The sequence below is a fragment of the Molothrus aeneus genome, chromosome 5, assembly GCF_037042795.1.
Source record: "Molothrus aeneus isolate 106 chromosome 5, BPBGC_Maene_1.0, whole genome shotgun sequence".
In the NCBI taxonomy this organism is placed as follows: Eukaryota; Metazoa; Chordata; class Aves; order Passeriformes; family Icteridae; genus Molothrus; species Molothrus aeneus.
Window position 1 is genome coordinate 30,759,105 of NC_089650.1, and position 140,425 is coordinate 30,899,529.

The 140,425-nt window shown below is 36.7% G+C and overlaps 1 protein-coding gene across 1 annotated transcript; it reads right to left on the reverse strand.

Annotated features, from left to right (window-relative positions):
* Nucleotides 1–1,761: 1,761 nt before the first annotated feature.
* PTPRQ (protein tyrosine phosphatase receptor type Q) lies at nt 1,762–101,137 on the reverse strand. Its single transcript, XM_066550705.1, has 45 exons — nt 101,084–101,137; nt 100,505–100,616; nt 99,587–99,813; nt 97,483–97,552; nt 95,251–95,450; nt 93,678–93,927; nt 92,416–92,544; nt 91,521–91,667; nt 89,643–89,815; nt 87,078–87,291; nt 85,267–85,419; nt 84,975–85,154; nt 84,070–84,177; nt 81,318–81,599; nt 80,393–80,575; nt 79,629–79,730; nt 77,244–77,364; nt 73,392–73,552; nt 71,684–71,829; nt 64,605–64,758; nt 63,828–64,118; nt 63,301–63,576; nt 62,367–62,518; nt 61,084–61,225; nt 59,188–59,457; nt 49,195–49,527; nt 42,673–42,794; nt 38,785–38,971; nt 36,217–36,461; nt 35,538–35,604; nt 34,800–34,958; nt 33,402–33,624; nt 32,922–32,995; nt 27,421–27,520; nt 26,509–26,637; nt 18,911–18,937; nt 18,175–18,256; nt 13,777–13,867; nt 12,309–12,385; nt 9,831–9,965; nt 9,589–9,714; nt 7,269–7,417; nt 5,315–5,450; nt 2,086–2,209; nt 1,762–1,799 (listed from the first exon to the last, which is right to left on the reverse strand). Exons 1-45 carry the CDS (start codon nt 101,135–101,137, stop codon nt 1,762–1,764), a joined length of 6,921 nt encoding a protein of 2,306 aa, XP_066406802.1.
* Nucleotides 101,138–140,425: the final 39,288 nt, after the last annotated feature.

Sequence of the window (140,425 nt, forward strand, 5' to 3'; positions counted from 1 at the left end):
TTTTAGCCTGACAGGTGATGTTTACAATACCGTTGATCTTCCTAAAAGACAGATTGCCCAAATATCTCTGCAGACCACTTCTACCTCCTTAAATGCTGTCTTTTGATTTTCATTTTAGGTATTTGGCATTTTCTGCAAAATTACAAAGGGTCTTCACTGTACCATCCTTGCCAGTTTCTAAAAACACCGTTGTTTACTTCTGAGAAAATACCACATTACCTTCTGCATAGCATTTTCTGTCGGGAAGCTACAGTGAAGAAATGGAAATTTTTGTTCACTGGCTATTCTGCTCAGAGTGTGTGCACACAAGAACAGCCCCTCACATACATATTTTAGGGCTCTAAAGAGTTTTGTCTGACTTCCCTGAGCTTGATGCCTCTACAAGACAGCTTTGATTTCTTCTGTCTAAACACAATACAAGATGGCAGTTCCAAAGTCTCTTTGCTGTTATGTTTTGTATCTCATATTAAGGTCATAGTTTCATTGTTATTCAGAATGATGATACAGATCTTTGCCTGAGAAAAACATAGCAATCAACCCTTCCACCCTAATATCAATTGAATACTGCCACTTCCATGTAAAACATGGGCACACAGTTTCATTATCTCTCTAGTCTTCCTAATCTACTAACTTTTGCTTTTCTTCTCAGATACAAGCTTCCTGCTTCTCTCATTCCTGTTTCAGATCTATTTACAATAATAACAATAATGGTCATATCATCATCATTGGGAGTGGAAGATGTTTTCTCTTATTAAATCTCTAGATGTTAGCTCCCATAATTTTCAGTGTCTGCAGTGATTTCCCAAATCTCAGAAAGTTGCAAAAACATTTTTACTTGGCAACTGTGTTATAAAATACATTGATATTAAATTTTGAGCAACCTTTCAAAATGTTGAATAGTGTTATATTCAAGAAAGGTGAATGAATTCCAAGCATTCTATTACATAAGTCAATCTAGCATTCATTATAACAGATAATAGATTTATAGTTTTACCTTGTTTTGTCTGCTGGAAAAGTATCAGGAATGTAAAACACTTTTTTTTCTGCACAGAACATATGCAATCATCATTATGTATTTAAAAAACCCCAACCTGCTTATTATAAAATAGTTTAAATAGCCCCAAGTGTCCCTGAAGAGCTACTGTGTGCTGTGTAAAAGCTGAATAATCCTCCCCATGTCAGAAGGTGACTCTTCAGCTGTTCAGGATCATGAGCTGATGTACTACCACTTGTAAAAAAAATATTCAAAACACAAGAACATACAGTTAGGTAAAGATCATTGTGATGGTCTTGGAATTCATCTGCAAGAACTCACGACACTGAAGCCAATCTGTCAAGAATGAGTAAAGAAACCTTAGCTTTTACTTAAAACCAAAACACACAGAACACAGCAAATTCACACCAAAGTAGCTTCAATGGAAATATTAATTTTTTACATCCTATTTGGCTCATTTTTCTTTTACAAAGGTAGTTTAGAAAACAGGAATGTGTTAAAATACACTTTAAATACATACTGAATGCACTATTTATATAACACCAGAAATGCAGTCTGTGCAAAAGTACTCCAAACCATTATTGCTCAGTGTTCTGAATAAAATACTTTAACTTATTTATGAAGGCACATTGATAGAAGAAAAGATGTCTCAATCATCTGTGTTTCCTTTAATCAAAAAATAGGGGAATTCGCTTTGGCCCCTGTGCTTAGAAAAATATTACTTTGATTTTCAAAATCTCCTTTTCTGTAATATTTACTCCTAGTATTTACATGGTTGTTTCTTCCCATTCAAGCTCCACATCACCTGCAGAAGAAAGAGATATATTAAATTAGCCTACCTTGTAAACAAATAGTAACTTATGGAGATAATTGTTTTTCACTGAATTTAAAAATCTTGCATGGAAAAAAGTGGGGAAAGCTTGAGCAATGACCATTATTGTGAGGGGGAATAAAAAGCAGCAAAAGGCTAGGTATTTATACTTTTAAAGTAAAAAATGCATGTCAAAGGACTTTTTTGCTGCTTCTTAGTCTGGAAAAGTCATTGCACCTGCTGTGAAAAAATAATTTGGACACAGTCTGTATCTCCTTACCTTCCATGGCATCCAGAGAGTCCATCTTTTGCAGTGCTGAATAATTTACAAAACATAAGGGCTGACCACTTCCCTTGGTTGTCAACAGATCCAATACACATTGATGTAAAAATATATATTGTGCCTGCAAGATGTGAATTTAAAGATGCTTGATTAGAAGAAAAATCTACCTGTAATACCAAAAAGTCTTTTAACTTTTTCTATAACACCTAGAAAATCTCGAAGTAACTGCAGTTTAACTCAGCAATCTCAGTACTTTGATGACCATATTGGATATGCCTGATCTGATTTCAATTATTATGAAACATAATGCTTTAAATTTGCCAAAACATATTAATCCTTATGAACAGTAAGATATATGAAATTAGAGTAACCATTGATGAGACTAACAGGGTACTCTACAATTTTCTGTGAATGTTTATTCTATGAAAAGACATTTTGCCACGAGATGCAGGCTGAAGAAACTGAATCACATGAATGTAATATCTAGATAAGAAAATTTTCCTCTTTCTACCATAGAGAAAACCAGCAGGGTGCACTGAAATGCAGAAGTTCAAGTAAATCTAAACCTATATGTTCTAGGAGATTGCAGCACTGCTAGGAGCAAATTAACCAGTATTTTGAGTGATACTTCCTGAGCTGTAGCCTCATTTTTAACATATGACAACACAAAGAGTGGGCAACTAACTTTCAAGGACATAAAGTCTGAAAAGAAGAAAATAAAGGAAGGCAATGTAAGAATGAAATAAAGGAATGAAAACAGATAGAAATATAATAAATGGATTAAGCATATATTCATATAGGAGAAGTATTGTATATGTAGATGCAGAAAATAAGCCAGGTACATTCAGATTGGAAGAGACCTCTTGGGACCACCTGGTGCAACTACCCACTGCTCAAGCTGGGTCAGCTAAAACATTTTGCCCAGGACCTTGTAGAGATGGATTTGGAATATCTGCACCAAAATCATACTCTTGACTTTTGCACAGGTAAATATATTTATGTAACTTTTGGCTCAATAATTGCTATTTTGTTTCAGAACAGCCATGAATTTGCAATTCAAGCGTCTCAGATGTATGAGAGAAATTTGCTTATATAGATAAGAGTTACTGCCACAGCTCCAGAACTGTGGGTAATTAAAACAGATTTTCACAGGTCCTCTGAAGCATGCAGCACCATTACACCTTTCAATAACTTTCTCAGTGAAATAAATGCATGACATTACTTCAAACCAGCCCTTGTACTTGGCAAGAAGATAAACTTTGATATGTCTTCTGAACAAACATGGATTTCTAGAATGAAGGTCTTAAATGTCAGTGGATTGGTTATTCCAGTTCAGAATGCAGCCTCTGAAAGCTCTGTAATCTCTTGCAGTCATACAGCAACTTCTGATGATGATGTAGCAATGAAAATCTTTCTGGGTTTGCCAGGGGAGAGTGAAGCAGGCTACCTAGGCTATTTATGTCTAAGTAGATATTTTCTCAGTTAGAAAGAATGACAGTCGTAACTATTCTCATCCATTGGTTACAGTAACATATTGTGACTTTGTTAGCAAAAGGAATATTATTTTGAAGCTATAAACAAGCAAAATACAGGTCCAAGAGCAATCAGCTTTTATTTATCTTACTCATAGATCTTACAGACAGTTTGACTGAGGGATTTCTATACTGAGTTCTGGGAAGGAATTGCTCCTCTCTTTTATATCTTCTGATCACATAAAATCTGATTAATAGGCAACTCAACAGTGTTTTATAAGAGAACTCTCAAACAGCTTGACTTTTGAATCCACCATAAAACTTTACAAGATTGATTCCCTTTGGGCAAGTTCTGTTGCTGATCTGACTTTTGTAGTCTTGCAAATATGAGCTAGAAATGACCTGGACAGAGAACAGGCTATCTCAGAATTTTGCAGCTAGCATACAGATGGATACTTGATTTGTTAGAAAATCTGAACTCTGACACCATCATCTTATACTGCATTTTGGCACACCTTTTCCTAGCCCCTGCCAAAACATTCAAATTAAGAGATACAGAAAAATGATGCATGTTTTAAAAACATAAAATGATATTATTGAATGTATCACTGTTTCAACATTTTATTTTGTGAGTGCTCCCATTAAAGTGCCCTCCAGCCTTTGATTTATTTCTAGATGATTCTACTTCTAGTTAAAAAAGTAAAACAAGAACCAAAAAGTATTCTCAGAATGCATCATCACAAGAAAGCACGGGCAATTGTTTAGTTGCATCAAAACTTCAAAAGGGAAAATTTAGAGCACACGGTATCCAGACTGCACCTTACAAGATACATCATGTCAGAATATCACCAGAATATCCCATAAAATCTTCTGAAGAAGTATTAACTGCTTTGTGTATTCTGACTCACTTTTTACATACTCTGATGTGATTTGGAATACCAGAATTTCATTCCAAATGGAGCAAGTCTCCTTATATTAAAATCAATTTAAATCCATCAGCCATGTGGAAGTTCATCCTGAAATTACTCATCCATACTGAGAAGTTAGTAAGTCATGCTGTAGACTCTAAGGCTTCAGGCTGGCCTGGGTTATACCTGGCCAGGACTTATGCCAGAAGCCTTATCCAAACAAAGCTGCTTTCTGTTCCACTGGGCATTTAGGATCAGCTTTAAATTCTAATATTATTTCTTTACATATACTCAGAATTCCAGATACAGCAGAAGGGAATCTTCCTGACTTCCTTCACTGACTACTGTCTATACAAAATAAGTCTGCTAGAAACCTTTTCTAGACCCAAAACCCACCACTGATTTTGAACAATTTGAAATCTGTGATTCAATCCATTCATATGTACTATTTTATTTGAAGCGATTGAAAAAGAATCAAGGAATCAATAATGAGTTCAATGGTAAATGAATATTTTAAAGTTTGGTGGACTAGGCCACATATGCATACACAAAAAAAATACACTAGAGAAGTAAATTAAGTCAAATTAAGTAGAGAGTGAGAAATTATTATTTAGGTTTAAAAATAAATAGCACTCTTTTCAGCATCTGTCAAGACTTTGCTGGCTAAGTGCACTTAGGTAGATACAGACATTATACTTTCACAGTGCTTAAAATAAATAAAAGCAGGATTTGGTAGAAAATGTATTATACAGCAGATTGTTATTAGCTTTATAGTCTTGTTTTGTAGATCATGTGAAGAGATGACCAATGTTTCAACAACAGGAAAACAGAATGGATAAGTCTTACCAGGTTTTGTACCATACACATCCTTTCACTTCTTAGCTCAGCTACAAGTCCGTAGATATCCACAAAATCATGGTCATTTACATGTTGGGTTAAATGGTCAAGTGCAATGTAAACACCTGTTCTTCCAACACCAGCACTGCAAGCATGATAAACAAGATAAAATAAAGCTTTTATGTTAATGCTTTCAGCATTTTCTTAGAATATTCTGGATAAATTGTTTATTGCGAGAAGAAAAACTTCAAACAAAACCTAAATATTTTTTTCGGTATTTACATCTTGTGAATTTCTTTGTGAATTGGATCAAGTGAAATCTGGATTTGAGCCATTTTCTAATTTTGATTTCACATTTTCATAATTTTTGATTTCTCATTTTCATCAGATAAATGAGATATTACTCATTTATATGTTCATATGGCCCAAACCTGTTTGAGTGGAAAAAAAAAAAGATCTTATAGCTTTTCTGTGAGTTTTTTAGAGCTCATTAAGTGAGAGAAAAAAAAATCACAACACAAGATTTTGTGAAATCACACTGGGATTCTGTAATACTTTTGGTATTTGAGACAAAATAACATGGGATCTAGCAAAAAAATTTAAAAGAAAATGCTTTTAAAAGGAGGATGAGTGTACAAGACGTGCTGGTACGTAGTGTTTTATTTCAAGGTCTTATAATGAATAGGATTATTTCCAAATTACTATCAGACTTCTCTGCAATTGGTGTAATAAATGCAGGGTATATTACTGCAGATAATCACAAGATGTGTAGCAGAATTCTTGAGTTTGCAATATCTAATGAGCAAAAAGTAAAGAATGAGTTTTCAGGATATGAGAATACGCAGTAATGCTTTATAACCATCAGGAATTTGAGCACAAGTGGAGTATCAGGACCATGCTGGCCCCTTTACATATCTCCCTTCTGAAAAGAATATAGGGTTCCTGGCAAAGAGTCCCCACAGAATATAAGTGTCCTGAAAACATGAAGACTGTGTTGTTCTCCCCTGTCATAGTCTCTCTGGCCCTTGCAGTAGAGGGAAATGTTCATCAAAGACAGCAATATTAAACAAGGCTTTACTACCCTTTGTGGGTGGCACCCATAGGATGCTGAGGACAAATAATAATAACTCCCATACGTGATAAAGTGGAAAAGATTTGTAGCATCAAAGCCATCTTTTCTTTCCACTTATTTCCAGACTCACACCAAGTGAGAATGGGGTAAAGACTCAGTAGCAGACCTATGAGTTCAGATCTGTTTTATGGAGCATGCCCACACATTCAGTGGGAACACTGACCTGCACAAAATGCAGATCACACTCACTGGTTTCCTTAAGACTTAGGCCTCCCCACACACTTACTCTGTGAAACAGAGGTTTAAGGGTGTTAATGAAACCAGTGGAAACTATGACAGCTGAACACCTTTAACCACCAGACCATTTATTTAAGATCCTAAATATAGGTTTTAATTGTTTACAGGCATCCAAGTTTGAAATCTGGCCCATTCAAACCCTTATTTCTATTTGTCGTTCTCTGTGGCTTCAAAGAGTTTCTTCCTTATGATATGTGACATATACATTTAAAATATTTTTTTAATACTTGCTTCTTGAGAGGAGCTCTAATTATAATAGAAGTAATTTAAACCAATACATGTCATTTGCTATTCCTCTTCTTATGATTAAAGAGAAAAATGGAGAAAAATCCAGCAGTACTTTATGGTAATTTTTGGAGCAATTATTTCCCTGACATCACGTCAATGGATTTCCATAAATGGCAGAATAGACATTGGTGTTTTACCTTCTAGAAAGGAGTAAGAAGGACTGCTAGAGAAACATTCACCTCTGTCCATCCTAGAATCATTAGTGTGCACTCAGCCTCCATGGATGTTCTCCTGGCAACTTCCCTGTGCATCACTATGCACTTGAGATTCAAATCTACCAAACGATGATTTGGTGAATATACTTACCTGCAGTGCACCACCATCGGTGTGTTATCGTGCGCTCGACTTGCACGGATGAGTTTTACAAAATGGATAATTGGTGCAGTAGTTTCGGGGACTCCATGTTCTGGCCAAGAAGTGAAGTTACACTGCCGCACCATCATGCAGTCTCCATGCTGAAAAATACATAATAATGCAGTTTTTACTGAAGAAATGCTACAGAAGGGTCAGTAAGGTACATGTAACCTTCTCAGTATTTTTACATAAAAAATAAAGTTAGAATCACCTAATATTTATAAGATTACTGGCACGAAGGGATGATTTGCTGTGCACAGAACTTCTGGCACATTTTTTGAGGGATGGCATCAAGTTCATCTTTCAGGAAATGTTAGTGTTTTCAGTAGTGACTCTTCATTTGACTTTAGTCATTATATCAATAATTTTTAGATTGCAGGTTGAAGTTTCTATGGCTCATTTAGAAATTTAGTGAGCTGGGATGACAAATTTGTTCAGGAAAAAGCAACCACTCTAAGACTGATCCAATGTGGTAAAGGCAAACACACATACACTGGGTGAACACAGATATATTTTCTTTCATGCTCTGTCAATCAGAGCAGCAGCAACAGTAAGCTCAAAAAAGAGGTTATGATCTAATACCCAGATTACTTTTGAAGGATGTAAAAAATGAAAGAATGGGATCATGCCAAAGGCCTGCCTATATCAATATGCTCTTTCCAACAGTAGTCAAGAAAAAATGTTAGGGAGCATTATAAAACATGACAACAATGTAGCTGGAGTTCCTTAGAGTATCCTTTCCATTTTTCATAGTTTGTGACTTGTGAACTGCCTCAGTGAGAGACAGTAAATGGGAATTTAATAGTACTCATCAATATTTTCTTCCACTAATTTATATAGATTTTTTTTTAATCCCTGTAAGTTTTTAGCCTTCACAATATCCTGCAGCAAGGAGTACCACAGTTTAATCAACTGTTGTGTAATGAACCAGTTTCTATTTTTTCAAATTGCTTTTCAACCAAGCACTTGCTTCTTTCATATTGTAAGAAATACGGAATAGTGGTGAACAATTATGTGTAGCAACTACTTTGCAGTTGAACTATTATTTTTAAACTGATCAGCATAAAAATGCAAGAGAATTTACAATGGCAATGATTTTGAGTTATTTTCTTCACATATGCTTTTTATCTTCACTGGAAGATCATCAAGCATTCACTCATTTGTGAAAGGACGTACAATCTTAAAACCAGCAATACAGCAAATTTAATGACCTGCTTATAAAGGGCATAGCGTCTTGTGCAGGGTAGTTCAGCTACAGTAAATGGATCACCCAGTCAATTCAGATTATCTTCTTTTCAGCCTCACCCTCATTAACACAAGTGACTTGGCATTTCACTGGAATTCATTTTTATTCTAAATAGTCCTTCTTCCAGTCTTGCTTCTTTATGTTCTATTTTTAGCAGAAAAAAAGGTTTATCTTTTCTCAGTCATTTTTAAATGTTCAGTTTCTCTGTACTATGTGCACAGCATATCCCTATGGGGTGACTGCTAGACCAGCCCCCACCTGCTGTGTGCCCTTTGTCACAAGCATATGCCACAGGATGGTAATGCCTGCATTAGCACAGCCAAATTCAGGTCCTAGGATCTTGCTGCACTACTTTCAACACAGATCAATTTTGGGTGTGCAGAAGAAAACTGACTTAATTTTGGGTCTTTATTCCCAGATTGTTTTTTGAGCCCACCTGCTGTTCCAAGTTAATGCTGGGTTATAAATTTTTCCAACATGTGGAAAATGTAGTTGTGGGTCATGACAAAGGTGAAGATCTCTGCTGTACCCCTGCTTCTCCTTCCCAGCACAAAGAGTAGGAGTAATACTGATGATTCTCATTCATATTGGGTGAATCTCCTGGGGGTGGAGGCCAATGGCTGGTGGTACAATGCAAAACAGCTGCACCAGAGAATCTTGCCCTTTAATCTGAGAGGGATACATTCAAAGGGATTTGTCTGATCTCAAAATATTTAAGATTACTCCTTTCTAGAACAGACACCAATGTGTCCAAGTAGAAACTTCACCTCCCACCAGATCAGAAGTTCAGTAACCTTAATAGGCTCTTCATAGCATATTGGACAAATATCTGAGCTCTTTGTGACAAAAATTCTCAGGAAATAAAACATGAATGAAAATAAAATACAGGACAGGCAGTACAATGCATATGCACTAAAAGATTAAAAGAAGAATATTGAAGAAGAGGTTGAGTGGGACGTAGCATATCTGATGTTCTTTCAGGTGTTGGATGAATTTTTTTTCTATCAACTTCCAGCACTGGCTTACCCTTTCAATTTTTAGGTCTCTGATGGTCCAGTCTATTTGAATATCTTCCATCAATTTAGTAATCACTATATCCCCAAACACAGTCACTGGTTTATTATCTTCTGGCCAGTACTGATGACATCTTATCTGCAGAGAGATGATTACTAAGTAATTAACAATTATCATGTTATAATCTTGACAGAAACTACATACAGAATTTCCAATTATATAAAATGCTTTTAATTGGTTCACTGGTAACTTACACGTCCTTTTTCAAAACACTGTGTGAGCATCACAAGTGTTTTAGCTCTTGTCTCCCACACCATTCTCCAGAAATCACCCACTGTTCCTGGTAATGGTCCCTGAGTTGCAATAAACTCGTTTGGACATAAATAGCCCTAAGAAAGAGAAAATGTTTAATACATAATGGTTGGCAAGGAAACAAAAGAGTTTGTATGTGACTCATAGTTGTGCCTGAATCTGCCATGCCTAAGGCTAAAATCTTGTCAGACCTACCAAGCGAATTGGCATATGCCTCAATAGTCACTGTATGGCAGGCTGCCTTGGAAAGCTAAAAGAGAAATGGTGTTTCTTGGTAGTCTAGTTATCAACCAATACTCTACTATAGTGTGGGAAGTGCCATGGTAATAGAAATGCATCTAGCAGAGATATTACAGGGACATCAGGTCATCAATTCCCTTTTAAAAGTATCTAAGCCTTCATATTATACTTACTGCAGATCCAGCTAGAGGCCACCAAGAGCTAAATCAAGAGGTGGCCAACAAAGGAGAATCAAATAGTGCTAATTGTGGGGCCAGGGAAACAACTAAGGAGCAGTCTGAGAGCCAGTGCAAGTAATACACACACTAATGACCTTTGGTGATTGTCTGGGATCTGCTATAACCTCGAGGTGAAGCTCATTGAAATAAATGATCTTCAATTAAAGGTTTGCAAGAAACCTACTGAAGGTGTTGACTTTTATTTTAGCGTTGGCTTTTGCTCTTTGGTTAATTCATAAACTGGTGTAAAACTTAGGAAGAAGGAAGTTTATTGAAAAAAATCTATAGATGCTCTGAGTGCATGGTTTGACATGGATCTGGTTGCTCATAGAAAAGAAGTACACCTACAGGAACTATTATGTACTACAGAAAGTCTAAAATAACAACAATAGCAATAATAGCAATAAATTTATGCTGTAGAACCAGCAGTTTATAATATCACAGTGTTCTGCTTATTGCTCAAAACAACTGACACAGTGGTTTATAGCACCACCAAAGCTTCTTGTTGGAATTATAGCCCTATAATTCACAGCTGCCTGTTACTTACTCTATCTATAATATAAAGAACAGGTGGCAGTGGGAAACTATGTTAATCCTCCTTAGTTTAGGAGTGAGGTGAGAAACTGTAATTCAGGGATGCAAAGCTCACAGTTCAGTTACCGACTTTGTTTAACCAATGAAAGTCAACTAGCAGCAGAGTTCCCATTTGTTAAAACTAAGTGCAAGACTTCTCTTTTCCTCTCTTTACGGAGAGGAGAAGCATGCATATGTAAACAGGCCCAGGTAATTAGGTATGTAAATACACATACATATTGCATGTTTACAGCTATATGCATTTATGTATTTATACATCGACAAACATGGAAAGTGAGAGCATATAAAGGGCGAAACTTTAGCCTTGAGAAACCATAACATTGGAATTGTCTATTCACTGATGAATGGTCATCCAAAATGTATGCACACAAGCAAAATCTCAGCAGGGAGCACTCTGTAGCTGGCTTTTGCTGCAGCTTTTTGGAAGTTGCTGTTAGTACTCCCTGCCTAAGGCTTGGCCTGTCAGCGGCAGAAAGGGTCAAGACTAGCTGTCCCAGCATCAAGTGGCATGGTTCTTCCTATCTGCTAACTCTCAGAACAAAGACATAGTGGGAATAAATACTGTTTGCTCAAAGAAAGATCTTAGCTCCACTGTTTATTCTCTGTAATGTCTCTTAGTTACCTGCAAATAACCTTTTCCACTTTCCTTTGTGCTGTCTGTTTTGACTACACCCTGCATGTCTTGCTACATGTTTGAAAAGTCTTTAATGTAAATCAAGTCTTGACCTCATATGAGATCACCAGCCACTGCTAGAAGAGATTTGATGCATAACTTTGAGCTTCAACAGGACAAAAATGAGATTAAAATATAGATGAAGAATTTACTGAGCACACAATAAGAAAATGGGGAAGTCTGTGAAGAAAGATGAGGATGAAAAATATAGTATTACTTTCTTCTTCAAGAAGCCTACTTTCATTTTCCTCCATCATAACTGTCACAAAATAATAAGGAGCATGCCAAAACTTTTAGCCATTTCTATGAAAGTTTTCAGTTCCGTTATCTTTGCATTGTCCTATTCATATACAACAACTTTAACTGTTGAATCAAGACACCAAATAACACCTATCTAAACAATTTACCTCAGTGGGAGTTCCACTGTTGCCTTCTGTGAAAATGGTATGAAATAATTTATAAAAAGAAACTTGCTGGACACAGTTTTGATTATTTTTGGAAATCATTGCTCAGCAATGAAAATGGGATATATATTTTTTTAACTTGCAATTTTTAGTGCCATGGGAGTCACTTGAACAATGTCATGGCTGTAGTGAATGAAAGAAAAACTAGAATCCTGTTTTTGTTGCAAGTTATTTTTTTACTCTTCTACCAGAAAACAAATACAGTAAAAATGTGAGAGACTTTCTACTTACAGACACATAGCTGGCATTAATGTAGTCAGATCCAGGAATACCAGCATCAGGCATCAGCTTTACTCTGTTGTTATTATCTATCATGGAAGTAAAGTCTAGTTAACTAAAAGATTGGTTCAAAAACCATAAAACATATAAAAAGTGTTCCTGGAGTGCTAAGAAATCAAAAATACTTTTATTAGCAGTAACAATATTTGATGGAGTAGAACACAAATTACAAAGGTAATTCAACATTTTTCCATTACTGTATGGTCTTTCTTTAATGTTCCAGACATGCTGTAGATAATTTTTTAATTTAAGTGCTGAATGAGCCAAAACCTCCAATTTGATGAATGTATGGGAGGATTCTGTACCTAAAAGGAGCCTGTGTACTCCAACCCATGCTGTCCTAGCACACACAACTTTTGTGTGAATAAGAGGCAAGGGTCAGGGATCTGAGAGTTTTTTCCATTTACTTGCTGCCCAGGTCACTGAGACAGATTCTGGCACTTTTATATAGTTTTGGGGGTTTTTAAACATAAGGTTAAGTCATTATTAAAAAAAAAGAAAAAAGTAAAATGTTTAGGGTTTCTGATTTGGTTCCACAGCATATACGCAGAAATTACAAAATCCAAGAAACATATCATGTGTGTAACACCAGAATTTTGGTGTTTGGTCTTCAACTTAGTAAAGAACATTAGAATACAAAGTTAAATATTTATGAAACATATCTGTTTATGCCTTATTGTCTGTCATGAAGATAAATTTTTAGTGACTGTGACTTAGAATATGTCTTGAACAAGGCAGCAGATAGCAGGAACAGCTGCTCTGAAAAGTAAATAGCCCAGAATGTAGCATTATTAACCAAGGAATGCTATGCACTCCATCTCACATCACAGCTAATGCCTAAAATAATAATGACATTTCTTGTCTGATTAACTGAAAAATGAAGCAGTGTTGAGTATAGAGAGACAGACTCCTGTCTCCTGTGATAATATCTAGCCTGGGCTTATAAGTTATCATACAGTCACTCTGATCTTCTGTGGAACCTTTGTAGCACATGTACACATATCCACAAGAAAGCATATCCAGACTCCTGAGGTAGCTGAATGCACAAACATGTGGATTTTATATGTTTAAAAAATTACTTCTTACTAAAGCGGGGAAAAAACCAATGAGGAAGAATTTTAAAGAGTTTGCTACATGGCTTGAATTACAAAGCCAAGAAACTATTGAGGCTACAGTTTCTTGCACCTGCATATTAAAGCTTGTGAGAGCAAGTTGAAAGCTACTTGCAAATAAAACTGTCTTTAAAAAAACCCGCAAAGTAAAGACGGATTACTTGACAGAAAATGATTTCATAATGTGGACTTGATTGTACTGCTATTTCAAAGACAGATCAAACAAAAATACACTTGCATTCCAAATATCTGTTACACTATTGAAAGTAAAGAGCAAAATGGAGGAGTTGGTCAGTAAACACACATACATGGCTTTATGTTTGGGAAACGATTCTTAGACCTGTTCCAAGGCAGATCAGCATCTGTTGAAGCAAGGTCTTCAAGAAACTTGGGAAGTTCCTGCAAAGGAATAAATGTTTGTTGGAAAACTTTTCCACTTGACTTTAAAATATGGCACAATCATCCAGTAAGTAGAAAAACTCCACAGTTTTGCAACAGTGCATTTCTAAGTACAGCTGGAAGCATTACAGAGCTTCCCGCCTCACTGTCAACCCCAGCTGATGCAGCACTGCAGACAATGCTGTCAACTTGAACAATTAAGCTTACATGAACTTTCACCTTTAAAAGCCTGGATAAAGTCAGTCTATCACCTTTTGTAGTTTTCTGATTTTTTTCATGAAGTCACATGCTTGGTTACCATGCCCTACTGACTCAGTTGAATAATGCCTTTTCCTGACTCCTGTAGTTTGGGAGTGTCTGTGGTACAGCATGAGAACTGATGAGAATTCAATTAAGTTGAGACAACTGGCAATTAATTATCATTCTTGGGACTGTTTGTGAAAGGGGTGGGAAGAGCTATTTTGGGTTGTACTGCAGCTTCATAACTGGCCATTTGTTCTATTACTGGAGGACAGAGATGGATAAATCATTCATGCTGAGGAACTTATTTGATGGGGATGTTTGTGTGCATTAACAGGTATCATTTACAAAATTGATTAAAAGAGTGGCGACAATTTCAGAACTTGTTAGTGGAGAAAATGTGTTAAAGTGATGACTTTGGTGTTAAGAGAATAGAAGATACAGAAAATCCAGAATTCTAAATACATTGTTAATTTCAATATAATTTTTCTTTGTTTGAGAAATGTTATTCACAAGTCTGTTTTTTATATCTATCTATCTATCTATCTATCTATCTATCTATCTATCTATCTATCTATCTATCTAAGGTATAAATTAAGAGGTCTACTTTTTGCTTTGAATGAGAGCAATACAAAATTTTGCTGAAATCCCTTCAAATTTGTCTTTTAATATTAGCAGTTCCAGTCTGCATGGGCTACTTCCAAAAGTTGGGCAGATAGTCTTACTATGAGGCTCAGTATTAATTATGCCCTTTTGCCAAGGTATTTGAGACAGTCTGTCTTTTATGAATAAAATTTAATGGGAATCTCCTAGCAAATAAATAAGAGAAGTAATGAAAAATGGAAAACCAGGATTGTTTTATTTCAGTCCTTTTCTTTCATTATTAATTCAAATATTTTGTCATCCTGGTATGTAAAACACAGTCAAAGGTGGAGATGTTAAAATTCCTCTCATTCAGAAAGCTGAAACTCTCCCACAAAGCTTCTGTCATTGAATATTTTCATGAAGGAAGGACATACACAAAATGCTTATTTTGAATAGTGCTTTGGGCCATGGAATCCCATGTCACGTGAACTTTAACTTCCCTCATTTGCCTCCCTCCTCAGAGTTTTAGGTTGCCAGTTAATTACTGTAGAAGTAGCACCATTATACAGCACTTTGTAGTAGAGGGGAAATAGAGAAGTAGATCTTGTTATTTTCATAAGGATCCTTCTATAACCAAACAAATGCTCAAAAGCCTCATACCAATTCTCTGCATTAGTAGGGATTTCAGTCTTATCTATTATTTTCATATTTAGGGGAAGAGTATTTGGGTTCCCAGACTCAGTAACAACTTGTCACAGAAACCATGTTTCTTTGCAAACTCATAAAACTTTGAAATAAAACATTTGCATTTTGTTTACTGTAGTACATTTGTGACACTGGTGACTCTTTGAAGGACTTCAGTTTTTTTACTCATGAGCAGAATACGAGTATTTCTGTTTCAGTAATTTGCCAGTTACTAGACAAGCATAAGTTCTCAAATGTACTTGAGAGACACAGGAATCAGCTGGAAAGCTGGAAGTAGCTGCAAGTTTGAATAGTGATGAGGTGACGCCCATCATTAGTTACTTTGGCTCCATATGGTTTCTTTAAACTTGTCTTTTCAGAAAATAAATGGATCCAGGTCCATTCTGAAGTCCAGATTCTCTTCTCATCACATTTACACACAGGTCCTGTTTACCAAGATTGAACCAAGATTGGCCCCTGAAGATGTCCTGGCACTGAAGTTTGGTCAGTCAGGCAAATTAAATGAAACTGGGAATGTCCAGGGATTACAAGAGTAAGTGAAATAGTAAGACTCACATTTATGCTGGAAAACTCCAAACCATATTTGTTGTCCATAAACTGCCCATTGTAAATTATCCCTAGTCTACCAAAGCATATCTTGGAATTGTCCAGAAGACTGTTAAGTGGAACAGTCCAAATCCAACACAGGGAATATACTAGCAGTTTATTAGTGTAAATTATCATATTCTCCTATTCTGTTCCCAGTAATCTTGAATTTACTCATCCAAAGACAGACAGAGAGCCCAAGCAAGCTCAGCACTATGCTGTTCATAGAACCATAGATCAATTTGAGTTGCAAGGGACATGAACATAATCTAGTCCAACCCCTTGTTGCCATGCACAACCTTCCACCAGATCTGATTGCTGAAAGCCCCCTCTAACCTGGGCTTGGCCACTTCTAGGGATAGGGCATTCACAGCTTCCACAGGAAACTTGTTCCAGTTTCACCACTTAAGTTATGTGCTTCAGATATGAGTTTACATCATGTTCAAGGGTTTATATCTTAGCTAACCTTTCCTACACATATTGCAGGACCCTCAAGTCAAGTCATTTATGTAAAAGTAGAATTATGCATGTGGATAAAAACAACGCAGATCATAAGGTCTGCTTGTTTATTGCATGCACTCCTTGTTCCTGAGCATTGTCATTACCAATATAATTTCAAGTGTGCTGCCAATCCGATTGTTTATCAGTTAGAACATGTGCTACAAAAAACATAGACGCATTTCGAGGGACCGAACATACCTTCAAATTCTGCCTGCCCTTGGACACCTAGGAAGTCATCTAGGAAGATATCACTACACTCTGAAACATGGCAGCTGAAGGTCAGACAGTAAAAAGACTGAAAAATTAAATGACATAAAACTGTCTATTATAGGTTGACTATATAAATTATTTGAAGGAGACCTCAGCTTCTTGTATTTCTCTAAATTTTAAGCAGATTGCAGATTGTGGTTTGATAAAACACTATTGTTTAAGATTTAAGCTGTTACAATGCAGTAAGGCTTAGCCAATGTGGGTTGCACCTAAAGAAAGTAATATTAGAGACTTTCTAGTAATGACTGTTAATATGTGAAGTGTTACTGATATTAAAACTTTTCATCTGTTCAGTCATGCATAATGTAACTACAATAATTTTTTGGTCAAGTGAAATAACACTTCTACTTTATTGCTCTGAGAATTTTATGGTGCTTTTTATCATTAAATCCAGACCAATTTTACCTAATGAGCATAACAAAAAAACCTGTAGGAAATACCATTAATATTTATACACTTTTGTTAGTGTTTCCTTGGAAACTGAAATATTATAATCTAGCAAACGAAAAGCCAATTGTTAAGTCTTCATTTTTGTTAATCCAACTGGTAAATTATTCATGGTAAATTTATAAATCCAAAATAATAAAGTCACTGGACACTGAAAAATTTTTTTGGGCAAATAATGTGTTAAGAAAGATAATGATGATAAAGATTCTGAAATAACAAGAGAAAAAATATGATAGCCCTAAAATATTACTTAATGAAAATAGTGAAAACTTTGAGATTTAAATTTGGAACTATACATGTATTATATTATCTGTAATGTATATTTTGAGAATGAGGCCCCTTTCAGAAAGACAGGCTTGCTGTGTTCATCTGCTCATGTAAAGAAATGGAGGTTATTCATTTGGAAGCTATTCTCAAGAGCATAAGAAATATGCCCTATTACTTGCAGAGGAACAAAATCCAAAGTACCATGTACAAACCTTTGACTTCCTGCATCAAAATCTATGAAAGAAAAACAATCCTGAGTTTCATGGCAGTATGACTGGGGCCTGAAAATTTTACAGAATGAATATTAACTCCTTTTGGAGTTATCACCACTCAGGAAAACAAACATATTTATAGCAGTCAAATATATCTGTGTATATGTTAGAAAACTCTAAATAACTTGTTCTTAGGTAACCTACATAAGCAACACTAGATATGTAAAAACATAAATATGGTGGTCTTGAAATGTTGGAGACTAAAGAAGATCATCTTTGGCTGACACTAAGGTGAATAATTCTGACCCGGTTGTAGTATAGGCTGCAGAATCCAAATCAGTGTACTGTTACTTTCTAAACAATCAACCTGGTAATTGGGTATTGATTATCAAGGCCAGAGTCCTTCATGGCTTTGCCTGCTTAAAATGGACATGAAATGTGACACATGAAACAACTGAAGGTCTTGCGATGTTGTGACAACTGCTAGCAACATACCGAAAATTCTTCCTGAAACTTTAGGTTATTGTTTGTGCAAAGCTCTTCAACGTGTTGTAGAAAGGATTTCTTGCTTATTGGCCTGAAAGTAAAGAAGAAGAATTAGAAACCCATAGGGAATATCTTTCTCATTCTTGTTATATAACTGTAGTTTATTAATAAACAATATTTTCCAGTTCAATGGAAAACGATACTTATAGACAGAAAATTATAAATTGCTTACAGCATGCTTATTTGATTTCTTTTCAATCACTTAAAAGTGAAACATTTTATCCCCTTGTTGCTCCCCCTCACATTTTTAATTTTGCTAATGTTAACAGTACTGTCGGCTGTGATTGTTTTTATAGGTAACAGCATTTCAAGCAAGGTTTTGACATTAAAGTAAATTTGTAAATTTATTATTGCATTCTAAGGTACATAATACTTTGTCAGACAGAAAACATTTTACACATTGCAAGGTTTTAGACATATAAAATATTGCAGTGACCTCATTCTCATAATGACATGGTTTTTAAATCCTGAGGAGTTTAAATAACCCTGTATTACTTCCCAAGCTAAAACACAGACATGCAGGCTTCACCCCAGAGAGAGAGAAAGCATTTCTCCAGTTACCATGCAATTAGTCATGCTTTTATGATTTATACGCAGCTTGGAGCTTTTTTCTAACATTGAGGAAGGAACCACACATTGAGACTCACCGATGAACACATAACATAAAAATCTTTAGTAAACTTACTTGATGGACTTTCTATAACTAAGCAACCTGAAATAGAGATCTTTGTTAAATGTAGCAAGCTGAGAGTTAACCAATGTTGTGCATTTTAATAGGTTCTAGACTAAATGCCATGTACCTAAAGATTGGTTTCCCTTATGGATTCAAATTCAGATACCTTGGGTGATTGTCTTTATTAGTTTTTATCTCTGGTATCAGCAGATATGAATTACGTAGTTACAGTTTCTGTCATTTTCTTTAGATCACTTACAGTGCTCGGGGCTCATATGGCCCCGAGAAACCCATACTTGCTGCACACCACTGCATACACATTGACATGCTTCATTTTGCATTTTTGACCCAATGTCATTCTCCTAAGGGCCATTTCAGAGCATCAGGGTAGGATCAATCTGACTGAACACAGACGCCTATTTCTCAGTCACTCTAAATTTCTTTTATAATCAATGAAGAGAAATAGGTGTAATTTCATCTCATTTGAAGCAGATATCTAAAATGAGTCACAGATGAGTCATGATACTGGTGTGCCTCTACAGAAGCTGCAGCTGTGGTTGTTTTCTAAAGATTTCAAAAATTAGTGTCCTGTTTTATCTTCATTTTTCACATGTTCATGGCTGCTTCTATAGATGTCAATTTCAAAAACTGTGATACATATTAAATCTTTAACTTGATCTCACAGCACAGAGAGATCTATCTTCTTCTTTCATGAAGATAGAGCATGAGCATCTATACTCAGAGGACTTTCAGATGGCCTTGAAACTTGGTCAAAATTGCCTCTGAATGGATTTAGAAACCAAATTTTGAGCATTCAGACTCAGAAAGCTTGTTTAAAGGACCAAGTAAAAAAGTTTGTAATAATTCAGTTTTAAAGATAACCTGCTCCTTCAAAAAACTCTGACTACCCCTTTTATGTGTCTGTTCCTCCAAATATACATCCTTACAGAAAGTATTACAAAAATGTTCTATAATACAAAGTCTGCTGTATTGCTGCCATAATTTTAGTAGAAAAAGAAAAATTGCTTTAAAAATAGTTCATGAAATTATTCTTAATTATTTAAATTTTATTTGAGATAATAAAATGAGATTAATACAGTTGTTGAATAATTTATTATTAAGCATCAGGGAAGTTAATTTCAAAGCAATGAAGAATGCCTTTGTGGTACATTCTTTTTTAGAGCAGTTATCCTGAAACAAAGCAAATTGGCTATGAAAGCCTCACTAGATCAGTCTCACTGGAGTTAAAAGTATTCACAGAAGTAAAGGTGTTTACTAAGAAGGACAACTGAAGGACAGCTTTAGAGTGAAAAAGAAGGCAATAAGATAAGAAAGCATGCCACTCTATTTATTCAGAATGTTTAGACATGTAGTTTGGGCTCATTGTATCACATAAGTTGTTTGCATTATGTGGCAGATGAAACTACCTTCTAGTAATATTGGCAACATTATAGAACTAAAGTTTCTGAACAAAAATAAGGACTTTCAATAGCTGTACCAAAGTACTGCACACAAATAAATATTTGTCTTTGACTAGAACAGAAGCATTTATAGGCTCTTTTGGGGAGGTCAAAATTATAAGCGGACTTTGAAGGCAAGTTCAACTTCTTTTTCCTTTGAATTCACCTATCTTCAGCACAGAACAACAGAAAAAAGTCATGTCCCAGTTGACATTCCAGTAATTTTTCAAATACTCTCCTCTCACATTTTTAACAATGAGGGGCTTACTGCACATAATTTGCAGTAAGAAAATGCAGTTTGGTCATTAGGAAATTAAAATTATTTCTGTGCTGTGCATAATCAATCCAGGTAGGTAATTCAGTGTTTCAGGGCTGAAGGTACATGGACCCAACAGTATAAGTTTTATAAGTTTTTTTTTAAGAAGCAAGGGATTTATGGGTTGACATTTTAACCTATTTGTAGGAATTTAAGTGATTTTTAGAACTACTGAACTGTCACACTTTTGTCAGTAGCAAGTGCACATAGCAGTAGCTTGGCAGCTCAGAAGATAAGATGATTTACTTTAAAGTGCTTACAGGAAAGTAAATGTCTAACTTGTCTGACTGTGGCAAAGGTGTTGGCTTTGCTGTGTAAGGATCTTCAGAAGGGATGAATTTTGTGTTCTCACTAAAGACTTCCAGCAATTCTCAGTTTCAACATCCTTAGGCTTAAAAAATAGTATTTTTTTCTATGTCTCTTGACTTGGAATACATAGTAATAATCTTACAGTTTTTTGTCAATGAACAAATGAACAAGATTACAAATCTGTATGTAATCTTGTACTCCACATTTCCCAGTGTTTTGTACAAAACTTAAAAATATAAATATCACTAGATCTTGATGAGCACAATTCAGAATTAAGCCATGAAGTTGAAAATGTCCCTATTTCAGCTGGACCATTTCAGATTCCCACTTGCCTGACTTTGATATGAGGAAAGAAAAACATTCTCTAAGATAAAGAATGCTTTATAGCTTTAAATCTGATTTTCTTTTAAAACAGTGTATTGTTTCATGTGTGGGGTTTTTTTGAAGACTATCAAAAATCTGAATCCCACTCAGATTACATATGATAGAGCTAGAAAGAAGCCATTTATTTGTGTTGGCAGTGATAACTGAAGACATATTGTCACACAGACTCAGCTTTCTCTCTGGGTCAATCATCTGAAATCCACAGGGAATTAAAACTTCGTCCAACCAGAAAACTACAGAAATTACTATGTAGGCAAAAGGCTTAACTCATAAGCAGCACTGACACTTCCTAGGACCAACAGAGGAACTAATTTTTAACAAGTTAATTGAGAGCAATATTGAGCTTAACCCTTCCTACATATTAAAGGCCTAAGGAAAGAGAACATATGGTCATTTCTTCTATTGAACCAGGACACATACATTCACAAACCTTGTTCTTCTGGAGCACAAACTTCAGGAAGCCTATTTTTGATAGCTAATTACTAAAGGGAAACCTGTTAAAGAAAAAGACAATGCAGAAGCCTATTCCTATTCCTACTCCAAGGAAGACAGGTCTGTCAACACAAAGTATCAAGCTGATCTATAGAAATAAATGTGTGTGCAAAACTGTTACCTCAAATATAGACATCCACTGAATGCGTAGTATATAGGAAAGATGAGATCAGCCAATCCTTTTCTCTACAACACTTTTCCATAAGGAGTTCTAATTACCTGGTATTTGCAGGGGCTACAGTGTCTGTTATGCAGAAATATTTCTTCTGACCTCACCTTCTTGACAAGCTGTCTCACATAGAATGAAATAAAAGCCTAAAATGATCAACCACAAAGTTCAACTTCTCAAGGACAGATTTTTAAAAGACAGGGATCTAAATGGCTTCATCCTTGCTGTGGAAACCACTGCAAAAGTAGGGTGCCAGAGAAGCTGTCTCCTAGGTAAGCATCTGGAACAGGGAAGAGTAACTTGTATCTCACCAAATCTGGCACACACTGAAAATTTAGGGATAGAATCTATTCACAGAAGATTAGTGTCTGCTTTGAAGAGCGACTTGGCAGACCCTGTGGACCTGTTCTAAGTCAGGCAAGTGATGAGTATAAGCATCCAGTGATATGCATCCAGTATATGTGTAATCAGTGAGTTTAATGAAACAATGTTTAATCCAGTTTAGATTGGATGGGCTATGTATGTTTTGGATGAAGTTGGTTTTTACTGTTGTCTCACACCATCTCCACCATCATGGAATGCAATGTATGTCCCAAACATTCAAAGTTAGCATTTGGAATTCATAAAGAAGATCTCATTTTCCACTAAATTCTGCAGGACTTAATTTCCTACATGCCATCTGAAACTACGTCCAATTGATCAAATGCTTAAGAAAGACTTGTTGAGAGTGAGTGTATGTATACTAGATAGGATTAGTAATTTTAGCCACTGAAGTTTTTCAATTTTTTTAAAATTATTTTTATAATTTTAAAAGACTACTACTGGAACTGGGATTTTCCTTTAATTTCCTGGTCCAAAAAAAAAACTACCCACAAAAAATTTTCAAAATTGTCAAAATGGAATGTTCAGCACTTTTAAATTTCTCTTTTCCTATTCAAACTGATTTTTGTAATGCAAAATATTTCATATTAAAAAAAGTTATAAAAATGTGTAAAATATAATGTTTTGATTAACCTATACTGAATATTTGCTGAGCTTCAAGCCGTTAAATTTTTGGTCTAAGAATGATGAAAAGTATTTACAGTCATATTCATACAGAACAGAATTTTTTTTTCCAATTTATTGTTTTTCTCGTGAGATACCAGCTGCAAAATTTTCTGAGAATGTGAGCCAAGATCATAAGCTGCAATCCACCAAATGTGAGAGAATGTCTGAAGAGACAATGAATGAGAGACAGGCAAGAGGGATCTCATGGAGGAGTCTAGAATATTTTGATTCTGTGGATGAACTCTGTCAGCTGCAAGTGTGTGCCTTTAGTGATTTATAGTAGCTGGATAATATAATGTCAGAGTAGTGACAAAAAAATCTGGTTACCAAAATACCCCCTTCAAATGAGCACTGAATGGAATGATTAATAGGTGGAGGGAATAAATCTGTATTGTTCTGTTTTCACCTAGGATTTTCAAACAAACTCCCCATTGCCCTTTCAGGGTGAAGCTGGACCAGATTTCAGTTGATTTTCTGCTGCCTGAAAAACACAAACATGCCAGTCTGGTAAAGAATTCTGCCCATCTCTGCCCTCCTTATACACTTGCAAGATGCCACGAACTGCAGCACAGCGAGCACTGCAAACACAGCTGAGACAGCTGCCTAAATGCAGCCAATGTAGGTAGTGCAGATGCAGTGATGCCCATCCCAAATGCATGGGAAATTTGTGAAGGTTAGACTGCAGTTATCAGCTTTAAATACTGTAACTAAACATGCTAACATGTCACTGCTTTAGCCACAAATAATGACAATGATCGGGTCAAGAACTGGGACTGTGACTGACTTCAGCATAGCTGTTCCCCAGAGGCAACAGGTATGAAAGTTCTTTTATGGTGCAACTGTGGACGTCTAAAAACAGGAAACAAAAACATTTTAGTCATTAGGTTTTGCAGTAAGCTGCCTTGGTACTGCTGCCATGCTTCTGCCAGCTCTCTGTTACAACTCATCATTACCAGGAAAGATTAACTATATTAAAGACAGCACTAGAGACACCTAAAATGTCCCTTCTTGTCATTGACTTTACCAGAACAGAATATACCCTTTCACATAGTGAAAGATTCTTAGAGGCTTAAAAAAACAAAAGCCAAAATAAACTAAAGAATTTTTGACAGATAAAGCACATCCTGCCCCTCATTACTATATGTATATTTTCTAGGAGAGTTCCTTGGGGGACATTTTCTGTCTTCCAGATGAAAAGATATCATGAATCCTGTCCTGAGGAGCTCTCAATTAGTGCCTACACTTCATCAGTTTGTCATAATGTTCAGCAAAGGATCGGGGCAAGGAGCCTGCTGTAGCTTCAGTGCCACTGCAGTTTGAAAAATAATAATCCAAAATTTTAACAGCTGCATTCTGTGCCTTACAATGACAGAAGTAAAAAGTCTTTGCTTTTGGCCATTAAAGGACAGTTGGAAGGAGGGAAGAGGAAAATAGAGAAGGAAGGACATGACAAATTGTAAACCAAAAAGTGAGACTGACTCATTAAAATAAGGGTGATGTAACTAAAACTGTTGAAGCACTGTTCAGTAAAGGTCTTGCTGTGCATAAATCACATAATGAAATTTACATAAGTATGAAATATTATAGTTTTCAATTATCCTTTAGAGATTGAGACTGTAAAAATTTACACATAATTTAGACAGAAAAGTGGCAGAATGGTATCTGCAAACCAACAAAGTATTTGATTGTGTGGATATGTTGCTGATTTTGCAGGGACATAGTATGAAACAGCTGCAGTGTGAGTACAAAAGACAGTTGAGGAAAAGACCAAATTTCTCTTAAGTATATATATCCTAACTTCCAAAGGAAAGAAACAGCATGTTTCTTATGTCACATTTACACTGCCTTTGTTTCAAGGATAGGTGGTTTATACCAGGGCTATATTGCCATACTGTGTTGTAATTTCCATTTAAAAATTACCCTGATTTATTTGAAAATAGTTGTGGGAGCCCTATAATTCAACATTAGGGACTAACAAAAAACATGATTTCATGATAAAAAATACCATTGTTTGCCATTAGAATATCTGCAAAGATTGATGTTTCATTCTGATTAGCTATATCATTTGATATAGTATGATAACACACAGGTTAAGAGAAGAGAATGGAAAACACACCATGTTGCTTCAATAATACAAAAACTTACTGGATGACAAAAATCTCCTTGCGTCTAAAGAAAAATGAAGAGTATCTGGAAGTAAAATCCATTAACACTTTAGTACATAAACAACAATAGGACTATTCTTATTCAGCTAACAATGTGGAAACAAGGTAATTTTGAAAATCCATGGAGATAATTTCTCTGAAGCACAGCTACTGCAGTGCAGTGTTAATGGTTCTGCCTTCAGAGGATGCTTTGCACTGTTATTAGCAGATACTAAATTCTGCTATCTGGGCAAGTGCCCCTCACAGGACATACCCCAGCCCTTACATCAATGAGTTCCAGATGATTCTCAGTATGTTTTCTCATCTGTCACCAGCAGCCATTCTTGTGTGCTCTATTTTGAACAGGTTTGTACATGCAATCAACTTACTCTGTACCACACACAGACATACAGAAAAACCCCAGGTCAACAGATACAACCTTTCATCTTCCAGCTATTCCTAGTCTGCAACAGTAGGATATTTGGCTACTAGGGCAAGACTATTTCAGGCTTCTCATCTTTAAGGACACTGCCCACCACAGTGTTTCATGTGTGAGACAGCAGGGAAAATACAGACAGGTGAAGAATGTTCACCAAATATTTCTAACACAGTTGGATGTCACTATTATTGATAATCACCATTATATTTATATTATAATTACCATTGTATACTTATTTGTTGAATCATATCAACATTTCTGGCAGTCAAAAAGCAATTCTTCTGATAAATATCTGTGATAAGATTTCTTGTCAGGTACAAAATGTGAATTGCTGCATGCACCTTAAATGAGTGGATGTTAAGATAGCCAGTGTGCTGAGCTCCACAGAAACCCAGATGTTATGCCAATCCCTTTCTCAAAAAAGACAAATGTTTTCAAAATGTCAATTAACAATGACAGATTTGCTCTTGAGCTAGTTTTGTTAGATTTGTTCTTGAATTAGTTGTCAGGGACTTCTAGGAGTCTGCAATTTTGCTGCCTAAACAAAAAATTGGGCCATTAAAAACACTCAGAAATTCTGCATGTTTAAAATATGTAACCCTTCTCTGGCTAACAATTAAACAGTGATTTGCACTTAGATTTTTATCTTGTTGTAAAAAGGGCTTAAGATTAAGTGATTTTCTAAAAGCTAGTGAGAAGTGTCTTGAGGATGGAGGTCATTCTTTGAAAAAGGATCTCAGTGACCTGTGTAAATAAGAACAGCACAAACACTTCCAAACAAGCAAAGGTCAGAAAGGGGTCATGGCTACAGACCCTTTGGGCTACTGTTTTGCCTAAGGAGTATGCTTACCGTGTAAATCTCTCATCCTTCAGCTCCAGGTCTGCCACTGTGATCAGCTGATCCAGTTTGAATTTCGTGTCAATAATTTCAGCATCTCGTGGGGAGTATGTGCCTCCCTCTTTTTGCTTTTGCCGAATTCTAAATGGAAAATAATAGTGAAAAATACACATGCAAAATATTTAAGGAAACATATATCAGTGCTTTGATTTGACAGACTGAAACTGAAAAATGGTTGCCAAGAATCCTTCCTTGGCTTTTTTTTTCTTCTCCCTCATAACAGTGTAATTTAGTCAAATTTATGTTGCCTAAAATTCAGAGGAAAGAATCCACATGATGTATTCTTTTAGTTTTCCTACATAAATTCTTTGGTAATGCCTGAATAATGCAGCTGAGTAAGAACAGAACTGATGAATGAGAAAACTAGCACCATGTGTGAAGTACACATCCTGCTCCTTTACATGGATATTTTTTTCATTATTTGAATTAAAACTCAGTTTGTGTTCCCCATGTGAGAACTCAATGTATTTAACTGATAAATTTTTTAGGAAGACAGAAAATATAACTGAGAGTATTTACTTCATACCCAGCTGTAGATAGTATTAGTCATCACAATAACTACAACCAGCTGACACTCTGATCTGTCAATAGAGAGGTGGCTCTGAAAGGTTAAGAAAGGCTACCACTCTGATTTGCCCTCTGGAGAAGTTGTATTTTCTTCATCTATGGTGGTTACCCTCACTGGACTAAATTCTTTGTGAGTCTCTCCCTAAAGTTCTACATTAAAAAAAAACAACCACCCAACCAAAAATCAAAACATTTTGTAATTACAGATTAGTTGCACTTATAGGACTGTTTCAACTCTTCTTTAAACCATTTTTGAGTGTTTTCAAACCAGCTATGACAAGGATATATAAATCTCACCTTGCAAAAGCATATACTGCAGCCACCAAAAGAACGACTGAAAGTATACACAAAGTAACAGCAAGGACAACTTCTACAGATCTTCCTGTCAGTCCTTCACCTGCAACAGAAAATGGAGAGCTAAAATATCATAGATTCTTTGGAATTTTTAGATTTCTGACAATATGAAATTAGGGAATAATGAAAGACAGACCCTTTCAGTCTCTGTATAACTGCACCAATTTTTTGTTTGTTGAAGAGCTGCTTCAGAAAGAAAAGTATAACAAAACCAGAAACACTTTATGTGAGGGTTCCTAAGCATTGCTGATCTATCCAACACATTATTTTAATACAGCTGTATGTGCAGGTGTTGCCTGGTGTTTTTCAGTTTTACCTCCTGAACAGTCAGTCTACACTGCAGTAACATCAGTCTGAACACTGGCCTGAGTTCAGCTCCTGCTTCAGTCTCTGTGCAGGACTGCTCCAGCTCCTCAAGTGGAAAAGGGAGACACAACTCTAAAGCAATGAGACCTGCAGCTGCCACTCACAGACACAAAGTAAAACATACTATTTTTGGAGGTATTTTAAGGGTGCTGAAAGAACTGAACTAATGATGAGATCTGAACATTCTGGATTAATCTTCCTCACTGACCAATAATTCATGCTCCTGGTTTATGTGAGAATTGGTGATATTGTTAGGAATAACCACCAGTAGTAGATCAAAAGTAATCATAAAGGTCTCTATGATAGAAAAGTAAAGGTGTTAGTATTCTAATTAGTCCTTCCAGGTGAGAATTAAAGCTCATTCAGAAATTGATAAAATATTTAGCTTAGTAGTTTCTAGATCTCTTTCTGAACTTCTATAATGCTAAATTTCTGGGGCTCATTTAATTTCCCACCCTTCCTGTAATCCTGTACCTCAAATGAAACTCACCCTCTTTTTCTCTTAGGCAACAGTGAAAATAAGAAAAGCAAGAGAATTCTACTGCTCATATTGTTCCCTTTTGTTGACATTCACCTCCACTTGATGGTTCACTGTAGAAAAACTTAGCTCCTGTTTAGCCTCAAGGAGAAGGAGAAAATGTACTGCTTCCTGCCATATGAAACTATTTCCCAGACAAGGAATGACATCCTCATAAGGACACACTGGGAAACACCATAGTCTTGGCTTTTTGGATGATTTTTGGATTTGAGAGTATATTACAGATGATCTGGACCGATGTACACAAGAGAATGTGAATAAAATTCAAAATGATCCTGATTTATCCGAACAAGTCACCTTAAAACAGTGGGATGAACTTTTGTAAGAACAAGTGTATGGTTCTACTTGTAGGCAGGAATAATCAGCTACAATAATGCAGCATAGGAAACAGTAGGCTAGGTAGAAATTTTTCAAAAGAAAGTGTGAGATTGTTGTAGACTGACACGAACATGAATAAGCAAAATCAGGCCTGTATGAAGTGATAGACAACAGAACTCAGTATAGTTTGAAAAACACCTGAAACAATCCTTCCACTGCATTAGTAAAATTTTAGATGCAACACTGGACATTACAAGGTAAGAAAAAATTTAATATTAGTTTAAGATAATAGAATAGAAAAGCAAGTACATACAAAAATGTTTCAATGAGAAAAGAAATGAAAATGTTCCTGCCACTCTTCAGTGTGATAGGGCAAAAGTATTAGCAATGTGAAAGAAGAGAAGAATATCCAAAGAAACCTCTTGCACTGAACATTGAAGTCTATGTTAAAATGTACAATTAACATTAATCCAATAAATGCAGATGTTATCAAAAAAAACCATTGCTGGTAGGATGCCAACCAAGAATTAAAACCCCACATTTTCTCATGCTTCTTTGCAACAGGGAAGACTAAACATATTTCTGTAGGCTTGTCTGTAGAGATAATCATGGGCATGGAAAAGGAGACAAAATAGAGAATATAATGATATTTAATTCTGAAGTGCTGCACTCAATACATTTTGATGAAAATTTGCAATAACAAAATACCATAAGGTCAGTTTCTATGCAAAAGACAGCGTCAGGAAGTCCCATTTTGATTATTTCCTGTCTCATCAGCTTTATATTTAACATGGAAAAGGTACACTTACACAGGACTAACAGTTCCCCCACAGTGATCTACAAAACCATCGGAGTTTATGAAAAGGTTACAAACTGCCTTAATGTATTACAAGTTTAAACAGTATTTATCACTGTACCTTAATTATCTCATGGAAAAATGCTGACCTTTCATTGTAGCATGGACAGTAACTTTGCAATGAGAGTCATGGATTGTGAAGAAGAAACTCCCCCTCTCCGGGTCAAGAGGAAGGTTGTGGTACAACAAATATGATTGGGTGGGTGGACGCCCTATTAAAATGTATCCTTTACTATAATTAAAAAACATTATTGCAGCAGCTGTATATTTCCATGCCTTCTGATTCAGTGTTCCTCCCTAACAAAATTCCTATTATCTACAAGAGCATCTGACATGTCTCACAAAATGATTTCTCAAGATTTTCTATATTTTTTTCTGTTTCAAACACATAATATTAAATTGCACCAAAAGATTAACTTGCTTATTTTCCAAATCAAAGATCTTTTATATCAGTAGATTTAGAAACCAGAGTAATGTAGGATTTTTTGAACTGGTATGAATACATCTGCCAGAATTTAAATAAATGTTTCAGCTCATAAAATGAAAGTATAATGTTGGAAACCTACAGATGTCAGAGATTATTACTAAAGAAGCTAAGTGATTTAAAATCAAACTGCAATTTGGATTTCAGGCAGCATAAATTTATCCTGGAGAGCAGCTGATGTTTTGAGTGCAGTAGAAGTAATTGGGTTGCAAAGATTTATAAAAGCTGACTTTTTGGCATGTTTTCTGAATTATAATTCTAGAGCAAGCTGGAAGTTCCTATAACCAAGCATGTTCTCTAAGGAAACTCTTGGGCAAGGTTCCTCATGCCATGTGTCAAGAGAGTGCTCTATCTTCAGGACCATTCAACTGCAGTAGCTGCCTCACTTGTGATATATCAACTTGATGTTGATTTCCCAACGCTTGTAAGAAAGCATGCAAAGAACTTTTGATTATCTATTCCATATAAGATGGAATTACTCTGAAATTTAGAAGCTCTGAAATTTAGAAGCTAAGACCAGACAAAAGTATGCTGTAATCTGGCCTTAAAAAGAGTGCTTGATGTTAAAGTTTAGCACAGAAGGCATTGGATGGGTATGAGGAGACCCATTTCTCCTCATATCTGGGGAATTTATCCCTGTTTTGGTTTTTTCCCCTACTACATTTTATTCAGCATACAAACAGATCTTGCATATTTATCATGTACAAGGTAGAAAATGTTGCCAGTTTTCAGTAACAATACATAAGGCAATGAATTACACTATCTGCCTGCCACAAAGTATTGCAGATTTTTCTGTTAGAAAGGAGAAAATTACCCAGAGGATGGGATACAGTCGGACTCATTTCCAGTAAATTTGTTTTCCCTGATTGGACACACTATCTTTCCCTTTCTGATAAAAATATTTGCTTCATTTGCTTAAAACTTTTAAACCCAGAACATGTAAAGACAACTTTTATGTTGCACTTTCCAAAGCATTCTGGTCTGGAGAAATAGTACCAGATCCTTTCAGAATATTCAGGTAATGAATTAGCATTTCAGGGTCTTCAGTATCAGATCATGTAACAAATTCCTAAAATTGATTAGATGAATAAGGGAGCTCATATCACAGAAGATGAATGCCAAATGAAAAATATGTGCCCACTAAAATTCTTCTGGGTAGTCATCCAGTTGTCTTGATATCCATTTTCAGAAAGTCAGGGCTAAGGCTGAGCTAAGTTTTTGACTTACAAATATATTAAAAGAACTTACAGATCTTATTGCAATCTGCTACAAGAGAAGCCATTCCCTGTTTTGGGGGTATATCAACTTGGCAAAGAAGGAATTATGTTTGATTTCCAACCAAATAACTGCTGGCTTATTTGCTAGTGACTTTAGAACCAGATGGATTCTATTAGACAATATTAATTTATTAATTCATAGGGAGTTTTTTCTATATCTAAAGAATGAAGGGGCTAAAGGGTCATGCCCTCAAATGACCTGCCATTAAGCTCACGGGAATATAATAATAGAATCATTTATATTTGAAAAGACCTTTAAGATCATCAAGTCCTACTGCTAACCCAGCACTGCCAAGGCCACCACAAATCCAGTCCCTAAGTGCCACATTTACACATCTTTTGAATACCTCCAGTGATGGTGACTACCACTTTCCTTGGCAGCCTGCTCAAATCTTAACACTATTTCTGTGAAGAAATTTTTCCTTATATCTGATCTAAACCTCCTCTGTCACCACATTTCCTCTTGTCCTATTGATTGTTACCTGGTAGGAGAGACTGACACCTATCTTGCCACAACCTTCTTTCAGGTAGAGAGTGATAAGGTCTCTCCTGAGCTTCCCTTTCTCCAGCCTAAATGACGCCAGCTCCCTCAGCTGCTCCTCACTGGACTTGTCCTCCAGACCCTTCATCAGCTCCATTGCCTCTCCCTGAACATGCTCCAGCACCTCAGTGTTTTTTGGAATATGTACTGTGTAGCTCAGAACTGGACACAAGACTGAAGGTGTGACCTCATCAGTGCCAAGTACAGGGGGACAATACTTGTACCTGGTCCTGCTGGCCACACTATTGCTGATCCAGGCCAGAATGCCATTGGCTTTCTTGCCACCTGGGCACATGCTGGCTTATGTTAGGCTGCTGTTGACCAGCACCCCCAGGTCCTTTATCCCTTGGGCATCATTCTGTCCCCAGCCTGTAGCACTGCATGGGGTTGTTGGGAGCCAAGTGTAGGACCCAGTACTTGGCCTTATTGAACCTCATCCAGTTGGCCTTGGCCTACTGATCCAGCCTGTCCAGAGCCCTCTGCAGAGCCTTCCTGCCCTACAGCAGATCAACACTCCTGCCGAACTTACGTTACCTGCAAACTGACTGAGGGTGTCCTAGATCCCCTCAGCCAGGTCATCAACAGGGACATTAAACAGGACTGGCCCCAGTGCAGAGCCCTGGGGAATTCCACTAGGGACCAGCTGCCAGCCAGATGAACTCCATTCAGCCATCATTCTTTGGGCCAGGCCACCCAGTCAATTTGTCATGCATCCAGTACTTGTTCTACATCCAACACAGAAGGAAACAGCACAAACAGAACAGCTACTGGCAGTTTGCCAAACAAGATGAACTATCCTGGCAACATTTTTATTGGTATAATTGAATCTCTGCAAACAAACTCTGTCAATACTACCTCTTCATTAAACAGTCCAGGCTGTAGAATCCCTTGACTACCTCAAAAGGACCTACAAGGCAATGAATATATTTCTTCAGTCATTCTAGTTAAACTACATCCAACAACATAGAGATTACTGACTTCGTGGAAACCACTGTATTAAAAAAAAAACCCATGGAATTGTGTAGACTTTAGAGAAATACTTTAGTAAATTACAGTCTTCTTACCCAATGTTTTGACAGGGTCAGAATAGTCAGAATCTGTAAACTGCCCTTTAATGTTAGTTGCTCTGAACTTAAATCTGTGAAAGAAAACCAGAAGAAGTAATGAAAAAAAGTTGATGTGCATTTTCTTAAATATGGTTTCACTTACAAACTAAAAAAAAATATATTTAAGTTTAGTATAACATAATTTTAAATCATTATTCACCTGAAAAAGTGACATTATGACAGACAGCAAGAACTGTGTCAAAATCTTAAATGTATAAAAAACCCCAGTGTGAATTACTTATCTCAAATTTGGATTTATTTAATTTGAGAACTCGATAAGCATCTTTTTTTCCTTGAAAATTTTGTAAAAAAAATTGGATACGTATGATGATCAGTTTTCCTCCTTTTCTAATTTAACTATATGTTTTGAGTGTTTGCATAAATCTATATTGTACTTAAATCTTTCTCTTGGACAAACATGAAGACAAATGTACTTACAGGTACTGCCTTCTTGGTTTCAGTGGGCCATTACATATTTTGTCTTGACTGCCTGGTATCAGACATGTAGTATCAGCACCTATGACATATATCTCTTCTTTCCCACTCAGGTTTTCTTTTCCTTCTATGCATGGTGGGTTTGGAAAACCTTCATTTGTAAAATATGGCCTTGGTCTGTTGAAGTACGCATCATACCACTTGGTAACATTCCCATCATGCTGAGCTATTGCCAAGAACAGAAATAATAGATACAATTTACATTCTAACCAGACTACAGTTAAAGAAGTTACATAGGAAATTAATTTTTAAGAGCTCAGCATGCTATTGGTGCAATTTACACAAATAAGCCTATAACTGAATTTCCACTTAAACCCAAATTTCCTTACTATCCACACTATCCATATTTTGTTAACTCTGAGTAAGCCAACTAAATCACAACTAGAAAATTTGAGGGGCAATTTCACACAGCAGTTCTGCGACACTCGACTTTGAAACTGAGCATGGCTAGCTAGCTAGCAAAGGATTATTTCACAATTAAATTACTAGATTTCCATATGTGGATAGTAGCCAGCAGCTCATAAGAAAAATCTTCACAATGCGGCTTAGCATGGTATTCATTTATCTTTCAGTTCAAGAGACTCTTCACTGCAATAGTTATGAACTAAATGTCATTAGCGTTAGTGCTAAAATTCAAATTCAGAAGAAGGTGAGACACTTAAGGTGTGTTCACTTAATGTGCATACTTTACTTCTGTACTTTGAAACCAAGTAAAATAGGGTATTTAAATACCTGGAATCTGTCCTTCTTAGGTAAAATAAGCCTGACCATGAGCTGTCGTATCATAAAACTCCCACTCACATTGGTAAGCAATTACTCAAAAGGTTTCACAGCACTGTTCACACACGTAAATGTTCATCAGCCCATACAAGGGAATAAACATTCTTACCCACAGCGTGCAGAGGGGATTTATATAACTCTCTGCCCCCATAATGAAATAGAAATATCAACTGCACATGGCTGCATTCTTTTACAGGCAACACTAATAGCAACAGAAGAATAACCTTGCCAAACCCCAAAAGTCTCATATTTATTTATACTCACAAATGTGAAATGCTGGGGTGGTTTTCAAGGAAACAGAAAATAAAGAACTGTAGTGATAAAATTAGGGACTGAATAATATTGGTGGCTTCAAACACCATGGAAGACACTTCACTGGAAAGCATTCCCAGAATCCAGTACCCAGCCCACAGGTATTGTGTGCCCTTAGTGCTGTTGCCACAGCAGAAGTGACTTTGTTGTCTTCTTCTAAAATGCAATTACTGAAACCCAAGAAACAAATTAAAAAGACAAACAGCCTGAACCTGAAAACAGTTTTCAAGGGAATTTATTAAACGCTACCTCCAGCTTCCACAACAAGAACTTGTATCTTCTTGATAGGGCCATGATCATCACTGTAATAACATATTGGCATTCTGATTGTAATTGTAGTAGCTGTGACAAGTAATGCTCCATTGGTATCATAAACTGGTGCTGGTTTCTTTTTGGGCCTTGGTGGTTCTGTTTTTAAGAAAAGATATACCACAGAGTTCTGTTTTACAATATTTTCACTGGAGGTATGTTGTTAAGGCACACAGCTGAGTTATGCAAAAAAAATCTCCAGCATATTTTCAGGGACAACTTAATGTTTCACTTACTGTCTTAAGCCTCTAAAAACTATATTCTGATAAATGCCTACATATATAATTTTCAATTAAAAGAAAAAAACAATAAAAAGAGTGAGTTTTAATTTTTCAATTAATATCAATCAATAACTTTGTTTGACAACTGTGATACTGCATACTTAGCTATTCCTATGTCATATCCTAAGTTGTTTGCTGATAGTGATTGAAATATTGAACTTGATATGATTATTTCAATGAGTCTGCATGTGTTTGACAGTATGCTTCTGATGCAAATAGCAAATGATCGGCAAAACTGAACACTAAAATTCAAGGGGATCAATTATACATTCCTGTTCCTACATTATGCATCCCCTAAAAACTAGCTCAAGGCACACAGCTGTGTAATCACAGGTGGAAGAGCAATTTCTTCAGAATTTATAGAAATTTCAGATACAGCATAGTTTATGGGACATACCTTTGATATCCATGGTTATTTTCAATTGAATTTTTGGCCCTGCACCAGCACCATTAATTGCATACACCTTAAAAAAACCAAACATTTGTTTTAATGAGTATTGTAATAGCTTCATATTTGACAATTCTGGATATATCTGTAGCAACAATAAAAGCTGAAACACTCCTTTTGTCATTCACACTAGGCTAGAACTTACTTTATATTGCTTTGAAATCCTAAGTGTGGTAACACTTCATTGCTTATGATGGAGCTCTTAAAAAAGGAGTAAGTAAGTTCACTCAAAGAATGATCATTCCCTTGTCTTGTGTCCCAGCCTCTGACTATTTCAAAGTACTTCATGCACATATTTCTAGCAAGATCCCCTTGCAGAACTGGACCTTTCATGTCCAGTGAGCAATGCCAGTACTGGAATTAAGAGAGAAATTTAGTCTTGTGCTTGTAACTATGTGTCACAAATTGCTTTGCTACATGAACTGGTCATCCAGACCAGTGATGCGTCCTGCTCCCACTTGCTCCATCCTGTTCATTGCTCCCCTTGTTCCTCACACTTGCCTCTCTTTGCACCCCAGGTAACATTCTTGGCATGAAAATCTCATAATCAGCCAAAGTTTCAAACTAATCTCATATCAAAGAAAAAGAAATACTCCCCCCCCAGCCCAACAAATGTATCAGTTCTTACGCTGACATTATAGGTATGTCCTCCTTTTAGTCCTTCTATCATGGCAGTGACTGACTGATCTTTTTTTTTAATGACACTAAGGTTGTGGATCTGGATGGCAGCAGGGTCATCTTCATTGTAAACCATAGCTTGATACACTTGAATATTTCCATTTGGTTCAGATGGTGGCACAAATGTTACTTGGAATTTTGTTACTTCATCTGGTATCTTCTGAAAAGTTATGTTGTTAGGTGGGTCTTCAGGCACTGAAATAAATATTTCAATGACCCACTTAATCAGTTTACTACTATTACTATTAGAGTAAAACCTGAAAAATTAAAATTATATTTTTTGTATATCAGTATTATTTCATTGATATTTTCTGGGTTGAATTAAAAATTCTCTAATACTTAGTGCATGTGCAAATATTCATAAACACAATAAAAAGTCAAATATCTACTGAAATCCTTTTCTTAATGATGGCACTGAATGCTACAAACTTTTAAAGTAATGATTAGGTAAAACTCAGTAGTCTCTACTCAGGAAATTTTTTCCTGATTATCTATTTAAAAAGCCTGAAAGCATCATTATACCTCAAAACACATCTGGGGCTGACAAATCCTTGCACAAGTTGACAAGTAAGAAGCAAGAGTCAGTGAGTATTCCTTTCTGAAAACAGCAGAGTATTCCTCTGTTAACAGCAAGCTCCCTCCCAACATATAAGCAAGCCACTGTGCTCCTAAGAGTCTCTGCTTTTCACAACTAAATCTTTAGGAAAATTTTTCCACTGACGCCCAGACACAAGCACAACATGCATTTTTCCTGGAGGCAGTATCTTGTCAACTGCTGATTCCAGTAGCTTATTCTTAAGACAGCAAAGGTATAAATCATTTTCCCAATGTCCCTATCTGAAGGAAAAGGCTGTAACATTCTTTCCAGGCAGCTAAATATTTATTGCTGTACCTGAGCAGACAAGTATGTGGCGTGACCTCTAAATAGTGAAATCAAACGATGGAAGGTAAACATATTCCCTCAGCCAAGGATTTAGATGCAGTTGTCTTATTTCCCAGGTTTTTTATACCAGCCAACAAATGCTTACTGAGGCTTCTCTGCAGTAAGTCTGGGTCAACTGGTCCTAACAAAGCCATATGCTAAACAGTACAAACCAGATGAAATGAGATGGAAAAAAATAAACCTGTTCCTCTCCAAAGTTATTGCACCTCCTAATGTATCAGATATTCATATAAGGAAGAGAGCTACCAGAAAAGGTACCACAGGATGCTGTCTGTCTCAGCATAGACCCAGCTACCACATAGCCACATCTTTTTCTACAGCACAAGAGCATATGATCTTCCAGGCATAGAAATAGGTAATGAAATCATTAGAATTTATCTTACTTAAAGCATTGGAGATATCTATATATATCTATATCTATATCTATATCTATATCTATATCTATATCTATATCTATATCTATATCTATATCTATATCTATATCTATATCATCTATATCTATACACATACATATACATATAGTATCATATCAATAGGGACCTTGGATTTTCATACATCAAAGGAAAGATAAATGATAAATAAAGTCACTGTGTAGTACATTTAAAACTGACACTAACCTGAGTATATAACTAAAAAGTTATTCTGCAGCAGACCCTCTAGAGATAAGGTAATTATGCTTTATACACAAGTGATAATTAGTTTGAATGAAACAGAACTTCAATACCTCTTGAGAAAATAGGTTTAGTGCTTTGCTTGATTACTGGTTTAAACAATGAACAACAATTCAAAAACAGCAAAGACAGTAGACAGACCATAACCATGATCTATGTATGTAAAGTTAGGACTAAATTTTCCCCATGTACATATTTATATTTTTGTACTATTTATAGCTTTCTAAGCAAATGCAAATGCTGTCTACTTTTCTTTAACATCTAATCTCAGTTTTATTTCTCTGACTAACTTTACAGCATCATCTACTTCTGCCACCTTAATATCTAGCTCAGACTCCAGGTTGTTTAGAATCTGTGGAACAGCTAACTCAAGCAGAGTTTCCTATGGGCCTTCACTAGCAACTTCCTTACACAGAGAATACACAGATAATGTCCTCAAGTCTGCACAGATACCACTTATAAATGGTAGGATTCACTTCACCTATTTTTTTATGTTTAAATTTTGCACCAAAACCAAGGATGTTGTGTGAAGTTTTCAGTAGTCTCTTAACAGGTACCTCCACAAAGGAGTCATCCCTGACTAAGACAGGTATCTCATATATATATGGTAATGTATAGACAGAACCTCTCTCTTCATTGCCCATAGAAGTAATCTAGTTGGCTGTGTTCCACATAGCCAAATTTTACATGGAGCAAGATAGGATCCAGCATAACTGAAGGTAAATCTTATTATTTATAACCATCCCTTATTTGTTGTCTGACATTTTTTTAAATATTAAAAAAAATATTGTGAGAACAAATCTGTATTAAAAGCCCACATTGTGTTTAAAGTCCTCATGTATTTGTCAAATTAAAGAAAAGCTGTGAATTTTGATCTGTATAAAGTAGAAAAAAAATTACAAACCTGCTTCAAAAGTGGAGACAATTACAGGGGAACTAGGCTTGCCTTCTAGGACTGCAGCATTAACATCCCCCGTAAAGGCAATGATCACTACAGAATACCTTGTAAATGCCTTCAAATCAGAAATTTCTAAGATTTTATCCTCCTCATTTGTCTTCAAAAATTGAGCTTTATAGTTGTCATTATCCACCTGTCAAAAAAAGTAAAATATAAAAAAAAAAGTTGTTACAAGGCTTGAAACAGCAAAAGCAGGAAATTATTACTTGAATATCTTATTTAAGTTTTATTCTTCCACTTCCCTAGCTAGTTATATAGAAGGGTTCACAAGGAGTCTCTGGATCCCAAGCGTACAAAGCTGTGCTGGGGAATACACTCCCATCTAACCCATCTGCTGCCTTTCTGGCACTTCATGTACTTTGTGGTTAAGGGAATGGGCTCTTTGGTTGGTGCTGTCTCACACCAAGCAAACAGGAACCAATTTGGAGACACTGGGCCAAGGCAATTATAGTGACCTGAAACAGGCATCAAACTAGGCAAAGATCCAGAAGATGAACATCTATATATCAGAAGATTGTTTGGAATACAATTAGAAAGTTGGGCAGCAATATATACTGTTGATACAACAGTGGAAGGTGCAATTCTTCTTTGGATTTATGAATAGAAGCTCTTTTTTATGAGAGAATTGGGAAGGATTAATCCTCCCAGCAGAAAACCTGGAAAGCTTTAAGGTTCATTCTAAAAATGGGTGGACTATAGGAGACCTAGTAATAACTTTAAAATATAAAAAAGGTGTTAATAAACTGAAGATAACCCACTGTCTACAGTGCTCAGAAGAATATAAATAGAAATTTTACTTACACAAAAACCAACAAGAATTAAAAAATACACAATCTGCATTGATATACCTAAAAAATGTAACTAAAACCATGACTATGAATTTAGTTATAAGCTAAAATAATATATTGAGGGTTGCTGAGCAATTTTCAGCACTGGATATTATGTGAAAAAGACAATGAATAATTCTTGAGGAATATTTTAGGTACACTTGTTTCTGTGTTAGAGCAGGCTACAGGTTGAATTACATTATGGACACCTCTCATCTTTACATCTCAAATAATCTGTAGTTCTGTAGAAAAATCTCCTGTGTTGAACTTCATATCCAATTAATCACTTCTAATGGTATCTTCAAAAACAAGAAAAAAATGGGTGCTTTTCTAGTGTTTCATCAAGTATCAATTACAAAATTGTATTTATGTATATTCACACTGCTTCAGTTAATAATGTTTTTATTATTGTTTCCTCAGTGTGTAATTTGAAAAGAGAATTAGGTAGCTGTACAGTAGTTTTCCCACTGAACAAAATCTGTATTAAATGCAGCTGATAAAACATTAGAACAGCTCAAGCATACCATTTATTTGACAGATAGGCATATATCCCCACTGAGAATTAACCTGAACTAAACTTTCTGATGAATTACACAGACATTCATTTCCTGGGATGGCCATCAAGAGCTGAAACATTTTCTTCTTTCTGACTATCAAGAATCTGGCATATAAATATTTATCCAACAGCTAAAGTACAATCACAGCACTACATCATTAAATTTATTTCTATTCTCCATGAATTTTAATGGTTAAGTTCCATTTTCCTTACCTATTTCCAGGAATATTTTATTGAGAAGTACTTATTCAGAATTATAGTACGACAAACTAAAACATGACTAGGAGGAAAAATAATGGAGTAGTTTTTATCTTTTCTCATCCTTAAAGCTGAAAGGCACATCCTAGTAATTTAAGCAGAATCCTAATATTCCTATTCAGTTATGAATACTACTTATTAAGTTTTAGTATATAACAGGAGAAATCTGAATTATTCTGTTCTATGATGCTATTTTTATAAATATTTAAAGATACTCAGCTGAGAATAAGAACAAGTAAAATTACACATACTGGAACTTTGTGGAATTTGAAGTCTTCATAAAACTTTCCCACTGGGACAATAAAATATATACTAAAAATTTCACTGAAAAAGATTGGGACAGCTTTACTGGTCTTTAGGAAGGAAGAGGTTTGTCTACTAAAATTCTCCAGAACTGGCACCTGTAGTGCCAGTCATTAGACTGACAACATCTAATTACAGGGAATCCATAAACATAAACCTGGTTATCTGAAATACACCTTGAGAAAAACCCAAAAAAATCACTTTGTAAAAACTGGTCCTCCAAACTGAAGATTTAAAACAGTTTTTAAGTTCTTTTCAAATGCTGGCAAGTTCACACAGAACATTCCGTAGATCATCTTCATTCAAGAATTTTATTTTAACTTATATTGATAAGGTATTTATACTATTTATAATAGTATTTATACTATTTATAATATTTTTTATTTATACTATTTATAATATTTTTAGAGCGTAGATTGGGATGATATAATTGATAACTTTGGAATTATCAGACAGAGAGGAAATCATTTCAATCAAATTGATAAAATATTAAATCCAAAAAAATTCAAGCTTTGAAAACTTAATTTTAAGTTTTATAAAAACCATGAAATGTTCCCCTCCTGATGCACTAAAATGCTGCTTAGTCAAAAATGACAGGAATTTTTTACAAGGAAGAAGTCTTCTCTTAATTTATTAGAGAGGAAATAAAACTTGCTATATAGTTTTTAGTGACCTACCCGTTGGGCCAAGCAATCATCCCTGTAAGTCCTCCCCTTGCCATACATCCTTCATCCTGCCATTCTATTGCTGCACTAAGCATGTTCAGAACTGAGCAGATTTCTCTCTGGATGTTGTACAATGAACTTAGAGGAAGAGAAGATTACAGGACTACACATTACTCTCTCTTGTAACTTTTCTGAGTAGCTTAAAAATATTTGGTATTTTTTTACTGATCTCCTTAGACATTTTGATAGCAGAAATAGCTCAGCATTAATATATTAGCAGATCAGTAATCCTTATGACAGATTCAGAAAAATTAAATATACACACATAGTCTTATTCTCTTCTCAGAAAACTTAACTTTGTGTTTAAAGGCCTTAAATAGTTTGAAGTAGACTTTAAATTTTTTTCCTACTATCAAACTGAATGATTCAAAATTTTTGAAACTGTGAACAGCAACATTGCCTAGGTAACATCTGGTAAGCTACTTCTTATTTTCACTTACGGCCCTGTCTGTATAATTCCTGGCAGAACATGGAACTTATATTCTACTTCTCATGGGCTTGAACTTAGAAAGATGCCTATCTTGCCACAGGGCAGGAAATGGGATTTATTAATGGTGGGCTTAAGGCGTTTTGTAAGCGCAGTAGAGGATGAAAAGAGAAAAGCCACCAGAGTTTTCCTCTTATGTCAGCTTTTTTTGGTTATAAAGATCAAGGAGAAAGAAGTGTTATTACTGTGCTACCAAAATAGGACTAATCTGATGGACAGAGCGCCAAGTGCAAATTGGGAAATCTAGCTTGACTTTAAGGTTTGCCCTCTGGTGCTGTGTAACTTGGTACAAGTCATTTCCTTTTGCTAGGCTCTCCTCTTTGGTTTTTAAAATCACTGTGATGAACATTTCCTTCCTTTGAAGAAGAAAAAGTCATTATGGTTAAAAAGAGGTCCACTTCCACTAAGCTCAACTACTATTCTCCTGTGTGCATTTATAGATACACTTTTTTCCCTCCAAGATCTCTTATTAGCACATTTTTTTAATATTAATCAATTATTTTATCTCCTATTAATAAATGAATAAATGTACAATTAATTCTTATGTGGAATTTCTGTGGAAATAGACACACTTAAATGGTTTTCAACCCACTTATGTCTGTCCTGCAATTTCTATTTCTGTGGTATTGATATCCACAGCCATCTGTATAAGCACTGAGTAAAACAGAGTTGCCTTACTGAGGTAACATCTATGAGGTAGCTCGTTGGTCCTGTAATGATGGCAGGTTCACTCCAGCTGACATTAATACTGTGAGGAGATGTAGCTAAAACAGTCACATTTTCTGGAGGACCATCTGGAGCTGTAGGAAAAAAAAGTGTATGTGAATGAATCATGGCCAACAAAGTGCACAAAAAATAACCCAGTCTAATTTTAATGGCCAGTAGAGGTTTGAAAATAAAACTTTATCTCACAATTAAGATTACACACTGCTTAAATAACTATAATTTTTCTCTTTTTTTCATATAAAAGTCACACCATGTAATTTAGAAATACATCTTTCATTATAACCACTACAATTTTTCTAGAGTATGGACTGCCTATGACTTCATTTCAAATTGACATTATAGGGTTATTTAATTACAGGTTCTTTATAAGTATTTCACATGACACAGGCATAATATATGCAAATATTTATCCAATAGTCAAGTATAATATATTTGCTTATGTCAAATGAATCATTCCAAGAACAAGAAATTGTGAAAAGACATCAAATTCTGAATGCTAGAAAAAATTTCCAGTAGTATCAGAAAGTAGAAGTAGAAATAATTTTCTGCATTTCCTTTCAATTTATTCTTAGCATGTTGAGAAAATACAGAAAACGCAAACAAAAGAAGTGGTAAGAATTGCAAGAGGACAAGAATGCTCACATTAAGAAATGAGATTTCCCTAAAATTTCCATTTGTTGAGGTGATATGTGAATTAACCTAGTTATGTCTTATTCATGAAAAAGAAATTTATGAAATCATAACAACAACTCAGCAATTCTCAGCAAATTGTATTATTTTTTCATAATAACCATTTAAATTTCATGGAAATGAAATTTGGAATAGAATGACAACAGATTTGTAGATAATCACAGAACTTGGCTCCAGGGTGCCTTGCTTTTGGATGCACTACAAAAAAAAGACAACTGTGGAAAGTATCCCTGAGCAGCCTGGTAAAAAACAAAAAGTATTTGTGCGTATTTCCACAACCTGACTTCATTGTGCCTTCTTTTCAATCTACCACAAATATATCCATATCAGTCAGCAGTATATTATAAAAAATTACTAAAGCGATTGTACCTATGCTAATCAGAAGATGCAGTCTCTTTTCTCAAACAAGATTAACACATGTATATGTAGTTTTCCACTATTAATCATTAGGTAAGAGGTCTAAATGAGGAAAGAAATTGGAGGATGTAAGAGGCTACTTAGTTCTTCAGGAAGAACACAGGGTAGGAAAAAGAAAAGAACATGGAAAGAAGTATGTAGCTGTTGCAGTTATCTGTGAAAGGTTAATGAGGAAAATAATAAAATTTTGCACTATGGAGGCGAAAATTTGGCACCATCGTTGCAGAATAAAAGAGAAATATTTGGGATTAGGTAAGGTGCTAAAATGAATTTGGGATGTTGGATACAGGAATTAGATTCCCGTGCTGGGATTAGCAGGAATATACAAGACTTTATAGGCAGGATCAAATTCAACCATTGGAAGCAGTCCCCAAAAATACTGAAGAGCATGGAACAAATGAATGGAGTGTAACTGAATGAACTGTGAGCGCACATGAAGGGTGGCAAAAGAGGAGAGTGCTCAGAGAAGGCTGGCTGTTAAGTGGGGAGCTACAAAAGATAAAACAAAATACAAGGGAAAGCATTGTCCCTGAAAATTAGAATAAGCACAAATTCTATTTTTCAGATAATGCATGTCAGGCTTGTTACCAAACACCCTTTCAGTGTAAACAATGCTTCTAGTAACTATGGCAATGATATTTATCAGCTTTAATGCAAAAGGAAATTTCTGAAAAACAGTATAAAATTATATATATATATATACAGCTTCTTGGGCCTTAGTTTTCATGCGAACCAAGTTTCCAAAGACCATTTTCCATTGTTTTTTATAGAACTAATGGACTCTGCAGTTATGCATTAGATGGTGTGAAATAATTTTAAAGCATTATCTCATCTACAAATTATACAGTTTGCAGTTACTTATATGGTTAATTTCCATATGCAGTTTATATGTGATGCATTTGTAGATATTTGCAAGAAAATTCTGATTGAGTATGCTATATTTAGTTACTTGTCTAAAGTACATCTAAATATTAATACATGGTTTATTTTCATTATGCAAAGTAAAATATCAGACATTAACCAAATCATACTGAAATGTAGGAATATTTTTTCTGAAATTACATGTATAACTGGGGGGAAAACCAGAAAATGAAAGGTATCTGACATGTATTATGTCTTACAAAAAACATCTTTTTTTAATCTGTGTTTGATTCAGTGGATGACTGCCGCATTCTGATTTAAGTTTGTTTGTGAAATGAATCTGGTCAGTATGAAGCCATGATATCACTACCCCCTTTCTCTTATAAATCACAGCAATTTACTCTGGAGAAATGACCTAGTCTTATTCTCTCATTCCCCCATAATCCAATCACTTCCTCTCATAAGCACTTTTCTCCTGGTTTTCACAATAATGCATTTTCTGTAACTAATAACCATCATTTCCTGATTATCATGCTTCTATCCTTGCACAGGAATGTGGGTCTTATGGAGGTCAGGGTCATCTTTCCCATCCATCTGTGTCCTGATGCTAAGGCAGCAGTTAAGTGTGTTAGTTTGAAGATAAGTCTGGATAGCCCATCATTTAGCATAATCTTCAAAAATAAGACTGAATACTCCAGTTTTCTAACAGAAATTCATGCTTGCCAGTTTGGTTAGGATCAGCTCCTTTTTTTCCCTTTCCCAGCAAAAATAAAGTGTGTGCTTCAGTTATTTAATTTTTAATCATCTAGGTTATTTTTATGTAGTTTTGAACAGTTATATCTTATATTAGCCCATAATTATTTTCAAATATTTACTTTTGAGGAAATGTAACAAAGAGAAACACATTCTCTCAGGCAAAGCTTTCCAGAAGAAAGAACACATAACAAGACGTGAAATCTCATTACTTTTCATCACACAGAAACATTTCTTTAATAGTACCAAGCAACTGGGTATCAGCAGGGATTGGGAAAGAAGGCGCTGAAAAGAGAAGCATAACCCTCTGCCCCATGCTTGTATGTCCTGGCCTTCATGGGACATTCAAACATCTGGGATTTTCCTTTGTACCTCAGTGTATCCTGGCATTAGGGGACTTGGCAGTTGACCAAAAAGCGTTGCATTGTGTAACCGTATGAGATCCAAAATGAGGTCAGCTCATTTTGTGTCATTCATTTTCCATCTAACACTGACCCTCCACGATTATTTCTCTCTCAGAAAACCTAAGTTCAGCCAATCTTGTTCTCCTCATAAATGTAATAGTGAAACTTGGGGTAAGTGTAGGGGTGAGGGAACAAAGTTTCCATAGCTATGGAAAACATTTCTTGCCCTTTCCCTTACTGTGATACAACACTGTGATCTTCTGTGCTGGTAACTATATAAATCTAAGTTATGATGGAAATATTTAATCTTGTAGAATAGATTTGGCTCTTGGGCAATCAATCAGCTAAGTAATAATGGTGCCATCACACTACTTTATGAGACAGTAAGACAATTCCTGTGACATTAATCTGCAGGATGGAAGGCTGAATAGTTTATCTGTGTGATGTGAGAACTGGGCTGCATTAGCAATCCGTAGTATTTTCATAGAGTAACTTTATAACCACTCTCAGTGCAGAACACTAACATTATTTTTTGTTTGAGACTTGCAAATGAGTTAGAGATTCTTGAAAATAATTCCTATAGCCTTAAATTTTTCTTCATAATGAACAACTGAAATAAACAGCTAAGATCCTCACCTTACACCCTGGATAGTCTGAATTATTAGGTATTTCTGCTTTAGCACAACAATCAAATCCTCAGAACTTGTAAAAAACTTTTAGGAATTATTTTATGTAATTTCTGCTGCTCTTGAGGTTTCTTCTCTTTATATTCTGGGAAATGAGTCTAACAGTTTTCACCTTATATGCTCCTCCTGAATATGATAATAAAAAACCTTCTGAATATGATAGGTGAATATTTTCTTTAGGCTTGAGAGAAACACAAATTTCTGAGAACCCTATGAATTATGAAAAAAAAATCCTTAAACTATTATTTCACAACAAAGGTAACTTTACCTTTGGTAGAAACAATGTCTTACAGAGGCACTTCTTGAAAATCAAGTGAAACAGTGCCTAACTTCTGCCCTCAAATGTGCAAACACAACTCCCATTGATTTTATGGGCTAAGTACTCAGGGTATTTTACATAGCAGCTAAGCACTCTTAAGCCCTAACAGACCAAGTATATTGGCTGTGTATCAGCAGGCTAATCCAGAGGATGCTTGGCCCTGTTCATGAGGGAAAGGAGAGGGAGATCAACACCTGTTTTCTGTTACAAGGCTGCCCAGAGTGCTGATTCTGCTTGGTGCATTCTGAATTGCTCTTTCCTGCTATAGGCTTACGTAGCCTTTGCAAAAGAAAGAGCAGAACTGAGGGGATTTCTAACAGCAATTTTAAAAACTAGGCTTTGAAAATTATGAGGTACCTAGAAACCTGCTCTTGCTAAAGATCAGCCAGTGCTCGTGGAGGCTCCTAGCACTGCTGAAGCACGACAGAGCTGCCAGCTGGCTACTCAGAGGTGTCATGTCACCTTTGTCTTCTTCTTCCTCCTCAGCTGATTGCCATTACCCCAGAAAAAGACCAGTGCCCAGACATGACATTTGGAATAGTGCCATGCTGCCTTGACTCCACAGCGGTGTGTTTTATAGGCAGCTTATCTCCTGATGTGTCATCAGCCTAAGTCGCAGGAAATTCATTGCTGCCTACTTGCATCACCACAGATACAGGTCAGCAGCTCCAGACACTGGGCTGGAAGAACTGGTGGAACCTTTATAATTTCTACCCCACCACTTGTAAACTATCTAATAGAACATACAGAGGACCTGTGGCTGAGAATAGCACTGAATTGAAATAGAAAGGGCTCATGCAGTCTATTGAGATGTTTATACTCTGATCTACCATCTTCTCAGTGGGGCTGGATAGGAAAGTAGTCTCTCTTAAACCAAATCATCACTCTCTGAAGAAGAAATCATAAAAAGCATCCTAACTGTATGCAATTATATGTGTTTTCATTATCTGCTTCCCCTTCCAGTTTACATCCCTAACTTTTTTTTAACTCCACAACAATTTTTTTTAAAGTATTTGCATACATCAGCAGCTGAGTTCTATCATTTTGATAGTACGAAATCTCCCCAGAGCTGCTGGCTCAAGAGTTGCTCAAGTTGTGGAGAACTTCTGTTATCTATTTTCTGCTCCATTTGGGTTTGTTGGGTTTTTCTTTCCCTTAATTTAAAATGTTGCACTGATTTACAGGCAGAGCTTCCCCATGAGTCACTAGACAAAGAAAGTAAGTGCACATGAGAATAACTCTGCAGCTGATTCCAGCACTTCTCAATCCAAAGGACTACTTCTGAGCTTTATAAAAAAATCAGGCTGTTATGATGTTTACTATCACAGTGTCCACACATCACATGATTATAAAAACCTGAGTGGGACAAGACAAATATCTGGACCGCTGAGTAGTCCTTGGTACACAGCTCTTTAAGTACCTGGTAGCTATATTATTATTATTATTATTATTATTATTATTATTATTATTATTATTATTATTATTATTATTATTATTATTATTTTGAAAGGGGAAATTACTAAAAGAGCTGTGATTAAGTCAGGCTATCCATGGTGATTCTCAGTTGTTCTACAGAGGCCAGATCTCAGGTATTCTCTGTCCTAGGATGGCTGCAAACTGGTAGGGAAGATCATATATTCCCATGACAACTGCCTAAATAATTTATGTTTCATGTCCCCTTCTCTCAAATATTTTGTGCTGACTTATTTATGACAACTACCTCTTCTCTTACTTGGAAACTTAAATCCTCAGCTGAGGCATGAGAGTTCTAATATGTGTCAAGGCAATCCTGTACATGTTTCATGGCTACTCTGATTAGTAAACTCTGTAGATGCATATGGTTTTAGAAAGAAATCTTAATCCCTCAGAAACTATTGCTTAAATTCCATTGCCAAAAACACGCAAAAGAATTTCAGGAAAGTTTTACAACTTAATGAACAGACTTTTAGTCAAAGAATTTAAAGAATACTTTTTTCATTGGCACACCCCACAGGTGAAATTGTATTGAAAAATGGCATATCAACTCATACCAGCAAAAATTCAGACTTACCTTGTCTACACATCTAGTACAGCTACATGACAGTTGAAATACTGTTGGTTAATCAGTAAATATAAAACAGTACACAAAATACATTGAAATATTAGTAAGTATTAGGTATGTATACCTACCACACAATTTATATTTTATATATATATATATATGTATAGTAGGTCAGGAGTTGTTATAAATCCTTATTGACTTCACCAGTATTGTAGGTCTATGAAGAAATAACTTCAACAAGAGTTCTTGTTATTTAAATGAACATCACATTGTTATAGAGACATGGCAGACATCCTTACTTACAGCCAGGAAGGGTTTGAGTTGAAATCCAAGGTGAAGAACTGCCATAACCAACATTTGTACTGGCAGCAACAGCAAATCTGTACCATCTGTATTTTTTCAGTTCATACACTGTGTCTTCTATCCAGCCATCCATGACATTTTCATGTAAATACTGATGCATCTCATATTCAATACATTCCATAGCCTCCCAGTCACTGCAGTGGATGGATTGTAGCTGTGTGGTAATCTTGTAGTTTTGAAAGTAGCCAAGGATAGATTTTGGTGATCTCCAATGCAAGGTCACACTTGTTGATTGCACATTGGAAAAAACAATATCTCTGGGTGCACTAGGAACTATAGATTAAAACACTTGTAAGAGACCTTAATTCGAATGAAAGGTGATTGCAACTATACGACTTTTCTCCACTGTTAAAAACATATTTTAATAAGCATATCTAAAGACCAAGATTCAAATTAATATGTTTAATAAGCAATATTTCCAATGGCATAAATCACAGTGTACATATTTAGGTAGCATATGTTTACTATAGCTTTTGAAATAAAGAAAAAAATTCTTGCAGGCATGGGATGTAGGACCAGTGTAGAGAGATGTGACATTTCTATTGCTACTTTTGGGGCACTGTCTCAGCTAATGGAGGGAATATTACACAAAGTTATTTTTCTATGCTACACATAGCATGTTTTACTGTGGGTTCTAACTGGGGTTCTTCAGCCCTTATTTAGAAATACTCGTGTATCTCCTTCTCTCTTGCTAATATATGAAATCCTCACACAACACATCAAGGTAAGTTTTGTAAATCTCCTTTTTCACCTTCTGAATGAAAAGTATCAGTACATGCTATACGTTTGTCTGGCATTATAGAAGTGCTTTACAAGAACATTAAGAGAAAGAGCTGAATAAAAGATAAAAAATAAATTTCCCACAAACTTTGATTCCACTTATTTATATGAAGTTATATTCACGTCCATGAGACAGAAGCAGTGCATATATGTACATATATATGCATGTACACACATGTACTCTGTCTATATTGAGTCAGCAGCATACTCCCAGATTTCACAGACCAGTTGAACATATGGTTTTGTGCTATATCACATAGTCATAGAGAAAGCTAATATTATCTCTAAGACTCTGTAAGATAATACTAATACTCTCTATGGCAAAAAACTGTGCAGAAAAATCAGCTCAGAAATCATTGTGTGCACATAGCTTTAAAGAGTGCTTTAGAGTCTTTGGGGGAAGAGGTATCACTGGTAAAAGAAAACACATCATACATCCTCAAACTGAAACTGAAGAAATCCCAAGGCTTACATAAAGAGGAAAAGGATCCCAGACCAACGTTACTGGGGAAGAGAAAATACTCCTTTTTCTTTTCTTTCAGCCCTATGGGAATATCTGATGTTTGCTTTTGTCTGCAACAATTTGTTTATTAAAATTATCACAATATAATAAGATAAATCTTCTCCACTAAATATGGATATTTACAAGAAATATAAATTCTGAATCAGACAAAGCTGTGTTGATGAAAAGGCAGAGAAATTAAAATCCCTTCAAATGAACCCAAAGCAGGTGGAGTCTGCAGGAGAGGGAGTAGGCAAAGAACCATAGGCCATCTCTTGCTCTTCCACTGAGCTCTCATGCACAAGTACCCAACACCCCAACATGCAACAGCCCCATTGGCCCCCATCTTGCTACACACTAACCAGACACAGAACAAAACCAAACTATATTAAAAAAATCTTTGCTAAAGACAACTTCCATCATCATACTCCATGCCATCAAAATTAAAGTTGTTTTTCTCTGCTGCTATTAGCATGAAGATAAGTACAGAAAGTAGTAAAAAATATCAAAACATGCAGTACCATTCTTGCTTGCTCAGATTTGGGGATGTAATACTTAATTTACCCCCTTTCAAAAAGAAAACTGCAATATTGTCATAAAAACTATATAAGCTGTATTAGCTATTTTTGTAAATTACAAGAAATGTCCTAGTTCGACTACTGACTTTATGGAAAATAAAGGCAGAGAAATACTACATGGTTAGTAGAAAATACCTGTATTTTTCTTCCATAAATCTTCTATTCTGCTGTAATGTAAGCTGTTAATATCTGTTAAGATACTGCAAAAATTTGAGTTCTTACACACTCAAATATGATAATGATAAAATGTGGGATAGAATAGAAAACTAACTATTGGGCTATATTCCAATACAGATACTAGGGTTTGTCATAAAGCAGATAGTAACTGGTTAGTTGCTGAGTGTTAGTAGGAAGGTGGAAATATATACTTTCACTTGCTGAAATGTGCAGCTGGTTAAGCCCTGGCTAGCACAACTGCAGTCTCTGCACCTAAAACAAGGCAGGTTAAAGAGGCTGGTCACAGACAAAGGAAGAGCAATGCCCATGATCTAGACACCATGGTGGCCTTTTCTTCTTAAGGAGAGTACCTGGTTCCCTTATTTTCAACATGCATGATGACATCAAAAATAACCAAGTGTTAGCAATTTTGCAGTAAAGAAGGAAAAGACGCTTGGCTTTCACAGAACTAGAAACTGTATCAGGCAAAATGGTGGTGGCTTTGACTTGTGGGCTCTCTGGCAGACTAACAAAATTCTAATAAATCCAGCCTCTATGAGCCTTCCTTGTATTTGGAAAAGAGACAAACTCACTGAAAGTGGGGGAAGAATGGAGGGCAGAGAAATGATGTTTCTCTTTCTATCTGTCCTTTTTCCAACTTACTGCTGAGGATGCTCATACATATTATCTTCACAAGGCTGAAGGTAACACCTGGGATTACCCCAGTAAGTAACACTACATGAAAACCACCATTTTAAAAGATAAACTTGCAGGTATCCTGATAGCAGACAATCAGACAAGCATTTCTTCTTTGACACAAAAGCTTGGATAACTATTTTCTGTTGTCTTTTTTCCAGTTTATGAAGACCTATATAAACAAAATATTTGTAACCTAAAAATCAAGAGTCAGTCAGCAGAATTCACAGTAAAATTTTCTCTCTCATTCCCTAGACAGACCTTTAAAATGGAATCAGAGCCTTAAATGTTAGTCAGTTTAAAATCAAGCTAATTTTGTCTCTTTCCTTACCTAGGCAAATCAAACATAAACGTAATCACTCATTGGAACAAATGAAAAGATGTGACCTGAAACTGCTGCAGATCAAAGATGTTTGGTCCTAGGGCCCCAGTGAAGAGCAGTGACACCCAGTGGCACAGTGTCTCTTGAACTTGGTGATTGTGTTCAGAGACAATTTCAAGACAGATATGCTATTGGGTTACAGATACAAAGAGGATTACAATTACTCTAGCATGGAGAATCAGATTTCCATTCCTCAAGAATGACTAAAATTCCCCCAACTTTTTCTCTCCACAGATGGTACTGATTTGAACAAATCATTCCATGCTTCCTAGAGTAATCATGCAGCTTGTCTAAATTTTCTAAACATGACTTAACTATGATGAAGTGATCACTGTTCACACTAAAAATTATGAAAGCCAGAAACTTCATACTTTTCAATTATTATTTCAGGTTACATTGGAACTGTATAAAGACTTATCAATTCTTATACACTGACAATTTGATATGTACCTAATGGGAACTGTATTATTGATCCAAATTTCTAGAAAGGTGCACTGAAAGAAAGGGCACGAGAAAGGTTATGAATGTGGTATTGTAAGAAACTAATTGCTGAGGACTGTTCTCTGATTGGCTAGTGTAAATTCTCATCCTAATTCCAAGTTTAAATTTCCCAAGAATCATACATAGGATCCCTTAAGTCTCATCACATATCTCACAGTCCTTCCCTATTGTATTATGTTTAGTATAATTCAACTATCTCTGGGAGTAGGGAGTTTTTCTAAGTCTAAAACATTTGGTGCAATGTACTCCACCTAATTTTCCATTTAATAGCTTCTAATTCAGCTTTTGAAAGCCAGCCAGGGAGCTGGCAGAGAGGCTAACCATGAAATGCTGGTGAATTCAGTTTCTGGAATGGAAGAGGAATGAGGTATTTTCAGATTCATCTCCCATTGTTCATATGATGCCTAAATTTCAATGCAAACTAACTGAAATCAGATCCGCATGGGATTTTAAGCTCCTAAAACCTATTTACATGACTGAACTCTCACTGAAGTTGACAGAAAGTTACACACCTAAATAGAAATTAGTTTGGCAGATCTCAGCCCTATGCTTGTCTGGCTACAATTCTAATCAGTCCTTCCAAAGCTGGTGGACTGCTCTGGAGTAAGTTTTTAATTGATAACATAAATAAAAGGAAATGCTTGGTAGAAAAAGCACTAGCACAGTGGAAAGACTCATATCAAGTTAAAATTGGCCAGCAGAACTGGTTTAAACTAACAAAAAACACTTGGTAGAAAACACCTTATTCACAATGCAAGGATAACCTGAGGGCAGCAAAGGACACATACACAAATCTACTGAGAAAAGAGAGGTTATGGCGTTCTGTGGAGACTTTTGTAGAAAGCAACAACTACAGCTGCACAGGCTGTGAACAGAAGACAGTAATATGATATGGCATAGTTCCTAACAAAGTTAATAAAAAAAAGCCTGCCTACAGAACAGCTGCTTGTAGCTGGAGTTTGGATGAAAAGGACTGCGGCAGCCTAGAAGTCTGTTGGGCGGAATTAAGAGCGTCAATAGGAGGAAAGTGAAGAACAAAGTAGAACCGACAGCAGTAGGCACACACCAAAAAAAGGCTTCAGAAAATAGAAATAACTGAAAAGAAATATTCTTACTGACTATCTCTATTAATTTTTTAAAGCTTAGTTACACAAATGAGTTCCATGGGTTAAGCTGATAACCCTGATCATACTAAATACTAATCAAGTATAGAATGCTAACTTCAGGAGGAGTCATCATGATACAAAGTCCTGCTCAGTATGAATAAGTACATCATTAATAGGACTCAAATTATTTTGCTAACATAAAAATATAAAAAACTGTAGACTATTTTTCCCATGACTTGGGATTGACATTATCAGACATGCTTTAAAGGCAATTGCACAGTTGAGAGCACGTCTTAAAAGAGCCTCTATGGACCATGTTTCTCAGCCCTTAGCACATTAGAAAACTCAGTGTCCAACTGTGGGATCTAAGTACTGAAAAATAAACTCATGCAAATCTAGAGAGAAATGCACTTCTTTAAAGTGAAAAAGAGTAGTGAAAAGCTACCTGTACTCAAGTCTTAAATGTTCAGCCTTCCATTAAACTAAAACAGTCTGCTATTCAGTAAACATTTGTGTTTGACCTGTAGTTGCTATCCATGACAGCTTTGTACATATGTCATCACCATTTCTTATATAGTAATGCAGAGTTGACCTAGTCCCTACAAAAAAAGACAAAAATTCCTTTATCCTTAGCTATATGAATCATCTAGTTTATCAACCTTCTTATAAAAATCACACCAGTACAATTTCACTGGCAGCAACCAAGTGATACTGCATTTTTCTAGTGAAGATTTTCCATCAACCTCAAAGCCATTAACTTAAATTTGGACCAGACAACTAATCATAAGATGTAAAGAAGTCCAAATGACATAAAGAAAATTACATCTGGGAAAAAATTAGTCATCTTGGAAAGAAATGTTTCAAAGAATTCACTCTGAAATTTTTACTGGATGATTTTACTTTAATACAATTTCAAAATGTGAACTTGCAGAGGGATTGAACATGTGAAACACACCGCCCTTTTCTGCATTAGTGACAGGGGACACTGAAGCTCTGCCATTTCCAATACAGTGGCTCTTCAGCAGGCTGATTCCTCAGGATAACCAGGGCAAACCATCTGCACTGCACATCCTACTTGCAGCCCTAAGAACCCCTTGAGGGCATGGGTTTAAATATTCTTCCAGCGCATCACGGTCATCTGTCATTTTCTTCACTACTTAATGAGGAAAATCATGTAACTCCAGTTCAGAGCTGTCATGAACTGCCAAATCCTGAGAAAAGGATTTATGGTGAAGGAAACAGCATTTCCTTGGATGTGAAGAAGGCTTTAAGCTCTTGCTATGCTTTGTGCTTCTCAAAGGTCTTGATCAAAAAAAGCCCACATTTTCCAGTGGGAACCTGCATATTGGAGATACAAATCCAGAACCTTTCGAGGGCAGAGTGTAAAGACATTTTGTGCACATGTAACAAAAGATGATGCTAGTTTGCCACCTCCACACCAAAAGACCTGAGAAACTTTCCCAAGACCAATTCCTTTAGGCACTACTCTTATTTATTCAGAAGGCATACTTCTGTGTAAAGCTACAAGTTAATGGCCTGGAAAATGAAGCCCAGATTAAATGAAAAAGTGCTTCTTGGGCAAATTTCTAGCCATAACCATATTTCTTTTAAATTCAAGTCATCATGAATGCATCTCTGTTTAGCAGAAAACAAATGGTAAGGACTGTACCAGAGTACAGTGGGGGCCTCAACCTATTCTTAGACTGTGTTCAGGTATAATATCAGGTATGACTAGCAGTAAGGGGGAGAAGTGGGGAAATTACTCTCTGTGTCTTAGTACTGCAATCAATATGATTATTATTCTCAGAAAACAGTGAAAAGTCTATAAAGTAAAATCTAAATGAAAATATTTAAAGCAGAAGCAGTTTTCTTTTTATTACTCAAGCTTTGCATACCTCAAGTGGTTTTTTAATTGTTCTGTTTTTATTGTAAACTGAATGACTGTTACACTTGTCCCAGATTTGTGAGTTAACTGAATATTCACAGATTTAGTTTGCCTTTTGGAGAAGCTTCCTACTGTTTAATGTCCGTCTCTTGCTTCTAAAAATTCTTTCAACCTTAATGAAATTTCATTTTAGTAAGTGCATTATCTTGAAAATAATCCAAGGATATATATTCAGTCATAAAATCCTAACTCATTTATGCATGTATATGTATAGTATATTATCTTTCATATCCCTTATAATGTATTTAATCACAAACTAATACTATCACTACAAAGCTGTCAGCTTTTATAACATACTGCAATCTGGCAGAGGTGGACAATGACAATGGAGCTAGATTAGTCAAAAAACACTACTAATCTCCTCATAAATTTAAGTTTCATGATTGATGTTTATTTTTACCCAGATATGAACAAATTTACCTCAAAAAAGGCAAACAATCTTGCCAAGAATTTAAAGGTCAAATGCTATGCAGTGAAACACTGAGCCAAATTCGATTTCACTTTATGTCAGAAATAAATGCATTGTCAGTGACTCAGTGCTGGCTACATATTCTGTGACTAATCTTAGACCACCATAAATAAGAAGCTGACAACAGCTATAAAACTGTTTCCATTCCCATCCATGAATCTCCAATTCCTAGTATCCAGTCACTACAAAACAATTCATGCAAACACACAGCTAAGGAAATGTCCTAATAATAACTAGTTTGTTGTAAATATGACTAAGCAACAACAAAGCAAGAAAGGGTCAGTGCAGAGTTTGTGGCAAAAAGTACATGTGTTATAGTATAAATCCTTCACTTAGGAAAGCTCCTAGTGATAAGACACATGAAACAAATGTTACAAAATACAGAGTGTAATAAAGTGGTTTTTTTTTTTTCCCTGCTAGCACAATTCCTTATAACATGGACCATAGGACACTACCAGTCTCTCCCTAAAGCCCATGGTTAATCCACAGCTTTCGCAGTCTTTCCTCAAGGACTAATTAATATCCACTCCCAAATTTCTCAGAAATCCCAACAATTAACTTTCTCAAAAGTTAATTCCCTAAAGAAGTGTCAGGCTTCTTTAACACCGCTAGAAGCCTTTCCCCCATCCTCCAAGATCCAAGGAAATCTCCTGTTCTCCTCTGTTACCAGAGGGTAACATCCCTCCTAGGCAGCTATCTCAAAGTCTGAACTCCATGTCCAGGTTCAGTCTTGCTCTGGCTCTGAGAGTTGGCTCCTCAGCAGCCATGGTGTAAAAGAAATCTTTGAGTGTTCTGACTCAAAGATTTGAGAAATGTCCAGAAATGCAGGAACATGTATCTAACATTGAACACAGCAGCTCAGCTCACTACATTATTTCCAGCCAACACCGTAAAATGTTGAGTAAGAGTATGCTCATGTCTGATACTTAAACAATTCCTTTGCCTTTTCAAAATTGGATTTTGAGCCCTGCTGATGAACAGAAGTTTCTGAGCAAACAAGAGGACAGATGAACCAGGCATAAGTCTTAAATTGCCAAGGTTCTGGAGATAGAAGGGGACTATCAGGGATCACAAATTGGCAGCATTTGTAGGGGAACTGCTGACAAGGAAGCCAATTTAGGTAGAAAATTTTCATCAGAAATGTGTATGAATGTGCCACATCATAGTTCAAATAACAGATGTGGCCAGGCTTTAGTGGGATAGACTGTATCATGAGGAGGGGCAGTCATCAAAGTACAACCCTGGTTATTTTCACAATGCTGGCCAAAATATGCCAGCAAGGGGCTTGTCCTCATTTGGAGCTCATCCATTAAATCTGGAACCAAAGCAGCAGCAATCCAGCTGACAACGCAGACGTGGTCTAGATTCATTCAGACATTCACATCCACAACTCTAATTTTAAGAAATTTGGAAATCAAAGCTCATAATGGAAGACCAAGGCGTTGTGGAGAGATCCACAGGAGGGATCCAGAGGAGGTGCATGCCACTCAGGAAGCTAGCAACAGGGAATCTAAGAGTAAGGGTAAGTCTGAGCTCCTCCAAGTTCAATGTCTGACTCAAATCTGCACAGCTGAGCTGCTCCCCTTCATTTGTCATTTGAACCAAAACCTTGCTCCTGACACAGAATTTTGTGTTTATTATTTGCCAGATCTGAGAAAATTCTCTCTTTCTGTTGAAGTATATACAAGTGCTGCGACTCATATTTAAAGTTATTCAAAAACTTAGTAATAAAGTATTACAAAGGCTCAGTTTGGTTTCTAAGCCTCTGGGATACAGTAGCGCTCCTCCATCCCACCCCTGTGTTTTCTAATTATCCAGCTTTTCTGAAATAGAGACCTACTGAACTCCATTGCATAAATTGATCTCACTTAAGAGAACACAAAAAAACCAAACCAAAACAAACAAAAAAAACAAAAAAAACCCCAACCAAACAAAAAAAAACCCCTAAACTAAATTCAATAATTTTTCCTGTATTTTATATTTAACTATCACCAAAGAAGAAAAAAATCCCAAGAAATAGTCCCAAGAGTAACAATCACCCCTGACTGGAGGACTGAAACAGGCCTTTGCTTCCTGGATTCAGATTTGAGCCCCTCTCCACTTTCAATTTAGAAGATAGGTACACAGCTATTCACATGGAACTAATTCTATTTTGCATAGAATATCATCTCCATGTTCCACATGTCAAGTGAAACACTGCCAAGATTAGGTGAAGTGTGAAGTGTGTGTGTGGAGAGAAAAAGGAAGACAGACTTTGGGTAACAATTTTTCACTTCAATGCCAAAAAACCTGTCTACATTTTTCTTTGGATTTAGCTCACAATTTTCCTTCTTCCTTTAAAAAATCCTACCCATGAAAAGCTATTACAAAGTTTGCTTGTAGAGGCTAAATTCTTCTCAATTTCCTGAATTCTGAACAGCTTTATTGCCATTGAATTCATACCACTGCCAGTTAGCAAAAGCAAAACAACAAAAATTTCACTCCCAAAATTTTTTTCAGACATAGAGTCTCAAATATGATAAATACTCTAGGAACAAAGCAGATATTATACAGCAACCTAAATGAATAAAATAACTATTCAAACTCACATAGAAAAAGTTGTTCTTGCTGTGCTTTTAAAAATGGCAATTTATTCTCATCACTAGGTGTGTTCTATAACAGGACAAAGAGGAAGCCCTGTTTCTCTTCATTCCTTATTAGAAAGAAATTTAAACAACAGAATGATTTAACTGCCTGTATTGAAGCAGTTTTTCCATGCCTGCTTGTTTCATAGTCATCATTTAAATTAAACAAAAAAATAACTCGAATAATTATTTACCTTTTTCTGGAAGTGTACTGGCATTGCATACCTGTTCTTCACCCTCACCAGCAGATGTTGCAGCTTTTATTTTAATTTGATAAGTAGCGTTGGAAAGCAGATTTCTGAAAGTATGCAGTGTACCAGAAGATGAGAGATTTGTAGAATTTCCTTCGACTGCTATGATGTAATGTGTAATTATGCCGTTGGCAGAAGCAGGAGGGTCCCACTGCACTAGGATGGATTGCCAACTCGTTGCAATACAGCGAATGTTCTGTACAGCATCTGGCACTTAAAGGACACACAGGCACCAAAGATTAACATGCACATGCAACTAAAACTGTAATCACACAACAGTATCATTAGAGAAGCAGACACAGTGTTCATAGCAAGAGTCAAACGCTGCAGTGTCAGACAAATTAATAAAAAAAACCACAGTGAAAGAACAAAACTATGACTTTGTCCTCATTAGATGGTTCCTTTCCAACTGCTATGAATATGACTGCTGTTAGTACTTGAGAGAGAAGAGGCTATCTATCTGGCTTCTTCCTAGTCGTGGGCTTCAGTTTTGTTTTCCCAACAAAACTTTTTGCTCATATTTCCCCCATGTGTTTTTAAACACAGTGTACTATAACATACACAGTATACATACTCTATATACCTACTACATATACATAGCAACAGCATCAACAGTAGAAGTTCCTTATTTATCTGTTTTCTTATATATCTGTCAGCCTTACTTCTTTCAGGCCGTATATTACATTTCTCTGTACAGAAGTCACTGGGCAGATTTCAGAGCTTTCATATCAGTTCTTTCAACTTATTGTTTCCCATCTATTTGCTGGTTGAAGCAAAAGAAATTTCTTAAAATACTCATAAAAAATTAATGAAGGTAGAAAATACTACAATCACTTTGAAAATAGAGCAATTATTTATGAACAATTGGTTAAAAAGAAATAAAGAAAGTAACACAAGTATGGAATGTCAGTCTGAAATGAAACAACTGACGGATGACTATGGCTTTTGAAGAGCACCACATTCAGCTGCAGGAGTCCAACAGCCAAACTGAACCAGCTCAGTGATGGTCCAGATTTCTGACAGTGTTCTAACTCTTTGGTACAATAAACTGTAAAACTCTTCCCCAGAAACTCTTCTTTACTGGTTCTGGAAAGAGTCTTCACTGGAAGCATGATCTTAGCAGACCTGTAGTCATCATATGGGATCTTTTTATTTTGGGGTCTGCTCCCTTTGCTAACAGCGTAGAGGAACCTGGGAGCCCCCTAACCAATGCTTGTTCCCTGGCACTGATAGTTCTTACAGAGTCGGGGGGTTGCTCTGACCTGGAAAAGAAGTTTTGTTGTGCAAAATTGGTTTTGCACAACAGCCAGTTTCACAAACCCACAGGCTGTCTTTAGTGAATGTTATGTATTTCACTTTTAGTGGCTAGCTTCCTTCCTAAAATAAATTCTTAAAAGAAAAAAAAAGTTAAAAAATTTCTATTTGTCTAATATAATTTCCAGTTCATTTGCCAATCTTTTATCCAGCTGCTTTTGATACTGCTAATGTTTCAGTTATTTTCACAGGGATCTGAATTATTGCTTTGATCTGCAAAGACTGATACCTATCTAATTTTCCTCCCTTTATCTGTGTTGCTATTAAAAGACTTATAGTAGCCATGTAAGCCTCTCATTTCAGATGAGGACATTTTTAATTCTACACTTCCGAAATCAGACTTCAAACCTAGTCTACAATAGGAATGTGAATCAGTGCTACACAGGCAAGAGACAATGAGTTAGTGTTAGGTTATATTTTGTTTGGAGAGAAGAGGAAGACTTTTGTTCAACCATACAAGGAAAACAAATATAAATGTATTTAAAACTGTCAGAACTGCAGCTCAGAAAAAGTCTTATATCTAACCTGATTCCATCGTTGTAAAGTGGACAGCATTACTGAACTGATTGCCATTCCCAAGCTTGGTAAACGCAGAGACACTGATAAAATAGGGGCTGTACGGTTCTAATCCAACAATGTTTGCCTCATGGTTTGAACCTGAAACGTTCTTAAGGAAGGAAATATTATTAGTACACAATTCATCTCTAGAAACATTGTAGCCTTCACCTTGAACTTACTGAAATGAACAGAAAATTTACAGCCACAGTTTTGCCTCTTCCACTGAGTAGCTTTCAAATACTGAAAACTATTTCCAACTTCACATCAACCCCTCTCACCTTCTACTTCCTTATGGATCTATGGTGGTTTCTATGAAACTACCCAAAGAATGTGTTTCCAAAGGTAGCTGGCTGTAGAATCCACTGTTTCTCTTTCACATGCTCATAGTGGCTTTCAGGAATTATGGAAGAAAGTGGGATGATGCCAGCATTTCCTCCCGCAATGGGGACTAACACCAGACCTCACTGCAGCATTGTCTTTTCCTGCAGCTTCTACAAGCATCTCAGATGAGCAGGGTTCACTATATAGTTTCTAAGCTTGAGATGCAATCCTGACCTCAGCTTGCTGCCTTTGCAGTTCACGGAACATTCCTTGAGGCCACCCAAGCAATCAGATTTAAGCCTTGATCAAATTTTGTATGTCATAAAATTATAGATTCATAGAATGGTTTGGGTTGGAAGGTGCCTTTGAAGACCATGCAGTTTCAACCCCCATACTGCGAGCAGGAAACCTTCCATAAGACTGGGTACTCAGAGCTTCACCCAGCCTGGCCCTGAACTTTTATATAGTATCTACTTCAGTTGCAATTTACTCAGTTCTTATTCTTTGATTTTTTAATGAAGACCTCTGAACAGATCTTACCATTTTTTAAGATGGTAAAAATTTTTGAATCTTGAAAGTCCATAAGGTACTAAATAGTTAAACAAAGGTAGCCCCAAAGCAACTAACTTCTGTCATTTTCTAACATCAAGCTTACACTAAAATTCCAAGTAAGATTAATAAATCTCACTGTTAATGAAACATTAGAAGCTCAAAGCACATTAAAATCAAGCATTTTTTCCTGTTTAATTTGAAAAATTGAATTACAGGTATGGTGGGAGGGAAAATAAACTGTCTTAGCAAATAGGAATTTATAGGAGCTTCATAATTCTAGGAGCATAACAAGCATTTAAAATATTTGCCATAACTTTTTTTTCCTAAAGCATGAAAAAATACTTTAAAAGATTATACACTCTTAATTATAAACATACCCAAAAAAATAGTTTTTCAGTGTTGTTTTGATAAATCTTAAAATTATATCTCATAATAACACCATTTGACCGGGGACTTGGATCCCATTTTAGCCACACAGAATCTGCGGTGTAGTTGATAATGGTCAAATTCTGGGGTGGAGCTAACGGCACTGCAAAAGAGAAATGCTATTGAGTACCAAATCACAAATACTCCAGGCAAAGCAATACATGCAGGAGAACATAGGCACTTTTGTTAAAATTTGTATCTGAACTCAAGCTAACAGTACTTCATTGCTATTTAAATCTTTTTTCTTACTCTTTGACATGAAACAAATTCCATTAATCCAGAATACATGTTTAGTCAGCAAGGGATCTTCTCAGAGATCTAACAAATCTATTAATCACTTAAACATCCCTGCTGTCAGAACTAAGAGATTTCTCAGAAGTCATATTACATATATAACTGGAATGCAATACACTTTGCTTCCTCCACCATTTATGGACCACAACTCATCATAAATTTAAAAGATGTGTAATTTACCATGCAGGGGAGAGGAGGTCCATGTACAGGAGAACTGTGTGAATTTGTCAGAAATATTTCCATGTTTTATCATTTTTCAATTACAAGGGGGGATGAAGAGAAAGGTACTCTTGCTTGCTTCAAATTCCCTGACACTTTGCAAACCGTAACACATTCCAAAGGCAAAAGATGTTTCTTCATGGGGTTATTTTTGTAATCTTGTGCAGAATGTGACCTCCTCTTGTGCACTGTGGCAGGAGGAGGAGCACTCAGGAAACACTTGCCTTGCAGTGCTTCCTTTGCTTGAAAGCTCTTCACTCACAGACCAATGGAAAATTAATCCTTCATATCAACAGGTCTGATGCTCAGATCTAAGATGGATGCTGTAATAGAGCTGATATTTTGAAGTTGTTTACAATTGAATTTGCTCACCTGACTCATCCGTGTAGAACTGAAGCACAGCAGAGGGACCAGGTCCTTTTATTGTTCTGGCAGCTACATAAATGCTGTACAATGTGAATGGCAGAAGATCTTCCAAAATGATAAAATTATTGGTGGTAGAGAATGAGCTATTCCTTCCTGGCCCAAATAAATTTAAATCATAATGTATTATAATACCATTTGGCTTAACTGGAGGTTCCCATGAAAGCATAACTGAGGTAGTTGAGAGATTTGAAAATGTTTCCATTACAGGCGCTGTTTCTGGGACTATATGAAGAAATAAGAAAGAGAAAAACAACTATAATCTCAGAAAAATATGAGTTACAATGAAAAATTCTATTTCACAAACTTAAAATGGAAATGTGCAGCATTTTATTTTTCTTGTTTCATTTAGTGTTTTTGTCACTGTATTACAAAAACACTTAGTGAAACAAGAAAAATAAATTTTTTTTTTCTTTTAGAAAGCTATTAGGGTTTTTTTTTAATATATTTCTTTAGGAATGAATAAAAAGTCTTACCATCTTCATCAGTTCTTATGTGAAGACTTAGAGTATGCTGTTCAGAAGATCCTTTATCAGTGGCTGGTGTGATTTTCAGAATGTAATCAGTGTATTTCTCCAGATCATCAAAAATTGTGCTTGTGTTGTAAGTAAGGAAAGATAATATCTTACTGGTTCCCAGTTGCATTAAACTTAGAGAAACATGAAAGAAGACTAAGCCATTTGGCTGGGATGGTGGAAGCCAGCTTACATTTACAGAAGATGAGGAAATGTTTTGATAGATCAGATTTTCAACAAAACCTTCTGGGACTATGAGAGATAATAAGCAAAAAATTAAATGCATGGATTACAGTAATAAAACATCCAAACCCCAACCAGAAATAACTGCTCAAAATATAATTAATCTGAAAGTGTCAGTTGCAATATTTTTTACAACTTTTAAAAATAATTTGTGTTTCAATATCAAGAGCAAAATGGTTGAAGGTATATATGAATAATCATTTCTGTTAAATTTCTTTAGGACAAGAGCCCTAATGAAAGCTTAAGACAATAATCTTATTGCTCGTATCCACAGAGGCTTGTGCTCCAAGTTCTATGTGCTCTAGTATTTGAAAGACTCAGATCAAAATGCCTTCCTTGCAAAGATAAATATTGCAGCATCAAAAACCACATTTAATGGTCTTTTTTTAACTTTGCCATCATAACAGTAAAATAACTTTTAAGTTAGACAATATTTAATAAATATTTAATAAAAGCGCTGATATACAATGAGCACTAAAAAAGTTATTAACTTACTGTCCTGATCTGTATACACATCTATTTTTTCACTGGTTTTGTTTCCATCACCAAATGCTGTGCTTGCAGTTAACCACAAAGTATAATGGCTGTATTTTGCCAAGTCATCCAGCACTACACTGACATTGCTGTCATTACCATAACTTGTGAAATTCTAAAGAGAGAAATAAAAGAAAATGTTACCACATAAAATGCTTTTTATTCATTGATTTCTCTTTCTAGTTCCCCATTTAGCCATCACCACCACCACCAGCAGACATGATTCACCACAGCACTCAGAAGACATAAGCCTATGCTTTGACTCCTAATGAGTACTGATTTTTTCTGAGATACTTGATTTTATGATGTCTATTTATACCCCTTGTAAGTACTACAGAGTACATGATTGGCTTCTATTGTTTGTAATTGTTGAATGCCAATTCAGGGATTAAAACTGTAATATTGCAGTATGTTTATCCATATTTCATCAAGAAAATTAGCAAAATAAACCAGCATCTGCTAATTGTCTATAGATTACATGAACCACACATGCCTAGGCTGATCATTGTTAATCAAATCAAAGGACGTCTGTCTCTTTAATCTATTTTTATGAGAGTAGATTTTGAACTTAAATCTTTCAGTAGCAGAGATCTAACCACACCCCTTGATAAACTGTTCCTTTTGCTAGTTGTCCCTTGCAGTAACACCATGCCATTATCTCTAAGGAAATGTCTATAGTGAGTGGACTCATGTTGAACTGAAGGCATCAACAGATTTTTTTTCCTCTGTGCTACTGAAAGATAGCAGCAGAACCCAGTCCCAGTGTCTTATGAACTATATAAAAAAATGCCATTAATACTGTGACTACAATGGCAAGTTAGTGCTCAGATCAGCACCTCTAAGGAGGCCATTCCTATTTAGAATCAACAATTTTGGAAGATGAAAAGACAAAATATAAAGCACATTATTTACGTAAGTTCAGCTATACCACATAAGTTCAATCAGTTGAAGTTGAATGTGTTGAATCATCCACTGATTTACAGGAACCTGACTTAGATGATCCAACACAGTTTGGTTCATGGTTTGAAAATTGTTGAGACATCATTTAGCCCATAAGCATATTCAGCTCAAGCATTGGGTAGCAAGTCAAATCTTCAGTGTGGATTCAAAGAGCCAGTAGCATTTCTCTCCAGCAGCCACATTGCTGCATTGACCAGATGGCATGGACAGCAGTTCTCAGGACCAAAGAAATCCTAACTTTTCTACACAGAAATATTTTCAGGATGAGCTGGATTTTGTCCAACCCCCTGATGAATTCCAGTTATTTGGCCTGCCCTCTATTTTTGCTGTTAGATCAAATCCACATCCTCCACTTTAAAATGCAAGTTAGCTTTCAAGGAAATTTTTTTCTGAAAAAAAGAGGCTGTGAGAGCAAACTTACGAAAGCAAGAGAAAGGCAACAGAAATATTTGAATATTGAAATTTAGAAATACCACATATAAGTACAGGAATGCTAAAACTGCACGCTAAAAAATTGATTACATTTCTCATAAGGAAAGTTATTGAAGAAGTCACCGTGATGTGCTTTATCACACAGTTGAATCCATACTGTGCAAACTGATAGGTCAGTATGCAATCTTTATGTCTGTCACCAATATCTGTCACATATCAATTTATATATCTAATGCAACACTTCACCAATTTTTTGTATGGGCAAAATATTTTTATTTTTGCAGAAAACTATAGGTGACACTCTCATTAATTTCCCTGAGATTTTTATATCTGTATTTGAAGACCTAGTTTTACCTGCAGTCACTAGTACTTATATAACATAAGTAAGTAAACAGTTTGGCAATGAAAACTTAAGCTTTTGTTTTGAATGCAGAACAGTGCAAATTGGGAGTATAATTTTTTTTATTTAATGTGTGAGTATCCACTCATTAAATGACTATAAGCACACTGTTAGTTTTGCCCAATAGATTAGGTTAAGTCAACATCAGTCAAAATACAAAAAATTCCACCTCACTATATGACTTTTTTCTAGAAGTAGTTTGAATTTCATACTAGCTGCACACCTAACTAAAAAAGCCTGGAAAGAGCTTTGTGTTATATTTGGTAAGTTAAGATACAGGAAAGAGTGGATCAGATTCTAAGTTATTTAGTTAAACTCTGATACTCAAGCAGGGTATGACAGAAAACATCATCTGGCCCAGAGGAAGCATTCTAATACCATCTTTTTGTTACTGTTATTATTGTTAGCAAAAGTTAGTAATTTATAACAACATGTAATAATCAGATTTTTTTTTAAATAAGATCTTAAATAATTACCTGAGTTTTAAGGTAAAAATGTCAAGGCTACCACATCAAGTTTTGATCCTAGATTTAATGGGAGTTTATTGATATGAACAGCTGAAAATTCAACTCTTAGTTTAAAAAGACCTTTACAATTTAGGCAGCTGTCTGGCAGTTAGGGACTCAGTGAACCAACGTGAATAAGAGGGTTTTGGTGGGTCAACAAAAACTATTTTAAGACGTAGTTCCTTTACTGTGAGGACCCCAAGGAGATATCTCTAACTACTGATATGACAAAATATTAGGAAAATTCCAAAATGTCAAGAAAAAAAGGAGCACATAATTAAGAGTAACAGTGAGCAGGAAGAGCTGTGTGGGTACAAACTGAGAAAAGATGAAACTTGTACTAATTGTACCCTGGGGATAGAACACTTTAGGAAGTTTTACAATTAACTGTGGCTGTAGATGAAAGCAAACAGCTTAGGATCTTTGGCTACAGCTGAAGAAATTCTTCCTTCTGTCCCTTTCTTCATCCATACATGAAAGAAGTTTTGACATAGCAAAGTATCAGATTATTAAAAGCAGCTAAGTGTAAGCAATACACTCAAGCCATGAAAGTGTCAGCAGAAACTAGTATCTTCACCTCAGGAAGTGGCAGACATTTCCAGTGGCATAAAGCTGTAGTTAGCTGTATAAGGAAAACATGGTGATGCTCTTCTTCACTGTTAAGCTTTTACCTCTGCTCTGTTTTCTTTTTTAGGTTCATTGTATTGCATTCTTGTTTGAGTTAGAGGATCACTTACTTGACTCTGGAAATCAGGTGAGATTGGTGATACTGCGAAGTCTTATCCAAACCATCCTTCAAGGAGTGGAATATTCACTGTTCCATTAAAAACCTAAGGGAAGTTATTTCCTTTTTGTCTGCTGTACCATTCTGAGACCAGCTTTTTAAAAATTTGCAGTGTATCGTAGAGACGTTCCCCTTTTTATCCCTATTTTGGTCATACAGGTGAAGAAAATGTTTCATTGTTAAGTACTCTAATACATTGTTTGCATCCCTTGTCTGGATCCCAAGGGTAGACCAAGTTGAATTTCACTCTGAACTGTATCCAGTCATATTCATTTGCTTGGCTTGAGGCAGAGGTTGGATGATTTGGGTCAGATATTCAGTTGCTAGAAGGATCATAGGCTTTTTTTCAGTCCATGCCCCTGGTTCCCCTCTCTGGTCTGTCAGAGCAGGAGAGCTTTCATCTGTACTGAAATTCCTACACTGGGGAAATTTATTGAAGCATATATTTATGCTTGTAATTAGCACCTTTCCACTTTCTTGCTAATCAAAACAGAAGTATATAGAGATTGAATAAGAAAGTTCATTATTCAAACCAAAGATACCTTTCATAGATTCATAGCCATGAGAGTTACTTCCATTGAGTCTTTGATTTATTTCCTGGATAGGACTGAGAATATGGACACTATGATTGCTTCAAGCACCAGGCAAGGCATCATGGAGCAAAACCTGCAAAGCTGCTATTGCAAACAGTGAAATCTTGAACTGTAGGAACCCAGCAGTGTTAGAGAGAAGTGAGGTGAAGAAGAGGTACAGTGTCATGTCATCTGTGAAGGAAGCACTCTTTGTCAGCATACATGTCATATCTTTACTGCACTGGGACAGGGTAAATACACCAAGAAGTAGCATTTTCCCTAGACCTATGACAGCAGAAGAAGATGAAAGATAATGCTGAACTGGAACCTAGCCTAATGCAGGTGATGGTTTATTCTAGTTGGCTACCAGCCATTCCTCCCTCTCTGACACATTTTCTTTTACAACTGTCAGCATCTCCATAGAAACAGTCCACTCATCTACCAAAATCCTTAAATCTAATCTCCATCACTAAATATTTCCTTCTGCTATTCTTGTCTTGAACCTTGGGTCTGAGCATCCCAGGCCTTCTGACTGGACAGCTGCAGTGTTATTTTTCATGTAGACCAGTAAAGCAGAGAAACTATATATTATTTTTCTAACTGAAGAGGGTACATAAATTTCCCCTTTTTGACAGAAAACTCAAATTTCTGCATCATGTCAAGGAGTAAACTGTATCTTTTATCTCAGGTCTTTTTGTGTATTTGGGCATTTTTTCCCTAACCAAAATGCTTCACTATACAACTACTAACTTCCTAGTTTTAACATATTAATAGTCAATGGTTTATGTTGATTAGGTTTTAATATGCCTGAGCATTTTGAGAATGTGTGAGAAGTGATAAATTGAGACAACAGAATAGCACAAACAGTGATAAATTGAGATAACAGAATAGTTTAGTATGACTTCTGGATCTATTTCAGATTATGAGAGCATTGGGAGATATTAATTTGCTTGATATTCTTTAGCAAGGGTGTTTATTCAGGCATCTAGAAGTTATGCTTTAAGACTTGGACCTCTGGCATTATGTCCTGACAAAGACGCAGACTGGTAGAGAATGGCTGCCTGCAATGTGAAAATGTGAAATGTGAAAAGATCACCCACTTTTTCAATTCTCCTGTATAATTTCTCCAACTGAAAATAGAGTTTGGTTAAATATAATCAGAATGGTCACTTTGACACAGAGTATTTCAACCAAGGATTCTTTCTTTCCAAACATGTGCAATAGAAATCTTAGCAGCAGACCCTGCAATTACATGGTTATAGTTCTAAGTTACAGAAAGCTGTAAGCTATATGTATGCATACTCAGGCAGCTTACAACTGTCTGTATATATCATATATATATCAGGCTGACTTATATTATATATAATATAATATTATATAATATATAACATATATAATAATATATAATATTATATATCACATATCAGGCTGACTTTCACACATGCATTTCTCTGTTGTAAAAGGAGTAATATAAAATACCTGACAGAGTATTGAATGAGTTGGCTTTTTTTCACCTGTTTGAAATCTGTCTTGCATCCATAGGAATGCCAAGGTACAGATTAGGACTGCAGTGTAGATTTGGTAGTTGCCAAGCTAAACAGTGAGCTGACAGGATGTGCAGGGCAGAAGGAGTTAAAGGGAGTAGACAGATTAAGATTTGATCATGATTCAAGAGATTAATGCTCATATCCCATGGGCAGTAAGAGACAGATGCAACAGCAGCTGTAACTTATCTTCTGAGGGCAGAGGGATGGAATAGAAATCAAAGTCAAAAGATTGAAAATGGTAGGTTACACACACAGAGGTAGAACTACTGTCAGCACTTTTGTCCTGACAACACATAATATGCCAAAGCAGCATTCCACTCATGCCACCATCCTTTCCTGGCCTAACTACATCACATGATAATAAAACTGGACCCTCACCTTGCTGGGCCAATGCTACTGTGCTCCATCTTCCCTATCTTCCTCCTTTATTTCCAGAGTCCTGGGCACATCTTGGAGGGTTTTATCTCTCTCTCTCTCTCTCTCTCCCCCTATCTCTCTCTCTCTCTCTCTCACTCTCTCTCTCTCTCTCTCAGTGTGTCAGCTTTGCCTTACTCATTCATCTCAGAGTTACACCTTCCTAAAGGCAGGAATAGTCCAAGTCCATAGTCCTCCTCTAAAATTGCTTGAAATGTCCTTCATAGGATGGGCTGGTTCAAGTGATGCACTGATGTAAAGTTTGTCCACTTAAATCTTAAATTTGTCCACTTTACATCTTAAATCTCTTAAAGAGATTTAAGAAAAAAAACTGTTGCCATAGCAGTGTGTGCAAACAGAGGCTTTGATCTCAACTGGAGCCCTGATTTTAATCTCATCAGAATGTGAATTCATGGCACAGTCCTGCTTGCACCTGAAACAATGCAGAGCCCAGTGACTACATACCTGCACACAAGTCAGAGACGTGTATACACTGAAGTATGTCAGCAATTATTCACTCACAGCTATGTCTAACATTTGTGAATATTTTTTCTAGTTATCCTCAAAAACGTGCATACCTCACCCTAAACATATCTTGATCATAAATTTATGCAGTCAAGGTTGTTTTCCATACATAATTTTCTAAATGAATTTATATTTCTTGTTTTTCTTCCATATGTGAAAAACTTGTGACCAAAAAACTGTAAAGGAAGATTATTTCTCTCGTTATATTTCTGTACTATAAGATATTCAAAGAAAGTAGAATAAAAAGACTATATACAATTAATAAGTGCAGTGCATAATTATGGATGAAATCAGCATCAGGAAAAAAAAAACTAAATGAAAATGTATCTCCAAAATATTATTTACAAGATTTTGTCTTTTAAGCTTTAACTTCAGAATAACAATCTTTGCTTCAATATACTAAAGAGTAATTTCCTTTGAGAGTAAGAAAAATGTGAAAAAAAAGCATTCCCTACTTTCACATTACCTCCATATTTTCAATACTGTACCAACATGTATTAAAAAGAAATTTACTGAAATTGATAGATTAGACTAAAAGAAACACTCTTGAGGGTGTGCCATGCATATAATGGGTCTTGAGTCTATCCACTACATATGCAAAGTGTGTATGTATATTAGGTGTATGTGTGCATATATATATATAAATAAAAACTTTGCATAATGGAATATTACAAAAAACCTATTGGCATTAATGCTTATACGATATGAATGCTCAGTGAGATGCACAATGGAAAACATGTGATTACAGATGTACTTCTGTCTTTTTAAGTTTAAAATCTACATCATGATGAAGGAAATATGAAAAACCAATTTATTGATAACTATAAAACTGACTTAATCTTTAAGTAATTATTAGAACATTTAATTTACTTCTACAAAAGAATATAAAAATAAGCTTACCTGTATGAATATTCCTGAGTTGTTTTTGAAATAAACTGAGTAGTACTGTATATTTCCATTAGGCTTTTGAGGAGGAGACCAGAATAGCATTATTGATGTGGAAGAAAGGTTTCTGTATGTAACATCTTTCGGTGGATCACTTGGTGCTGCAAAAATGTTAAGTTTTAGTATACCTAAAGCTTTTGTACCTCAAGGTTTTTTACACTTAATACCAGAAGTTCATCCACCATAGTAGATTTTACAACATCCTATGGCAAATTAAATGTATTTCTGATTATGGTGTAGAAACTGCTTCACAAAATAATGAACTAAAATTGTATATGTAAAATGAATTTTTAAAACTCTTTTTCAATCATATTTGTATTTAGCTGAATTTTTAAACAGATAAGATTTTTCTTATAGAATTTTTCCTGTACTTACTGCTTTGTGCACATAGAAAATCTAATTTGTAGACATAGAAGTTGACTGAGTTACGTGTCTATACTCCAAATACAGTTAGTAGGGGAAAAAAAGTGATTTTTTTTCACAAAACCTAAATTTAAAGCCTTTTTCTCTCTGATTTTAAACAGAATTTAGGCTCCCAACTCATGTAGGTAAACCAGTTACTTAAGCTTGAACAGTATGATAATTTATATTTTTTTCCTCTTTTCTCACCCTATTAAATGTGCAGCAAGACCCCTGTAAGCCTTCTTCCATTAGTCCCTCCTCCTCATTATAAAGAATAGCAGCATATGGTTTCTCTCAGTAACACAGTGATGTAGGAGAGTTAAATTCAATTCCTTAAGTCAGCTTAGGAGAATTTAAATCCATATTTCTCACCATCCAAGAAAGTGCTCTACAGAACTTGCAGTGGAGTACTGAACACTATGATTATGTATCTCTCTTGCTTTGTGCTGCTCTAGTTTATGTAAAATATTAAAATATTAATTGGAGGGGGAACCCCAGGACCAGTTCCTTAAAGTCTGTCCCTATAAAGTAAAATTATATTCCCATACCAGTTTCAACAGCAACTGTGAATATCTACAACCTGACGATGTAAACAAATTTTGGAGGGATGGCTCAGATAGATGCTATCCTGCCAGTGGTTGTGCACTGGGGAATTGTTGATATCTGTGCAGGGCAATTCTGAAGTATGCCTGCATACTCATACTATCTGTTTGGCAACAGATTATAGCAATATGATTGATGGAAAACCAGAAACAAAACTTAAACTGAATGACTTTCAAATGACTTCCACTATATCATATGATCATATAAAAGTCACTTTCCATGTTGTAAGTATAAAATAATTAAAAATGGAATATACACTGACAGTGTTCATTTTCAAATTAAAAATATTTCAGACTTAAGAGGGATACTCTAAGAAGTATTTTCCCTATCAGAAATTGTGTCACAGCTGCTTAAAGCAAGGATCTATTAAAATATATTACAAAAATAATATGAATTATTTCAAAGTTTAGAAAGAAATTTGGATCTTATCTGTCCTAAAGAGAATTTTTTTTTCTCGGTAAATTAGTAACAATACCTATCAATTTTATAGAGCCACAGATACAAGTATACACAAAAATAGAGCCACAGAGACAGGTAGAATGTCTGTCCTTTACAAGTCAAATGTCACTTCTACTTCAGTGGCTTTATTAACATAAAAAAGGCTGACAGAATTTTAAGGCTGAATGAAAATAAAAGTTCATACTGTATATAAGCTTACCTCCTTCAGAAGTTCTGAATGTTATAGTATCACTTTTTATGTTGCCATCTCCAAATCTTGTACTTGCTGTTAGGTAAGCACTATACTCACAGTTATATTCTAGGTCTGTGAATTCCAGTGATGTTTCTGTTACATTTACACTCCTCTTTGACATTTTATTCCTAAAGAAAAATTATTTTATTAATTATATATATACACCATTTCTCTCTATATATACACACCATTTCTCTCTATATATATAATTACAGCATTTATAGCAAAAATGAAAAATGCAATACTGTGTTAAATATAAGTAATTTAGGTTTTTAAAAGAGGCTAGGATAAATTTTTGTCTTTTATGGTGAAAAGCTAACTTTTGTACCATGGCATCACAGTGGGGCTCTTCATGTTGCTTCTTACAAAAAATAATACCCCAAAAACCCACAGAAATATGTTTGCTAATTACATCAACAAAGACAATGGATACATGAAATATTAAGGAGAAGTATTTCTATCTATTTACTGCTTTCAAATGGTTATGTGGTACCCTTGGGAAGGACACAGTAGGGCATAACTAAACTGTCTCCCTGGACAGGAATAGCAAAATATAAAAAGATTATAGCAGGGAGCATGCCCTACTGTGACTCTGTGAAATTGGTCAGAAGGCTGAAGTTATAAATGGAATAATAGAAGATGATATGGAACAGGAATTAGCTGGTGCTGAGTTAATTCTGGTGGAATGTAGCAGAGGATCAGAATGGAACTCCAGTCAGGTCAAAACCCGCCTAGAAAGACTGTAAGATGTAACATTAATAAAACACTGGTATTAGCAAGGTATGAAATGATTATCAGAAAGTAAAATAAGGTACAGAAAGAGCTAACTTGAATTCAAAAAGTGTTATATTCCTTGTAAAGTTAAGATAATCTTTTAAGAAAGAAATAGGAGGAAAATAAAAACCTAACATTCCATTCCTTTAAAGATTTCTGTATGAGTAGGTGTCCTGTGTCTCTAATAGGATTTCATACAGAGATGATAATTTGATAATTAAAACCAAGAATCTTGCTCCAGAAATCACCATGAAACTCTTCACAAATGACAATGTGTTCTAATACTAAAAAAAAGAAAAAAGTGATTCAAAATTACTAGACTTTCATCCTTTGATAACTGAATGGCTGTCCCATTAGCAAAGATCACCATCTAATATATCTGAAGTAAGGTTACATTAAAAAACTACTGGAATGAGAAAATGTATGAGAATGAAATAAAAAATCCTTCCTAACCCTCAGATTTTGAGTGGAATGTCACTTAACATGGGAAACACTCTTGGTAACAGAGAAGGTTAACATTTACATTTTTCCCAAACTTCTGACAATTTTAATAGTCACTAAAATTTACAAGAGATTGCAGCTGCAGTTATCAAACTCTATACAAAGATAGATATTTTTTCCTGGATCTTTGCCCAATGTATTCTTAGTATGGAAATATGTATCTGGTTATAATTTAAGTAAGAAGACAATCCACAGCTTAGTGTTGTGAACATTTCTACTCTGAGTAACTGCATTCTTACATATGAGTTGCCAAAAACATTTCCACAACCAGGCACGGAAAGAAGAGCAAAAACTTGAAGTATTTCAAGGGAAGGTAATTTTCTGTTTAGAAACTACAAAGATTGCAATAAAAATAAGAAAATACTGATCAAAGTGAGTGCAGCCTTCACAGACAGTGAGGAAGTACCTAGCAGAATAAGTTATGCCAAGAAATTTTACTGAAGAAAAATAATATAAGGTTTTAAACCACATTTTTTTCAAAAATGCAGACAACACAGATTCTAAGAAATTGCATAATTCCACTTGACAAAGACAGGTACCATATTGTCTTAAAAATCTATACCTCCAAATAGACCTAGTCAATAAGTATCTCACAAAAATTTGCAGAAAAGGATAATGTCAAAAAACAATAGCTACATACAAGTTCAGCAATTTTGTTAATTGCACTTTTAATACTCAAAAATTACATTTAAGGAGTATGAGTTTTTGGGCTCAAGGATAGAAGAAATTTGCTTTACTACCTACTAGCACCCAAAGCCACCTTGTCCTCAGACAAATTCCATGAAATATAACTGAAAACATTGCAAACATCACCCTTTCTATTCTATTGATTGTGGATTTTGTTCCAAATCAGCTAAAGAAAGCTTGCCAAATTCTCTCTAACTGTTGCAAAATATTTAATGAAGTGAAGGAACATTTATTTAACAACTGTAGTAACCTTCTTCTTTCTGCTTCATTGAGAAGCACTGGGATTAACAGCCTCCTCCAAAATATATTGAGTACCTCCCAAGAGCAGCAATCATATGGCATGACAATTTGCCTTGTCAAATCTCCCCCTGCAAGGCATTTGATGAAACTGTATAGACAACTCTTTTAAATACTTAAAATTACTCTCCTTCCTTCACACCCCTTGCTCCCTGCCAAGGAAGGAGTGAAGTTACGACCCCTATGAAGGCAAAGAGAGTTTTTCTCCAATGTCCTTGCCTTAACATGATACCTAAAGCCTAAATTTAGGTATGGCACAGTAAGGAAAGACAAGAGAGAGCAAAAAGAATATGGGCAAGGCTTACAGCAAGAAGTTGTGTGGTTGCTTAATTGCAATATTTAGAAATATGGATAATTTAAGAGTTTCTTTTTTTTTAATAATTCTGTCTAAATCTTTTCTTACAGTAATAAAAACAGTAAGTTATAAGGGAACATAAGAATGAAAAGTTGCATAACCTCATGTCTTTGAACACAGTGTGCATCAAAACCATAGCCCTTATCATAAAGTAACTCTTCCCTAGTTGAGGACAGTCATTATTTTAAAGAGCAACAGACATTCCCAATAGAGTAGAACTAACAAGAGAAGATAAATTCAACTTTTCTGGAAAGAAGAGCTTTCTCCTCTTCACTTTATCATCAACTTAACTAGAAATTATAATTTAAAAAAATAGTAGTAACTGAGGCCAAACCCCTCCCCAAAAAACAGTAAAATAATGTAAGCTCAAGAGCAGTATGCCCACAAAAACTGAGGATTTGCACATCTAGTTCGTCTTATGCACCTTAGTATTTGCTCCCTGCACCTTAGCAATGGCAATGAAATGGTAAAACATAAATGCAAGATATTAAAAGTGATAATATAATAAAAAACGTTTTCACTTCTAGGAGAAGTTATAGATTTTTGAAGAGATGTCACGTTGCTAGACCAAACTATGTTTTGCAAGGAATAGGACAGAAGCTGCAAGTTTTAAAGTAACAAAACTCCTGCGTAAAGGTGAAAAAATATTGCAAGAGTAAAAGGAAAAAATAGAAATGGTTAGTTAGAAAAAACTAGAACACAATAAATGAAAAGTATCTGTTAAAAATATGTGTTTGGTATCAATGTAATAAATACAAAGTATAACAGTAGACATAATTGATAGCACATATGAAAACTCTAAACATGGCTCTTACTCACTGTCTATAACAGGAGGCAATATTTCTCTATTTTAAGCCTTTTTCAAATCTCCTTGACAATTCAGCATGGGTTTGCACCCTGCCTTGCAGCAGGCCTAATCAGAATATAATGGAGATAGGCACTATGATCTAGTTTAATTCTGAGTTCATTTACTATAGCATAACCTTTGGAAATAGATGTTGGAAATGCTTACGAAATGCTGAAATTGTTCCCCCAGTTTTTTGCTAGTCTGAATTTTCATATAAAGAAGTCCAGTATTTTAAGTGCTGGATGGATATTTGTTCTCCCAAAACATGTATTCAACATATTGTGTAACAAAAACCTAACATTCCTGATAGGTTACAGATTAACATTTATCCTCAGAAGTACTTCCAGAAAAATCTTACCAGACACAAACTGTGTAATAGAGAATAATTCCATTTGGCTCCAGTGGAGGTTTCCATGACAACTTCACAGTGACACCCAACAACTGTTTTACAGAGAGGGCTTGTGGAGGAGAACTTGGAGCTGTAAAATGAGAGAATAGGACACAGCACCTTGTTAAACAGCTAGGATTGGTGGGATACACAGCATCCTTAAATAGGCTTTGAATTATTTGTGATAGAAAGTTAACCTTGTACCACACTGGTACAGTATCCATCCGCTAATGTTAAGGCACAGCTTCTTTTCCTTTTTCTGACAGACGATAAAAGAAGATTTTGCATGGTGTTGTTATAACATCTGTTTCTGTGATTCAATGGAAAAAGTACTTCATGAGAAAACAGAGCAATGGCCAGGTCACAGTGATTCACCTACTGCCCAAGTACATTGCTGTAATTTTTTTCCCCTTCTAATAAAAGCAAGAGCTTTATAGATATGAACACTTGTAAAATACAGCATAATAGTTCCCCTGAGGAAAAGAAAGTGCTGTAAAGAATTATACAAAGTGCCAAAAGGTGGAAAAGTGGATAAGCATGGCATTGAGAGATGATAAAATTGTGGGATAGTAGACAGCAGTAAAATCTATTCACTCCATCAAACAAGGACCACATTCATAGATTTAACGTGTCACAAGGGCAAATGAAAAGATAGGCATTGACTGAGATCCTTAAAATTAATTTTAAGATGATCCCTAGATGACACCATACCCCAACTCTGCAGGGAAACATTGTAAATAAATGAAAATGTTAGACCACATTTGTCTTTGTTCTAAGGTTGTTATTAATTTTACTGAGGACAAATAACTAATGCATGCATAAATTATACTGCTTTATTATCAGCATGTTATTGAGAAATGAATCTTTTTCTGCATCTTGATTCATGCCCTGTGCATCTCCATGAAGTAATATTAGAATTATATTTGTTTTTCTCAAATTAAACCAAAGAGCATCATGCACTAAAAATTCAGGTCATAGCTGTAGTCATGCATGAAAATTGAAAATATGAGCATAACTATTAGCAAATCTATGAAACATTTGGTCTGAACCTTGGAACACTGTGTTCCTGTGAATACAGAACATGTGGTGTATTATAAATATTGTTGTTTTTCACTTCTTGTTCCTTTCACTATCTTGAAAGCTGGCATAAAGGTTTTATAACTCCTTATATTATAGAAGAAACTATTTTATATTTTTCATGAACAAAGGTTCACTGCATTCAGTGAGTGTATTTACTAGTGAAAAATGTTGACTGCTATATTTTGTGTTTTACTTGCTATATTATCCTCAGTGACTATACAATAAAAGATCTGTCATATGGCGAATGTCATCTTTTTGACATATCTAGTTAATTCTACAATTCTTATTCAGGTATTTTTTTTTCTAAAGAATGGAAACTACATTGGTCTAAATAAAAATAATCTCTGCTAAAAGAATTGATTTATCCAATCTAGCTCTTTTCAGTCTGCTCCAGCAAAATAACTCTCGAGCAAAGTTTTTTTACCGACAGTGTGGCTGATGAGTTGCTTGTGTCAATGCCCCTTTAGACAGGTTCCCAGAGATTTCCTACTGAAGCAAAGGAAAGGAACAGACACAGCCTTTTCCAAAATGTCACTCACAGCACCTAAGTTAAGATTTTTGGTATGAATTTTTTTTTCAGGATTCCCCTGCAGAAACTCAAAAAGTGACCAATGGTAACTTTGCACTACAACATTGTGTTCTGATAGTACAAGTATAATTTTAAGGTTCCTCTGCTGGTTTGTGACCCACTGTAAAAATTAGCAGGGTTTGCAACAACTGTGTTCTACCCTCAGCCTGCACACGCCCCAGCTCAATTTGGAAGTTCAGTGCTACAGATGATGGACTTTGGGCATTTTCATATTATTAATAATTTCATATCTATCTATGTGCACCTGTACATGCATATGCTTAGAATAATACAAGAAACCCCACAGAAATGTCCCTGGACCATCCAAACTGCCTTTTTGTGGTTTTCCCTTTCCCCAGCTCTCACATGACTGAAAAACCAAATACAATAATTCTACCATGTCATGTATTAGATTAAAATAGTATGAGTAAATTAAGATACTTCAGATTCATAAGATATTGGTAAGATCAAAAGTCCAGGCACAGAAATTGCAGCATTTCATACAGCTTGTCCTGATAAATATGTTGGTAGATAGATGGATAGGTAGATAAATAGGTTTGTGTGTAGATACATAGGTACAGATAGAAATGGAGAGATATAATTGCCAACAAAAATGCACGAGACTTAAAAATATCTGGCATGAAGTTTAAGAGTGAATTAAGAATGCAGGTAGAAAACTATGCACTGAAACTTCTGTTATGACTTACCATCTTCATCAGTTAGTACATGCAGAGGTGAACTACGAACGCCCTCTCCCATTGTGGTACTAGCAGACACTTCTACAGTATATTCTGTATATTTATTTAAATCTAAACAAAAAAAAAATTCAATAAAACAACCATTCAATGGAACAAATTAGTTTTTTAATGGACTGCAAGTATTTTTGAAGTGGTGAATAAGCGTATCACACTGATCTGTGTCATTAGAGACTGAAATAAGCATTGGGAAAGCTTGGAACACCAAAATCTTGGCAAAAGAAGGGTCAAAGCCCTAATTACCAGTTTATAGTTCATATTCCTAGAATGCTTTGCAGTTTGTCCTTGGCTGTAGTCTGAAAATGTAGCAGTGAGGGTACTGAGCTCCCAGCAATAATTGCTGTGCCACACCTCAGCAATAATGACAGAATTTAGGAAAAGATTCAAAGGTGAGTGGAAAAGGAATTTTTTTATCCAGAATAAGATCAGAAAGATATGCAGGTGACTTGAGGGTTTCCTTTGTTACAATGATATTGAAGTTCCTTGTACTTTAATCATCTGAAATACAATGAAATTTATGTTAGACTCCACCATTCAAGGCCCTTTTCACCACATTATGACAGAACACAAGTTATTTTTTCAGGACAGGGAGCAAAAAACTTTCTGTAAGGGCAAGAAGGATCAGGTCCAACCAATGAACTAATATATCTCTGTCTGCTGCACACTTTCCAGAAAAACTCACAGTTGCCCTAAGTTCCAGATCATTATATACTGGCCTGCAATACGTAGTGTCAGAAGGGTAGTGTTTATAACTCTTTGCTCAGTCCCATTAGTCCTCACGAGATATATTGTGTAGGTCTGTACGATCCCATTGGGAATGGATGGTGGAAAAAATGATAATTCAATTTCCATGGACGAGATGTTCCTATAGGTTATGTTTTCTGGTGCAGAAGCAGGAACTAGAAGAAAATAAAAATAGAAGATTTCAGTCAGTTTCATTGATTTGGAAAGAATTCTTATAAACCAGTTTCAATTAAACACATTGTAAATATTCGGATTTGTATCCTATTGTTTAATGAAATACATTTTTAAAGAGGCTGAATTTGAAGATCAAAACCACTTAGACACACACAATACCAACAAAGTCATTAAAAAAATTATAGAAATTGTCTTAATTCATCTTCATCGCTGTCATGGTTGCACTTGGCCGTGGTCCCACTGATCCAGTCCCTGCCTGACACGGCAGCCCAGCCTCAGCTTGGCTCCCCCACTGCAGGCCTGCCTCACTGGCGCTGGGCTCTGTCTGCATTGGTTATTGTCACTGAACCTGTGAAATTTCTTTTCTGGCTTGACCTCAGACCTGCTGCATCAGCAGGAGGTGTTTGGCACTCCGGACTGGCCCTGGCTGCCACACCTTGCCTGCTCCATGTGCTTTGCAGTAGGGTGGTGAGACAAGTCCTGGCTAGTGAGGCCTCTGCTCATCTGGCCCAGGAACCCTGGGGCTCTTGGCTCCCCATCCCTTACCAAGCACCTGGCCTTGCTCTTTTGCTTTGTATAGAAAAGAGAAAAATGGGATTCAAACTCACTGCCTGGCAAAGTAAGAAAATACTTTTTAAATTATTGAAACTTATCTCCTGGACATCAAAGGTTATCATAAAGCAACTTCTTGTCAAAAAATTTCATTTTTTAAAAAGTACTCACCAGTTTCAGAAGTTCTGACCAGAAGCGGAAAAGATGACTGATTCCCATAGCCAAGTCTGGTGAATGCTCTTACTGAGATGTTGTAGAGAGTGTATGGCTTCATTTCACTCAGTGATATACTTGCAGATGAGGCATTTTTAATAAAAAAATTGTTGGAATCACTGTACAGAACTTCGTAGTGAGTTATGAGACCATTAGGCTGCTCAGGTGGTAACCATCTCAGATTTATTTCTGTTGCAGTTACATTTATTAATTCTAAGTTTTGAGGTGGGGAATCTGGTTCTGCAACACAGAAATCAGAAAAAAACCTTTTCAAATAATAGAATATACAGCTGAGATCATAAACCTGTTGGATCCTAACTGTAACAAAAGAGCTACGCTCATTTTCTCAATCTCCTTCTCAAAGCCTTTCCACTTTTTACCTTAGTTAATTTTGATATGTCTCTTTTTTACCCATAAAATTAGGCATCTTTTTGCATTATGACACTTTAGCTTTTCTGGAATTTCTTTTCTCATCCACTTCTAAATCTATCTGAAAGTGCACTTTTTAAGAAAAAAAATTTCTTTTCTCTACCAGTCTCATGCAGACTGGTCCTTCAAATTCTCTCATTGTCTTCCTCATATTCAGTTCTTTAAACTTGGATTAATGTCCTCTGCTTTCTTTGGAAATAACCACCCTTAGTACTTAATCAACTATTGAACCAAGAAAGAGCCTGCATGCACAGTAACTAAATTCCATTTAGAGAACCCTGTGTAAATCTTGCACACTCTGGTGTGAAGGCCATGCACAAAGCAAGTCCGGCTCCAGGATGGTGTGTGGCTAAATCTATTGGCAATGTATGAGCTCATGTGACTCCACTGAGCTAATGAGGCACGGAAGTGTTGAAGAAATGAGTGAGCTCCACTTATGAATAAAATCAGCTCTGAATATCAACTTTGATTCCTCTGAAGGCTTCACCACTTTACCCCTGAAATAATCTGTAAAATCAATATGAAAATATACTAGCTACTCAGGATCATAGGATTCCATTTGTGTACAAATACCCATTTGAAGATATTTCAGAATTCATTATGAATTTTTTTTGCCTAAAAGGTCCCAAAAATCACTTTCATTCCTGATTTCTGAGCACATGAAAGTGTTAACTGTAGCAGATCACTGCTCTCTGGATGACAAGACTGCCCACATGAATATTTCCCATGTGAAGAAGCTTAATTTTTAATTTAAATGTATTTTGCCATTTATCTGGCATGGTAAAATATTTAAATGCAACAGCCTAGTTTCTTCCATCCTAATGCAAGTTATCTAAGACAGTTGTAGTGAATCTTTTATTGGGAGGCATCTCTCCTTTCAAGAATCAAACAAATTTCTGTTTCTAGGCTAAAATTAGGACACATGAATCTCAGCCTGAATTACTTCAAGAAAGCTAAAAAGAAGAAGAAGAAGAAGAAGAAGAAGAAGAAGAAGAAGAAGAAGAAGAAGAAGAAGAAGAAGAAGAAGAAGAAGAAGAAGAAGAAGAAGAAGATAAACAATTATGCATAGCCTTATAAAAAGGTAAGAATTCTTGGTGGGGTTCTCACTAGTTTCCTCAAGCCTTGCATGGCACTTTTATGAATGAATGAACAATTGGCTGTTGGCTCTGAACAGAGGAACTCTACTAAGAAAAATTTCTTTAACACTCTCAGGCAAGGGACTGTAAGCTTTCAGAGAGAAAAATACTTATATAAGTAATTTTCTTCTCTTGTGATATGCCTTTCCTCTGTAAAAATACTGAAAGCATAGGAGAATATAATTTTTTAGAAGATTTGCAACTATTTTAAGTTTCACCATTTAATCTGATATTTTGTGTGGTTATTCAAGTCACCTAAGCTTTATAAATACCCATGATTTTTAATCCTGTACTTGTTTTCTCTCCTTTATTGACACTCAATTATTTTTCTTGTATTGTAGTACATTTGAAAATGAGAGAGATAAATGACAATTGGGCAATCACCCTCTGGATTACTTCAGTAAACCTGGAAATAACTGCTGAAACCAGTGAAAATACTAACTTGATGCAAACAAGAAAAGACTAACATTCATGGCTCTGCTCTGCAAGTCAAATTCCCATGTTTTCTTTGCAGAAGCCAATGACAACTCCAGCTCTTGCCCCAGTGCCTTCATGGGTTGGAACTGCCTTGCAAGTAAGAAAGGAAGATTCAAAAATCTTTATAATGTAGTATTATACCTGACATTAAAATTATTGAGCAGTCCTAAAATTATTAAAACCTATACAAAAACAACTGTTTATTATATTCAGCATTAAAAAATCTTCACTTTATCAGCATCTTTGCCTACAAATAGAAATATGGTCTCTGAATTGTTGAAATGCCCATATGCTTCAAAACCAACCTAATTTACACATGATAAAAAGAAAAAGACGATAAAATGGAATCACAAAGATTATTATTTAGATGAGTGGTAGGGACATATTGTTTTGAGAGAGGGAGCCTCAGCTCAGCAGCTTTCCTTCCATTTGTCTATCACATTTAAAATTAGTTGATTGCAGGTCATGCCACAGCTTTCGTTATTATTTTTTTAGCACTTACCTAAAAATGGTCTAAATGAAATCACTGACTGACAGAAGACTAATAATTTCAACACTGTTTTTATCTATACACTTTGTTCCCCCTTTTTTGTATGTGCTAGTCTTCTTTTTGAACAGACGCAAACTTCAGTACAGAAAATAAGTCATCATTGCAAACAGTGTATTACCGTCCTCAGGGGTTCGCACAAACACCTCATTCTCTTCAGACAAAGCACTTTCTCCAACTGTGGTAGAGGCTGTGACTCTCATTTTATAATCTGTGTACTTTTTTAAACCTGGAAAGATTAATTTAAAACATCTTGACTCTTAACTTCATAGCAAGACTGTTGACTTATTTTGTCATAGCTACTTATAAAACTATAGTACTGGATACTGTTCTGAGAGTTTTTGATACATGCTAAAAGATTATGTACAATACTGTTTATTTGGTGACAGTCAAATAAGCATGCAGTTAAATGAGCAGATTTTGAAGTAAGTCAGCCAGCTTCCTGTAAATAGCTTAAAGAATTTGTCAAGAATGTCAAAGGATGCATATATGAACATCCAAATATGGGGGTTTAGTCAGTATGCGTTATTCTGACTAGCATCAATGATAAGTGAAACTCTATTAGGAATGTGTTTGCTTCAATTACTATAAAGAATACTACCTTAAAATAAGAAAATTGTTATTGATGTCAGATAAATACTGTGAAAAAAATGCAAATCTGAAAAAGACTTGATGATTTAGGAATATTTTCCTATGGGGAAACAGGAGACTGAGGCAAATATTTCAAGGAGAAATCCATTTCACAGATTACTGCTTGTACCATTAAAAAAATTACTGTTTATCTTAACCAGCCCTCTTCTCCCACCTCACATACCCTACATATCCCCCACAGTAGACAAGTCTGAGTAGTGTCCCAATCTTGTTTTTATATGCAGTTTTGTTGTGTGTGTGTGGATGTGTGTGAATGTGTGAGATTTGATCCACATATATTTCAAATGGCTACAATATAAAATCAGAAAAAATAAGTTTTTAAAATGTACTTGCAAGTTTAAATTTTTATATTTTTTTAATTAAATGACACTGTACCTGTCATAAGTAAGCTGTTGTTTGAAGTTGTTTCGTGAAATGCTCTTTTTGTATCCAGTTCCATGGCATAAACAGTATAATGAATGATTTTCCCATTAGGATTTGCTGGAGGATCCCAATACAGCAAGACAGAGGAGGAGCTAATATTCTTGTAAAATATATTTTGTACTGAGCTTGGGACTTAAACAAAACCACAAGAACATACAGTAAGTAAATAAATAAGTAAAAAAATTCAAACATTCAGTGAAATAAGTTATAGATGTCAACTTTGGTAATACCAGTTACAATTTACCTTGTTCACTTGTCCTGACTGTAAGAACTGATGGTGGTCCTTCTCCAACAGCAGTGAAAGCAGACACACTAATTGTGTAATCTGTGAAAGGTGTGAGGTCCTTTATAACATATGACAGTTCTTCAGCCAAAATGTCGATGTTATATTGATTATCTATGAGTCAATGGAGAGAAATAGTTGCTTACTCAAAAAGTCATTTTATTTCTTATTCATTCTAAACTCACTTTGGCATGGCAACCTGGAAATATTTTATTCTCAAAGAATTAATTTACATGTCAATTATAAAAAATAAAAAGAAAAGTCTGCATTCAACCTTTTAACTCCCTAAAGAAGAGTCCCTTTTCATGTGTACAATAGATAGATTGGCTTAGGTGAAATGAGTAGAATTGTGAGGTTTGTGAGTAATCCTCTAGAAGCTAGGAAAGGGTACTTTTGTATAAGGTCTAGTCTCTCCAGTGATTTCAGAACAACGGCTCCTAGACTGGTGGAGATTTTGAGGGGTTTTAAATAGTTTCAATCAAGAAAGACAAATTTCATCTTCCTTGCCCTCCCAATGGTGCTAGAACAACAATACTTGGAAAGGCTGCCTTCACAGATCCCTTCATGCTGGTATTTTTACCAGAAGAGTTGTGGTCAGTAGAATGATGAAGCCATGCATGCCCACAAAGAGAGTTCGATGCACTCAAAATAAAGTTTGAAGTCAGCCACAATCCAAACTGTGTTAGCCAAAACCATCTGCTAAAAAACAGTCATTATGCCAGTGCAACATGAAAAGGTGTGGGCACTTCACATCCCTGAATATCAGGCTCAGAATTCAGTGAGAAGGGCATTAAAATAAAGGCATTGAAAAAACATCAGGCCCTGTTGAAAATTTGGCTGTCAACAGCTTTAACTACTATAATAACTCCTATAAAACAATACTTGGATGGTAGATCACAACAGACACTGGCTGAAATAAATTTTCAGCAGCACAGACATCTTTTAGCAACTCAATACCTCAAACTGAATGAGGCCATAAAAAGAAGATTTACATTTAAAATGCTGTACATTTCCTGTGTACGACAAAGATTCTTCAGGATTAACATAGCACAGAAAATATCCACTGCCGTTTAAAATAAAGGATTAAATTCTGGTTTTAGATACTGGTGCATTTAGATGAATTCAGTGACTTAATTAAATCATTTTAAAAAAACAAAACCTACATTTTCTCCCCACTGTTCAAAACACTGTAAAAATTTTGAGTGATATTTGAAATCCCTGCCTGTCAGCTGAGGGCTGCTTAATGATTTGTAAATATCCATACTTGGTAAAGAAACAGTGGTCCATTGATAATACAGAACAAGTGTACTCACTAATGACATCACCATGTCATGGGGTCATCTCCACCTGTTTGTAACCCATACAGCAAAGTTGTAACTTTTTGACCTATTTACCTTCACTGACATTTGAAAACCTATTAGTCAAAAGGCTTAGAAAAATCAAGGTCTCTGAAGGGCTTGGAGATATGTTAATCCCTGACAATCACACCTGCTTTGGCAACTGTAATAACTGATTGTCTATGCAGCTTGGCTGATGGCTCTCGGGTGCTCCTTTCACCAGGAAGAAGGTCAGCTGGGTGACAAGGGGCTAGTTCCTGCCTGTGTGGCATTCCCATTTGCTTCAGAAGGTTATTTGGTAGTAAAAAAATCTGACTCCAGCAAATGACCCATTTATAATTTGCTTGAACCATGTGCTAAAGATTATATCTGGGACAGTGATGGGGGTCCTTCAGCACAAAGAAGCAGGTAGAAAAATACCCTAAAATATCTTACCCAAAGCAGAATGTAGTTCTGTAGCTCCATTTATATCAGGGAAATTATCACCAGATACACTTGTAAATATTACTGGGGAAGCTGTTTGAATGTTGAAAAACATTTCAGCTGAACCTTCATATAAATCATTGTCTGCTTCCATTGAATTCCAAGGGGTAGAAGAAGGTTTGATATTTTCATTTATTGTGTATGGTTCCAAAGAGTCAATCAGATACTATAAATTAGAAATATAAAAATAAATCACAAACCTAGTCATCATTAAATTTATATATAATATAGAAATGATGCTTGTATGTTTGTACATGCAGATAAATACTATATAAATTTTAGCATACAAACATTATTGATCATTAGAATAATTTTTGAAATATAAGCTTTGTCATAAAAATGTTCAGCTGCCAGTAGCCTACAACATTTCATTCTGGTTATTCTTTAATCAAACACCACCAATTTTTTTTCTTAAAAACAATTCTTAAAATACGTATTTTATAATAATGTGGCTATTTTAAAGTAAGGCCTTTAATTTTACAGCTATAATTTTAGAGCTATATTGAATAGATACACATTTGAACTTGGGAGATTTTATTTGTACTAACTATGTCCTGAAAGAAGGCAGCAGGCATTGAAAACACAAGGACTTCAGATGGTCCTTCCTGTCCCTCAGGGAAAAGATCAGCAGGCTGACTAAATCTCTGAGAGGGAATAAGAGGAGAGGGAGAAAACCAGAAGCTGATGAAATAAAGGGGAAAGAAAAATCAGGGTGTATATATGTGAAAAGGGAGAGTGTAGGGGAGGTAATGTGATATAGGGGCCCGTAAGACAGAAGATGCAGAGAAAAATGTTGGAAAGGGATGGCAGCAGATATAAGTGGAGCAAGAACAAAGAGAGAAGAAACAAAAGCAGAAAAGAGAGAGAGGCTAGAGCATAGGTACAAAATGGTGTGTTAGTACCAGATCTTCGTGCCCCTTCAAAATCTGGGACCAGATCCAGGACTTGAGCATCTCTGAATTGTTCTGCTGTCATCTGGAACACTCCCCACTCCCACATATGGCCCACCTCACTGCCAGAAAGACATGTTTTTACAGCGGTGTAACTAATACACATTAGTCCTTTCCCTATGGACTCTGGGCAGAGAAAGGGCAAAGCCACATTTTCACTCCTTTAACGTGAGGTACATTAGCAACAGGCACAGACAGAGCATCAATCTCACCTAAGTACCAGGAGGTAAAAACTGTGTATGATTCATCTTCACCAGCATTTTCTAGCAAAATAGTAGGCCACATGGAAATACTTTTTGGTTCTGAGGATTTTCCACATATAAGACAAGAGCTTTTTATTGCTATTGGTTTTTGAGTACCATTAGCACAATGGGTCTGTCAGTTCAAGCCCTGTAGCTGCTCTAAGCTGTGGTCAGTGCGGTTCTAGATAAAGCAAGGTTGTTTATGACTTGCTTTGGGTTTTAATTAGAAAATTACATTCTATAAATGATAATAAAACAGCAATGATACTGCACTAAGAACTCAAAAATTAGGAAATTCCATCACCAAAACATTTTTGTGCACACTACTTTAATTTTCTGTGTCTGGACTATGATACAATCTTTAATTACAGAGTTATATGCTTTCCTTTTTCAAGGATGCCTGTCTGGTTTAATGAGTGGATCCTTATCCTAATTTTTTTCCCCTTGCTCCTTATTTAACATTTGACTCCAAGGCTCTATTAAATGTATATCATTCAACTTGAAAGTGAACTCCTTCCTTGAGCCCTACATCAAAAACTTAGATCCAGATCCAGTGAAAGACATCACTGCCTGAAAAAATAAGGAATTATGCAGACTTTGAGCACCTGTTTCCAAAATTCAGCCCAAAAAGCCCTACCCAGAAAGAATTAAATCCTGAGCTGAATGTTTGCCAGGGGTCTGCTGTTCTGTGCTGCATACTCAGAGATGATCTAAGCACATAAAGCACATCAGCACCCTAAATCCAGAAGCTAGACTGATTGACAGCCTAAGTCCCCTCAGAGATATGATCCCATAGATGTGCACAGATATCCTTAGTATGCAACCACAGCATGGAGTTAAGCATGTAGCATCACACACATGAATTTAAGGATACAAAAGGAGGCAGAAATGTCTAAGCCTGTCTGCCTTGCTAGTAAAACACTTAGCTAGCATTTGGACACTTCTGCTGAATTCACAGGGTTCGTACCCACGTCTTCTAGAGGTTTGACTGAGTGGCTGTGTATCAATCTATGCACCCAGTTCTTTACTGTTAACAGTCTGGCCACCCTGGGCTGCAAAGAACTCAAGGACTGTGGGCTGTGGCTTCCTGCCTTCAGCAGCTGGATCATTTTACCAGAATGATTTAATTTTTCATGTTGTGGGAACAGTATTACTGGAATAATTTTGAAAACCAGTCAGAGAAAGAGAGTGGACTGAGGAAGATGGCTTTTTAAAAAATTGACAACTTATCAGTGGGAGCTAGCTCATTCTGTAAATGTCAGATAAGGCAGAGAGCAAATTTAATCTAACATAAAATCCATATATATAAAAAAAGAAAATAAGACCTTATTTTTGTTCCCAAGAATAGTGTTTTCCAGAGTGGCGAGTGTTGCCTGCACATGCACTTTAACTCTGTACTGGGTAATGATTCCATTTGGTTGTTGTGGCTTTCTCCAAGTAATTTTTATATATGTGGCTTCCACTTCTGCTAGTTGTAAATCTGATACAGCACCTGGGACTAAATATCCAAGAAGAAATTTCAGTTCATTAAACACTTGGGATTATTACAAGGTTTTTCAGCACTGTATACAAAGTACAATAGACAATCCAATTTTACATCCTTATCTTTTGAGTTGACCCTGCGCAGGGCAGAGACTTACTTCACATATTCTCTTAACAAACAACTTACAGTTCTAAAAATATGCAGACTTTTTTTAACACATAAGACATGTATGAGTATGGTCAGAGACTAATATGATGTAAACGAGGATTGCTCTACTGAGGTCTACTTGGTTGGAATCAAGCAGACCTTTGCTATTTTCCTAAATGGACTTTCAAGTATTCTTGAAAATAAAAGGTTAGTTCTAAAATCATCAAAGCCATAGAAGAATGAAGTAAAAAAGCTGTGGGAAAAAAATTAATGTGATGCAGCTTGTTAATTTCCCTTTTACAAAAGGTTTATATAATTTTATTTAGGTTTATATAATTTTATTTATATTATATATTTTATATATGTGTGTAAATATAGATATCTATATAATAGATAGAAATGATATAGTTTATATAATTTTTTCATTAAAATTACAGTCTAAATTATATTGTAACTTCCATAGGACCACCAGAGGTAAAATGCATTTATATTCAAGAGAATGATATTCAGATTTGATACAAAAATAATTTTTTTTTCCAAATACAGGTCAATAAAAGACTTTTTTGAAATGACTTGTATAAGGAGGATTTTTAGATTTGGCATTAAAATAAGACACTCTGTGTTATGCTAAAAGTACCCCAAACCCACTAAAATTCCCTTTGGTTTCTGTCAGTACATTTCAACAAAAGATGAGCACCTGTAGCTAATCTCTGGAAATTGTCTCTGAGAGCTGCATAAAGAAGACCATTCAGGAAAGAATATGATAAATAAATAAAGATAGGTTTTCCTCCCAGTGTTAAATCTTGACAAGAAACATTGCCAGCAAACCCTGAGGCAGAGATTTTCTAAATTTTTGTTGTGCAGTATAAAACTAAGACAGAAATAACCATCTTGAAACTGCCTCTCTATTACACACCAACTCTCATGTTTCCTCCATGCATCCTCAAATGCTGACCAAGAGTCCTGCACAATCTCACAAATATGTGAGCTAAATCTGCATTTCTGTGCAGCCAAGGATTCTAACCTGGTGAGTTGGCCATTTGGGACCACAATTCCACAGGACCGAGGGCTCAGAGGCAGAACCAGCCACCTGGCTGTACTGGGACAAGCCCTGCATGTGGGGCCTGTCTCACTGCTGAGGGTGGCTCTATCACAGACGGCATCTTGGATTTGGTGAAGATGAGTCAAAGGGGAGATTCATAAGGAACAGGGGGCTGAATGAGCCAGCAGCAGGAATCTGGGCTGCACTTTCTTGTCCTCTTGCTGCCATCTAACGGGGCAGAGGGGGCCCTGCAACTTAATTACTGTACCTAAAATTAACTTTTGTTAGAAAGATGCTACATTTCTTTCACGATCTCTGAAGGCCTTTGATAGGGGATAAATGTACTGACAGAGTATGAACTTGACAAAAACAAAGAAATAAATGTCATAATAATATTCAGTTGATTTCTTTTCCTCTCTTGTAGGGCTCTTACATCCATTCTCTCCTTTGCAAAGTACCTTTAAGGCTCTGAAGGGACAACTGAAACCCTTCATCATGTTCAATCCGTTTGTTTTGCCTCTCTGTGCTTACCATCCGCAGGAGTGAAAACTGTGAGGTTGGTCTTTGGCCCCACCCCAGCGCTTGTCTCAGCACTGACGTACACGTCATAGCTTGTAAACGGCACAAGGTTACTAAACACAAACTTCAGGTCTTTTGTACTGTTATCCAGAACATGACCTGGAATTAAAAACAAAGAGATTTTAGGTCTAAAAGAGAAACAGCCCATGACTGCTTTCTGGTATGATGAACAAATGAAAGGACAAATTTGTTCAGGGAAAGGCTAATCAAGAATCACCTTTAGTGGAATAATGTTGAATATATGGGGAATAAAATAACAAATCAACCAACCCACCAATCAACCAAACAAGACACTTCAAGGAGGTGTGAGTTTTAAGAGTAAGAGATTTTAAAAAATGTATCTTACTTTTCCTGTGTGGTCCCATAAAAACATTAGAATACAGCTTATGCTTATGTCTTACTTAACTACAGACAGTTCTATAATTTCTGTATCTATATATGTCTGAGATTAAAAAAAATGCAAAAACGTCAAAACAAACTTAGTGTTGATTGCATACTGCATGAGAATGAACATTCTCGAGAAATCTTTAACAGAAAGAGAAAAAAGTGAAGATTTAGATATATAAGCACTGAGATTTAGATATATATGCACTATAACCTGTGCATCTCCTGAAAGATTGAGGAGAAGTTGATTTTATCCATTCCTAGGAATATCTAATGTGAATTTAACTTCATGCTCTTCCTTTTCCCTTAAAATTAATCTACAAATCATTAAAACATGTAATAGCAGAAAGGGATCTATAGCACTGCTTTTGACTATCCATTTTTGATTGGCAGGCCCAGAAGAATGTGTAAGGAAATAATCACAAAAAAATCAAAAGAAATCATAACATCAACTCTGACTTACCAGATGGTCCATAGAGCTCAACTCTGTAACTGAATTTCCCTGTCACTATGGTCGGTGGGTCCCACATTACTGAGAAAGACTTTGCTGTAATGTTGCTCTTGGCAAAATTCTGTGGTGGGTCTTCTGGAACTTAAACAATATTGGAAAAAGTCTTTGAATATAAAATACTTTATATTAGGATGTCCAAGAACCCCATAACAGACAACTCATTTTAAACATAAACATGAAATATTCTGAAGGGCAGCCATAAAAGCATATCATTAAAATTACTTAATTTATGATTTAAGGTAATTCTCAGGGAAGGTATCAAGGGAGTTCATAGTATGGAAATAATCTCTAAAAGACAAAGGTGAAAAATAAACTGGAAAACAGCCCTGAAATCATTAGAAGAGAAACTGACCAAAATTTCATTAACCCTTCAGAGAGCAGCAAACTAAGGCTATTGAAATTCCATCAAAGCAATTCAACTGAACATTTCTAGGAGGAAATAAAATTTCTTTTTATCTGAACAGTGCTATCTATTTTGTATGTATGAAAGGGAACTGAGTAACATCAAATCATGTCAAGCAAAAGAATGATGTACTAGCAAACAGAAAGCCAGAATACCGTTCCTCTGGAATGCTTTTTTTGTATAGCTCTGCTAACAGTGCTCCCACTACCTAAGCCATTATAAAAGTGCTGCTCATGGACCATTGCTTCCAATTCCAGCTTCTCAGTGCATTGCAAGTAATCAAAAATCAACTTCACCTGGTGCTTAAAGATTTCTTCAGCACTGAACAACTTTCTGCAATAGGTGCAGATTGGCAACAAAAGTACGGGAGTTTTCCTCATTATTGCTTATTTCTCAACAAAGGCAAAAAAGCTTCAAGTGCATTTCTATGTACAGAAAACACATCCTTTTATAATATTATGCCTGAAAGCTATGACCCTTCATCTTTATTTTCAATTCTTCCACCATTATTATATTATTAGAAGTTCTTAAATTGTCCTCAGTTTTTCATAAAATTTGATCTGTCCTGAGTTTCTTGGTATCTTTGACTCCTAACAACAAGTGAACTCTCACTCACTGTACATTATTAGATACATAAATATATATGCATTTTCAATTGTTTCCATCAGGTGAAATTAAGTAATCATGAAAATACAAAAGCATGATACCGATAAAGACAGATTAGGACAGAAGTATCTTGCAGTGGAAATAAGTTTTTCACACAAATCTGAGAACTTTATTGCCATTTTAGAGCCATATATATTTAACATACCTGATTCTGGTGTCCGGACAATTGCACTGTCAATGTAGCCTGCTTCAGTGGTGACTGCAGAGACTTCAAAAAGATAGGTGGTGTATGGCCTGAGGTTAGTTACAACAAAGCTGATTGGTTCACTCCAAACAGAGCTCATCTGACTTGCTGCCTCTGTACTTGGTGTCACTGTAGTCTGTGAAAGACTCGTGGATTTCCCAAAAGTAGTTGAAGGAGTGGTAGTACTCCACAAAAAAGATTCACTCTTATCCTATAAGTAAAAATAAGAAACATAATAAAGTGCATCTATAACCAATAATTGTAAATAAATGTAAAAAAAGGCTGACCATCTTTGAAAAAAATTACCCTGAACTGGTTCTCCTTTTTGTACTTCAGTTTCCAAATTTAGGCAGACTTGCTAGTGCATCCTGTTAGTGACACTGTTAGAATTTCCTGCCTTATTCAAGAAGACTCAAATCTGACTAAACAGAAACATCTCTCTAGGATTCATTTAATTATTCCCAGTTTCCATTTTCAGCATTCAGTCTGTCTCTTGAAAAACGTTCCCTAGCGAGGTCTTTTTGCATCACATATATGTTGTATGTGTGTATGTGCACACACATGCATAACATACATATATGCACACATCATGGATAAAACCAGACAGGAGTTTCTTAATCCATTGTGTCAGGAGACAACTCTGAAAAGTTCCCAGGCATTGTGGCGACCAGTGCTTATGGTTCAGTAGGCGGCAGCCTGCTTTCTCAGAGCTGAATTAAAGCAGCCTGGTGTTAGGAACCTTTGCAACGTCTAAAATGATCTTTCAAATAAAAACTGAAACCAAATTTATGTTAACTTATGTAATTTAAAACTGCAATTTTCGTTAAAGCGCTAAGTGTAAGAAATTTTTAAAAAAGGTCAAAGGAAAAAAAGTTTGGTTACTGGACGTCTTGACATTTCAGTAACTGCTAAACTGTGCTCCAAGTAAGAAGGAAAAAGAGAAAAAAATTCTAGAAGAGAGAATTTTCTTCTAGAAATTCCAAAAGGATTCAATGGTTACAGGTCTGAGTTCAACAATAAGAACAATTCAGACTGCAACCATATTTTTGAAAATCACTCTGCCAATCATGTTCAGTTTTTATTTTGGTATAAGAAGTATTTTAAATATATTGAAATGTGCAACACAGAATAAAGCATACTTAATACAAAAATATCACACTATATCAAAAATATCATACTATATAGAAAATAAGACATTAACAATACTATATGTCTTCACTGAGAGAAAAAATTGAAAGCTGAAAAAACCAGAAATTTTCTATTTCATGATTTTCTGTTAAAAGGATGCCAAACTTAACCTTTCATAACATTTTTACTTTGATTAAACTGAATTTTTCAAGCAAAAGTATTCAATTTAAACTATTTTGAACAGAAAGGCTTTTCTTCATCCATTTTATCCTCTGGGACTAAATCTGTACGGTTTTTGAATCTTTCTGAAAAGTAAGTCTCCACATTTTTATGTCTCAAATTTTAAATGTAAAACTATATTCTGTGGGTTGAGTCACTTCTAATTTAGAAGGTTTATAGCACTTACATTACATTCTGGTAACCTCCCAGACAGAAGGTCCTCTACTTTAACCAAGACATCTTTCACTACAATTCCACTTCTTGCATGTTTCACACTAATCTTGAAACGAGTTATCTTTCCATTTGGTTGCCGAGGGAGAAACCAGATCAGATTTACAGCTGAAGAATTTAAGGCTTCAACTGTGAGATTCACTACTTTACCTGGAGCTTGAAAACAAAACAAACAAAAGCAGTGAGATAAACTTTTCTTCTCAGCACTGAAAAGTAGCAAATACTTCGTTTTTTTAAAATGCAATTTCTAGCTTCCAAATTCTGAAGCAAACACATAAAAAACATTCACAAACACATGTAATGTAGCTGATCTACAACTAGCTATTTTTCAGTCTGCTTTAATTGAGAAATATAAGTATTTCAGTCTCATTAGATATGTAGTAATTGGTTTGGTCAACTTAGAAATTTTCTTCTTAGAAGAAAGTCATCTACAGTCCCAGAAACAGAAAAAAGTTGCCTTTTTTTTTCCTTTTTTCTGGTTAAGAGCATTTGATAATACTGTGTGTTTTATTTCACTTTACCTGTGTCATCTTTTCTGCTGCACATAGCTTTAAGTCACTCAATTAAATTGGAATATTCACTATTACTGCATAAATGTTGCTCTTTGTACCGGTGACAGTTTCTGTGGCCTTTTTCAGAGCATCAGTATTAATCACAGCACAAAGGAATGAGATGCAGCATTGAAATCAGATTTTACATGCTATTTTACATGCTGAAATCTCCTGGGAATTAAAGCCCTGTGGCCCTGTCTTAATGCTGCCTACATGTGGCAGTCAGCAGCAGGTTCTGCAATCAATGTCTTAGTACCAAGGAGAAAAGGCTTTTCACAGTCTTTTTAAAAAAAGGCGTTCCACAATTACAGACCTTCCACAGGTGAATTGAGACAGCTGCTCCAAGCCTCATATTTAGTGCTTTCAGTCCTGCTAAATCTCTTCCACATCTTTCACCTCTTTTCCCCTCCTCCCAAAATTCAACCCTTACATTTAAATAATTTTATCTTCTGGTTAACTTTCTCACTTTAAATTTCCCATCTTTATGTTGATTAAGATGTTTGGCTTTCCTTAGCCATCAAAGCAAGAATTAGAACAAAAAAGCAGTTGGGAAAGTAAAAGTATAAATGTTATACCAATGACACATAACTCACCAATAATTTGAAGAAACCTTCCAATTACATTTATAGTAAAGCATTTTAGGTTTAATAAAAATGTAGACAGAAATTATTCCAAAAATAAAAATCTTATGTTCTCATATGGAGAAATGATAGTGCTGTCCTCTGTCAAACATGAGTAAATAATAAAGCTCACAGAAATAAGGTTTTTTACCAGCAATAGTACACAAATAGTAAAGAATAATGATCTCACATAGATCCATGTGGCAAGTTTACTACTCCTCTTTATATTGGGTTCATAAATTATTGCATTATTTGTTCAGAGTGATGGTTCCTGCCATTAATAAAGATATCTCACTCTGCAGTTTGCAGAAAGAGAAAGCAGCCTAAACCCAGATGGGCAGTCACTGCCTTGGCAGCACAAGCTCTGTGTTCCATTGAGACTGGTTCACAGGTGCACTGGTGCAAGCTCATCAGCCAAGGCACAACTGCTCCTGGAGCACGAGTGAGACCACAAACACTAAATTAGTAAAGATTGTGCAAACTCAGACTATGTGTTTTAATCTTCAAAACCACCAAATCAAATTTTCATTTCAGATTTTTTTTACCCTCAGAATCAATTTAAAATACATAAAAATTTAATAAAGTACATTCTGTGCTGAGCTTCTTAGAACTCATTACTAAACAAATACAGATTGACTTAGCAGACAATGGCAGAGATGATCCCACAACAAAGTCTGTCTCCTAGAACTGTTGCAGGCAACAACAGATGAATCCACTTGATAGGTAGTTCTGCTCTGCTATGACCTTGCTTTCTGGAAGCTGCCTACCTAGAAACTGGCATAGGAAAACTCCAAGAAAAACAGACTTTGTGTACAACAAACACCCCTACAGGCACACCCTAAATTGCCGTTAGCAAGTAGAACTAAATGAAACTTTGTCACTGAGTGACAGAATAAGAATGAGGATTTTGTTCTAAATGCATTGGAATTTGTTCAAGTATGAATTCCATCATGGAAATTTATTTGAACAAATTAGAGCAAATTTAATCAAAATAATTGACAGCTTTATTAAATTTACCACTTTCTGCAGTCTGGAAAAGGAAAGGATCGCTAAACACTCCAATACCAGCACTGTTCTCAGCAGCAACCTACAGGAAAAAACAGAAAGGATCCACATTAGAAAATCTACAGTATATACAGTTTCAGGGAATATGAAAATCCTGAGGATACACAGAGATACAGCTTTTAGCTTATCTATAAATATACAGATAAATATATACACTATAAATATACAGATGAACATGCCCTTTATAGTTGTGTTGTATAATTTATACTCAATGTTTAAATATAAAAAAATAAAAGGGAAAAAGTATGTAACAGCATAAGAAATTGAGAAAACCACATGTGAATATCCACACATGAAAAGTGGATCCCTATTTCATTAGTCTGTATTTTATGCAAGAAGAAGAACACAAGAAGAATAACATCAGTGACACTCCTTTTTCTTACCACAATACACTTACTCCAGATTCTGCACTCCTATTTTACTTACTATAACTCAAAGGGGTAAAAAGGAGAATAAGCTGCCTTTTATTTCTCTGTCTCCTGTAGGCTAGTGAGAGCAGGTCAACCTTCCTCAAAGCAGAACCCCAAGGAAAGCATGACTTTTTGCAGAAAGGCAATAGGTCAGGGAGAGTGTAGATGCACTTTATGATGGAAATGCTTCAGTGCTCACAATCATGGACAAGTCTTCCCACAGAAGAGCAATATATCAAAACTTTGGTTAAATTTATGAGGGTGAACAAAACAATCCCATTTGCTCTGCAATATAGAGTTTGGCGACAATTCAACTCAGTGATGGGCCATGGCATCCAGTACTTACAAAGAAAGAGGAAGGAAGTCTAACTTATTTTTTTGAAAAGAAGTAAAAGGAACAACAAAAGGTAAATATGAGTAAAATTCCAACAGTGATGGTGAGAGGTGAGCACACAGAGGGTAGCAAAGGACAAAAGAAAACAGAAGGCCTCAGGCCAGGAAGGGAAACTTGCTCTAATCACTTCTTGGCACTAAACAGTGTGCTTTTCAAACTCTGTAAAGATTAAACAAAAGGACAAAGCTACAACAGACAAACACAGTAAAGGAATACAAGGTAGCATCAAAGACAATCTATGATGACAAGAAGAACCTGTGTCACTGGCTAGCTCCTTCCTAAGCCACCCAAACACATGCACACCCACCTCATGACTACAGCCAACCCTACCTACTTGTACTTCACAGGGACAATCTTGAAACATCCTTAGAAATTGATGAAGTAATTGCAATAGCTGAGGAAATTGACTGGAGATCTTCCCAGGTTGACATGCAGTCGGGAAATTCTGACAGTACTTAAATTACACCATATAAATCTTAAACTACGTCCTCACCTAAACATTGTTTTTATTACCTCATCTCAAGGTAGCTCTTGTAGAAAGAGGTCAGAAACAAAACTAGCATTCAGACAGACATGGAAACCACTACCTCATATGTGCAGCTTCAAGGCAACAGACTAGAATGAAGCAAATCAACACATAATTTCATTAAATTCTTGGTACTGAAAAGAGGAACCTCTCCAAGGTTCTTATGAAAGAGTAAAGCAGACAAATAATTGCTTGGCAAATACTGGCAAGAGAGGAGAAGTTAATTTCTGTCCACCTGAAGTCATCTATTGTTGAAGAGTTCAGAGATGGATCAGGAGTGCCTATTCTCAGTGCAAACAAGTTCTACATATGGAAGACATGCTTTTTTGGATCTGGCTGAGATGATTTAGTAACCTACATGTAATATGCAAAGTACACCAGTAATTTGAAAGATTAAATCTCAATGAAGATAAAGAAGGATTTAGATGTGCCCAAAAATTCTACCCTTTGTTTCTTATGTTTTACCACATAATGCCATATATTAATTCAAATATCACTAGAAGCAGGTACATTTCAGTGCAAGTTTGACTGGGACATTTTTAAGTAGATTTTAAAAACACTACTCAAATAAACTCAACTAAACAAATATCTGGCTAATGTATTTTTTATATGGCAACAATAAATAACATGGTCCCTCAGCAAACTCTACAGGAACCTAGTATAAACTCACACAATTTACAATAAATCAGAATTCAAAATACTGAGAGGTGTTTGTAAAACCTTTACCATAATTTCATAAGTTGTTCCAGGGTTAAGACTGGTGAGAAGAACTTCCAAACTATCTGGCTTTGTTGTGACCTGTGTATAAGCTGTTTGCATCCATGGGCAGACTTCTTTATATTTAACAATATAGGATAGAATTCTCCCATTTGGATAGAGTGGTGTGTTCCATGAGAGCAAAATCCCAGCAGAACCCACTCTTTCACCTGCAAGGAACACAGGTGGCCCAGGATCTGAAAAAAAATTTTAAAAAAATTATATATATGCGCACACACGCACACACATATGTACACACACAAGCACACACATGTAAACCAATTTTTAATTAAGATTCATGAGAGTGGAGACACATTCACAGATTCTACAGAGAAATTAAATCATCTGCCAGCATAGCCTCATAAAACTACTGAAAACTGATGTGCTGCTGAATAAAAATCTTTTTTCTTGCTACAGTCCTGTTAGAAATTATTAGGTCAATTTTGGAACACCAGAAACATTATTCTGTAAGAATGTAAAAAATGTATTGGTCAAGAACTTTATTAAAAAAACAGAGTTTAATGCCAATTTAACATCTGTCATATTCTAGCACTCAATTAAAGTGTGCTCTCTTAAAAAGCACATCTGCTTTGGCCACATTTTGTTGGAAATAGCTCTGAACATCTCTTTATATACCACTGTAGGTGTAAATCAGAGTCTGGATATTATTACATGACACAACAGAAAATTTTTCAAAAGCTTGTAAATTTTTAAGCTCTCATAGAGCACTTCCAATTCAGTGTATTTTTAAATAGTAAAAGAAGATGAAAAATTTTAATGACTGTTGAAAACTGATTATAATTTCTTGGACATTACTGTGCACATAACAAATATAAGAAAGCATAGTTTAAAAAATGAACAAAATTTCATCAGTAATTTTTAACTCACTTGTCACATTTGTTGTCACAGTTCTACTTGCAGGTGAACTATAGACTGACGAAGAAACTGCAGAAACTGTAACATTGTATGTTGTTCCAGGAAGCGTATTAGAAAAATCAGCCTAAAATAGGACATCATTTTATTTAAGCCTTTTATGAAGAATCACAAAAATTAATACCGCTCTCCACAAAAAAAACCCAAAACAAACAAACAGAAAATATCCCTACCAAAAAAAAAAAAAAAAGCACAAAAAAACCACAGGAAATTTTGAGCAATTCATAACTAAATTTCTACATCCGTTAGGTACAGTATTTTGCTATCAACTGCCCTTCATAAGATGTGTGCAACATTCAATATTGAAGAACAATAAAATCAATAGTTAATTTTCTCCCAGAATCTCCTATCAATGTTTCTATACATGTTTTTCTGTATTATCATTATCAAAGAAAATATGAAACATTATAAAACCCCTTTTTGAAAGAATGAACAAAAAAATCCCTGAAAAACAAGTTTTTGACCCTTAAACTAGCTCATCCTTTTCAGTAAACATAATTATTAACTTTTTTAGCAAGAAATTATATAAAATACCTGTGTCTTTGCAGTTCCAATGAAAAACAAAAGCAAAACGTCCAGAACAACCATTATTTCTGTTAATATTATATGTTCCAGAGAGCAGAATCAAAAAGTGCTCCTATATCTTTTTGATGGCTTAGCAGTGAAATGTTGCCTGCATTAATGATTTAAGCAGAGATCTTCCTGGCAAGTACACAATTAATGAGTCTGTACTACTCAATAGCTCTGCCCTTCCCTTGTTAAAGTATTCATGAATCCTTGGATGACGGTCTGTGTCCTTCTAGTAGACTTTAAAAAAACAGTAAGTCCACTACCTGTTGTTAGGCAGCAAACTGTGGGTGCTGAAATTTGCTCCCATCCCACCAATTTTTCATTCATTAATACTTTCACGTTCATATATGCATTAAACAGCTAAGGAGGAAAGCTTGAATTCCTCATCAGCACAGCACATAAGGGAAAGCCAGTCCTGCAAGTCCTGTAATAAAAGCACTTACTTGATACTCCCTAACTCCCAGATCTAGGATAACAACAGAAGCATGATCAGGAGCAAGAGCCACATGAAATCTGTCTACAAGTCCATACGGTAGTCTCCAATACAGTGAAAAATAGTATGATGAAACATTGAAGAATTTAAGACTTTCTGGTTTTGCAGGTTCTGAAAGAGAATTGTGAAATAAAAGACTCCATTTAAAATATATTAGTAGTTACAACTGAATAGAAAAGCATTAGTCTGGATATGGCAGCATGTGATCCTACGGTTGCTACACTACCTCTGGGATTTGGTCGATGGCCTCTCAGCTGTGCTGGGATGCCCGTTCACAGAGAGCAAGCTCAAGTGTCTCTGCACAGTGTTCAGTTAACAGCAAAATCTCTGCACAGTCCTGGGGTTTCTGCTGCCCTCAGCCTTAAACTTAGCACTACTGCTGACATAACTACTGCTACAGTTGAAATTCAAGATATAGCTAGTGTTTGTCCTGCTGCTTGCCACAGGGCTGGTAACTATTTTATACATTTCATGTGTTTGGAATCCCAGTAATTCCATGAACTCTACTCAGTTAAGATCCTAAAATGTGGGTAGTCTACTCCTTTTATTAAAGCCAAATATCCACCTGCTCATGTCACAACATCACATTTTCTTCTGCTTTTAAATGCACCTTTAAATTAGTGTATTTAAATTTAGTGTATTTCACTCTAAGCCTCATCATCAATAATGAATGAAAAATTAAGATTTTAAATTCTTCAGGAGATCATTAAAATGTCTTCTACATATAAGGCTGTATCATTTGTTCATCTCTACAATCTGTGGCCATGTTCATCTGTTTTCTTTCTACTTTAGAATTCACATATAACAATCAGCTTTCCCCATGCTCATCTCTCAGAGCAAGCCCAGTCAGTGATGCTCTTTGCCTCATTTCAGATTCACCTTGCACTCAGTCCTCTGTCTGCCTTTCTAACATGGTTCTTCTGGATTCAGACTAAATCTTCTAGTAGTTTATACATTAGTATCTTACTGTGCAGCCTGAGTAATGTATAGCTTCAACTCTGAAAGATTTTCATTCCTTTCTTATTTACTGTAAATCTGCTAAGATTATATATCTTTGATGAACCCTTTACACAGATTATACAAAGTTGCATAATTGTTTCAAACAGATAACTCCAGTTCATCAAATAATCCAAAATATTAATATATCCAAATACTAACTTCAGATTTTACATTCCATCTGTATTTGTCTTATATGTATGGGATTTTTTACTCATGATTTTAACACTAATAGAACAAAAAAAAAAATTAATGATATATGTGGAGTTGTGCAAGTTTAACTGAGAGCATAAGTTCTTCCTTTTAATATACTCTAATAAGTTTTGAGTCCTACTGCTTTCATCAGTCTTATTATTTGCATGGATCTCAACTTCCATTAAAGATGGATTTTAGGCTTATAGAGGTCTTTTTGTACAGACCCACAATAAATTTCCAAATGTAGTTTACAATCTAAAATCTTAATTCTACAAACATTTCTAAATGTGTTTAACTTCACCCATTGTAAAAAAAAAACCTACTGAAATAATTGTAAGGTAAAATTCAGCTTGTGTGTATCTCTTTGCAGGATAAGATCCAAAATACTAAAAATGGTCAAAAGAAATGCAGCACAGCTAAAGATATTTTGTTTCTGACAGGTATCCCTACGTGCAGCTTGAATAGGGTACAAGTAATATGCTTAGTAAGTAATGCCCACGACGACAGCAAACTATTACACCTAAGCTCTCTTGAAATTTTGAGTGAGATGCACACTGATAAACCTGTACTGTTAGGAACAGGTACCATTCTCTGGCAGAGGAAGCAGGAAACCATACAGACCTGTTACAAATTCAAGGAAAGCAGAAGATCCTTCAATATTTCCTTTTAGTCTTCTCAGTGTGAAATTGTAAATGCCCCCAGCTGTCAGGTCTGTAACACTGAAGTCTGTCACTGTTCCTGGAATCCTGAACTTTTCTATAAAGGTGTTGTTGGATAAAGATGCTTTGTAAGAAGTGAAGTTAGTCTTGGTTGGATTCCACATTACAGTTGCAGAGGAAGTAGTTACCATTTTTAATAACAGACCACATATCCCAGCAGGTTCTATGGTAAAAATTATTGAGATTAATAAAGGTAAGATTAATCCTTAGTACTTAAAAAATAAGACAAAAACAGCTTTTAAAAATAAATAGTTTTTACCTAAAATAATGTTCTGAGACTTCAAAACATCATGAAATATGTATATAAATTTTAAAACTCTTTGTATGGATATATAGAATACAGTGCCACTATGTTGCACAGGGTAAATAAAACCTGGGGATGTACCTCCTGTGTGCATTATGAAATTTATGGAAGAAAATTTCAACTTTATGAGGTCTTCTCTAAGAACAGTAACATTGCTCACTGGTACAATGGGATGAGAACGGAACACTTTGTAAGCACAAGTAGACATTTTGGTCACTCTGAAGTTTTCTAAATACATTGTATGCCACATAATTTTAGAAAACTGTTCATCTGCTCACTTAGGGACAGAGTAAATAGCACAGTCTCAGGGATTATCCCTTTTTTTAAATAGTATTTTTTATTATATGAAGATTCCTAAAATCACAGATAATTCACTAATAAGACCTCCATTTATCTGTGTAGCACAGCTGCTTGGGAAAGAAAAATGTTTCCATTCCCCCTAAAAAGTTAATCTCCCACATAATTAGTTTATCTTGCTTGAAACTTTATGAAAAATACTAATTAACATATGCCTATTACTCAGCATGAAAAAAATCCTAAGGGTTTACCAATAAAATTATACTTTCTATAATCTAGGCATACTCAGGACCCACCCACAATCCTCTTGAAAATATTTATCTGAGGAACAAAAGCATCTTCAGGGACATGATAATGAATATTCTGCTGCATGTTTCATTCACAAGAATCTGCAGGACTTGTTCTGGTTTTTTTTCAGAGATTCACTTATCTTTGAATAACTAAGTGCAGAGCCTCCTTGACTATTAACTGAGTTAAGGAGTTATAGTCCAAACATGCCACAGAACATCCATCAAAGACAGGAGGTCTGTGACATACATATTTATAAATCTGGGAGTTGATTAATTTTCTGATTACAACTAGCTTCTTTTTATCTGCTTTTGAAGCTCAGAATTCAATGTAAATATTTTCTAAATTTATGCCACAAATAAATTTCCCTCTTTTTTATGTTGTCTCACAGGAGCATTGGAAAATACATGTTTGCTCAGAGACAGAAAATGAGTGCAAGGTACTGGTTTCTGAACTTTGTTAAGCTCTCTGAAGCACAATTCCTCTTACTGTCTTAAACATTCTGTGTCCTTGCACAGGAGCAGTACTACAATCTGAGACCATGGACTTGCAAGAAATTAGGAGATACAGAAACAATTGTAAACAAAATTCAAGGTAATTATAAAAGTATAGGAAGCTATTCTGGCAAGATATCACTTTGTTAGAACTGGAAGCTTTTTTCAAAGAGCTATTTCCAGGCATATCTAGACTCCTCAACCTCAATTCAGCAAGTCATGTACAAGGCTCCTATTTAAACAACTATCACAAGAAGAAGCACAACTTTCCTCCCAAAGTTGAAGTCTCATTTTGAGCTCTGTGATCTTTTTCAGTTACAAACGATGATGTAAATGTCTCTGAACATTTACTGGTTTTCAAAAGGACAATTTATAAGGTATTTCCTTACTTGTAATGACTTTTTTCTCCACAGCCACAGAGGAATCCAAACCTTTAACTGTCCATAACTGAAAAATGTATTCTGTCCCAGGGGTCAGATTTTTCACTACAGCTCTGCTGTCATAAATAGTTCTGGTAAGCAGCTTTTCATTATTCATCAGAGAATATGAAAGCTATCAAAGCAAAAGAATTCTTTATGTTAGACCATTTAACTTCATAAAGGTAATGATCAGAGATTGCAACTACCTGTTAGTATAAAAACATTTAGAATATTTTCCACATTTTAAATACAAAAAGAATCAAGGAGCTTTATATTATGTTCCACCAATATAAAACTCCAGCATTCCTTAATAGCCCAGAAGTGAAAGCAATGACTTTAATATTAAAAAGTCGATGGAGTAAGCAAAGTGAAGTTGAGGCTTACAGGTTTTTGCTCTTAGAGGAAGGACAATAAAGTGTAACCTGACTGTTCAGTCTCACAGCTGTACTGATGAACTGTACAATTAATTAACTCTGTATCTTTCTGGCAAAAAACCTCAAAACAAAACAAAAAAAGCAAAACATAGAAAAACAAAGGAAAAAATCAGAACACCATTCAACCAAAAAACACACCCATGCACTGTTAAGAGCTGAGATTCTGAAAAGACTCCCAAGGGATCAGTCACTGAACTCTGTTCACTGCTATCCCTTGAAAATTCATCTGTTAAGAGCCACTGCAGAGAATAGAACGGTTGGAGATATAAAGTCATTGAAATCTGGGGACTTAACTCCTAGAGGATAGGCTTAACTCCTGGATTCCTTCTGACCTTCCAGACAATTCTAAGGTAACAAAAAATTCCTGCACCAGTTCTTTCTGAGGACCTAGAAGAGTGTCCCTGCAGACTCGTTCCCATCTGCACTAGTGAGAGGCAAGATGCAGACCATGCCTGCCCTGCAGAGAAGGGCACTGGACAAGCACCTCCAACAAACAACACACATTTCTCAGGAATGGTTCTTAATGCTGAGACCAATTAGGGCTGCAGCTGCCTGCACAGCGAGTCCTGTCCTGCCACTAGTCATTTCTTCCAGCAGAAAGGGGATGTTGTACACATGACAGTGACCTGAAAGCCCTGGGGTTAGCTGCTATTCATCGGGGAGGGAATGATCCATTTCCCCTCTATTTTACCAGTACAGTGTCTGTTTATACAAACAAAATCTTGGAAACTGTCATCACCTTATTAGAATTACAGCACTGCAAGATGCTAGAAGCAAAGCTATAGATTAAAGATTTACATCTAGTATAAAGAAGTTAGGAAAGTACCTTTTGTGCACTCTTCACTTTACAAACTACAATATATTGCATAGAAAGTTGGTGAGCAGGGATGATTAATTTTAAATGATTAGTAAAGCGATCCCTTTTATGCAGGTGCACCTTACTAAGCAACCAGTCTACGAAAGCCTTTCTCATTAAAGATTTAAAGATAAGCTCATTTATACAGACAAAGCACTGTCTAATGTGGCTGCTTGCTCTATGAGATGCTGAACAATAATACAGTGACATAAAGAACAATATTACAGATGACAATTATTTTCCACAGGGTGGCGAAAATAGCATTATCACATTCAGAAGTGTATCGGAACTGGTTCAAAACATGAACAAGATCATTAAATTTAATTTTAAAATTTGTAAATATGCTTCAGTCTGCACCGGCAAATAGTGTGAGAGGTTAACTGGCTGCACTTATCCATTGAGATCAATGCAGCTTTACACTAATGAAAAGAGAAGAAAGGTCCAGGAACTATCCTAAGGATACTAAGATTTCAGGTTTAGGTAGGGATATAATTGAAGTCACAGGAGAGCAGAAGGAAAAGAATTGGGCACTGCAATACTGGAGTAAAAACCGTGTAGATCATTAAAACAAAGTACTTTGACTCATGGTAGAGCTATATACCAAAGAATATCCCATTCAAGTAAGTTAACTGTGAAAGATTCTTGAAATCCATATTGATTCAAGTGATGTGTTAAAACAGCAATATACTAAGTTTTGTTGACCATAAGATGGTCAGTGGCTACAAAATGTTAAGAGTAATACAAGACAGACTTGTAAAAGCCAGGATACAAAAGAGAGACTGGCTCTTGATATGATGCATGCTATTTAGATGCTATTGCGGATCATAATTGACAGAGAACGGAAATAAGGAATAATGAGAAATTGAAAAAATTGAAGTTTATAAATCATGAAAGGTATGGTGAACAGGGAAGTACTAGTTCTTTTAGACAGGGCATAACAAAACTGTGAAGTATAAATAACAAAACAAAATCAGGAATAGTCTCTGTTTTTCTTTATGTATATCTAATTTCACTCAGGAAATCCCTAAACTGCTTACTGCCCAAGGCCAGAAGGGTATGGCAAGTATTCAAGGTTTGCATTTTTGTCTAATAAATTACTATATATATAAAAAAAACCTCCTATAATTATTCTTTAACTTTCTATAAAAACATTTACATTCTTCTGTAAGGAAGGAATTTTTTATTTTTGACTTCAGTTAAATTAATTTGCATTACAAATTTGAAAAGCTAAGAAAAAAATATTACATTGCAGTTACATTCAACCCTTGACCTGTGATCTTTTTTACTTCACACTAGTTGAAAAACCAGTTTTTGAGAGCTATTAAAAGTATAATTTTTTAATATTTTTTTAAATTGTTATGTAATAGGAAGTACATATTTAGCTGACCTTTTTAAAAAGCATTATTTCCTCCCAAAACTTACATGGATTATCAAAATAAATATTTATTACTGATTTTGCATCACAGATAGAATGAAAATTTAATTGAGAAATTGCAAGAAAAAAATTTCATTGTTTCTTCTCATTCTCATCTCACCTGAAACATATCAAATCCTCCTCTTGGTAGTTGCCAAGAAAAATAGACTGTATTTTCTTCTTGTCCAAACACTTGCAAATCTGATGGTGGATCAGGATCTGAGGATGTAAAATTTAGATTTAAAATAATCTATATTTATTTTAAGGAAATTGACATCTACATATGTCAATTTGATGTCAATACATCTACAATGTATAGCTTTAATTCATTATTTTATGGTTCCATCTAGAAAGAGATTTCATTTTGTACTTAATAAGAATTTCAAACAAATGAAAATCACCTCCAATACTAGAAACAGAATCAGAAATAAATTCAACCTTTGTCAATTTTTATGGAAAATTTTTATCGTGTTAACACTACTGCTGATTCAGATAGTGGCAATGTCCCACTTAATGCAGAGGAAACTGTGTTTAAAAAGCTTTTATATAATTAGTCACTTTCAAAGATGTTTAGATTGAAAAGAAAAACTTAAAAGACTTCATTCAGTCATTGTTAAGATGCATGGATATAATAAGGAAGAGCTTTTCTTAGAAAACGCCTGAAAACACCTGAATTATCTGAAACTATGAAAAGGCATTAATAAACTGAACCTACAGGTGCTAATCTTGAGGACAGTAGGGTGACTTCTTTTTAATCCATTGTTTGTCACAATATTGATTAAGAAATCAGTGCCTGGTGGAAGATGCTCAAATTTGTGCATTCTACAAAGATCAAAAGAAGAGATTATGTCCTTTGGGGTTCTATAAAGATATGTATGTTCATATGTTAATTATTTATAATTTTATGGATATTATTTACACATGATGTGTGTATCTTGTGAGTCAAAAAACATTTTAGCACTATAAAACCTTAAATAGGGTGCATTATACTATGGTTCAAAGGAAGTTCCAGTACTAGAAAGTTTTAAAATATTGAATTAAATATCCGGAGGGGCACACAGGTTCTGCTGGTGCTCACCTCAATGCAGTATTTTGTTTGCTCTTCTTTGCATAAACACATCATATGAGAATTGCAATTTGATTTAAAATGCAGTTCTTAAAATACATGATCATAGCAATGCATATCAACTAAGCCATCAAATACATATAACATATAAATAACAGCACAGGCTACTCATTTTAAATATCAAGGGAAACAGCTGCTTTGAGTTCATGCCAGTTATTTTTAAAATGTAATCATCATACCTCACACCAGAAGGTAACATTTTCTTGTCATTGAAGACCTTACTGTTTATTGAAAGAACATATCCATCAAATGTGCTTTGGGCTGGGGGCCAGGTAACAGTTATTGATTCAGAGTCTCTGCTACAGTTCAGATATTTGACTGCACTCGGTGCTGTGTGACAGTAAAACAGAATGCATTGATTCAAAAATACATCTTTAAGACATTTCTTTATGACAGGCCTCTCATCATCAGAAAACAATAAAAACTCCACATAAATGAACTCGCGTTCTTCCTTATCTCAAGGACATACAGAACACTACCACTGCAGAAACACATACAGTGACTTTGTTATCCAGGAAATCCAGAGCCAAGCTGGCTGTAATGCTGCTTAGAGCAGTTCTAACATCACTGATGTAGAGTTCCTCCAAAATTTTCAAATTTTTAAGAGAAGAAATGTCAGTGGAAGATGTAATATACTGTGCAGACAGCTAAGTCCCAACTAGCACAGTATCTTTTATTCAACAGTGGCCAAAAGGATATGCCTGCAGAAAAAGCAAGAGTTGCATAGAGTGATAATTCCTTTCAGTAGTTCCCCAGACTGCAGTTTGCAGCCCAAGGATTTCAGGAACCAAAGTAGTAAATCTCAGCAGATTTTTCTTTTACATCTTTGGTCGCCTCTTGAACCTGTGATCACAATCATCAGACAAAGTGCCTTGTAGCAAGAAGTTCTGCAATTTATCTACAAATTTAATAAACAGCCATCTCCTTTAGCTTCTTTCCTACTTTCTGTTTTCTAATTTCAAGTTCTTAGTTCTTGAAAAGGAAATGTCAGAGAAACATCATTTACTTTCTCCAAAATTGCTTCTCCAAGATTTGTTCTCTCAAAAATTTTACATTGTTCCTGTACCAGTTTTAACTCAGTGGTTCCTTAAGTGCAAAACATTACATATCTTTGATCACATATGCTGAACATTTTCAATCACATCTACTATACTTGATTTTTTCACATTAGTGATCTTTTAGAGGAAACTGTAACATACCAGATCAAATAGCCTGATAGGCTGTGTCAACCAGCCAGAAGTACTGGAATAGAGGAGAACTACACTACTGAGAATTAAATGTCCTAACCCAAAGTAAAACCTAATGTAGTAAATCCCAAACTTACTTGTGATGTAAGGGGAGGCCAATGAGAAAACACAATAAAACTAATTTAGTTCTGGTCATTTAAGTGTGTGTTCAAAGTCACAGAAGAAGAGAAAAATTAAAGCATTCATTAAAGAGAAGTATAAGAAAAAAAATTGTTTTCTCTAATATTGGTAGCCAGCCATTGGACTGTAGAGCTGCTTGATTCAACATGAAGTTAGCATTGGTATCTCATTGTACACAGGAGCTATATTGAGATTCTTAATGGCCCCTTGCAGTCAAAGAATAAGAAAAATAGTAATGAAAGAGAATAAGGAGAAAATTACAAAGATAGTTGAGTTACTCTTCTTTTTTTGAAACAAAAATAAAATTTAAGAAGAAAGCAAGAGATATGGATGGAGAACAACAAACTGAATTTGACATCCTTGTGGTCTTACCTGTCTCTATGTCTTTTGTCACAAAAACACTGTCTCTGAAACCTTCCTTCTCTGTTCGAATTGCAAAACTGTACAGCTTACCAGGAATGAGGTTGGAAAATGTTGCTGCTTCTTGCTTGACCTTCTGGACCTAGAAAACCAAGTACAGTTTTCACAGAACTGCTTACGAAATTCGCTTATCGTATATAAACCGCACATCCAATTTTTTAATGGGAAATAAAGTCCTTCCTTCAGCCTCTGATTACTTATTAGAAGATTGAAAAATAGCTGAGGTGTGTATGCACAGGTGGTGCTCCACAGAGCATACCTTGAAAGCACTTGCACAGTTAGTACAGGTAACCTCGTACTGCTCGAAATCTCCATCAGCGCGGTCCCAGGAGACCTGTATGGAAGTGTCAGTGACGTCACCCTCTCGAACACTCAGGGGAGCTGCCAGACCTAGAGATGAACATAAAACACCTCTGTTCAATCCCAGGCATTGCTCAGTTTAACACTTCTCATATCTCCTGGGGAGACATAAAAGGGAAGATAATCAGTAACAGACTAACAGAGGGCAAAATCTGATCTCAGGCATGCAGACACACAGCAATTCCAAAACTGAGAAGGAAAAAAGATGGAGAAAGAAAAAAGATACAGTAATGCCTGTATATATATATTTAAGAAAAAATGCTTGTGTTTTTATCTTAAAATTAATTGAGGTTGAAATTACATTTCTCCCTGAGGACAGAACTGGCACTCCTAGGTGGGAAAGTTGTTAGGATGAAGTTAATCCCCACAATAGCACTACCATTGGTCAGAATGCACCTCAATTTTGTTAAAAGATTCAGCCAAACTGGGTAGATCAGGCAATACAAATATAATTAATCCCTTATTAGCATAGTCTTGTTAGGTACAATTCAGATCACATTACTGGAGAATTTCCACTCTCCTCTACATCTCTTTCATCCTCATCACAGCCATTTCTGTCTGGAATATACCAAAATTTACACTTTTTCTAAGGGAAAGCTGTATACATGTGAGGTGTCAGGATTTTTATTTCTTCCAAATTTTTGAGGCCTCAGAAGAGTCAGAACAAGATAAGGTTTTGTAAGGCAGCTTCCCACTAAATTTAGGAAATGCTGTCAGAAGATTGATTAAACCCCAAGTTTTTATTAAAACTTCATTTTAAGAAATATCAGCTTTCAAGGTTTTCTTTATTTGGGGACAATTTTTTCTGTCTTGCCCTCATTCTCCTCGTCTTTCTTACTTCTTTAGATTCTATCTTACCTTTTCCTTTTATAACATTTCTAATCTGAGAGAAACAGAGCAGAAAAAGAATTTTAAAGGAAAATTATAAAATGGGAAAAGAAAAACTTATGGAAGTATAAATACAATAAAAATAGGAAAGTAAAAACACAGATTTTCAGCAGATATTTTTAAACTTTTTAAAATTGTCTATTAAAATTTTGTTTTTAAAGGCCTTGCTAGAAGGTGTCCTGTCCTCTACAATTCTTTTAATGTCCTTGTGAATGAATTTATTACCTTGGAGAACCTGAACACTTTTATTATTTGCTTAAAGATACACCAGAAGGAATAAACTTAATAATTTCAAGGCACAGAAGTAACCCCTTTGATACTCATCTACTTGTTTAAAATAAGTGGTCAAAATGTATCTTGTCTCCCACAAGGATAATAATTTAATACAGCCTAAGTTACTGAAATGCATGCTACACATGTTATACACAATACAAAAACCACAATTTAGTGAGTTTAGAAATTATGAGGGATTCTTATAGTATGGTTTAAAAACAGTTGGTACAACTGAAAATTGCTTACATAAATATATCAAGATGATTTTTGAATAGCATGCCTTTTCTATTCCACTAAAATAAAAATAAAATTTAAAAGAATTTATATTGTGCAATTTTATAAGAACTTAAAACACTCACATGTTTTTACACCATTTATATGGTAAAAGGAGCTCAACATTTTTCCACTTTTTGTGGAGACACAGAAATCATATTCTCTTCCTGCAGTAAGGTTCTCAATTGTTATTTTACCATCACTTTTTAAAATGAATGTTGCATTAGGTCCTTCTTTACTTGTAACATATATGCCATCAAATACTCCGAGATCAGGCATGCGAACAAACAGTACCACAGCACTGCTGTAGAGCTCATAAGGAACTACAATTTGAACAGGCTTGGGCTCTAGAAGGAAAAAAATTTGCCACATATTAAACCAGCTGAAAATAAAGTGAAAACCACATAATGCATCTGAAGCAACTGCCCTGAGAAATACTCTTGCTTAGTGCAAATTAATAGCTACCATAGCATGTCACTGCCCATAAGTAATAAACAACCTGATTTTTTAACTATTTATTACTTGAATTTCCTTCTCAACCACAACTGCACCAAGAAAGTAAGCAGGATAACTGGAAAACTATACAGTTGTCCCTGTAGTTGTGGACAGGGAGATAACCATGGAGAATGAGATGCATTTGATGGATACAACATTGACGTGCTTAGTTTTCTTCCCTTACAGTTGGCTCTGACAGCTGTGAAATCTCCTATCTAGAATTTTGTCATCTGTGCCGTGAATGAGGTATTAAATATAATCCTATATAAAAAATTCTGGAAAAGAATTAAGACTGTTACCCTCCAAAATAGTATAATCATTTAGAAAGAAATTACAATGCAGTGTTTCATGAATCTACACCCTGACAGCTGCAGGCTTTATATATTACATGGATAAGTGAATCCTGCCCAGTTCTTTCACATATGCAAAAAATTTATACCTCACCAAAAGCATTTCAACATTTTGATAAAGTAAGACCCTTCAATAAACCCTTCTCTATCAATGGGAAGGATGCTCTGAGAAACAATGCAAAACTTTCATTTTCAGCTTTTATTACTTCTAATTCTTTCTTAGCAGCCTCTCACTAACAGTAGGGCAATTGTTTCTCACAGTTCTCAGAACAACTAAAGAAACTCCAAAAATCAATAATCTCTTTCAACCATTCCAATATTTTCCCATTTCAATGCAAATCAATGATTCACCCAGCTTCTTTTGCCAGTGGGAGCAAGATTTCCAGCTGTGGTCTCCATCACAGCTGTCACTAGTACCAATACACTTTCCAAGGCTGCACTGTCTTTGCAAAAATTGTTAACTTTGTTGTTAAAGTTAGGATTGGATCTCTACATTTCATATTTAAGTTTTGATCCTTGGCTATTTAGCAAATCAACTTGATCTACAAAATTTATTAGATGACAGCAACAATGGTGAGACTAACATATGTATTGTAGTCTGTAGTTTCCACCATAAATAGTCTCTTACTTAAAGTGCATTGAATGGTCTTCAGTTCACTCATAGTTCCATTTTTCACACTTGCCACTGCTATTTGATAAGCCATTCCAGGAGTTAGGTCATCAACTTTTAATTCTTCTTTATTACTTAATAAAAACTTTTTCATTTCACCGATGCCTGCACTAGGTTTCACTTGAATGTAGGATTCCTGACACCCTCGTGGCAGCTTCCAGTGAAGGATTACACTCTCTTCTTCTACATCCTCTGGGTGAATATAAACAGCTGTAGGTGGAGTGACAGCTTAATCAAAGAAAAAGGTGTCAGTATAAAACCACACATCAAACTTACTATCACTTTACAATCACTTTCCAATAATGTCTCTTTGTTTGTTTTTTTCTTCTAAAATGTCACAACTACTGTGAAAATGAAACCTACTGTTTCATTTAATTATTTCATAAAATAGTTCACAAGCAACTAGCTGTTAAAGGCAGATTCTATTTTCTGTTTTCTCATAACAAATAAGGACTCATTTTGCAAGCATATTCCATTCCACTGGATATATATGGAGTAAAAAGATGACACAGTCTGCCCTAAAATACTTGAGAAATCATGGTAATGTTTTAACTTTGCTGAAATTAGAGAGTCAAACTATAAATCAGAATTTCCAAGCAGAATATTGCTTCTTTAGTTCATACTAATGTGCTGTAAGTAGGCAAATGAATAAATAAATAAAAGGATTGGTACTTTTGCAATTTTGGACGGTTCTGAAGAATATCCCAATGGCCACAATCTGACATGGCTTTAATAATACCTTTATGCCTTATATTTTCAATTTAGACTCTGTCTAGTGAAATAAAACAACTAGAAAACAACACATCACCTGTTGTGATTAATATAGGCTTCTCATGGCAACTTAGAGTTCCTTTCTCTGCTACGTTCTGTAAATATAACTGATACTGATGATAAGGTTTTCTATTTTGTATGACTATTGAAGTCTTGCTTTTTTCAACTGGCAATTGTTCCCAGGTGTTGGTTTCAGTATCCAATATGTTGACCAGGTAGTGATGAAAAGAAATGCTGTATGAATGCTGTGGAGACTTCCATTTTAAATGTATTTCTGTAGATGAAACATATGTAGCCTCTAACTTCTGGGAGTGCAAGGGCCCTGTTGAATAAGATTAGAAAAAGAAATACAAAAATAGTTTCTCGTACCTTTCATTAATAACTGTGGGGTATTTTAGTTCACCTGTTTGTTTGTTTGTTTGTTTGTTTGTTTGAAATAGAGCCTGAAAACCTAACAATACACATTTACATGCAGGCTAAATACTATTACAGCAAATCTAACAAAGCAACCTTGACAGTGTATCAGTGACAGCGAATATTGATAAACAGAGAATACAGGAAACAGTGCAATTAAAGGGAAAATATAAAATATATATGGTTATCTGGTTGTTACTGATATTTATTTTTGTAACTTACTTGTTTCTACCTTCAGAATTGGATTTAAGCTAGTCTGTGCCCCTTCTGGGTTCCTTGCTGCTAATAAGAAACTATAGTGAAGGCCTGGAGACAGATGCCCAATTTTTGTTTGAGTTGTATTCACAGGCAAGTTCAGAATGTATGGTTTCCACTGATCAAGGTAGTACTTAAGTATAAGTGTAAAGCCTGACTTAAGCCACATGTCCATACTGCTCCACACAAATACAGCTTCAGTTGTCTTGACATCATTCACATCAAACATGAAGTTTTCTGGTACCACAGGTACTGAAAAAAAACATCAAAAATGAAAAAAATTGAAAATCATTAACCCCTTTATTTTTATATTTGTATTTTAAAATATAAATTCAATTGGGGCAAGGCTTTTATGAATAAATGCAAAATATTTTAAAAATATAGTTACATTCATATTCACAAATATATGGTAGCTGGACATAGCAGAAAAATCCTGTGAAGAAATAGTCTGGGCCAGTGGGATCTCTCTGAAGGGCATAGCAGTCAGTTTGATTTTCTGGTATCATTGATAGAGATGAGATACCATCTTTTAGAAGATAAGGAGATCCATCTGTCCACACAAGCTGACCTTCTTCCTAGATTGAAATACATGAAAGTAAAACCCAGACATTTTTAGATTATATTTACAAGTTGTTCAAATGTTTTAGATTATATTTACAAATTGTTTCCCTCATTTCAAGTGCTTTCCTAAATATTCAAAAATCATGTACTAAATTTATACAAGTTAATTATATATGTCTATTTTTAATAAAGTTTCCAATCTAAAATTCCATCCCTTCTATCACAAAAGATTACAAGATAATAATATAATATAAGCCTCATGAGTATGCTTTATCTGTACAAACAAGACTTTAAAAATCATTATTAATCTAATAACTTAAGAATCTTGCATGGATAATTTTCTAAAAGGGGTATTCACTTAAAAAAATCACTCAGTCAAAAATACTCATAAATTGAGTCTGAAAACAAAAATATTTAGCTGAAAAATCATGGCTAGATTCACAATCAGCTGAGGAAATGCTATCTGTCTTCCCCTTCTCCTGTTTGCTGATTTCTCAGCTGTTAGGACACTCATTCTCACCTCACTCCAGGTATCTGGAGTACCTTTCTCAAAGTACCTTTGAGGTACTTTCTGTTTTTCCAGCAGAGGAAGCAAACACTAGGGTGGCACAACATGACATTTTGGAGGAAAGATGCTTGCAGAATCTGCTTACAGCATCTCAAGGCAGAGCCCTCCAGTGGGACACAGGCTTCAATCTGCACGGCACTAATATATTCTAACTTATTCTAACATATTCTAACATATTCTAACATCTCCAGGGGATTAATGGAAAACCCAGAACATTTAGGCATGGCATTGGGGCACTCTCCAGAGCTGAAAGAGCATGACTGCTTTCAGACATAGCAAGTCTGTGGTCCTACAGGCTAAGTGAAGGCTTTAAGTACTCCAATGGAGAAAAGTTGAGGTACCACCATGATTTTAGGACTTCTGTTGTTTATTCTTTTATTAAAGATGCTCAGAAGAGGGGAGATGGAGGAAAAACCCATTTTTTTAATTTCTCTGAGAAATTGAAAAATTATATTTGTTGAGAATAATCCTATTTTTCAATTAACTTGTTGTGTTGAAAAAATGAAACAAAATATTGTGGTATTTTTCACTTCCCAAGAGAGCAAAGAACATCTTCAATGGTATGAAATACTTGAACTCGTCTTTCAGGAGGACTAATGCATATAGTCTGCCATTTCAAACATGCTGCACAGATCAATGCATATCTTTTTTGTCTTTTTTATGTAATGGTCTTCCTACACACTGGAGTTAATGACAAACACAGGAGACCACAAACCTCTGCAGCAAGGCTTGCAAGAGAAAGCAAAGCAAACAGTCTTTGGCCACCTTTTGCACTTTCTAACTGAAGAACTGCACCATGTTAGGACAGACATGAGGGTGCCACCAGAGCACTCCATCCATTCATGCACTAACCTGCACCTCCAGGGCCTCTGTTGCATCACACAGAGTGATCACCCTCATTTAGAGAGGGTTTGAATTCAGATACAGATCAGAGTAGGGTTAAAGAAGGAGAAACTGTGAGAACACAAATGCTACAGAACTAATCCTGCTCACAGCGCTGCTAATTCTTATCAGTGTCACAGTGCTCGGCAGTTTTCCTGAGGCTGCTGAAATCTTCTGAGTAGGTTATAGCCCCAGCTTCTTTTCAGCAAGTATTTCAAGTTCTGGGGCTCTTGGAGAAAAAATAGAAATTTTGAAATTTCTTTTTGAAAACAGAGATTCAACTTCCTAATGCTTCAAATACAAATGAGAAAGCAAAAATAATGGAATCTGCAATTCAAATCTCAAATTTTAAAGAAATCCTGCAACTTGTACTGTATGTCCCATGATATTTGAACTCCAGAGGTAAGTGCAATTTGGTGCAAGCACAATTCAGAGTTCTCACAGGATAAGAACAGATGACAACAATGACATTTCAGATTGAAACATGTTCAGACAGCACTTGAACACACTAATTAAGTACAAATATTTAGGAAAGAAGTTCTTGTAAAACAAGCATTTTGTTATTACACCTTGTTATTCTTAAAACATGGTTCTCATCTAGTTCATTTAACTGATTGACTCCCACAAACATAAAAATGCAGTGGAGAGATTAAACAGTTGACTAACAGTCAAATTCCAAACTGGCAATCGACTCTTTTCTGTGTAATCAGAGCTTAAAAAACCAACTTTCTACTACTCTTTCCAGCTTGAAAAATTATAATGCTTCTGACAGCCTCTTACAAATACTACCTTATTTCTAAAATACCCAGGTGGTTACAAGGAATATCACTATAGTGTAAAACTTACAGCAATTTGAGAAGTGACTTTGGAGTCATATTAACAAAACATTATTACATGTAAAGTGCATATATTCCTGATGCTTTACTAACCAGGATGGTTACAGTGCTTCTCTAACCTAGACAGATTTGTGTTTCCTCAGTCTGCATGCTATCCCACTCTGAATTCTTTGTGTAGCCCATTATTTAACAGAGTCTGCAAAAAGGAGTTTTTCTATCACTGTGATGTGTGGTGTGACACTTACCACTCCTGCTCTTACACATAGAGTTTCCTTTGGTTTTACTATTTTCACAGTAAAATAATTTTTAAATAATTTTACCAAAACAACGTTAAAATTAAATTTCAGGTTGCAGTTTTTTTAAAACAAAAATTACTGGCTTTCTTCCAGGCTTCTACACTTAGCACAAAGTTTTCATTAAACCTCAGAAGCCTGGGTTCCACATTTCTGGCACCATGCCTGCATCTTTCCAAGAGCTTTCCCACTACTTTCATTTATGTCTGTACTTCCTCCCAAACCACACACTGAATCATTTTGTAACAGCAGATGTCGCATTAAGAACTTTCATGTCCCAAATACAAGGAATAGGAAGTATTTTACAAGAATCACCTTACTCTATCTATCCTGGACAGACCTCACTAAGCTCAACACTCAACATTTCAGACCTGCATCAAAACTGAGAAAGCCAACCCCAGACTTCGATATCCGTAGTGACAAGTGCGTAGACTGAGGTCTGAAATCTGGTAATGCAGCACCACCTGCAGGCAAAATAATATCCCAGGGAAACACACAAACACACACACACACAAAATTTAAAAAAAAAATAGTTACAGGTTAAGTGTACACTATGGGGTTTTTCCTCCCCAGCTATGGCCTTCTAAATATTTTCAGTATTTCTAAATTGAAAGAAACAATGATTCTTCATCTAATTGTTAATTACTATATAAGAAAATAACCAATGTACTTTTAAGCAATTTTTATTCCAAAGGATTGACTCCTCTATTTCAAAATTCTCCTGCTGCCATATCTGTAATAACAAAGATGATAAAATATACTGACCTTTAGGTCATTAAGGCCTGTCCATAACATGATTATTCGACTAATTTTCTGGAGATATGACAACACAAACCCATGCTCTTCTTCACTCCCTATGTCAAGAAGATGTGCCCCTTGTGAGGAGGTTTCACAGGTTTGTTGTGCCACCTTCCATGGCTTGCTCTCCTTACCCATTTGGTAGCAGCTGCTCTGGAATGCCACCCACCCTTGGGAACAGGTGCCTACAGGTGAACAAGGACAGGATTTTAAAGATATGCTGTATTACTCATGGAAGCGGGGCTGAGTTCTTATAATTACACCAACATTTTGAGGACAATAGCCTTTAATTAAGTCATTATTTCATTATTTCAACCCCCAAAACATTCAGTGATTATAGTCCAACACTCCTTCAAAATCCTGAGCATTTTAAAAAATCTGATTGACTGAATTAAACGCTACAACTGCAACCCAGTGAAGAAAAAAAATAGAAGATTAATTAATAATTGTCATACTCTAGAAAATTAATTTTTAAGTTTAGTTTCTGATTACTCAATTTTGTTAATTATACAAATGAATTTAACAAATAATTTGCTTTTAATATCTTCTTGCATCTAGGAAAATAATTATTTCCTTGAATTTGATTGTATATAATTCCTTCTTTTGTGTATCTAATTGTAAAGATTCTAAGTTGCATTATGGAATAGCACATTTAAAGGAATGAGGATACACAACCAAGATATAACATCCTCAGAATCTTGTCTCCCTCATAGCACTTCTAACACAACTGCACAGCTAAACTTGCCAGTCAATAATAAAAATCCCATCATTTTGAATGCTTCAGAAAGTGTTCCAAATTCTTACCAAACTCAGGATTTTCTTTGCCTTTTCATTGAAACTAACCAAATTCAACCCATACACTCCAATAATTACAAGGCTTAACTTCAACATTGACTTCACCCTATTTTAGACTGCAAAGATATAGTTAAAATATTTGCACATGCAAATTTGAATTATTGCCCTTAAAATACTAAGTATTGACTAGAAATAACCTTCCTATGTCATTAACATTCAATTTATTTCTTCTTTCTAGAAATTACATGCATATCTACTAAAATACATTACATTCAATACAGGATTTTACAATTTACTCTTAACCCTTCTAGAAAATATGCAGTACTAACTTGCATTCACTGTGACTACAGGAAACTCTAATATATACCTGTTTCAGCTTGAATATCCAGTGATTGAGACACATTTACAAATTCAGGATTTAATTGCTCAAATAAAAACTTAAATGTATAAATGGTAGCAGGTGTCAAATTTCTCCATACAAAGAATCCACTGGGTCTTTTTATAATCTGAGAAGTACCATTCAGGAAAAGAGAAACTGAAAATTCTTTGATCATCCTACTCCAATTAAAAGACACTGTAGTAGTTGTCACAAATATTTTGACGTCGTTTTCTGAAATTCCACCTGGTAGACAATGAAAAAATAAATACTGTGTTTGCCACAAAGAAAAAATTAAGTCAAAGTTTTATTTCATCATTATTACTTTTTTCTTTTGAGAAGGGATGAGGGATAGCCTCAATAGATAAGGAAATGTAGCATCATTTAAGAAAGTCTCTTGTTTTCCTTTATTTTCATGGTACGTTAACTTATGTCTGAAGCAAGCAGAGATAAAAGTGCACACTTTCAGGAGTGTATTAACTGTAAAACTACATATTTAGATAGAATATCAGTTAAGGAATAGATGCTAAGTGCAGTAACACATTAGCAGCATAACCATGTCTTGTAGCTTGCTGATTGTTCTTTCATCCATTGATGGCTCCTGCAGTGCTTTTACTATTTTTTTTTCCCAAGTATGTTGTTTGAATTCAGATACAAGTCTGTATTCCAAAGATATGCAATAGTACAAGCTTGTAATGTGTACAAAGGTAATGTTATAAATGATTCTCACTGACCAAGTTAAGATTGGAAAGCCCCTTCATTCTAGAAAGCAGTGGGACTTGTGGTCCTGAACAGACTTAGAGCTATAAATGATATTTTTACAAATTCAGTGGCTAAACTCATACAATCTAGTACTGAAAGTCTGCTCCCAGTTAGTCACAATGCTAAGATCTTGAAGATACTTATTAACCCTTTTTAAGGAGGGACTCTTATAAAGTTGAAACAAAATTTGTTTTTTTAAAATTTACATAAGACAATGGCCCTATGTTATTATGAAATTGCCAGGCTTTAAGTAACTTTTTCCATGGCCCTCTTTTATAAATTTCTTCTTCTAGACTTACTGTAGTATAGCAAAACCTGTAATATTTAAAAATCTCACAAACTTTTATGTGAGTCTCATAATTTAGAATTGTTACATGAACCAAACATATTATATAAAATTATGCCTTCAACAATTTATGGCTGGAAAAATACATCAATGAACAGTTTCTAAATACATTAATTACCTTGGGATCTGAACCCCTAATTTTTCATCTTCAGTGTTAGACTAACTATAAAAATACCAAAAATTTTTGGTGCTATTTGACTTACGTGTTTTAAATGATTTTACACTTAAGATTTGGCCATTCTTCAGGGATTCTATTGTAATATCATACTTCCTATTCTCCTCAAGCAGAACTGCAGTACTGACAGGTTTATGTTCAACTTTGGAAATGTTTCTTGCATTCTGCAAGTTAAAAGAATTTCTGAATGTAGTGAGAGTAATAAAAATACAGTTTATAAGTGATCTAAGAAGCTTTTTGAAGGAGAGCTTATATTGCTGCATGTCAAACTTGAGGCTGCAGTTACACTGCAAAATATTCAAAGCACTTGAAACAAAGCCTTTTAGAAATCACAGTAATAACAAACACCTTCATATTAAAATCCCCATATTTTCTTTAAATTCCAGGACATCCTGCACTGAAAATAAGAGTAATGCCTTCCTGCTGAGATCTAGGGATAGCATCTGTGCATCTTCTGGAGAAGTTGAACTCCTCCTTCAAACCACAGTACCTTGAAGAATTTGCATATCCTTAACTTTGAGCATATAATTATCCAACAGGATAGTCAAGGGTCATTTGAGTCCCACTGGCTCCAGCAGGACTCTCTAAGAGTACACATAAATGACATGAATTAAAACATCCAATACATTTTTTCCAAACTTTTGCTCTATTTGCTATTTTACTTTTTTTTTAATTAGAAAAAACCAACAAACCAAACAAACCCACTATTAATTACTGCTACCTCCAACTTAAATAACATGGAACAACTTATTGCTTAGATTGATAAAATATACTTTTTGACTGAAAGCATCTGCTTGCTGGTATGTCAGAATATAATAGTCTGGATCCTCTCCTTTGGGCAGTTCAGTCCACTCCATCAAAACTATTCTAGGAGGCTTTTTGGCTTGGTCACAGTCCACACACTGTGCACCCTGTAACACAAACATACATGAATGCAACTTAGTAGAAACTGCAGCAAACATACCTCCAACTAAATAATTCAACTCTGTCAATTTTGATTAATTTTACATAGAACTTGTCAGCTAGCAACAGTTTTTACATGGATCAGTATCACCAGCTCTACTCTATGGCACACAGAGACTTCCTAATATTTTACATGTTCTGCAGATACAGGTTCTAGTTTTCTTTCTCTCTCCAGAGGTGGAAAAATCATGTCATCTGACCCAAATATGACAGAAACCTGTCATCATTTAATATTAGAAACAATGTCAGAGATTTCACTTGCAATGTTCATACTGCAACCACAGTTACAGGCAGATAGGAGTCAGAGATCTCAGACCTAATCTTACATAACATGTAAAAAAACTTTAGTGGCATCACTTTCAAAATTTTCAACTATTTCAGAATAATAAACAACTGCTTTCAAGAGGTAAAGAAAGAATTTATTAAACACCTCACTAGTAATCTAATTTAGCCATGGCAATGCAAATTTCATTCAATGCTTCAGCTGACTTCTGCTTTTTTACACTATTTTTTGACAATTTTGCCTGCCTTTGAAGGACTTTGGCTCAACACTTCAGAGAAGCAGCTTCCTTCTCTAAATTTAATTTTGAACCAGAAACTTATGGGCTGCCTTGATCTAATTTAAGATAAACCTGAATCACATATAACATTCAAAGGAATCAGTGTGTGTGATGTCCATCCCTATCAGAAAATATTTATAAAATGCTGCAGTTCTGTCTTTTGTGGTCCATTTTTGATTTCTTAATGAATTGAGATGACAAACAAATGCCATCTTGGTAATGAACTTAAAGTCTAGTTTAAAAAAGTAAACCAAAATAAAAAATGAAATACAAACTCCTAGGACACTAAAATAAAATTTAGGAGTTTTATTTTATTATTATATTGCTTTGTGTTTTCCTGTAAAGCAATCTACCATGCAAAACAAAAATCAACAAAAATCAAAAAACCAAAAAAACCCCACCAAATGCAAACCATAAAAACCAAAAAACTCCATTGTTTATATTTTTAAAGTATAACTTACTCTGCAATTCAGTTTGCCTTAACATAACTTCCTTTAACTAATGAATAACTAACATAACTATATCAATATCTCATTGTTCAGAGTTTAGATTATACATTGTGAAGTATAAACTTTGTAAAGTTTATAAAGCCTTTAAAGTCTATAAATCCTTCACAAGAGGGTATATACCCCATGTCTGGAATAAACTGACACAATGGACTTATAATAGGGATGGCATACACAAAAGTGTTTAAGGAATTTTTTCCAGGAAAATTTAAGATTTTTAATTCAGTGTATTGGGTGTATAGCTGGATTGCATTCTCTGAAAACACAATCTGTCTAGCCCAGACAATTCAAAGGGTAGGAAAATCTGATTTTGAAGATAAAAAAATATATATTTGGCAATAATTTAATTGACCATTTCTGATAATTTTCCACCAGCAGCAATTGTATGCCATTTTACTATACATAAATACATCCTACTTAGACCTAAAAACCAAGAAATTCATTTTCAAGTGTGCACAAAAATTGTTCCATACTTATACCTAATAAGAGGGATTTAGAATGTTCCTTTTGGTTTCCAGCACCTTGTCATCACACTTTAGGCCCTTATCTAAAGACTGAAACAATTTTAATAAAAACAAAATTATTAGACTGTCCAAAAATACCTAAGGTTCAAATCTATCCTCAAGCTAGCTACACAGGAACCAGGAGACCTAAACAGCAAACAACAACTTATTGACTTCTGCTATCAACTGTGTCTCAACATAAGACTCAAGGAGGCTTCTCAGTCTGAAAAAGAGGCATGTGAGGGGAAATACAGCAGAGATCAATAAAATCTTAAGTAGCCAAAAGTGTGCAGAGATTGATTTTCATCTTCTCTTCAAGTACAAGCACTGTGATAGATGAAACACAGCTGGTATGCTCCAGATTTAAAGAAAAGGGGAAAAAAAGACAGTTATTAACAAAATAAGTAGTTTATCTGACAGGAGTACTAAAATGAGTACTAAAAGTTTTAAGGGGTGTCAGAGGAGGCCCATTCATGTTTGCAGAAGTTCAAGTTCATAGAAAAAGCCACAATGAAGCTCACAAATGGCACTACAAATACACCCATCTCAAGAAGCCCTTAAGCTGCAAATGGTGGAAAACTGACACAGTATAGGTAATTTTCTTATGCTATTCTTACAGTCCTCCCCAAGGGTCTACTTTTTACACTGTCAGAGGTATGATAATTAACTCATTAAAACTTTTAATTCACACCATACCTGTCTAAGAGATGACTTAAAGATGCTGGGATCTCTTAACTTCTTCTGAGGAACAACATTAAACCCAAAGCAGCAGGGAACAAAGCAGATTAAAGATCTTAAAAGAGCTTCCAACTACTTAAGTAGAAACAAGACTGGGAATGTTCAGTGGCACTAAATGAGAGCTCCCTGTGAACAGAGAGCTAGAACACTGGGGAAAAGAACAGTCCAAATCACAAATCATCAACTGTGACTAGTTATCCACCCCAAAAAACAGAGTATTTTCCTTACCTTAAATAAATATTTTAATAAAAGCAGAAGAAGAATTGGTTGATCCATAGAGAAAGAAATGTTATAGTCCCAGTATCTCTTAAGTGCTTGTATCACCACAGCTTCAAAGCAAAATCATGTCAGAATATCCTAAGAAGGGAAAAACTAATACACATATTTATACTTCACATGGATACAAAGTCAGCCAATGGTGCAGCTGAGATGTGTGTCTTTGCTTTGGCCCTGCCTCTTCCCAAGGCTCATCTCAAGTTTCCTGAGATTCTTGCATTTCAGTGACCTGTGGATGTGCTTGTTGTTCACTCATCATTTAAAAATCCCTCAGTATAAAAAATTATTTTTAGTTTCTATGCAATCACCAGATCAAAGTTCATTGCAATCAGTGCTACCCCTCACTTATTTCCCTTTAGACTCTGGTTGTTTTCCACACTACACCTTTCTATCCAGATGTCCTGTGCTAAGTGTACAAAATAAGCCTGAAAACACTTTTCTGCAGGAATACTAAGCACAGCTGCAGAACCATTAGTATGTCTTATGACCTTAGAGAGGTCCCACACAAAGTCACCAGTATAAGCAACTATAAATACAGAATAGACAAGAATTCATAGCAGTAAGACCACTGAACTATTTCCCAAAGGCTGCTGAACAAGAACCTGGCTCAGAAAAAATGTACTGGGTGACATTCATCTTTGGCCAGATCTCAAGCAACAATTTCAGAGTTGAACTTACCTCAATATAATTCCCCGTGCCTTAATCTCCCCTTAAATAACATTTTTAATTTAAAAATTATTTTCCACTGTGATCTTTGAAATTAAATCAGTTTACTAAGCTGATAAAAATTGTTTACTGATTATAAAAGAAATTTTATTTTATAAAAAATAAAATATATATTTCAATATATATTTAATATATAAAAATAAAAATTGTTACTGATTATAAAATAAATTGTTTACTGATTATAAAATAAATTAAAAATCAATGTCATGGTATAAGTGTACCATAAAAACGTATACCATGGTATACGTGTACCATAAAAAAGAGCAACAATCATATTATATACTTTATATTTTCTTAGGTGCTCTCATCACATCATACTTCTTTCTTGAGATACTATCTTGTTTTTCAGTGGGCTGTTCCTAATTTTTAAGTAAAAATTGTGAATTGTGAAATAAGGAATAAAATTTTCAACTAAAGCTTTATTTAGAAATTGTAGTAAACAAGGCAGGCTTACTCTCACCAAAAAAATACCATTTTGGAGCTTTTATGTTATCCAGACTCAAAGACACACATAGTAAAACAAAAGCTGCTGCAATGAAACCCCTGATCTCAAAACACCGAGTCAATCCCCTGTCAGAGCAGCAGAGCACATGGGTCTAATCAACTGAATGCTATTTTAGCTATCAATGACAAAAGTAAGCTACTGCCTATTCAGCTGTTTTGCAAAGCAGACATGCTCATTTTTTTTTCCAGAGCAATTTGTAATCATCGGGCACACAGAGATTTATTAACAAAGTGGTTTTCAAAACACCAGCAGGAGCCCTCTCTGTGTTAACCCCGATAAATTAAGTGTGCATGGCACATTCCACCTTAATCAAAATAACACTCCCCAAAACATAAATACATTCCTTTTATTCAGCATTTCTAGTGATAAGTCATGACACCATTCACTACTGGTCTTCTCCAGAATGTGAGTACATCAGTACAGAAGCAGCTCTTCAAGCTCCCCCACAAAAAAAGTACTCTTAAAATTAGAAACTACACATAGAAAACATTTTTTTCAGACTATCTCCTTGAAGCAAGACTCTCAAACCTCTGAACTTAGGGAATAATTTACCACCGATTCCGGCTAATATAGGACCACCTAATTGGTCAGTATGTAGAATTTTTTTTCCAAATAGACAAAAATGGCAGTTCCTAAATGATCAGTACATTGCTGCCAAGATCTAGTCAGTGTATCTTATTTGCTACAGTCCATTGTCCTTCAGCTCTGAATATGTCTTTCCTCCCTAAAATCTGGTGACCTGTTAATGGAGAGATAATTTTTAAAGTTTTCTTATTCTATAGACAGGTTGCATCTTCCACTTGGCATTTAAAGAAAGTTTAGACAAAATTTAGTACACACTGTTGTGCAGAAACCATCTCCACCATAACCTTTTCTCAATAAAACCCTTTTCTTCTCTTGCATTAATGTGCTGAAGTCTACCCTTCTAAAGATTTTTTAACTACATTTTGTGAATTTTTTTTGAAAATATATTCCAGAGAATAGTTGGGAGTGTGTAACTGTACAAATTTTCTGCTAGTGTTCTGGCCTTCATGCTTTATCCTCCATGATGGCTGCATTTCTATGCTCACATGTGACAACTCATTTATGTTTTGTCCCGTAGAACACATTTCTGTGGGATTTTTCCTTTGGACATACACCCATACATGATTACAGCAGCAGCAGCATCTCAAGGTAACATCTGAAAAAGGTTTTGAAGAGACAGAACTTGAAAAAATTGGTTCAAGTCACTGTTTTCCATTGCCACAGTGTTCCTGATCATGTGTTTATTTGGCAGTAAGTTTTTACACAAAGGTTGTGATTTACACAAAGGTTGTGATCATGTGTTTATTTGGCAGTAAGTTTTTACACATCTATGTGTTTATTTGGCAGTAAGTTTTTACACAAAGGTGAATCTCTGTAGTTTATGGAAATTGCATTTGACCTTTAAATTCTTGCAAAAGGCAAGATGGAAGAAAAAGAGATGGGAAGAATTATACAGAACTAATGAATAATAATAATAAAATAATTATCAAAAAATAATTATAGTTGCTATAAGCTAAGTTTCTGTAAGCTAAGTTTATCAGCAGGGTAGAAGTTCAAGAGAAAAAAAATAGTGTCAGGAAAAATGGATTGTGAAAGAAGGGGGAAAGGAGCCACATCTGAAACAGAATTTTGTCACTGCTGAAGCACTGTGAACAGCACAGTGGCCATTGGTAATCCCAGAGGGGGTTGCTGTAAATGCCTCTGCCTCTCAGTATATTGTATGGCTTGTTACTGTGCTTGTAACTGTGTTCAAGCACCAAACCTCAGGCCTGATCCTGCCCTAAAATTTCACCAATATCAGGTGCAATATACTTGGGAAGAGCGCTGTCTGCAATGTGGAAATAAATCATGCAAATGAATTATGTTTTACTGTTTATTTTTAGTATACAGATTTGGCTAGCTAAAAATGGGAATATTAGATGCCTGTATAGCTGTAGTCTCAGATTTTATTAATGTAACCACACAGTAAGTGCCTTATACCTAATATTAAAATCTGTGCTTCAAATTCTGATTGTGTATTGGGACTATAGATGGTCTTAACAAATTACCTGGTAAAAAAGGCAATGGAATTACAAAAGTCTAAAATAAATAACATGGCAGAGACTTACTATTTTATAGAAGAACATCCGGTTATGCTGTGGTGCTGAGATGATGAGTTTGCCCGGCTCACGTTCAGCCCCGATCAGCGACGAAGGGGCGCTTGAGGAGCCCGGAGCTCCTATCGCGCCTATGGGTCCCGAAGAGATCCACGATACGAGAGCGAAGGAGGGCGGCAAACGCAGGGAGGCGCAGGCAAGGAAAGAGGGACTCAGCCTTCGGGAGGGGTAGGCAGGTTTATTGGAGGAAGGTCGGTCGGGGAGAAAAAGCAGGGTGGAGGGAGAAGGACTGAGCACCGAACTGAGGGCAAGTAACAGCTTATAAGGGAAGGGGGAGGGCCCGGGAGGGGCAACATGACAACCAATGAGGGTATGAAAGAACTGATACATAGGTTGATGAACGCATGAAACCAACAAATCAGCAAAAAACTGGGGAGGGGTCCCTGCCCCTGCCCAATCACTCGACACCCTGGGGAGAAGGTTCTAGAAGGAAAGGCAGGGCTGCCGAGTGATGGACAAAGGGGTAGGGGTGGGGACAACAGGACACACTTGATGGATAGGGGAGGGGAAACTTGACAGACAAATAACGCTACGAACTTGGGGATTTCCAGGGAAAAAGGGGAAACTGTTCAGGATGAGCCAAACTAAGTTAAAACGACGTAACATCACGCACTACCACATCTCCCCCTTTCACAAACAACAAAAAAAGGAAAGGGGGGACAGGGGGATCAACTTATTATAATTATCTGAGTCTTTTGCTCTCATTGTTCAAGTTCGCTGTCTTCATAAGACAGTTCTTGGTCCACGGGCCCCATGCTGTCTCTTTCGTCCGGATCCTCCCAAGAGTTCTCTTCCGGAGAGTTAGGGGATGCTTGAAGTCGGAGGACTTCCGGAGAGGAGAGGGCTCGGTTAATAAAGTTTTTCAGTACTTTCCATAGTATGGAGGTAGCGAGTAACACAAGTATAAGTGAAAAACATAAATAAACGATTGGCTTCAGGATGGCCACGGCCCAGTTTGAAAACCCCCACCCGCGGAACATGTCCCCCAGCCAGTCGGTAGTTTGCGCTTTAATATTTTCAAGATGATTTTGCATGCGCTCAATGGAGACTCTCGCGTCTTCAGCCCTGGATGAGAGGTTGAGGCAGCAGAGACCTTCAAACTCCTCGCACTTGTGCTGGTGTAACAGGAGGAGGAAATCGATGGCGGCTCTGTTTTGGAGTGTGGCTTGCCTCGTGACTTTCTCATCATAAAGGAGGTCCGTTAGGGCGGCTGACGTAAGATTGGCCTGTTTTACAACCCAACACTCTAGGCGGCCCAATTCGCCTAGTGACTTCGCGATTGCTACCCAAGGGAGTAAAACTGTGAGGGCAGTCGCTTTTGTACGGTCCCAATGTTCAATCACAGAGTCGCAGCCTTCATCTAAATTCTTTAAATCTCTTTTGATACGTTTTGAATCGAAGGTCGAATTGAGGCTTGCGCTTTTATTTTGCCAATCAATAATATGGGTCAGGTTGGGCGTAAACAGGGACAGCCGGCCTAATGCACATGGTCCCCCGATAGGATTAGATGGGATTCCCGCCCAAGCTCGGTTTCCGCAAATTAAGAACAAACCATGGGGAAGGGCCACTGCTTTATCATTCGGGGAGGTGGCTAGAGGGATTTTTTCAACGCGTTTGCACCATTGATTTGGAGGATAGGAGGCATTGGAGGGGTTCAACAGGGTCAGAGTACGTGGGTATCGGAGTGAGGCAGAGGGGGGGTGTTGGGAACCCGGGGCTTCTCTGAAATATAGAGGATTACCGGGGCTGGGGATATATCGAAAAATGAGGCAAACTGGGGCAAGTGCAGAGCCGAGCAAATGGAGCTCTGGAGGGTTCACCTCAAGAGTAGGTTGTAAGCGGAGGTGGTCTCTCCAGGCGTTCCAAAAAGCAGTGGGGGATTTCGGGGTAGTTCTGAAGGAGTAAATATAATTGAAAGGGGAGGGAAGCTGGGAAGGGGGGAGCGGGATCCCCACGAGGCAAGACGCCATCGGGTCTTCAGCTGCCGCCGTGTTCAGGCAAAGGTGATCTTGCCCCAGGGCTTCCGCGAGGGTCCGCCAAACATTAGGTTTCGGCTGGGGGAGAGTCCAAGCAGAGCAGCTGGTGGTGAGCGTGGCCCAAAGGAGGTAGATGGCAACTGAGCGTGTCTGGGGCTGTGCCATACCTGAAAACTAAAAAGAGGCAGTATCAGGGTGGAGAACTGGGCTTTAAGAAATGGGAACTAAGTATTCGAACGGTTCTGGCTCATCGCTGAACAAGGAACATATGGGCGGAAGAAGGGGGTCAGGGGGCTTTCTTCGGCGCCTCCAACTGGCGACACGGACTTGTTGCTCTTTCGTCCGGTGTTTCGCTTCCCTGGGCACAAAAGGCCGAACCCATTTTGAGGGCACCCACTTGGGACCAGAAGGAGTGAGGACGCAAGCGTACCCTCTCCCCCAGGTCACCAAGTCAAAGGGTCCTTGGGTCTGCCAAGTCTCCGGGTCCTTGATGAGGACCGGAGGCTTGGCTGTAGGTTGCAGCGCGTTGTGGCTCCCGAAGTGTCTAACCATGGGCGGGTTCAGGCTCTCAAAGGAACAGTTCAAAAAATTCAAAGTGAGCATCGCCTTTGAGAGTCTGATGTGAGGGGGCTCTACCTTTGTGGTGGATTTCTGTCGCTCTAAGATTTTCTTAAGGCTTTGGTGAGCCCTCTCTACCATGGCTTGGCCTGTCGGGGAATAGGGGATGCCTGTTCGATGTTCTATTCCCCATTGCTGCAGGAACTGGCGCAGTTCCCTGGACTTGTACGCAGGCCCATTATCAGTTTTGAGCAGCCTAGGGATGCCCAGAACAGCAAATGCCTGAAGTAGGTGTTTTTCGACATCTGCTGCCCTTTCTCCCGTGTGGGCGGAGGCGAATACCGCGCCGGAGAAAGTGTCTATCGAGACATGAACAAAGCTCAACCGGCCAAAGGAGGGAACATGAGTGACATCTGTTTGCCACACTTCGCAGCTTGAAAGTCCTCTAGGATTTGTCCCCAGGCCCAATGATGGAAGCTGGTGGGACTGGCACTGGGGACATGTCGCCACGATAGCTTTGGCCTGTTCGCGCGTCAGATTGAACTGGCGAACAAGGCCAGGCGCGTTTTGGTGGAACAGCTGGTGGCTTAGTTTGGCCTGACCGAAGCGATCAGGGAGCGGGGCTACCTGAACAGGAGCGGCAAGGGCATCAGCGCGCCTGTTGCCCTCCGCAATGAACCCCGGCAAGTCGGTGTGCGACCTTACGTGCATTACGTAGAAGGGCTGCTCTCGGTGGGAGACTAAATTTACAATTTTGGAGAGTAGCTCGAAGAGACGAACATTCGAGACGTCCTGGAGGATTGCTCCCTCCGCTCTGGACACTACACCGGCTACATATGCCGAATCAGTTACCAAATTGAAGGGCTCAGAGAACCTCTCAAAAGCCCGGACGACTGCATCTAACTCAGCCACTTGTGGCGATCCTTCCACCACAGAGATGTCTGCCTCCCACCGCTGAGTTTGAGGGTCCCGCCAAGTCATCACTGACTTGTGGGATGCTCCAGATGCGTCAGTAAAAACGGTCAGGGCATCGAGGGGTCTCTTGCTCTGTACTGACTTAATGGTGAAAATAAATTCTTGATTAAACAATTTGTGGGCCGGCCGATCTATCGTAATTTGGCCCGTGTAGCTGTCCAGAGCTAGTTGTAAAAGTTCATTCGTCTGAAGGACGTTCTCAAACATTGTTAATTTGAGGTGGCCCGTGCCGAATTTAATGGGAAGATGAATGCACGTCAAGTCCTCACCTGCCAGCTCCCTGATCCGTGATCTCGCTTTCCGGATCAGGTCAGCCACCAGCTCCAGTGGCGATGTCATTCTTTTGGACCTATGGTGGCTCAGGAATACCCACTCTATGATCAAGAGAGGGTCCTTCGCCCCGCGGTCCTTGCTCTTCCCGATGACTCCGTCCCACTGGAAGAGCATGCCGTGAAGGTGTGGCAGTTTCCCCAGAACAATAAAACGGAATGGCAGACCCGGTTGGTACCGGTGGGCCTGCCTGGCCGAGATTAAACTCTGAATTTTCTCCAGAGCGGTTTTGGCCTCCGGGGTGAGGGTCCTAGGAGAACTCAGCTCCTCTCCCCCCTTCAACAAATTGAAGAGAGGGGTTAGGTCTTCGGTGGGAATACCTAACCAAGGTCTCACCCAATTTAAAGAACCACACAGTTGGTGGGCATCTGCTAGGCTTCGAATATTGCTTTTTATTGCCAATTTTTGCGGAACAATGGTCCGCTTGGTAATTTCAAGGCCAAGGTACCGCCAGGGCGGCATCCTTTGAATCTTTTCTTGCGCCAGCTCAAACCCTGCAGCAACCAACGCAGCGGTTGTCAGGTCAAGCGCATGAGCCAACAGGTCGTCGTCTGGCGCACAAATCAAAATGTCATCCATATAATGATGGATGACGGCTGACTCCACAGCTGCACGAACAGGGGTCAGCAGGGAAGCGACGTACCATTGGCAGATCACCGGGCTGCACTTCAAGCCTTGTGGCAATACGGTCCAATGGTAGCGCTTGCCTGGGGCTTCACGGTTAATAGATGGAACCGTGAAGGCGAAGCGCGGCGCATCATCAGGGTGTAGAGGAATTTGGAAAAAACAATCTTTTATGTCAACAACTGCCAAATTCCAATCTTTAGGGAGCATCGCAGGGGACGGCATCCCTGGTTGGAGGGGTCCCATATCTTTAATGACTGCGTTAATTCGACGGAGGTCATGCAGGAGTCGCCATTTGTCTTTGTTGGGCTTTTTGATGACAAAGATGGGAGAGTTCCAAGGCGACATGGACTCTACTAAATGCCCTTTCTGTAGTTGTTCCTGCACGAGCTCGTTGAGCGCCGCTAATTTTTGTTTGTTTAGCGGCCACTGCGCCACCTGTACTGGTTCATCTGAAAGCCAATCCAGCTTCCAGGTGGGGCGCTCAGCAGTGGTCGCTGCCCGAAAAACCTGGGGAGTCACTGGTAAGTCAATTCGGGCTCCCCACTGGGCCAAGAGATCCCTCCCCCACAGGGGTTCCGTATAATCTAATACAAACGGACGAACAGAAGCCAATTGTCCATCGGGCCCCGTAATTTGTACGATGCCTTTCGATTGCTTCGCCAATTGAAGCCCTCCTACACCTCTGATGTGGCCAGGGACGCTTTGCAATTCCCAACGCGACGGCCAATCCCGAGAGGGAATAACCGTGACGTCTGCCCCTGTGTCCAGCAAGCCGCGTAGAGCGACTTGCTCTCCCCCCTTTTTTAGTTTACAAATAAGTTTGGGCTTTTCATGCCCAAGAGTTTGAGCCCAGGCTACTGTAGGAATGTCTGTAGCCTGGGTTGCTGACCGAAGTTCCGGAGGTGGTAAAGCGGAAACAGCATATGGTGGTGACACGATAAAGAATTGGGCTATTATTTGCCCCTTCGGTAGGAAGAGCGGGGGGTGGACACAGTGCAGCATGAGTGAGATTTGTTCCGAGCCAGCGGGAAGCAGGCTCGGGACAATACTCACTTCTGGTGGGGTCGCCTTTGTGTCGCCTAGGACGAGGAGACTGTGGCTTTGACGTTCCCAGTTTGTTAGACCCTCCGGGAGGACAGCAACGTGGTGGAAACCGGCGGAACGGAGATGTAATGGTTCCGCAAGCTGCAACCTACGGGAGGAAACACAGGATGAAAGAGCATGAGTATCAATGGGTGGTGTTTGTGTCAGTCCGGCATGAAGGTCAAGTCCAGTTGGAGGCATTATCTCACTGTTCTCCCTCTTCTCCCGCCAGGACGGATGGTGTGAACAGGCCTCCGCATTTGTGTCCTGGCGCAGGGGGCCGCTGCGCTGTTTAATTAGTTTTTTTGAACAGTTTGCCCGTGGGTCCCCTGCACGGACTTTTTAAACTCATAAAACTGCTGTTTGAGGGGGCATGCGGGCATCCAGTGCCCCAGCTTCCCACACAGATGACACGGTGTGGCTGGAGGCTTGGGCACCGGGGTCGACATTGGTGGCAGCGGTTGCGCGGTAGTGGGGCAGACGTCGGTGGTGAATGGGGGCTCCTCGACGGCGGCGGCGGCGGGACGGAAAGGTGTCTTCATGCGGGCGGCTGCGGCAGGTGATGGTCCGGTACCTGATGGAACTAATACCTTTTTTCCACACACCAAAAGCATGTCCCGCAGGGTGGGAGCTGGCTCCAGAGGGAGGCTGTTGATTGCATCTTTGCAAGCCGAGTTGGCATTGAGGAATGCCATCTCTTTTAACAGCTCGGCTTGCAAGTGCTCTCCTTCAACCCGATAGTTAATGGACTTTCGGAGCCGCTCCACAAACTCGAGGAATGGTTCCTCGGCACCCTGCAGGACTTTGGCATATGGGACCTGGGGTGTGGCCGCTCGCAACCCCAAGAAAGCTTTCTCAGCCGCCCGGGCAGTTTGCTGCAGGACCTCCACAGGTATGGCTCTGGCTTGAGTTGCTCCGTCACTCCAGTTCCCCATCCCAAGCATATGGTCAATGGAAATGACCTCTCCGTCTACACTCATCCCGGAGTTCGGGGAATCCCATAGGGACGGGAGCACCTTCAAGGCTTCCTTTCTCCACGCTGCCTCCCAGAGCACTTGCTCGGTGGAATTGAGGAGGCAGCGGAAGACTCGGCGGAGGTCGGCAGGTGTAATGACCGACTCCGCCAGGACGGCCTGAAGGAGTCCCCGAAAATATTCGGAGTCCCTCCCGAACTCTTTCTGTGCTTTGCACAGCTCTTTCATGGATGAGTGAGAGAAGGGGACCCATTGAGCCAGGGTTGTCCCATCTCCCGCGGGATGAAAAACGACCGGGGCTGCTGATGGGACTGCAGACAGCTCCGGTCCCCGGCTCGGGACCCCCCCCCCGCTAGCCCCCAGAGCGTGGGAACCGGAAGGGAGGGCGTGGGAACCGGGAGCGGGGGAGGGAGGGTCCCGGCGTGGGAACTGGAGGGAGGGTTCTGCAGCAAAGTGCCTCCCCTTATGGGAGGGGCCCCATGACGTCGTTGCGGAGGCGGGGGGTGGTGGGAGAGGAGGGGAAGGGGGAGGAGTTGCAGGGGGTGAAGGCGGGGGAGGAAGGGGAGGAGAGGGGGGCGGGGGAAGGGGAGGGGACGTGGGAGGAACCCGCGAAAGGGGAAGGGAAGGGATTTGGGGGGGGGCTCGGGAAGGAGTGGGGGAACTCTGGGAAGGAGAAGGGGGTTTTTTAGGATTGAACACGCGGTCCCCTCCATTTTGGGATGATTTGACGCCATCTTGGCGAGGGGACTGCGGAGAACTGAACCGAACTTTGGGTTTAACAACTGGGGTCGAGGGGGCGCGGGAAGAGGGAACAGGGACAGTCTCCTCCGGAGGTTGGCCAGACCTCCGGAGGCTCGGGGACCGGGTCGCCCGCGAGGAGCTCAGGGACGGATGACTCCCTGGCGCGGGGCTGTCGCGGGCTGCTCCCCGCAGGGACTCGGTTCGGGAAGGAGGGCGCGAGGAACGAAGGGCAGGTGCATGGGGACGGGGAGAACTGGGGTGTAACTGGGGGTCCGCTGGCTGGGTCCGGGAGGAGGGTTTAACAGTGAGGGCAGAAATCAAAAGGGATATTAAACAAAAATGGCTTTGAAAGGTTTTGCTGCCAGCTTGGATCTCTCTCTGAAGGCGGGATTGAACCCGCCTCAGAAATCTGGGATCCAGGACTGACTCGGGATTTAAATCGGGGTAGGTACGGGTCAGCCAGCGGACTAAACTTTTAACTTCCCTCTTATTAAACTTATAATTCCCACCCCCCAGGGTACCCACAACTTGGTAAAAGACCCCTTTCTGAGTGGCCGACAGTTTAGCACCCATATCTGCAGATGGAATACGCAGGGGTCAGCCACTCGCTCTACCGCTAGCAACAGGAAAATCAAAAGGAATCTAAAATAAAACTAAACGGGATCCCCACTGACCCTGACCTCCCCCTCCCACTGGCCGAGGAGAGGACCGGGATGCCTATGCCAGGTTTTCCGTGAGGTCAGGTGGTGGGCTGTACAACACAGCCAAGAGACTCACCCGTCAGGGGGACGAACCAAGGCTGCTGCTAGCGGGAGCTGCCTGCGCCGAAGGCGGCCTCTTTAGGGTGCGCTGAGAGGGTGTCGCCTTCTTCTCTCCGGAGCACCGCACCTCCCGAAACGAGGGCGTGCTACACGGAGAGCGGTGAGTCGCCCAAAGGATTAAAACAATCCAACCCGCGCGTCGCGGGACTCCTGTTCCGAGATGCAGTCCTCCGAACGGTGTTCAGGATCCGCAGACTGCCTCAGATGCAGGGGTCTTCACGCCACGCGTTGGGCGCCAAACTGCTGCGGTGCTGAGATGATGAGTTTGCCCGGCTCACGTTCAGCCCCGATCAGCGACGAAGGGGCGCTTGAGGAGCCCGGAGCTCCTATCGCGCCTATGGGTCCCGAAGAGATCCACGATACGAGAGCGAAGGAGGGCGGCAAACGCAGGGAGGCGCAGGCAAGGAAAGAGGGACTCAGCCTTCGGGAGGGGTAGGCAGGTTTATTGGAGGAAGGTCGGTCGGGGAGAAAAAGCAGGGTGGAGGGAGAAGGACTGAGCACCGAACTGAGGGCAAGTAACAGCTTATAAGGGAAGGGGGAGGGCCCGGGAGGGGCAACATGACAACCAATGAGGGTATGAAAGAACTGATACATAGGTTGATGAACGCATGAAACCAACAAATCAGCAAAAAACTGGGGAGGGGTCCCTGCCCCTGCCCAATCACTCGACACCCTGGGGAGAAGGTTCTAGAAGGAAAGGCAGGGCTGCCGAGTGATGGACAAAGGGGTAGGGGTGGGGACAACAGGACACACTTGATGGATAGGGGAGGGGAAACTTGACAGACAAATAACGCTACGAACTTGGGGATTTCCAGGGAAAAAGGGGAAACTGTTCAGGATGAGCCAAACTAAGTTAAAACGACGTAACATCACGCACTACCACACGGTTACAATCTGATTCTAACTGTAGAGATCCTTTTATGTTAATCCCTAAAATATCTGTATAGTTTTATGGCTAAGCCTTTATACTGTATGATTTCTTTTCAAGCACAGGTAGAACACAACTGTAGGAATGAAGGGCCCCTGGAAGCAGTTACAAATGGGACAAATGACAAGACATGGTGGGACTGCAGCACAAGGCCTCCACTGCATGGTGCACAGCTCCTTGCATTTTTCAATGGCAGTGTGGGAGTTTCAGGAGCATGCCTTCCCAGCCTTCCTTTTAGGGCAATAGAAATTATGCTAGTCTTAGTTTCAGAGCAGGTACAAGGGAGGGAACTCTGGCTGTTAAAGCTCTTTTGGTCAATAATAAACAACTAATTAATTTTGGTATTTGACTAAATAAGATTTGAGTTGGATCCAACTCAAAAAAAAAAAAAGCTACTTTCCAAAGCAGCTCACAAGACACTTGTGCAAACAGAGTTACACAAAATTTAGGGTAGGGCTTGAGGCAGGAATGCCGAGTTGAAGAGACATGAGAAAGCCAAGACAGAACCAAACTGCATATGTGGCTACATGTAGGTTTCAGACAGAGGAAATGTGGAGCAGAGCAGTCCTGCCACACTCACTCATCCCACAGGCTCATTCAAGCCTTGTCTCTGGTGCAAGGCCTGCAAGGGCTCATTCACATTACACAAAACACATCACATTCTGCCAGTGCCACCTTCCTGGAGGCAAAAGGGCTGGGTGGCCCTCCAGGAAATGGTTCCTGGGTTTTAACAGATGTTCATTTTCTGACAAAGACAAAGCAGCCCAAGTTTGAAGCTTAACGGTAAAATGAAAGACAATCTTAGAGCCCCCCTATCCAGCTCCACTGAAGATGTAAGATTTTGCTGTAGGCTCCAGGGACAATCCTGACACAGTCTCTACTCATTGTTTTATCTAAAAAAACAAAATATCTTAGTGGGAACAAAAAAAGTTTAATAGCATTTATCTTATTTCAGGTTTTCATGAAGTTAATTTTAAACATAACTTCTTTCATAATTTCCAGGCTTTCCTAAGGTTTTGCATTAGCATTCATCTTAGTGGCAAAGCTTAATTAATTGCATCAACACTGATTTATTATTACTCTGCATAATAATGTTTATTAAATTATTTTCAATCACAAACACAGTTCTTAATCTTAGAAAAGCAAATGGCCTTCATGGCTTATAAAATGCCAGAGCTGTTCAATGAAAATGTTTGATGATGACATTGAAAAACTATATTTTGAGAACTTTCTTTTTATTAAATACTAAATTCGTTAAGTAGATTTGGGCCAAAATCTTTTAATGCAATAGGATACTTACTTTTATCCCAAAAAATCAAATGTATGTTTTCTTTTTAAGTTGTCCTTTAATTTGCTGTACAAGTACACCACCATTACAGCTATAACTATGATTTAACTTTTATTTCTTGCCTGCATGAAAAGTTTCTATGCACAAATTCTGACAGCAGTATCAGAGAATATTTTGGTTCTAGGCCCTGGTACATAATACAACTTGAAATACCTGCCTTACAAATATAAAAACATGCAGAGGAAGCATAGGCGTCCTCAAAGTGTCAATTTGAGATCACTAGTTGGTCATTATTTGATCATTATTTCTTTATAATGGTTAATTGTTTTGCCAAAATTTTACAATGGATTGCTATTTAATTTTTAAACCAAGTCAATATTTTTAATGATAGGGATGAGTAGACAGATCTTGTTAATAACAACAGATTTCTCTGTACAAGCTATTTGTCTTTATTAGCCATCAGACTGAATGTAGCAAACAATTAAAATCTGTCACACAAAGTAGAAAAATAGCCTTGGACTTTAAGGCAGTTTTAATTTCTTATATTTCACTGTAATAACCCATGCGATAATCCAACCTTTTCATCATTAAATTATGACAACTTGAAATCAAAACTGTCAGAAGGTTTTCAAACTTATAGACAAGAATTTCAATTCTGACACAGTTAAAAGGAAAATTTATAAGGAAAATACTGTCATAATTAATATAATTTTCATTCTGTGAGTTTATAAAGCAAAGTAATCTTCTAAAACCAAGTTTAAACTTGTATCCTTTATTTTTAAAAGCAGGTTATGTAGTATGTTGAGTAAAAGGAAGATGATATTCACCTTAAGGTGCTGAATCATCGATATTTGTAGCTTGATTGAGCATGAATAACTCACCTAAGTCCTTTAAAACATTTATTTTATCTGAATTTTTTTCCTGGACTCAAAAATTATGAATCCTGAATTCAGGCAATAATCTAAATATCTGTATTGAAAAAAAATTAAAAATACATTGAACACAAATCTTCAGACTGGAAAACAAAGACAAAATGCATTATGAATATTTAAAATGTGCAGTATTATGGGGTTTTTTAATAAATA

Coding starts and splice junctions, on each gene's coding strand:
- PTPRQ (XM_066550705.1), bottom strand. CDS start 101,137: ATGGTTGTTCTGGACGTTTTGCTTTTGTTTTTCATTGGAACTGCAAAG. Junction 36,462..38,784: donor TGTCTCCACTTTTGAAGCAG/GTTTGTAATTTT, acceptor TATTTATTTCAG/TGCCTGAAGACCCACCTAAC. Junction 9,966..12,308: donor TTAATGCCAGCTATGTGTCT/GTAAGTAGAAAG, acceptor TCTCTTTCTTAG/GGCTATTTATGTCCAAACGA.